At 43.1% G+C, this 131,283-nt stretch overlaps 10 protein-coding genes and 1 pseudogene across 23 annotated transcripts; 5 read left to right on the plus strand and 6 right to left on the minus strand.

The window, feature by feature from the left end:
• Positions 1 to 306: 306 nt before the first annotated feature.
• Positions 307 to 4,689, minus strand: zgc:153733 (uncharacterized protein LOC556313 homolog). 2 transcript variants are annotated; one of them, XM_027015708.2, is made up of 4 exons: positions 4,409 to 4,689; positions 4,019 to 4,116; positions 2,103 to 2,406; positions 307 to 1,708 (listed from the first exon to the last, which is right to left on the minus strand). In XM_027015708.2, the coding sequence occupies exons 2-4, from the start codon at positions 4,097 to 4,099 to the stop codon at positions 1,278 to 1,280; spliced, it is 816 nt and encodes a 271-aa protein (XP_026871509.2). In that variant the 5' UTR covers positions 4,100 to 4,116; positions 4,409 to 4,689; the 3' UTR covers positions 307 to 1,277. The 2 variants fall into 2 exon arrangements, with proteins under 2 accessions (XP_026871509.2, XP_026871510.2); XM_027015709.2 differs by lacking the exon at positions 4,409 to 4,689 and adding an exon at positions 4,255 to 4,311.
• A 1,221-nt stretch (positions 4,690 to 5,910) lies between these two features.
• cd2bp2 (CD2 (cytoplasmic tail) binding protein 2) lies at positions 5,911 to 11,631 on the plus strand. 4 transcript variants are annotated; one of them, XM_027015651.2, is made up of 8 exons: positions 5,926 to 6,009; positions 6,263 to 6,342; positions 7,064 to 7,139; positions 8,370 to 8,502; positions 9,691 to 9,848; positions 10,001 to 10,601; positions 11,111 to 11,196; positions 11,330 to 11,631. In XM_027015651.2, exons 3-8 carry the CDS (start codon positions 7,065 to 7,067, stop codon positions 11,438 to 11,440), a joined length of 1,164 nt encoding a protein of 387 aa, XP_026871452.2. In that variant the 5' UTR covers positions 5,926 to 6,009; positions 6,263 to 6,342; position 7,064; the 3' UTR covers positions 11,441 to 11,631. The 4 variants fall into 4 exon arrangements, with proteins under 4 accessions (XP_026871450.2, XP_026871452.2, XP_026871451.2 ...); XM_027015650.2 differs by having other exon boundaries at positions 6,263 to 6,328; XM_027015649.2 differs by lacking the exon at positions 6,263 to 6,342 and having other exon boundaries at positions 5,911 to 6,009.
• A 169-nt stretch (positions 11,632 to 11,800) lies between these two features.
• Positions 11,801 to 19,484, plus strand: prr14 (proline rich 14). The gene is made up of 9 exons (XM_027015673.2): positions 11,801 to 12,163; positions 12,969 to 13,152; positions 13,843 to 13,957; positions 14,449 to 14,492; positions 14,605 to 16,956; positions 17,171 to 17,312; positions 17,460 to 17,575; positions 17,663 to 17,731; positions 18,637 to 19,484. Exons 2-9 carry the CDS (start codon positions 13,040 to 13,042, stop codon positions 18,959 to 18,961), a joined length of 3,276 nt encoding a protein of 1,091 aa, XP_026871474.2. The 5' UTR covers positions 11,801 to 12,163; positions 12,969 to 13,039; the 3' UTR covers positions 18,962 to 19,484.
• An 84-nt stretch (positions 19,485 to 19,568) lies between these two features.
• LOC113580840 (transmembrane protein 265) lies at positions 19,569 to 23,529 on the minus strand. Its single transcript, XM_027015653.2, has 3 exons — positions 22,944 to 23,529; positions 21,200 to 21,390; positions 19,569 to 20,462 (listed from the first exon to the last, which is right to left on the minus strand). The coding sequence occupies exons 1-3, from the start codon at positions 22,957 to 22,959 to the stop codon at positions 20,283 to 20,285; spliced, it is 387 nt and encodes a 128-aa protein (XP_026871454.1). The 5' UTR covers positions 22,960 to 23,529; the 3' UTR covers positions 19,569 to 20,282.
• Positions 23,530 to 24,198: 669 nt separating this feature from the next.
• rusf1 (RUS family member 1) lies at positions 24,199 to 30,895 on the plus strand. Its single transcript, XM_027015717.2, has 15 exons — positions 24,199 to 24,244; positions 24,490 to 24,666; positions 24,766 to 24,843; positions 25,270 to 25,384; positions 26,655 to 26,700; positions 26,808 to 26,840; positions 26,928 to 27,033; positions 27,169 to 27,270; positions 27,425 to 27,495; positions 27,595 to 27,779; positions 29,787 to 29,844; positions 29,964 to 30,028; positions 30,146 to 30,283; positions 30,399 to 30,464; positions 30,668 to 30,895. The coding sequence occupies exons 2-15, from the start codon at positions 24,520 to 24,522 to the stop codon at positions 30,751 to 30,753; spliced, it is 1,296 nt and encodes a 431-aa protein (XP_026871518.2). The 5' UTR covers positions 24,199 to 24,244; positions 24,490 to 24,519; the 3' UTR covers positions 30,754 to 30,895.
• An 89-nt stretch (positions 30,896 to 30,984) lies between these two features.
• zgc:113090 (uncharacterized protein LOC553741 homolog) lies at positions 30,985 to 33,717 on the minus strand. 5 transcript variants are annotated; one of them, XM_027015721.2, is made up of 3 exons: positions 33,530 to 33,717; positions 32,008 to 32,223; positions 30,985 to 31,923 (listed from the first exon to the last, which is right to left on the minus strand). In XM_027015721.2, the coding sequence occupies exons 2-3, from the start codon at positions 32,189 to 32,191 to the stop codon at positions 31,031 to 31,033; spliced, it is 1,077 nt and encodes a 358-aa protein (XP_026871522.2). In that variant the 5' UTR covers positions 32,192 to 32,223; positions 33,530 to 33,717; the 3' UTR covers positions 30,985 to 31,030. The 5 variants fall into 5 exon arrangements, with proteins under 5 accessions (XP_026871522.2, XP_026871520.2, XP_026871519.2 ...); XM_027015719.2 differs by lacking the exon at positions 33,530 to 33,717 and adding an exon at positions 33,450 to 33,512; XM_027015718.2 differs by lacking the exon at positions 33,530 to 33,717 and adding an exon at positions 33,292 to 33,436.
• Positions 33,718 to 34,637: 920 nt separating this feature from the next.
• kat7a (K(lysine) acetyltransferase 7a) lies at positions 34,638 to 43,660 on the minus strand. Of its 3 annotated transcripts, XM_035529745.1 has the most exons (16): positions 43,603 to 43,660; positions 43,401 to 43,501; positions 42,194 to 42,335; positions 41,749 to 41,928; positions 41,132 to 41,365; positions 40,575 to 40,657; positions 40,390 to 40,476; positions 40,087 to 40,185; positions 39,804 to 39,914; positions 38,928 to 39,119; positions 37,928 to 38,017; positions 37,554 to 37,694; positions 36,731 to 36,824; positions 36,381 to 36,527; positions 36,173 to 36,279; positions 34,638 to 36,091 (listed from the first exon to the last, which is right to left on the minus strand). In XM_035529745.1, exons 2-16 carry the CDS (start codon positions 43,413 to 43,415, stop codon positions 35,993 to 35,995), a joined length of 1,821 nt encoding a protein of 606 aa, XP_035385638.1. In that variant the 5' UTR covers positions 43,416 to 43,501; positions 43,603 to 43,660; the 3' UTR covers positions 34,638 to 35,992. The 3 variants fall into 3 exon arrangements, with proteins under 3 accessions (XP_035385638.1, XP_026871497.2, XP_026871495.2); XM_027015696.2 differs by having other exon boundaries at positions 39,825 to 39,914; positions 43,401 to 43,637; XM_027015694.2 differs by having other exon boundaries at positions 43,401 to 43,637.
• A 12,511-nt stretch (positions 43,661 to 56,171) lies between these two features.
• LOC113580892 (primary amine oxidase, liver isozyme-like) lies at positions 56,172 to 63,440 on the minus strand. Its single transcript, XM_027015727.2, has 4 exons — positions 61,801 to 63,440; positions 59,354 to 59,639; positions 58,119 to 58,251; positions 56,172 to 57,951 (listed from the first exon to the last, which is right to left on the minus strand). The coding sequence occupies exons 1-4, from the start codon at positions 63,377 to 63,379 to the stop codon at positions 57,667 to 57,669; spliced, it is 2,283 nt and encodes a 760-aa protein (XP_026871528.2). The 5' UTR covers positions 63,380 to 63,440; the 3' UTR covers positions 56,172 to 57,666.
• Positions 63,441 to 68,105: 4,665 nt separating this feature from the next.
• On the minus strand, positions 68,106 to 70,838 carry LOC113580858 (annotated as a pseudogene).
• A 9,142-nt stretch (positions 70,839 to 79,980) lies between these two features.
• On the plus strand, positions 79,981 to 93,413 carry nbr1b (NBR1 autophagy cargo receptor b). 4 transcript variants are annotated; one of them, XR_003411011.2, is made up of 23 exons: positions 79,981 to 80,206; positions 81,068 to 81,130; positions 81,284 to 81,302; positions 81,406 to 81,428; positions 81,732 to 81,950; positions 82,319 to 82,396; positions 83,023 to 83,219; positions 83,434 to 83,559; positions 83,824 to 84,027; positions 84,170 to 84,329; positions 84,737 to 85,006; positions 85,443 to 85,574; positions 87,838 to 87,913; positions 88,221 to 88,331; positions 89,194 to 89,352; positions 89,453 to 89,662; positions 89,926 to 90,394; positions 90,546 to 90,637; positions 90,723 to 90,792; positions 91,096 to 91,192; positions 91,294 to 91,448; positions 91,955 to 92,067; positions 92,931 to 93,413. XR_003411011.2 is itself a non-coding variant. In XM_027015691.2 (22 exons), exons 1-22 carry the CDS (start codon positions 80,105 to 80,107, stop codon positions 91,998 to 92,000), a joined length of 3,078 nt encoding a protein of 1,025 aa, XP_026871492.2. In that variant the 5' UTR covers positions 79,981 to 80,104; the 3' UTR covers positions 92,001 to 93,413. The 4 variants fall into 4 exon arrangements, 3 of the variants coding, with proteins under 3 accessions (XP_026871492.2, XP_026871494.2, XP_026871493.2); XM_027015691.2 differs by having other exon boundaries at positions 91,955 to 93,413; XM_027015693.2 differs by having other exon boundaries at positions 88,254 to 88,331; positions 91,955 to 93,413.
• A 27,110-nt stretch (positions 93,414 to 120,523) lies between these two features.
• On the plus strand, positions 120,524 to 122,301 carry LOC118241026 (heat shock 70 kDa protein-like). Its single transcript, XM_035524036.1, has one exon. It carries the CDS (start codon positions 120,572 to 120,574, stop codon positions 122,132 to 122,134), a length of 1,563 nt encoding a protein of 520 aa, XP_035379929.1. The 5' UTR covers positions 120,524 to 120,571; the 3' UTR covers positions 122,135 to 122,301.
• The last annotated feature ends 8,982 nt before the right edge of the window (positions 122,302 to 131,283 follow it).

Genomic DNA, 131,283 nt, shown 5'->3' on the forward strand with positions numbered 1-131,283 from the left:
ATCATTTTTTAAATTATTACATTATTCACATAATTTTTGATAAAGAATTCCAAATAATATGTAATCTAACCACGAAACTTTCAAACTACCTTTCATTCTACAACTGCTCAGACCACGGATTCTGAGAAGGTCGCCTACACAAAAAATGTCGATCAAGATTCTGTCACAGCATAACTGTAGCACCCCCTAGTGGCCTTGATCTGTCAACTGATCGTTAAATCACAGAGCCTTGAAAATCTTTTGACGCTGACAGTCATTTATAATGAAATATTTTATTCCATATAATTATTACATTATTTTACAGCATTGCAATAGCAGACAAACATGAGTAAGATACAGTAACCTGTACAATTCTAAAACTTCACCTTTCAAATAAAAATAAACATCCATTTTCTACAATACACAATAGTCTGACAAAAAAGAGAAATCTAATTACATAGTAATGGTGATTTCCATTAGGTTGTAGGAGTACAGTTTCTGGTCGGTTCATGAACTCCTGTGAGGTATTTTAGCTGCCAATGGACTACACAGTATGCTGGAGTATACTGAAGTATACCGGAGTATGCTGGAGTACGCTGGAGTACGGTGGAGTACACCCCACATACAGAGGCAATTCTGTTGTTCTTCTGTGTTGTTAATAAGACATTGTGAGCTGACCACTCTTATTACTTCCTACCAGAGAGACAAATAGTTCCTCTGTCCAAGCAATAATAGCAAATCCGGGTCTAGCCACTTAGTATACAAACTTTCTTTATATGTCTGTTTATTGACCCTCTCACGTTCAACACAAACTTCAAAAGCAATTAAGAATCATACAAACAGAAGGTTTCATATGTTTACATATTCATGATTGCTAGTCAACAAACCCTCACTCAGGCGTTGATGGGGGATGGGAGGATGGGAGGATACTTCTTATAGGTTGAAAAGTTTCGTTGCTAATATCAGTGCCGTGCGATTCTGATAACACAAATAAAGAAGTGAAATGTCTGGAGGCTTGCAGAAGAGGAAGAGAAAATACACCAGAAAAGGCTGCATGTGAACCACCTCTCTGAGACTGTCCTCTACCAGTTGCAGAACAGTGTCAGAAACTCAACTGCTTCTGCTATTCCCATGAGGCCTTCATCTACACGTCTGGGGTTCCTGTCGTCGCACACACAACGTTTTGTGCAAGAGAAAGGGAACATGTACCAGTCAGTCAATTATAAAAATGATACAAATAAAGTAAAATAAAAGAAGGTAACAAAAGTCAGTGGCCAAAAGCCATTCGAGCTAATATTTTAACCTAGATCAATAAGGTCCTCTTCAACATGTACCTCCTCCTTCAGTTTTCTTCTCAGCCAATCAGCCCTCAGTTGCTTAATCTCATTTCCATAAGACTCATGCAACTTGCTGAATTCCTCCAATGGATCGAAGTTAACTAACGGCCACTCCCCACAAGGCCGGGCGGGGCCATTTAGAGGCGTAACATGGGCGTTCCTCTTTGGCCAGAGTTTGGGCGATCTCTTGTTAGAGGTTTTAGCTGGCATGGGCGGAGCTTGGAGGGCGGAGCTTGCGCTGTAGCTCCTCTTTTCTCTGGGTAACGGGATGGGTCTCTGTATAAAGAAGGGGGGTCCTGCACTGAAGGAAGCCATGGCGATGGTGGGGGCTTTCACATGTGAATCACCCGCAATGTTGGACTGCTTACTGTTAGTTTTCTCCTGTTTAGTTTCTGTTTGATATGGGTTAGAAGAGGGTGAGGGATAGGGAGAGAGGATACCGTCCAGATCATCGTCTTGTTGGTGTCACTTTTAATGTCATATTAAAAACATGTCATTGAGATTCCCAGTCTCTCACAGAAACATGAATAAACTCAATATTGATTACCAAGATAAGATGAGTGATATTGTGTTAATTAAATTCAGAAAAACTCCACTGTGCACAGAAAGAAGTCCGATTAACACATAGCACAATCTACGTGATTTCACAGCCTTTAGCAGTTTGAATCTTTTACAAACCAAGCAAAAATCAGCAGTATGAGTACTTACAGCAAGACCAAAGAAAAATACTTAATGTGGTCATTTGGAGTCAAGACAAGCGAAGCATGATGAAAGCATATCACTAACCTTCGTAAAGTCTGGCCAGGTCTTTGACGAGCAGCGCCAGGTGTCTGTGACTTGCGGACAGCAGTGTGCAGACCCAGCTATCCTTACTCAGGTGGTCCTCCGCCGCCAGGTGGTACTTGCGCAGGCCTGGTCCCTTGAACACTAGCGAGAAGGCGAGCTGGCCATCCGCTTCGTCAGGCTGGACATCACAGCCCTCCAGGACGATTACACCCAGCAGGCTGCGGTCGGCGGGTCGCTCCTGGTAGAACAGTAGGTTCCCCTTCAACACGAACCAGCGGCGCAGGTAGGACGTGTTGCGCTCTCTCTGCGGGACGCAGCGCTACATTAGGCACTCGCAGGGAAATCGCCAACCTTGTACGTGCGCACACTGGCCACTGCATTAGGCATACCTGTATGTGTGGTGACTAGGGTTGGGGCGATAATCAAAATTTGGACGACTGAACGGTTATCGTCTCCAGAATTATAGCGACAAGCGATATGATCGTGATGCAAATTCTGTTAAGTACAGCACGTGAGCGTCAAATGGCCATTCATTATTTCAGTCACGTGAGGTGAACCGACGCATCTCGGTGGGAGAGTAACAGATAATTTAAAGAAATAAAAACTGGATTTATTTTGTGTATAGTTACCCAGTTGTTGATGATTTCTTTTAGCAACATAGCCTGGTTCGGACACGAACGTACTGCTGTCGTTATCGTTATCGTTTACCTTATCGTGCGCTCATGCCATCCATCAGCAGTTCAAATTCTGAGGAAATCGGATAGAAAACTTGTGTTGAGTTTTTATTTTTATGTAACACTGTTAATATCTAAATCTCCATGTTCGTTTGGTTATATTGCCAAGCTGACATTCTTCTGCTGCAACTGAGCAGAAGAGAATTAAAATGCGGGTTTCACTCTCTATGGGACAGTACAGGTCAAATGGGCCGGAGTGGATTTACATTTACCGCAGACTCCATTGGCACACTTATAATCTGTTATAATCTTTTCCAGTTTCGTTTTGAAAAAAAAAAAAAAAAGTAGTTAATTAGTTGGTCACGTTGTACGGCCAATAATGAGATGCGGTCTTCTCTATTGCCTACATTTTTAACAAACCTAATATTGTAGTGCTTGTACAAAGGGAATTGTTATATAAAGGAGAAGCCATTCAAAAAAACGTGATGTGGGAATAGTATGTGACAAAAAAGAACAGGGCCCCCTTTCCCAATATGATTGTAGTGTTGAGGTCGTATTAAACACCAGCGTGTTCGGTATAATACTTTCTGAACCACTTAAAGATGATTTTTGTTTAGGTTGCTTTATCGTCACTGGTTTTAGTTAGTGCAATATTCGATTCGATCTGTGTCAGTACCAGTCAGATGTGATTGAAGAGTGAGAGGGAAAGCAGACAATAACAACATAACAATATGATAACATCCAAAACTCAGCTAAACGTCAGGCAAACAGCGTTTTTCTCCTTCATCCAATACTCTGCAGATCCGGTCGAGCGGATCCACTCAGTTAAACCAGAAAGCACACAAAGAATGACTGTGCAAGAACGAGAAGAACTGACTCCGCGAGAAAGAGAACAGAATTTTAGGAATTTAAAATACGGAGACACCCTGGAGATACAGAGAGGGGAACAGACCTCTATAGAATAATATTTGGCTGTTTTAATGAAGACGAGTAAGACCTCAATTATAAACTTAGATTCGTGATGCTGGTGAAGAAATAGGCCAGGAGGCACGTGCTGATGCTCCGCGTTTCCCAGCTAGATGTCTCCACCATTCTTCAATTAACGCTGTGCTAATTTAATCGTTTTTCTATTTATTAGCAACATTCGCTTGAACTCGTAACAGTGAGTCTGCATCGCATGTAAATCAAATATAGAAACAGCACGGTGCACAACGTGTTATTAGCCTTCCCCTGGCGGCCTACCTTTTTATAAAGATATCCCTCTTTATCCACAGGTGAAGTACAAGAAAGGTAGTGGGTTAAGATTTTCTCATGGATCTTCATAACAACGCCCTCTGGAACTGTACAAAAAGAGAGATAGCTTACTGCTTAACCAATCTCCCTTTCAATTTACTATAAACAAATACTCCCTACAAAATTACAGAGCAGATTTTCTGCACATTCAGTTACAAGCTATACAGCCTCCAAAATGTGGATACCTTTAGGCTACTTTTAAGATCTGCCAGATCTCCCCTTGTGTGTGTGTGAGTGTTTGCGTGCGTGTATGAGAGAGAGAGAGAGAGAGGGGGGGGGGGGGGGCTGTGGGTGGCCGATGGCCCCTTCAACATAAAATAAACGGACCGTTAAACTTACTTGTGTCCAAGCCCTATGTCCTGTGATCCATTCTTAATCCATCAGAATCCATCAGAATCCATGATTGGAAGCATGAAACGTTTCCGGTCATCAGTGGCGTGTAAAACAGGGCTCGCTGAGGTCACTAACCTCCTGCGCTGCTGAATGAGATGATATTTTCGGGTTTCGTATTACCGGCGTCCGCCCTCACTCCGTTCTCGCAAAACCTGTGTTGAAATATAAATAACACGAGCGACTTCCTGGTAACTAAAGCCGACACAGTGTCTAACCTTGCCGACCAGGAGGTCGGAGCTGCACAGAGCGCAGCCGGGCACAGCGGAACATCACTTTCTGAGTTTCTTCTTCACAAACACACCTCATTTTAACGGATGCGACTCTCACTGTCCACCAGAAGAAGCGTCATCATTAAATAAGATAAAATGAATCCCGTGTTTCCCCATTGTTTTAAAATTCGTTTTTATGGTATTCATAGACTTAGCCAAGATAGATTTATTTCATTCCGAAGACCTTTTTAAGGCAAAACAATGTACAGTGTATTTGTAATTATTTTCAGTTTAAATAAGACCGTGTTGAGCAATCCGATCCACTAATTTACATAATTGTGAAGTTGTGAGCGTTATTCTTAGTGCTGTAGCCCGTAGGCTTTAACCTGCCCATAATACCTGAGGTCCGGGTAGCACCGATTTTCCGTTCTAGTAATTACAGTGGCCACAAAGTCCGTCTGGATTTGAGTTTTGGGTTCGTGTTATACTGGAGTATCTGTAGCCGATCTGTTTCTGTGCAAAAGTTGTGGTAAATGTCCTCGAGCCATTGCTTACCACAGAATTGCTATTATTACAGTTGTTTGTTTGCTTGTTTGTTTGTTGCTCAGCAATGACCACCATGCCGCTAGCATATCATTGGGAATGCTGGTCTGCAAACCAGCAATTGGGCAACACCCCATTTAAAACCCACCCATTAGGTAAGTGTACCTGCTGAATGCAGTGTATGTGAGGCCAAAAATGTGACATCTCTCAGTTGTACTGCTCTAAAGTAAGGATAGCTTTAAACTTTGCTATTATATGACGTTAATATATAATGTATAACATAATAATACAATATTATAGAGTGAAAATACTTAAATATCGTTAAAAGGCATCCAGATGTGGATTAAGAATCGTAACCTCATACTAGACATGTGCTTCTGTGTTTAACTACTCTGTGATTTCATTTTTAGTTCCCACTGTCACATGGTTGTGACGTGTCCCACCAACATTAAGCAGGCCTCAACAAGAAGAAAAGTACTGAACATTTCAACGTCAAGCCAAATAGGGGAGAATTTACATAAAATTAATTTTAAATAAGTGTGCTATTTTCTGGTTACGTCGGGATAACTTTGAGAAACACGGGCGCTTGTAATTCTGCAGTATAATGCAGGGTTTGGAATATATTCAGGTATTACACTGGTGTAATACTCGTGTTTTAATACTGAGCCGTGCGAAAAGGGGGCAGTAATGTCCACAAACCTCCACCAGGAAACCAAAAACGAAGCGGCGCATGTATGACGTTACTTCCGCTGAAAAGTTGAATGGCGCAGAGGGAATAGCAACAAGCACACACAGGTGCGCAGCTACTTTACTGTACTGTGCGAATGAAGTACTTTTTAAAAAGTGTATTTGCACAGGGTTTCGGAATATCAAACCTGGCTCAGCTAAACATTTGCTTCCGAAGAGCAACTTTAACTTTACACCACTAGGCCACCACTCCGTGCTAGCTATCATGTCAGCTAGCTTGCTAATGCGTAAATTTGGGTAGCAGGATGGCTAAACGTTTTGAACGTTTGTTGTTATTTATTGTTTATCTTATCTTCTCTAGCTCTTATCGGTTACCAGAGGCTAACGGTGTTGACGTGAGCTGAATCCAAACCAGTACAAGGCAAAGGTAGTCAAAAAAGGGCAAGTTTAGCTAGCTGCCTCGCAGACAGCCCAGCTACGCCGCGAGCCCTAATATCTAGTCCGGAGTTACAGGTTGTGTTGACTGGCATGTGTCGGTGATCGCTCGCAGTATGTTAATGCATGGATGTGTGTGCTGATTATGGACTTTATGAACTGAGCATTTGTAGCTTCTGCACGTCTAGTCCCTGTAGATACGAGCGTCTACCAAATGTTGATGATGTAAATGTAAAATGCATTACAAGTCTTCACGGTGGCATTGATTAGACTATGCTAAGTATTATTGATGTGATATATTATGAACTATTTTTGCGTAGGCTTGCCTGCATATTTCACATATTTTAGATGCGTTTGTGCAGTGTGATTTCATGAACAGCTGTTATAATACCTTTCCTTAGGTCTTCAATGCGTTACTGTCGAACTGCTGTGTATTTCAATTCAACTGCAAATGCATAAACACAACCTACTCTGTTCCACGTCTGTGCATGCAGTTATCAATTACTAAAAAAAAAAAAAAACCCAAAAAACAAGCATAAATGTTTCAGTTGGTCTCATGAAAACCAATATTAGGCTGATTTTGTTAGACCTTTTAGGAAGCTTTTCAGCAGAGTTCTCACTGCTTGCAGACTTCCCTGCACCCCCTTGAACAACCTTTTAATCAACAAGCAAACAGAAAGGTCACCTGGAGTGTTGATGCTCATACGATTCTTCAAATGTCTTTTAGAATGTCAAAACGGAAAGTCACATTTGAGGACGGGGATGGGGAGCTTAGCTTGGACGACGACGTGCCGAAAAAGAAGGTGAGTTGTTTGTGACAGACAGCACAGTGTAGGCCTTGTGCTGGAAAGAGATTTCTATTAAGACACCCTAATAATAGTACACTGCTGTCTGGATATTACTGGAAATATGTTGTGTTTTTATGTGCCCATTTGCAAAAACAGTTGCTTCACAGGTACTTGGGAAAGAGTTCAACTGGTGTAAGCCAGTGCAGACCTGCTAACCTTCCTTTACGCAAGCCATGTGCAGCTCTAGTGCTCTCGTTCTGTGTGTGTATCAATGCATTTAAATCACCTGATGTCCTCAGAAGTAACCAGAATCATTGTGCATGTCAGCTAATCTTAACCAAAAATGGAAGACAACCAAATGAGGCAGCCACTTAGTTTTCAGACATGCCTGCCACTATAACATTTATGTTTGTCATGTAGTTTGGTTTTCTGTAAGAACTGTCCATTTAAGGGTGTTGCCTGTTTGGTTGATTTATACCATTGATTGGCAAGCTCTAGTGAGCGTTTAATTATGAATTTATTGATATAGCACAGGACCAACAGCATTACAGTGTGCATGAATATAAAGTAGGATTGGTGTATGTTGAATTCTTATGTGTGTGTGTGTGTGTGTATATAGTAAATTCTGGTAAATGACTAGTTTTCAAGGTCAAAATTTAGATTGAGTAACATTTGACAAAGTTTTAATTGCAAATATAAAACTTTGATATTACATGAGTTCAGTTTTTGTTTACTGATCTTTACAAAGATCTGTTTTGTTTACAAAGGTCTCTTACAAAGATTTGTTTTCCACATTATTAATAAATGCATGTAAATGAGCTCGGTGACATTTGTGTTAGTACAGTACAAACAGTAAACAGCCGTGTCATCCATGCTGAACTTACCTTTGAATTACTGCGTGATGTTTCAATGTTCACACTAGAGATCTGCAAAGCACCATGAGTGAATCCTATGAGAAGCAGTTGTAAGATACTGAGAAGGTGGACCCTTATAAAAAGCACTGGGATTTGCTGTGTTTTGGCAGAGCAAGCACTTTCAGAGCTGTAACAAGTTTTATAAGCTGATCAGACAGAACGAGAAGTGCTGCATAGATATCTTGGTATTTTCCAAAGAGTGCATTAGTGTATGTATAGACCTACCTGCTAATTTTTGTTATTTGCCAATAGTTTGCTGCTAAGACATCAGAATATGTTCCAGCGGTAGTGCGGTGCATTTAAAATCCTAATGTCCTCTGTACCCTTACAGATGTATGATGAGGTGAGTGGGCCAGGATCCAGGTTTAAGGAGAAACACTCACTAGATAGTGATGAGGAAGATGAGGGAGAGGATGGAGAGAAGAACAGCAAGTACAACATACTTGCCAGCGATGACGTAGAAGGTGTGTCTCCTTGTTTGTGCATTTGATTTAGTGGTGTAGCATATCAGAACCAGGATGGAAAACATTTCATTCATGATGACATATTCAGGTACCTTAGCACAAGTCTTTGTAGTTTTAAAGCTATAAAATTGTCACAAGCCATTTGAATAGTTCTATTCTTAATTGTGCGTGTATGTCTGATCCTGCCTGTGTGCGTGTATGTCTGATCCTGCCTGTGTGCGTGTTTGTCTGATCCTGCCTGTGTGCGTGTTTGTCTGATCCTGCCTGTGTGCGTGTTTGTCTGATCCTGCCTGTGTGTGTGTGCGTGTTTGTCTGATCCTGCATGTGTGTGTGTGCGTGTTTGTCTGATCCTGCCTGTGTGTGTGTCTGATCCTGCCTGTGTGTGTGTGTCTGATCCTGCCTGTGTGTGTGTGTCTGATCCTGCCTGTGTGTGTGTGTTTGTCTGATCCTGCCTGTGTGTGTGTGTTTGTCTGATCCTGCCTGTGTGTGTGTGTGTTTGTCTGATCCTGCCTGTGTGTGTGTGTGTTTGTCTGATCCTGCCTGTGTGTGTGTGTGTTTGTCTGATCCTGCCTGTGTGTGTGTGTGTTTGTCTGATCCTGCCTGTGTGTGTGTGTGTTTGTCTGATCCTGCCTGTGTGTGTGTGTGTTTGTCTGATCCTGCTTGTGTGTGTGTGTGTGTTTGTCTGATCCTGCCTGTGTGTGTGTGTTTGTCTGATCCTGCCTGTGTGTGTGTGTGTTTGTCTGATCCTGCCTGTGTGTGTGTGTGTTTGTCTGATCCTGCCTGTGTGTGTGTGTGTTTGTCTGATCCTGCCTGTGTGTGTGTGTGTTTGTCTGATCCTGCCTGTGTGTGTGTGTGTTTGTCTGATCCTGCCTGTGTGTGTGTGTGTTTGTCTGATCCTGCCTGTGTGTGTGTGTGTTTGTCTGATCCTGCCTGTGTGTGTGTGTGTGTTTGTCTGATCCTGCCTGTGTGTGTGTTTGTCTGATCCTGCCTGTGTGTGTGTGTGTGTTTGTCTGATCCTGCCTGTGTGTGTGTGTGTGTTTGTCTGATCCTGCCTGTGTGTGTGTGTGTGTTTGTCTGATCCTGCCTGTGTGTGTGTGTGTTTGTCTGATCCTGCCTGTGTGTGTGTGTGTTTGTCTGATCCTGCCTGTGTGTGTGTGTGTTTGTCTGATCCTGCCTGTGTGATTGCAGGTCAGGAAATGGCAACCATTGATTATGATGAAGGCGTGGCCATCACACCCTTCAATTTGCATGAAGAGATGCAAGAAGGCCATTTTGACTCAGAGGGCAACTACTTCATCAAGAAGGAAGAAAACATCAGGGACAACTGGCTAGATAATATTGACTGGGTACAATTTATGCCTGGACACAGTCAGACATAAATACCCACAGCAAGAATAATTCTATTCCTAGAGATTGATTCAGAACCTGGGAATTTGTTTACACATATGTCCATTATGGGCAGTGTAGGGGGGAAAAAAGTGTCTGTTTGTTTATGCAGGTGAAGATAAAAGAGCAGCAAGTGAAAAAGAAGAAAAAGGGTCTTGGAGCCAAGAGGCGGCGCAGACCTGGCGACGAGGACGAGGCTGAGGAAGAGAGGCAGCGTGAGGAGAGGCAGGGCGACGACGACGACGATGATGAAGAGGAGGAAGAGGAGCCGCAGGAAGACCCGCTGGCCAAGTACAACCATCATCAACTAATCGAAGCAGTCGTCGGCCTGCTGTTGCCTGGAGAGACCGTCTCCACGGCTCTCCGCAGGCTTGGGGGCCTCGGGGGTCAGAAGAAAAAAGGACGGCTGAGGGAGCAAGGGGAAGCGGGGCAAGAGGCGGAGAAAGGGGAGGAGCCAAACAGAGACACTGAGAAGCTGGAGAGGCTGACGGCCTTGGCAGACAGACTGGTGGGTGCCGGGGAGTACGAAATCTACCAGCAGACCTACGAAAAACTGGCCTACAAACTAAAGGGGATGCAGCAGAGACAGGTAGCGAAGCCTCGGGCCAAGAAGGAGGAAGACGAGGATGAGCTGGATATGTTTGCTGACCAGTTTGATGAGCAACATGGCAGGGGGAAGGGAGACGAGGAGGAGGAGGAGGACGAGAGCAGAGGTAAAGGGGAGCCGCAGGGAGTGGAGCTTGACTGAGGGCTGTGGGGGTAGTGCTTGACTCAGGGCTCACTGGCTGTTCACTGACTCCGTTGACCCTACTGAAGAGCACAGTGCAGTTGCATGTTGGTGGGAAGCATGTGCTTACACCAGTTCCCAAGTCCTGGTCTTGGTCCTGAAGGTCCCTCTCCTGCACATTAGTCATGTTTCAAGAGCAAGGCTACAGCAGAGACTACAGGGTAATATTATCTCAAGGCTTATCCTCCACACTCCTGTATGATGGAGACAGCGTAAGGGGTCCAGGCAGACTTTAAAGACGCATGACATGGCTTTAAGCAGCACAGAAGATTTAAGACTATGATGATCTGTTTTTAACGATAATGTGTACAACCCATCTGTCTCTGCTTCTGCTGTTTTTTAAACTGTTTATCAAAACTTCCCCACATGAAAGATAGCAGGTGACTGAAGGTCTCAAAACATTCACCAGTTGCAGTTTGTTTGTTTTTTCTGCAGTGAGTGATGAGGTCATGTGGGAGTATAAATGGGAGAACAAGGAGAACTCTGAGCTCTATGGACCCTTCAGTAGCCAGCAGATGCAGGTGGGAATCTTCTAGAAATATGGAGGTTCATCCATACAAAGTCCATTTTAATAAATATGTGAATGATGAATAGATACAGCACAGCCTTGCTGATTTCCCGTTAGTTTCTTTAATCTTCCTTCCATTTCTCCAGGAGTGGGTTGAGCAGGGCTACTTCAAGGATGGCGTATACTGCAGGAGGATTGACCAGGAAGGTGCACAGTTCTACAACTCCAAGAGACTGGACTTCGAACTATATACGTGATGTGATCATGTTTTGAGACTCTTTTTCCACACCTGTTATCTCTAAGAGAGTTTTACCGAATTGGCATTTGTTGAATTGGCATGTTTCTCATAAATTCACCCATGTAGGAAACCACGATTAAGTGCTTGTTCTCAAACCATTTGATATATGATCCTGTGCTTTGTTTTAAAATAAAGGCTTTGGTGACTATCCAGTGGCTTATTTTAAATGTTGTTCCTTTGAGATGCATACGTAGGCCACTCTTTGTTGTTTGTTTTGCTGCTTTTTTTCATAACTACACGCCTTCGGTGCTTGCAGATTTTTTTATTTTTTTTTGCTTCGCCCAGCCGCGTGTTTGTGCGTTATCTTACAACTGCGTGTTGCGAGCGAAATGTAGGTTCGCCCGGGGACAGACGGGGCGGCCTATCGCGGCATTGGCCCCTTGGCCCAAGATAATCTGCATAACGAACTCGTATTGGCCGCCTGGTCGACGTGTGTACCTTCGTATTGGTGTATTTTCAGACGCAACTTCAAGGCGGGTTGTTTTCGTGCAATGTGAAGCTGTGGTTGGTCAGGCGGTACAGCTCTGTGCCTAAAGATCTGAACGAGCGAAGGGGGTCGAAGCGGTGAAACTTGGAAATGTCAACACCGAAAAAAAAAAACCAAACAAAAAAAAACCAAACAAACACCGAAAATAGCTAAATTGTATTTCCAGTGAAGCTTGATGCATTCTTAAGGTTATAGGTATGTGTGCAATAATTTTGGTTTATAACTGAATGTGCACAAATTTCCATCAACTAACAATCCTGCCGGTTAGGTTAGCTGTGAAGCATCAGGTGAAGTAGACATGCTAACCTAGCTACTTTGCTAACTAGCTGGGTCTCCAAGATTGACTCAGAGGCCTTTGTTGCTCGGTTACAAGCTATATGTCAATCTAATAATATAGCCATATTAGCTAGCGGTAATTACAGCAGAGAGTGACTGTAATGCGTAACCTAAAGCTTAAACCTAAACCCAAGCTTGCGAATGTTCACCTAAAATTGTCAAGTTAGCTGAGCTAGCTAGCGTTATCTGTCTGACTAGATTAGCATTAATTGATGCCAGTAACGGCTAGCGACTTCGCTGATGGGCGACCGAACAACACTTCAGACAATCCACGTTTTGATTTACAAATGACACGGAAGAAACGCCAATTTAATGACGCCGCTTGTCGTCGCACATTGCCTGGCTAACCGCTAAACGAGGGCGACGTTGGCGGAGCTCTTCGTGTCTCGCCGCTGCTCTGCGAGGCTTTGGCTCGTGTGATTTGTCGCCCGCGGCTCTGCTGACTGCTCCGCTAATTCACCTGCAACGCATTTCTTCACTGAAGGCATAGTTAAGATACCATTTGTCTGACCAAAACAAAACTCAATCGCACAGGCTCTGTAGCGAACATTGTTCTACATTTCAGTGAAGGAGAAAAACATTTTTTAGCAAACTTATAACCTTAAACAGTCTTTACGATCTCCGTTAACTGTAGCCAGCTACGTGTATTTATATCCCTTTGTAGCGTCCCCTCCGGGTTCTCTGTGTTACCACCGCTGTTTGCTGAGGTGTACGGTGGCGTTTTAAGCGGGGTGCATGCTGACCTCTACCCAAGAGTGTGTCCTGCCAATGGAGGACGATGGCCAGAGTGTTGGCTATCATGGTGAACCTGCACCCCAAACCAGCTCTAATTCTTCTGTTTTTCACAGGTACAAACCATAAATTGTGTTTCTCTCCATCTTCTGTTGTTGCCATTATGGTTAGACCAAGTGCTATTTCATGCTCACGCTATTAAAACATTAGGATTTGTGTTTTGCTCTTGTTCAGAGTTCTGTCACTTTTTGTAAAGTCATCGTGGTTGGGGTGTGTGCCCGTGTGTGGGCACGTGTGCAAGCGCACACAGAGTTGTGGGTGGGTTGGAATTTTTCAGAGTTTTACTGCCGATTCTGAGTTTTGCTTTCAGTCTGCTTTTACTGTTGCCCCTCATTCTTACAGTGGTCCACGCAGCCCGGCGCGCCCTTGTCCTCTAGGTCCACTCAGCCCTTCTCATCCTCTTGGCTCACTGATCTCTGATCCTAACTGTGCATAGAGTTTGTCCTCACTCCCCAGACTTATGCCAAGCACCCCTATCATTTATCTCTAGAGTGAAGTAGAGATGTTCTGAAATTTTATTATTAATACTCGGGAGCAGCTTCTCCTGACCTGTGGGGCAAGGGGAGTCTATGTGATATGCAGTTTGGCTAACGTGCTCATGCTCTTTCTAAATACTGTCTGAATTCTGCTGATGTAATGAGACTTCGGCTCTTTGTGTGGTGTACAGAACAGAGCATGGGCGGGCTAAACTTAGTCCTTCGAACGCCGTGAGGTCTTTGCTAACTGATACCGCGCGTTGTTCCCAGCTGTGAGGATGCGAGAAGGTCGTCTGGCTGCCAGAGGAAATCGGGGCTGACAGGAGAGAGGGCTGCAAAACGACAGCGAGAGAACCCATCTCCCATCAAGCAGAGCTACAACAGGGTAGCGTCACGTGTGCCTTTGTGTGTGTGTGTGTGTGTGTGTGTGTGGGTGTTGTCTTCCACTTCTCCTCGGCTGCTTTGTACACGACTTGTTGTACCCCAGTGTCTCCTGTGCACATGCATGCTCGTATTGCTCATGTCTGAGATTCAACAGGTTAGAGAAACGTAGCCAGATGGCAGCTTATAGCACTTATATGGCCATGACGTACGATATGTTGGGTAGTAGGTGATAACCTAGCCTGGACTGCGAACCATTGTTCAGACTAAAAGCTCTTCAAAGAGTGTGGAGTGTGTCTGTGTGTGTTACATAGCAATGCACATAAGCAAAGGGTCCTTTTAATATTTAATATGTAGTCAACTTCACCATACCCAATTCATACTCAAATCCTCAATAGTTTGAAGGTTGGAGAACTGTTTTGATAGTGTGTTTTGTTGTTATTGTATTAAGTAAAATCCTTTTGTAATTAAGTAAAAAAAAAAATCCCTTTACAGAACAACAATGAAGACAAAGCTGATATTCAGGAACAGCAACAAGAGTAAGTGTGGTTTCCTTTTGATAAATAAACTTTTTTTTGTTTTTTTGTTTTTTGATGGGTGGTCCATATTCATGGAGTCTTTTTCTTTTCTTTTTCCTTTCTTTTACTGCAGAGGTAAACTGGAGAGATTGGACGTAGAAACAAAATTACCAGAAGACCCTCCACCAACAAAGAAATGGGTGATTGGTCCTCTTTTCCAGTCGTTCAAATTTAAGATGGCTAGTTTCACTGAAATCGTCATGAGTCCCATTCGAATCTTCAAATCTGATAACTCTCCACCTCCAAAAGCACCGTCTGGTCACCATGAACAACTGACTGGCTCAAATCTTAAACAGTCGTCTACAGATAAGCAGGAACAGATGGATATAGGATGTGTTCACAAAGATGAGGTGTTTTCACAAATGCAGGCAAAGAATACTGCCCAGAACCAGTGTAGCGTTGTACAGAGACTAGTGTTTGACTCAGACTCGAGTAATGTAAATAATTCAGAAGACAATGCTGAAATTTCACCAAAAGGTTCCAAACGTCAGAGGGATGCTAGCAGTTCATCTGGAGTGGAGTCTCAGCCTGCACCAAGGAATGATGCAGGCGCCGTTGGCTCAGACGCTTTCGGTATTAAGAATCCTTGTCCAGACTCCTCCTACTGCTCACACAGCTTAACCCCAGATGCAGAGCAGCGAGGCCAGGTGGACAGCGAGGATACATTTCTAGGAATGCCCACCAGGAAAAGCCCTGGAAAAGAGTCTAAAGATCCTCTGGAACAGGTTGCGTTCCAGGGCTCTGATGCATTCTCCCAGGCAAAGGCAGCTGATTTTTCCAATACTTTGTGCGCCCGAAAGAGGGTGGATGACCTAAGGAAGCCCATGGAATGTGTACATGAGGATAAGGGCACTATCGTGGAGACATCGGGTTCGTGTGAATCCTTGGAGAGGGAGAAAATAGGCCAGGTATCTAGAAGTAGGACTAGAAGGAAAAGGGACATGAAATGTAGAGCAGCTGCAGCCTTGGGGGTTGTGAACGACACCAGCGACGTCTCGTCTTCCTCGGTCGACGAGAAGGGTACCATGGCGACCAGCGATCTACAAAGCAGCACCACAAACGTGACTGGCAGGCATGACGGTGGCGAATGCGTCCTCACAGGATCGTTTTCGCCAGTGCCCACGCCACCGCGAGGCACCATGTCCGACTGCGCTCCAGGAATCTGGGCTGCCGCACGAAAGGAGGGGCAGTGCCACGGCAGAGCCATGCCGTGCGCGGACAGGCGGCACGAGGACTCGGAAACGGGGAGTCGCGGTGTTCACCCTGTAGTGTTTTTGGTGCCTTTGGCTTTTCCGGCTGGAGCACCGATGGCGGGAGCAGAGTCTCCAGGGCGGGAGGCTGGCCACGCCGCTTCGGGTCTGGAGCGGACGCAACCTGTGCGCCAGTCTAAGCATAAGCTAGAGACTTCCAGCACGACAACAGGAGCTACCACTTTGGGGCCAGCCGCCAAAAAGCCGTCGATCCACAGCCAGCGCGCAGGTACCAGAGTGGTGAAAAAAGGGCCCAGAGTGTTTGAGGAGCAGGGAGTGTCCATGTCTCTGACGCTGCAGGTTGCTCCGGCGGCACACGGACATGAGGATCCGGCAGTACCGTTTGCGCATGCTTGCTCTGCGCCTCGGCTGAAGCGCTGCAGGACAACGCGGAAGAGGAGGGCGGAAGCGGGTGCTGCCGCGGACAACGGCCCTGACCCCTCCCCCGCGCCCAAGCTCTTTGGAGATGGGCCTTCGGTTCCAAAATGCGCGAGAGATTCTGGAACACCGAAGGGTGAGGTCGACGGACTGCACTGTAAAAATGACGTTTCAAAGAAGGCGGAGGCGATGGTGGACAGGGAGGCCAGGAGGAGAGGTGCTCCGGAGGATGGTGTTCCTGCAGCTCCGCCCTCATGTAGAGGCTCCAGCCGCCTCCTGCGCAGCCTCTCTTGCCCCGACATCCCGTCCCTGCAGGACAGCGGCCATGCCCCTTTGGCCCCGTCGCATGACAAATTCCTTTTTTCCCCTTACAGGAGGTCCTCCACTGCCCCTCCCCACTCCCCCACTCACTCCCTGTACAAGCGCACTCGCCGGCACACGGTCTGTACCGTGGAAATAGAACGGGAGATTGCCCCCCTGTGCCTCCGCAAGGAAGTGCACCCAGTGGGTTGGGCCAGAGCTTCTGGCCATCCGTACCCGTGTTCCCCTCCGTCGGTCCTCGCCTCCTGTTTTTTGTCAAGTCCCCTAGCGTTCCGCTCCAGCAGACCAAGTCGAGGGTGGAGTGATGCCTGCAAAACTGGTGCGGGCTCCTCTACTCCGGTCACTCTTGTGACGCCCCTGTCAGCCTCTCCCCTAGAATCTTTACCCGCTTCTGAGCTCATGGTCTTCCCTGGTCCATCTGCCTGTGGCCCTTCCTTACCTGAGTGGGCCTCAGCTTCCGTGTCCCATCCTTGCAGGTAATCTGTTCCTCTCACAGTGGACACTCACAAATGTTAATAATTTTAGAAACTCTGCAGGGATAACATTTATAGGGAGGTCTCGCATGTATGAAGCAGGTGAACAAATAGAACAGCTTCCAAAAAATGTTATTCACGTTTCAGTGAAGTGCACCATTACATGATCACACCGGCTAGTGTGTGTTGCCAAACGGATGATTTTGCCCCCCATCAGTGTCCTGGAGCCTGTTCCGGGGGAGATGGATCACGATGGTGACCAGCACAGAAGGGATGTCCATGATGGATTAGCTTTGGGACCAGAGCTTCCATCCCACGCTGTATCCGATGAGAAACACTTGTCACACCTTGAGATTAAGGTGCCACACCTTTTGCAGTTGTGTACTGTGCAGTTGCATCCAGTTAAATACTTTTTTGACTGAATGCTAAGCCCAGAGGTAGAGCAGATGTAAAACCCACCTGTTGTGAAGACACTTTTCCGAGCTATAGCGCATTTCTTTCATTAGTTTCAGACTGACGTCAAGAGAGTCCAGCGCAGTAAAGTATCTTCCATCCGCATCCGTAAGACTCTACCCAAGCCCCAGTACAACCTCACGCCCATGGGTCTTCCTAAGGCTGTCCGGTGTGTGTGACTGCTACTTGGCTACTGCATAGTTTGTGTGGGTGTGTCTGCACATGTATACAGATACAAATGCTTTTGTGCTTCCAGGATAAAGAAAAAGATTTTCAGTGTGGAGGAAATCTACACAAACAAGAACTTCAGCCAACCCCCGGAAGGGTGAGTCTGCATTCTAACAGTCAAACATTTCAGACAGATGACTTGCAGCCTTCTTAGATGGTACATTGTATTTTTGTCATTGATATGTATTTCCACAGTAAACACACTGCAGAGGTCCATAACACTATAGTTGATTTCCATAAAGGCAGAAAGACCCCACCACCACACTTTGCATCAAGGTCTCCTTGTTCACTAATGTAAATATCGAATATTCAACACTGCCGTGGAGGTGTAAATCGGACGTAAATGTCGCTGTGTGATGTGCACAGATGTATTTTGGGTTCAGACAGAAAACGTCAGCCTGTGTTGGTGCTGTTGTTCATCTCACCTTCAGCCCTTGTGCTTGATTTTATCACACAGCAGTGTGATATTTAAAGAGCCTGCGGTTTAATGTTACTGCACATAAATGTATTCTGCACATAAAGCATTCTGGTAATGTATTGCCAAACCGCTTGTTTTATAAACTATAAATTGCATTTTAAGACCTGGCAAATTAGCCTTGAATATATGTTATATTTTGTGTTGGTGTTGTATTAAGATGAGATTCAGACAAACCTTGTTTGGAAGGACTTTAGGGTTTTACCTGGCTAAGATTAAAAGCTTAATATCTCAGGAAAAGTATAGTTGTAGAATCTACACTTGAGCTATCAGTCCACGATTTAACTACCATAATGCAACTGGTGAGGGCAGAACTGGCAGTTATCCAGTGGTCTTGTAGGTTTTATGTTTACCTAAAGTAAGATCCACAGCATCTAAGAATCCAAGATGCCAGTGGAGATTATGTTTGGCCTGGTGGACTTTCCGTTAATAACATCATCGCTAACATCATTAAAAACATTACTAACTCGTCTCAATTCATGTGCCTAGTTGTGTTCAGGATTCTTCATTACCGTTTGTTCCCGCAGCCGTCTAGAGACCATATATGAGGTGCCTCTCAGCCGGCGGGATGGCTCCCAGTCGCTGATTGGTCAGAAGCGGGTGAAGCGCTTTGTCGAATTCCCAGAACTTGGTGTGGCCAGGAAGCCAAGGAAGCCTCCCATTGGTGCAGCTGGAGTGGGAGGAGGTCAGAGGAAAGGGGCAGGGAATCCTGGGACAGGTAGAACCCGCAGAGGTGTTTGGGCCTCCACTAGGGATGAAGATGCACTTAACCTGCAGGAGGTCGAGTCGCTCCTGTGCTCCAAACTTAATGAATTGGACTCCTGGATGGCGCTGGAACAGATGGCGTACTGAAACCTGGGTATTATTTTTGCCAAACCTGGGAATTTTTTTTCCCCCCCTTTGGATGTACAATCAGTCAGTTATAAACTAAACCCATCCAAGTGACATGAAAATACAAACACATAGATGTACGTTCTTGTAATCTATATTATGAATGCTGTATGTTTTGTACATTTTTATAGTTAAAAGTATTGTCTGATTAGTTCAATGGCATTAAGTGTTTGTGTGTGTACACGTGTTTGTGCATATAAATTTATGTGTATCTTGAATGTTTGAGAAGAGCACTTCGTTTAATGTGTTTTTCAGGGGGGTTTTCTCCCTTCTGATACCAGTGTTGGGTAAGTTCCGTTTGACCCTGTGCTGTAGCCAGACAAATGGACACAGCAACAAGCCGTCGCTTTTCTAGAAAGTATAAAGTCCTGAAGATGACCAAGATGCCTTGGTCATGAAGATGCCTTAACAATTCACACTCAGGGTGTTTGTGTTTGTGACCATGTGCCATACGTCCGTATAATTGCCTTTGTAAAGGGGTGGGGGGGGGGGGGGGGTTGAATGTTTCAGTTGCATGATATTTCTATTGTTGCAGTATCTGTGATTTGACTGAGGTGTTGTCCTGCCCTCCCCAAAGTAAATGCAAACCATGTTAACTTTTTTAGTTAGTAGTTAAAAGAGCAATTAACCTGTATGTTACAGATATAAATGTGTTGCTGGTTTCCCTTATAATGAATATTTGTGTTGTATGTTACTTTGCTTTTTAATGTTTATAGGTATTAAGTTAAAGCTTTCTGTCCCAATATAGCTGGAAAGCACTGACAGTTAAGGGTTTTTGCCAAGTATTTGATACAAAAGCACAGCTTACTACCGTAGCACAAATAAACTAAACAGAGTGACTGAAATATGGCCTAGTTTTTAAAGTTCTTTCATAACAGCATTCAAAGTCTTATTTATACATTCTTGGTGTTTACTCTCCACAGTTTGAAGTGTGAATAAAATCCCATATTTTGTAACAAATGGATAGACTTGTACTTTATGTTGTGTGTTTTGGGTAAAACACTTTGTTTTATCTGGACAGTGTGAGCTTGATCTCTCATTTGAAAGATACTTGTCCAAAGTCCCCCTTCAGTGACCTAGAAAGTACGGAAATCCCGGCTCAGGGCTTGACGCAGACCAAGTGGTGGGTGGGTGGGTGCAGAGCAGAGCTGCTAGATGGTTGGTTACTGTTTTCAGTCTATACATAGACATGTCGACACATCAGTTCAGTCAGGCAGTGGTATCCATGGTGACCGCTTTCCTTATTTTTCTTGCAGTCTAGCATTCATGAGGGGAGTGGGGTTCAGTTTATGAATGTGAAGAGGTAAGATATGAGTCCCATGCTCAAAGGGAAGAGAATTAGCAGGCCCACCCATGAAATGATGGCTATCACTCCCCATTTAAAAGTTTTGTTGGAATACTCCTTGGCCTTGCTTGTACTGACCGGGTCATTTGTGTCAAGCTTTTTGTTTGTTGCACGAGTCTGGAGACAATGAGACAGAAGACATGAGGTTAGGTGTCAAGTGGCTTCATCTACATCACTGACTATGAGCAATACAAGAGATTCGAATGGGCATGTGCCAGAAAGGTTGTTTTTAGATCAGTTACCTGGACCCAGATTAAGCCTAAACAATAAAAAGATTGTCTAGTTGCAGTTTACCATTGACACTGCAGTTTAATCTAAAACTGGGTTTAATCCTTGTCCAGCAAACTGGTCCTTAGTCTAAGTGCTTTTGGCAAGTTCATGTATTCTATTCTCTAATATGTTTGAGTCAGGCTCAAGATTAATCATGGGCTTTAGAGGAAGTAAACACAAAATATGGTGGTTTAGGATCCCAGTATTAGGGTTAGGAACTACTGTTATACATTGTCCATGTCGGTTCAGGAAGGGATTAGGTTTAGGAACTACTATACACTGCCCATGTTTGTTCAGGAAGATATTGGTATAATTAAAAAATCATCTTCAGTGCAGCGCCATGAAATTTGGTCAAAACGCTAATCTGTTGGCCCCCATAAATTAGAACAATGTTTCTCGTAGTGACGTGCCTCTTCTATCTTTTCTGTCCTGTCTCACTTCTGGACCGGGAGTGTTGGGAGCAGCTGAGACACTGAGCAGTCCCGCACAGATGGACCTGACAGGAAGAGACTGCTGCACGATACAGTCAGCCACTATGTTGCATGAATGGCGTGCGTTACTAACACAACCACTGTGCCCGTTACCTTCACAGAGTAAATCAGAGACATGATGCCGAAGCAGGAGAGACCGCATATGATGCTCATGATGGCCAGTTTCCTGTGATCCTTGTACTGGCATTGGTTCTTAGGAGAGCCGGTCTCGGGGTCATTCAGAACATGTGATTCATCAGTCATCCTCTCTGCCTGCTTCAGTGGAGTAGTGCTGTTGGAAATGTCTGCACAGATCAAAAGAAGTTACTGTTATACTTGAACAGCCAGGATCAGGAGCAGTGTGTGCTGTATGCGTGTGGATATGGTATTGTGCAACTGCTCCCAAACATTCCTAATGGAAATAATGTCTCATCACGCAAGGTTTCGTATCACTTTTGAATCTTACAGAATCTTTATTGTGTATTGCTCTGATAAACTGGGGGATTGTTATATGATTGTGATGCATACATGCAACATCATGCACACAGCAAAATATGAATATCATCAAACAGGGACGTTTTTGTTGTTTACCTTTTCTGAGTTTGGACCCAGATTTTAGAAAGATTAACAAAAATAGGTTTAGAGGATATAAATTCATATTTACTACAGCAATTATGTAATTAAAACATTGAAAATTACTTTTTTTTAAATTAAAATGGCCTATTTATTCCCTGCATAAAGAATTTTTTATTAAGTTTTTATTCTGAATAGTTTACATTTCCTTTGTCTTTGTTGTTGTTGTTGTTGTTGTTGTTGTGGTGGGGCTTTACACCACGGAGTTAATCTTGCACTACTGCCCTTGGTTGTGTGCCAGAGATCTTTCTGAGTATTCAGTGGCTGATGAATTGTGCTGAGATCCAGCCGCCTGAGGGTAAGAGCCTGATGAACAGGTCAGACTACACCACTGAGGTTTGGCAAAGAGACTGCCATCACTGGACCAGTGTTTCTGAAAACTGCTAAACAGGCTCTCACTACTGGCCCTCGGTGGAACTCCATCATTTCACAACAGGCTCTTCCTCTCTCTTGCACTGTTTCTTTCTCTTGCTCTCTCTTGCACTGTTTCTTTCTCTTCCTCTCTCTTGCTCTGTTTCTCTCTCTGTTCCTACATTTCTTCTCTTTGTCTCTGTTACACTATGCACACAAACACACTGTCTTTCTCCCTCTCTTTCAGACCAGACATCAACTGTGGTCTGAATACCTGTCTAATATTACATTATCTACTCTCGTTCATCTCGGGACATGGGGACAAGCCTCACAGCCTAGCACGGGCTATAAAAATGATTTATATGCCAGGGGTCCATGTTTGTGCCAGCTGGCAACCCTGCCATATCTCCACTGTGAGAACAGTTGTGGACAGTCTCAGTTGTGGCATCTATTTAGCCTAGGCTTAGATTATACTAATTTTTCAGTTGTAGGACTGAGTGGGTCTATTACAACACTTGGACACAGTGGATTGGGTTTACTGTCAAAATATATTACAAATCTACATTGGCAGTACAGTATAACTGGGTAGTACATAGGACAAACACTGATTTCTAGCACATACAAGCACACACAGGAACGTGCTGTATAAACATGCACATGTAAGACAAGGGCGTCACATAGAAGCCTCTTTTTCATTCAGAAGTGGACATTTTCTAAGGGTGTTTATAACCACCTGGATCAACTCTTTAACACTACCCTATTTCAACTTTGAAACTCTGTTTAATGTAAGTCAAGGTTTAATGGAAAGTAAATGATACAAGAGCAAATGTCCTGATATATGTGACAGAAAACAAGACCATGCCTTAGTGCTTACCGACTCGTCCGGACATGAGATGAAGACCTCCTCTAAATTCCTTAGTATTTGCTGTTAGCCTCCGGCCAGAAACAATCCACACTTACATAACCAGCTTTTTTTGTTGTTGTTGCTGTTATTGTTGTTGTTGTTTTGTTTCTTTTAAAAAAATCAGGTGGTTTTTTGCCCCCCTTTTTCAGTTTGTTCTGTAACAAAGTAGAATATAAGTAAATAAATGGCTAAAAGACCACTGGGTAATTTCCCATAAAAAGCCTCTCTTGTGCTGGTTGAGAAATGCAGAGTTATGCTGTGATTGTTTCACTTCCTTGCTCTCTGCCAGCGCTGCGACTGCTAATGTTCAACGTATGACTGACTGGAAGGATCACCCTTCTGAACTTGGCTATAATGGCACAGTGAGAGGCCACTCCCCTGTCCACCTGCCCTTCTGTTCACATGCTGCCTCCCACTCTCTCCTCTGTGCTCTGTCCCTTTCTTTTTTCCTCTCTCTGTGTAACAAAGTCTTCACGCCGTCGCACCCTATTACACAGTCCTTTAAGTCCTTGCTTGAGTCTTCAGGTGCAGTTGCATTCCTTACTATGTCTGCATTCTCCAGACACTAAGTAACCCAGCAGGACTGTGACTTCATAAGACACTCCCTCTATTCACCTACATTCTTGGTACTGAGAACAGTCAGTCTCTCTCTCTTTCTTTCTTTCTCTCTCGCTCTCTCTCTCTCTCTCTCTCTCTCTCTCTCTCTCTCTCTCTTTCTTTACTTGGTGATGCTGTCTATGCTCTTATTTCTGTCTCTCTCTCTCTCTCTCTCTCTCTCTCTCTCTCTCTCTCTCTCTCTTTCTCTGTCTCTCTTACACATTTCCTTGATGAATGATGATGATGAGGCAGATTATACTGCTTTGTCAAACCTTTCTGTGGCATTCACAAAAAGTTCTGTGAAACATACTCATCTCTGAACTGAACATGTTCCCAGAAACAGCTGAAACCATTACTGTGTAGGATAATCCCTGCAGAAAGTGTGGTTTTAACCCTCAGCTGTAGCCCATTACATGAATCCGGACTGGGTCAGGACCATTCTGTTCCTACATATTTTTCCCATTAGTGTAAAATCACAATCACTGAGTTTGTGTTTTAGCAAAGAATAACTTTAAATGAAAGTGAAATAGGTATTGAATAGTTAATATCGCGGTATCTTCACACACACACTCCCCATTGCCTACGTCTTTGCGAAATCTTTCATTAGCCAATCAAAAAGTGCACGGCGCCAATGACGTGGCAGTTGAAATAAACCCGGAAGCGAGCGTGTCGCGGTGAGTGAATGGTGATAGGGGCTGTCTAGCGATTTCATTATGCATAATATAATTTAAACAGACTTTTGTAAAACAAAACGAAGCAAAACAAACAAACAAACAAAAAAAACGGATTCGGTGTAAAAAGGAAACCGCGTCAAACAAATAATGGCATCCCCATGCTGGGGATTTTAAATGCTAAAATAATCTAAATAAAATAATCCTGAACTGAAGGTAAATAACCTAATACATTATATTCTGTACAGATTTCTGAATAGTTGTCCTCCTGCACCAAGATGGAGGGCAGCGAAAACGTGATTGCAACGGAGAAGTATGGCTCACAGGCAGCGTGGCGCTACCGGGTGAGGGATGGAGAGATACGCAGAGAGAGAGCGAGCGTGAACGGCGCCACGCCGGGGAACGCCATCGCCCGCACGCTCAAGGTGCGCACGCCGCCCCGTTACTCCGTTACACGCGATGGACTACCGACGGGCGAACCGTGGCACGAGCGTTAACGCACGCGTCCTGCCTTGCCCCCGCAGAGCGTGTTCCTACCGCAGGGGTATCCCGAGAGCGTGAGCGAGGACTACCTGCGCTATCAGATATGGGATACGATGCAGGTGTGTGCCGCGCGGAGGACATTATTGAAACGTGATGATTGTTTTGTTGCGAGTGGGCGAGGCAGCAGGTTCATGCACCTTATGCCCTCAAGCCTTAGCAACGTGCTGGGTGTTTTAGTGTGTGTGGCAGCCTACAGCAGTGTTTTCCATGCCTCAGCCAACCCCAGACGGCCCGTTTAGTTTGTCCTATCTCCCATCACACCTGAATCGAGCATGAATGCTGAAATACTGAATGCTGCAACAGTTGCTGAAATGCTGAAAGCTGTAACAGAGCAAAAAAACAAACAAATAAACAAATGTGGACCATCTGAAGGTGTATTGAGGACTGGAGTGGGATTGTTCCCTTGAAATGAAGGCATATGATGGCTTTTGATTCTTCTCCTTCTGTTGTTGTTGTTGTTGTTGTTGTTGTTTTGGCTCTCCAAGGCATTCTCCAGCTCCCTCTCTGGGACTCTGGCTACTCAGGCCTCGCTGAGGGGTGTTGGGGTGGGAAGTCAAGAAGCAACAGTTGCCGCAGCTACAGTTACTTGGTTACTCAAAGGTGCGTGTAACCTCTTACTGAGGTGATTTGTAACTATGTTCCCTTTTGTATGAAAATGGGGATGTCTCCTAACAGTAAGCTCTGGATCTTGTGTGGATTAAAGGTCCTTTTGTTTAGGGAAGGCAAGCTTAATGAAGTATAGAAAATAAAAACACTGAGCTCAGTTATGAAGAAAGACAGGCTAAGATGTAAATAAAACATGGAAGGAGGCTTTCTGGTAAAAACTTGAGGACGGCTTGGTAGGAGATGCAACATACGTTGCTCATACGTTTACAATGTTATATACAAGATTTGACACCTAAGATTTTATTGCTGGCATAAACAGTGTAACGGAAAGGACCGGGGAAGAGAGCTGTACACGAGTGTAGCTAGTGGTAGGAAATGTTTCCAGCAGGTTATTGTTAGGAAAAGCCCAGGTCCCAATGTGGAATGTTGCCAGGCTTACAAGCATGTGCAGATGAGCTGTGTTTAATCTTCCATCTTATTTTCCCCAGTCCCTAAAATCTGGAAACACTTGATAATAGCACCAGTTTCTAAAACTAACATGCCTAAAGTAAATAAATGACTTCAGACCAGTCACCGTGACCACTCTGGATTAGCTTTTCAAAACACTGTGTAATTAGATAGACATTTTGGTACAGACTGAGGACAAATTAGATCCACAGTCTGAAACGGGGCATGCAGAGTATGCCAAGTTAACACTGCTTAAAGGTCTGTTTAAACACTTAGAGACTGTTAATCACTGATTTTTCTTCAGCTTTTAACACCATCTAAACCACCAGCTCTTATTCTAGCAGAGGAACTGCTAGAATTCATTTTTTAAATCTGGAGTTCAATACGATTGGTAGGATATTCAACTTTTTAACTGGCAGATCACAATGTGAGAAAGTCCATGACGCTTTCTCACAACTGTCACATTCTTCTTTTGCTTTCCACCAATACAACCCCCCCCCCCCCAACATAAGTTGATAGTTTGCCTTTTAGGGAGTAAAGAGTATTACTGTGGTGTTCTACTTCAGGACGTTGTGCGAATCTATGACTTGGCGTTAATGTTTGTGATGTTTAATGTCTAGTGTGTAAATGTATAAACTGCTCAGTTGTCCAAACCAGATGTCCCCCTGGGGGACAATAAGGTATAAAGTAAAAACTAAAGTGTGTGTGTGTGTGTGTGTGTGTGTGTACACTTTTAGCAGCACTGATTTTAAGAAGTGTACAGATTTCAGTGTTTAACCTGTTATGAATTTTTGTTTTTGTTTGTCTCTCTGCTCAGATGGAACAGGCATGTTGGGTAGAATAATGTTTGCCTGGCTCAAAGGGTGAGTTGGGAGGGGACTATTTATTATTTATTTCTGCTAAGGATATGATGACATGATGTGTGTTCGTCTATGCATTTACCACATACATCTACTGGATTTTCTTTCAGGAGCAAACTGGATTCGGAAGCTAAAAAGTGGAGGTGAATTGTACCCTGTCACTTTGAAGTGTGCCATCTTGCGTGTTTTGATGCAGAACTTTCAAATTCATGCCTTTAAATCTGCTTTAGGCTTTTCGCCGATGTTCTCAATGACATGGCAATGTTTGTAGAGATCGCTGCGCCCTACTTCCCGCCAGTCTTCACTCTTATTCTGTGCATTGCTGGAGTATTCAAGGTATTAATGTGCACAAGTGCCTCAGAATTTACTGGGATGCTTTTATCAATGAAAGGAATGAAACAACACTAACAACAAATGTTGCGTTTATGTGTCTGTGTCTTGTGTAAGATGGCTGTATTTCTCCCCCACTAGTCTATTGTAGGGGTGGCTGGAGGCGCCACAAGGGCGGCACTAACGGTTCACCAGGCTCGCAGAAACAACATGGCTGATATCTCTGCCAAAGATGGGAGTCAGGTTGGTGCCTGTGTCTCTTTTTAGCAATTTGTTTAGGATTCCATCTACCACCTCTGCCTAACATCTAACACTAAGACAACATGGTGAGAGGTGGTGACATGGTTTTAATTTGTCCTGCACTGATGTCATGTCTTGTGCTTTATTGCCCTGCTAGGAAACCCTGGTCAATCTGGCAGGACTGCTGGTGAGCCTGGTGCTAATCCCGCTAGTCACCGATAACCCCACGTGAGCTCTTGGTTAGATTCCACCTCTCCCCTCACGTGTTTGTTCCACCATGGCGTGAGAGGTGAGGTAATGCGCGTTGCCCCTGTGCTCTCTCCTTAGGCTGACCTTCATCCTGTTCTTCCTCTTCACCATCCTTCACCTGTTCACCAACTACAAGGCAGTTAGGTCTGTTGTCATGGAGACACTAAATGAAGCTCGTCTGTCAATCGTCCTTCATCGGTATTTGCTTGATGGGCGGATTCTGAGTCCAGCAGACGCCAATCAGAAAGAGCCTGTGTTTCTTGGTATGTCCTGGTCTGCCACTACTATGTATACACACCGCGTTCCGAATTATTAGGCAAATGATATTTTTCCTCTGATTTTCCTAAATGGTCAATGCAAATGACAGTCAGTAAAATTTAAGTCCTCAACCGTTAGAGTATAAATCAAAGTTTATTGAACAAACCTCCCAATGATGACAGTATTTTTTCAAAAAAAAAAGTGTTTGTCTCTGAACAATCATGCAATTTACGATGGATAAGTAAGGTGATTAGTTTAGGCCGAGCAGCTAATGTTTCAATTGAACTGTTCCAAATTATTATGCACAAGAGTTTCAAAACATTTTATTGGTTGTAAAGAACTGAAAATGGTCATTTGTTGAATTTGCAGCATTGACGTCACCTTTACTAAAATCAAAAGCAATTTCAAAAAAAAACAAAAAAAAAAACCCCTCATCAGGCCAAGTTTCATGTCAACATAGGACCGCTTCTATGATATCACCTTCACAATTCTTCGCATCCGTTGAACTTGAGTTTCTGCTTGAATTTCTTTGCAGAATATCAGAATAGCCTCCCAGAGCTGCTGTTTTGATGTGAACTGTCTCCAACCCTTAGAGATCTTTGGTGTAAGGATACTCCAAAGGTTCTCAATAGGGTTAAGGTCAGGGGAGGCCATACCGAATCTCTCCTTTTATGCCCATAGCAGCCAATGACAGAGGTATTTTTTCAGCATGAGATGGTGCATTGTCATGCATGAAGATTTTGCTACGGAAGGCATGGTTCTTCTTTTTGTACAATGGAAGAAAGTGCTCAGTCATAAACTCTATATACTTTGCCGAGGTCATTTTCAAACCTTCAAGGACCCTAAAGGGGCCTACCAGCTTTCTCCCCATGATTCTGGCCTAAAACGTGACTCCGCCACCTCCTTGCTGATGTCGCAGCCTTGTTGGGACATGGTGGTTATCCACTACTCCATCCATCCGGACCATCCAGGGTTGCACGGCACTCATCAGTAAACAGGACTGTTTGAAAATTAGTCTTCATGTATGTCTGGGCCTACTACAACCATTTCTGCTTGTGGTCACTGGTTAGAGGGTGGGTGAATAGTAGGTTTATCCACAACTGCAAGCCTCTGGAGGATCCTACACCTTGATGTTTGCAGTACTCCAGAGGCACCAGCAGCTTCAAATACCTGTTTGCTGCTTTGTAATGGCATTTTAGCAGCTGCTCTCTTAATCCGATGAATTTGTCTGGCAGAAACCTTCCTCATTATGCCTTTATCTGCACGAACCCGTCTGTGCTCTGAATCAGCCACAAATCTCTTCACAGTATGATGATCATGCTTAGGTTTTCGTGAAATATCTAATGTTTTCATACCTTGTCCAAGGCACTGCACTATTTAACACTTTTCAGCAGCAGAGAGATCCTTTTTCTTTCCCATCTTGCTTGAAACCTGTGGCCTGCTTAATAATGTGGAACATCCTCCTTAAGTAGTTTTCCTTTAATTGGGCTCACCTGACAAACTAATTATCACAGGTGTCTGAGATTGAGTTCAGTGATCCAAAGAGCCCTGAGACACAATACCATCCATGAGTTTAACTGAAAAACAAAAAGTTAAATCTTTGACACTTAAATCCAATTTGCATAATAATGTGGAATGCGGTGTGTATATATATATTCTAACAGAGGGCATCTGTGTTATTTTCATGGTGAATGCAGTATTCCAAACTCGCATACATTTCACCAATACACCAAACCAGAGGTCCTCAATGCTGGACCTCAAACGTAGAATGTGGCAGTTTATGTTAGAGAACATGCTTTGGAATCACAGCCCTGCAGGTACAGATACTACAGGATTTTCACCCTTCTTTCACCTTGACTACAGAAGGCCCAATCACTTACATTAACCGCTCAGTTCACCTCTAGCTAAACCTGAGCTGTGCAGTTGAAGACCTCGGCCAAAGATGCCATTTCCCATGGGTCCATTTCAACTTGGACACTGTGTTTCCAAACAAATGGTCTCCTTCTTTGCAGAATTTAAAAGGAAAGTGCCCATCAAACTAGGAGTAAGGCTGGGAGAGGTTATCAAAGAGTAAGTTTACATGCACATTTACATTGAATTTATTAAAGTGTCCTCATTGGATCACAAGCATTGATCACTTGGTTCTAAATGCTCTTTAACTTTAGTTGGCTCTTTCTCGTGGTTTTTAGTTTTCAGGAACTGCAGCTGGTTTTGAGGAACACCACCAAAGCATACCTCATTGGAATACAAAATGGTACACACACAAACTTATGAGTATTAGTGTGACATGACATTGTACGACACCCACGTTAGGCTGGGACCACAGGAGGTATAGGAGTTAAACTGACTGCAATGTTAACTGATTCTGCAGGGAGGGTGTGCGTGTGTCTAGGAACCGACGCATCTGTTCATGAGGAGATCATGGCAGCTTGTCAGGCTTTGTGTCTCAACACTGTGCTACACCTGTCACCACAAAGTGGTGCACTTGCTCAGCTCTCCAAGACCAAGGGTAAGTAGTCTGTGCCACCACCGCAAAGAACTAGATTTTCTATGTTATAATAATTAGCAGTTTTTGCCCAAATGAGATTAATGTATACTGTAATGCTGTATACTTTTTGTTTTAGACCCTTGGGAATTAGTATCAGAGAGCCAAAAGCTAATTGACCAAATGTTCCAGCCCTTCATTACAGGTATGAAAATTCCGTATATGTGAACGTTACCTGCACCACAGAATTGCAAGCTGTGTGTGTAGCTTGTTTTCACGCCCCTGTGGGAAACGTCAGCCGCGTGTGACCATAACACATCCCTTAAACGTTCATTTTTGCACACTGTGATCCGCTAACTCTGTGGGTACATGGAGGACAGTCCTGACATCCTGCTGCATCTCTCCCAGGTCTGGAACGTGCTGGCTGGCAAACAGACAGGACGCTGCTGGACTGGAATGAATGGAGGGTGGACTGGAGGAAGAAGATCAGTTGATTGGGGGGGAAAAAGTGGAGAGCGGGAGAACGATACAAGGAGAGATGGACAGACTGTAGCTTCTTAAGATTCTTAAGATTTTTTTTGTTGGGTTTTTTTTGTTTTTGGAGGGTTGTGTTTTTATTAAATACGACAAAACACTCTTCAGGGTTTTGCATAAATTTGTCTCTATACTCAGTCTAACATAAAAAAAAATCTCCACAGTCATTACATAAACAGGCTATGTCCTCCTTTTGGCAAGTTCTGATGGTAGTTTTGCATGGGTCCCCAGGCCACCCTACAGCAGTGCTCCATGGTGGACCTTCCTCAGGTGTCGCCGAAGGTTCTCGGTGCGGTTGAACCTGCGACCGCAGAGGCTGCAGTTGTAGGGTCTCTCCCCCGTGTGAATGCGCTCGTGCTTCTTGAGGTCGGCCAGCCGGCTGAACCGGAACTGGCAGCACTTGCATGCGAAGGGTCTCAGGTTGGAGTGGCACACGAAGTGTGCGCCCAAGCTGGAGGATGTCGCGAAGGTTTTCCCGCACACGTGGCAGGTGTGTGGGCTGTCCTTCCTCGCCATTAAGCCGGAGCCGTTAGGCAGGTCGATGATGTTCTCAGTCCCTGAATTGAGGATGTGTGCGTATGGGGGAATAGACTGGTCCTGAAAGACGAAGGTGGTCTCACTGTGGACCGGACTGTACGACTGTCTGTCTCTCAGAGGCGTGTTGTCCAGGGTGCCAAAACCTGCATCCTGTGAGATCATACTCTCAGGCTGCCCTGCCGCAGAACATTCCGGAAGCTCTGGTTCTGATTCCGCTTTAATCTTGTTTGAAACGACGCCCAGTGCAGTTTCAAAGTGGCTGTTGTCTGGTGTTCCAGCGACATCTGGGGAAGCAGGCTTGGAGGCCGTGGGGGAGGTGCTCCTCAGCTTTGAGAACAGCCTACTCTTCCCAGTGTCGCATGTTGGCGACTTGGTTCCAGAATGACACTGATTGCTTATGTGCTGTGCTTCCAGTTCCAGATGTAGTTCACTGGGTTTCTCCTCCTTGAATGACAGGCTCTGGGTTTCTGGGTCCTCGTTTTCCTGTGTCACTAATGGCTCGTGTTCTGGGCTGGAGCCCAATACTTGTACAGGGTGAGACTCAAATGATGGCTCCTCTACCGCTATGGAGGAGGACACTTGCTGGACTGCATCTGAAGAGAAAAGATATTTGGTGTTTTTTCTATTTTTAGTAACAAATATTGTCTGCTAATGATACCAAAGCGCTTTAGGCAAACCTGATGCATCAATCCGTTTTTGGAGTTCTTCCAGTTTACGCTGCAGTTTTCGGTTCTCCTGATGTATTCTTGCCGACTCTTCCCGGTACTCGGACACTGCCTGCCCCATCACCCGCAGGACTTCGTGCACAGCAGTGGCCAGAAGTCCAGCCACATTAGTGACTAGGAGATCCATCTGAGTCATGTTCCCTTGGGGGTTCTCTCTGGACACAGAATCTGGTGATGGGCAGAAAGGTTTTACTAAATGAACACCTGTTCTTGAAACTGATTTTGTGTTTGTCTCTGAACAATCTTAGATCATGACAACATTGCCATCATGCAATTTACGATGGATAAGTAAGGTGATACATTAGCTGCTCGGCCTAAACTTTCAATTGCACTACACTGCCTGGAAAAAGTAGACTCTTTAGTATAACAAGGACGCAACGTGTGCACTTCCTTACATGTATAGGCTAATCCTCAGCTGTCAGACGAGTCGAGCTGGGTTTGTTCTAAAATGGTACCGAGTGCGTTATTGCTCTCCATCAAAATCAAGCAATACAAGACACGGTGAAAGAAATGGAAACAAAGATTCGATCTGCTTAGCCAAAGTGCGCTCAGATACGGTAATTAATGTTGCTCCAGCATTCATTTGGCTGTCTCCACATCAACAGCTGCTTGAGCAGGACGCCAGCAGGAAGCGCCCAGAAGAAACATCGGCATATCCAACATTTGAGGACTTCAACGACCTAGCAGACGTTTTTATGCACAGCGACCTGACTACAAAAGTGTTTGGTTTTGTCCGCACAGAAAATGTATCCTTAGCTCGTGCAAATAGGTTAGAGTGTAAAAATCCTCGCGCTCACATACTGCCTTAACAAGACTCGGTGATGAAACGAGCCGAAGTACAGAGATTAAACACCTAATGTTTCTGTTTGCAAATACGTTATCAGTTATAACGTTAATGACCACTCTTACCTTTTTATTCGGCCTGTAACCATATGATGACTTAACACTTCCTTTACTACATGCACGGGCTTCCTCCTACTTAGGTTGCCAGATTGTCTTACTCAAATCCCCGCCTGATTTAGACGGGATTTAACAGTTGCATTTAATGTATTAGTTAATTAATTTAGAGAGAGAAAGAAAATATTTCAAGCAAGTACCTCACTGTTATATGCAAGTTGAAAAAAAGACATCATTGATGTCATTTTAGTTGCACTATACACTATAGCGTCAGGGGGACGCAGAACACGCCGTTTCTGCAAGAGAAACATACTTTTTATTAAAATAGGACGTCCTTACCGCAACTAGCAACAAGCAGAAAGGAGCTGTGCAACGGGACTCGCGGCTGGTAGAACATTTCTAACACGATAATAAAACTTAAAATGATACGATTAAACTAAACCAAGACATATTCACAAATCAACCGTTTTAAGAACAATAGGAACCATTTCATTTACAATGAATAAAGTCCGTGGAAAGGCACACGGCATTGTGGAGAGTACTGGACATGCTCCACTCCTCTCTCTCACTGGCCCACCCTAAATCCAGTAGCCGTCCTCGCTCAGCTGCCCCCAGCCGTCGACCCGCACAGCCCTGACAACGTCCCCGAGGTGCGTGGGCGGGCGGCGCTCAAGTGCAGCCTGGGCAGTGCGGGTGTGGAAAGTGACTGCTCCTCACAGCCCGTCGGCCTTCTGGCCAGACGTGGTCTCCCTCTCACGCCCTGCCCCGTTCCACCCCTTCACCCAGGCGCTTCTTTAGGAAGCTGCCTAACATGCTGGCTCCTCCCATTGTAAAATGGTAAAGCGCTCACATAGTTTAAATTTCGTAATGAGTTCCAAGTTTGTCATGTGCACAGAAAGTCCGAGGGCTGAAAACATTACAAGATTCACAAACAATTATCTGCTTCGAAATCTGTTTTATGCTCAGATGAGCCTTTCCTGCAAATTTTGCTTATTAATCTGTTTATTAACTATTCCAACCAGCACCTCTGCCTTATTTAAATGTTATTATTTTTTATTTTTTTTACTATATAATGATTTAATAGTATTATGCTGTTTTTCAGACTTGCTTTTCCAGCACATCTCACAGATGCTCACTTGGATTCCGATCTGGGTATTTTGAAGACCAAGTCAACACCAAGAGCTCTTTTTCATGTTCCATAAACTATTCCTAGTTTTTTTTTTTTGCAGTGTGGTAGGTATATTATCCTGCTGAAAGAGGCCACTGCCATTAGGGAATACTGTTCCTATGACCTACTGTTGGAATACTGTGGCATGTATCAAAGTAGCATTCACAAGAATTCTGGGACTCAAGGCTGATCAGTGTAAATGTCTATAAAATAACTATTATAAACCATATAAAATACAGGTTATAGTTTATAATATCTAGGATATTACAGGGGTAAACGTAGAAATCAGCACTGTAGGAATCCTCAAGTAAGGTCACCCAGATAGGAAAAATTATTTGCCCTGGGTTTCTGTCACGTGCTGCATAAGATGTGATCTGCATCTGCACACAAAACCGGCTTTGGAGTTGGTTGAAACATACAGTGAGAACCTTCCTCGAACATTATATTACAACGTACATCAGATGGCTAGCCTGGCGCAAAACACGCACCGATCACTACACAGATCAGTGCACATAGGTGTTGATTTATTCTGTTTATTTGGAAGGAAGCTGGAGGAAATACTGCACAACAATACAGTGACATCATAGTGACATCATAATGAGGCAGGCAGGTCTCCACTACTGTGCATACAGTGTTTAGTGTAGTGCATTATTAGAGCTCTGCAGGACTGAAGGTTTCTACTCTATGCCTTTTCACAAACCACTCAACACATAAACGGTTTACTAGCCAAGGCATACTATGACTAGAGCTGCCACTTGAATTAAATTTTCTGCCATTAAAAGCCGAAATATTTGCGCCCGTGATAAAGTTAAAAGACGTTAATTATAAACTAATGTATTTGTCAGATGATGATTGGTTACGTTTAGAATGCTGTTACAATACTCTGACATTGTGCAACAAGTTATTTTGAATTAAAGCGTGAGTAAAATATAAAGCCTCCATATAGGTCTGTGATGTTGACTTCATCCCTACTGTAAAACAGATACAATACAAAAGTATTTGCTACACATTGTGTCAGTGTTAAAACGCTGCATGTAGCCAATACTCTAAAGGAACTGTTGGGCACATCTAGTCACTCTGTGGATCAGAACCTCAATCTGACCAAAACCAAAACCTAAACACAACCTTTTAAAACAAAAGTAACAGAGGTAGGCAGCTACAAGAAAGAATCAGTGTTTTAAAATCCTCCCCCCACCAACACACACGCACACACAAGAAATAAGCAAATAATATATCGAAATGTTGTAATAAAATGGTGCATTAGGTGACGATTGAATATTTAGTGCAGAGGTGGAGGATTCAGGTTCAGAAAGTAGGTCAAAATCTTCAAGATTTTGTTCAAAAGGTCTGGCTTTGCTAATCACCTCAAGCAGGGAAGGTTGATGACATCAGCCGAGTCCTTCAAAATCATGGCAGGACTTTTACTTTGCAAACCTGAACTTTTGCGTCTCCGATTCAGTGGCAGCTGTAGTTCCATGATTCACATCAACAGTGTTTCACTGGCTGTTAGTGACAGAACAAAGTGAGCCTTACTAGCGCAAAAGCGTCAGCGATACTGCTGTGTCTAAGCCAGCACCCCCACCGCGCACGCCTTCCTGCTGTCAGTGCTTCAACGCCACCACCTTAAAACGTCACGAAGGCGTCGCTGAGAGCAGGACAAACTTGAAAGCGCAGAGTGCAGGGGAGCCTGAGTGTTAAAAACACTGCTGTAGCCTTGAAAGCATGCTGTGTGTGTGGCAGAGAGAGAGAGAGAGAGAGAGAGAGAGAGCGAGAGAGTGACATATAGTTTCTTCTGCGGCAAACTATTCTAACGGTGACCAAAGAGCCAGTGAACTCGGTTCTGTGGCATGGTGAAGGAGGTGCTGACGTCCACTACGTCCCTTTCGGTGGACTCCACTTCAGTGCTGTGGGGTCAATGGTCTTGCTGCTGCCACGTTTCATCTCCTTGCATCTCCATTCGTCGATCAGGTCCTAGGAACGCGCAGAGGGGACACGTCACGCGTGGGGTTTTGGCACAGAGTTCGGACACGGCCCTGGACGGACTACGGTTACCTGTCTCTTTAGGACCAGGTGCTTCCCTTTCCAGTACTTCAGCATCTGAAGGGACTGCAGAGTGCTGACAATGTCCACGGGGTTCACGGCGGTTTCCTGGCTGATTTCTGAAGGGAAACAGTGTTAGCAAACCCTGGACCATACAAACAGAACCATGAAATCACCAGAGGGCAAGAATAACGACAGTAGGGAAATTCTGTGCTATTACCTTTGATGGAGATCTCTTTCCCCTGGAAGTTATGCAGATAGCGCAGTAACACCTCCTTCCAGTAGCTCCGATAGCTGATTAGGCCCAGGTCGGACAGGGGTCTCTCAGGTGAGCCCACCTTCTCCTCCACTTTAGACAGCAGGTAGCCTGCACACACATGTAGGATGAGACACCTGAAACATACGTTCATCTTTATTTCTTACTAAGACATAAAATGTGATATTACATAGACACGTCTAAACACAAGGGTCCTGCTCCCTCACTGAAGGTGTGGACACACAGCTGTACTCCCTGAAGCTATAGACAAGTATCTGTACCGCTTGAAGCTGTAGACACATAGCTGTACTCACTGAAGTCAATCAGCATTTTGCCGTAGCCCTGACGCATGTACTGTGGCATGGTCAGAATACAGGACACGTTGTAGTTCAAGAACGAGTTCTTCTCCTAGACGAAGGGAACAAAAAGATTTACATGAGGTGTAGACATCTCAAAACCAAAAAGTAAGTAAAGCTTTATCCATACAGTAACTTTCCAAGCAAAGCTAGAAAGTGCTTCACAATGAATGAAAAACAAAGATCAAATACATCATTGGTGTGTTTGTTAAAAAAAAAAAAAAAGAAGCAGCTGATATCTGTCTGTAAAGTGTTCTTGAGTCTGAGAAAAGGGCTATACAAATGTAACTAATAATAACAACAACAATAACAACAACAGCGTAAAACAAGACAATACAAAGACACATAACAACAACAACATTTCATATGTCATATTCTCAAAGGCTAAGGCATACAAATTGGGTTTTAGTCCTTTTGTAAACAGATCCTTAAACTCTGAAGGTCTAACGTCCAAAGGCAGGCTGTTCCACAGTGTAGGCATGCACACTGCACAAGTACAGTCTGCCTACTTACACTTAGTCCTCGAGACCGCTGGGATCCCTTCACTAGAGGACCTCAGTGTCCTAGTGTTTGAAGAAGGTACTAATGATGTTTTTCAGAGCCTCGCCATGCAACATCTGATATGTCAGAACCAAAATTTTACAGTGACAACTTGTGTGTTCTCCTCTCTCAGTTGGTAGAGCAGGCAGAGAAAGATGCTGATAAACACCATGGTCAGGGGTTCACAAACACACACACAGTGAAATGGCTGAAGAGACCAAAAGCTTCACATGTTGGTTACCTTGGAGAAATATCCCACCAGATGACAGCCGGTGTTGTCAGCCTCAGTCAGCACGTAGAAGAGAAAGGGCTCCACGTCGTAGTAGAGTGTTTTGTGGTCCAGGAAGAGCTTAGCCAGCAGACACAGATTCTGGCAGTAGATCTACGTGGAGCACCAACATGGGCAGTGAGGTGAACTAGCATGGGATTTTACAAAGGCAAAGTTTTAGAAAGTTTTGGCATCGATTCAAAGCAATCTCACAGCTGCACAACACGCTATCCAAATTAGCTTCTTAGCTTCAGAGCTATTCTAAAATGGCAAAGCAAAGCTATATTAAAGAATTCACATCTGTTCTCGTTAACCACACTTGAAAAGAGCCCTCAAGTCTCTTCTACCTTGTTCTTCTTGCCGTCCACTTCAAAAACAGAGATGGCACCTTTTCTGTAGATCTCGTCACCGGGGGGGTGCTTCCACACACATTTTGCCTGGGCAGGACAGAGGACTGGGTCATCACCCACTCTCTCCTCAGCCCACCTCTCCCACTCATTCCCACAATCCCCCTGTCCTACCGACCGTCTCACTTCCCAGCGGCCTCTCTAAATCACAACTGAAGCATAATGAAACGTACACACATCTTCATTCCAGTAATACACACATTCTTCTAAGAACTGACTTTATATGCGCTTTTGCGTATTAACTTATATAATGCATGGATGTTCACAGAATTTCAATTTCAAGCAGGTATCTAATTCAGACCACCTAACTAGAGACGCTAACTTGTAAGAACTAGTTAAGCCAATTCTTGTTGCGCTGATATTTTAAAGCAAGGGGCTGCAAGGTGCGATTTAGATTCTGTGCGTGTGCCCTCATCTAAATGGAAGGGCTGTGTGGACAGTGGGAACAGACAGCCTGGGGTGGGCTGCCTGCAAAATGTCCCTAATGTTAAAATCCCAGTGTTGACAAGGTTGCATACGACAGGCTGACACGTAAAGCAGGGAACGTGGCAAATCTTGCTCCACCCGATCATGGGCGGAGCAAAAGCACACCCAGTACTGCTGCGGCGCTGTTTCAAGACCGATACCAGGTGATCGCATGAGTGCACTCACGTGTACCTCCGCAAGGCTAGACGGAAAATTAGCAGACATGCTAACCCTCTGTGAACAAGTCTGCGCTACTGGAGGAAAAGGCCGTCATTCACTACTTTCTGAGTACGTATGGGTAGAGTGCAGTCCTGGGTGTATTCGCAACCAGCAGTATTTCGTCTTGTCATTAGGTAAACTGACACCACGCGTGGTGACTGACAGATCTGCCTTTAGCTGTGGAAGAGTCAACGTGTCATGCATTAAGCAGACAGCAGACGCCACGTGGCGAAGCGAAGTCCGTAGGCAGCCCTACCATGTGTCGTCTCAGAATGGTCTGACTCTTCATGTATTTGAGGCAGAACTCGCACATAAAGAGACGGCCCAGGCGGGCGTACTCCTCCGGGTAGGGCGAGTGGTACCAGGTGTCCAGCTCATAGCGGCCAAACACGATACTCTTAATCATGTTGCTGCCCTCAGTCACCTGTCCCTGGAGACGCAGCTTCTCCTGCAAGCCGAGCAGTAGACAAGGGGAGAGAGAGAGAGAAACAGAGAGAGGGGAAAAAAGAGAGAGATTGACAAAGTGAGAGAGGGAGAGAGAGAAAGATGCAGAGAGAGGGACAGAAAAAGAGAGAGGGAGATGAGAGAGAGAGAGAGAGAAGAAGAGAGAGAGAGGTAGTCTTTACCGACAGCTATGAAAGGCCAGAAGGAAATTGGCCCTCAGGTATGGAGACTGTGGACAAAGTTATGGGAGACTTATGAGAGGGCGAGAGGTGACAAATGCAAACTTAACTTGAGCAAAAGTGGAAAATATATTAAAAAAAAAGATTTTCTCTTAATTTGGACAAATGGACAAAAAAAAAAGCCCAAAAACTTCAAAAAAGGCTCCACCTTAAAGGTTGGATGGCAATGATTGAGAACAAAGGAGGAAGAAAGAGAGAGAGACGGACAGTGAAAGTGAAAGAAGCAAGGAAGGAATAGAATAAAACAATAACAAACGACAGAAAATGTGTTTAAAGGAAAAAGAGGAGAAAGAAAAACAGATGTTGAAGGAGAGAAAAGGGTATGAGAGAGCAGCAGTCTTATTGCATGGCAGAGTCTTCCAGTGCTCGTCAGACAGCTGTGGCCCCGTGGGAACGACAGGAAGGACGCAAAAGAAGAGGGAGAAAGGGGGATGAGTTCTCTCTCTTACAAGATCGTCCGAGGCACATGCCTGGGCTTTTCGGAAGAGCTCCAGGTCATAATCACTAGTGATGTTCTCCAACAACGGCTCCCGACTTGTCCCGTGGACCTGCCTGTGCTCCTAGTGTGAGAGACAGACAGACAGAGAGAGAGAGAGAGCAAGGGGGAGTATATGTGACAAGTTTCAGGCCCTTATGTGAAATACCAACTAGGAAAATAAATACTGCAGTGGGAGAGGAAAAAAGGAGTTATGGTAAAACAGTCCCGCTCCCATCACTGTGCAGTGGGCTCACTGTGGATTTGTCTTTGTGCTCTTTGAGAGGAGCAGAGTTCCTCTTCCTTCTCATCTCCGTCACCTTCTCTTTGTAGTGCAGCTGCCGCTCTGTGGGGGCCTGAGGGGGGAACCAGGGACAGGACATGCCTAAAAACACGGCGTCAGAACCGGGACGGTCAACGCGACCTTTAAGACCCATCTGTAGAGCCTCTGGCCTGCCCCGTCAAACTTGTGGGCAGTAGCTCATGGCCACCGCTGACCACGGTAAGGTGCGGATATAACACAGCACCAAACGGTTCCCCATCCTGGGTGCCCGTGGTACCTGATGACGCGTGGAATGTCGATTCTCATCCTGGGTGTGTGCCAGTGTCCTGTCCTCAGTAGGCTTGTCCCGAGAGCTGGCTCTGACCTGCAAGACGGATCCACAGGCCACTCAGGTCAGATCAAATCTTTTCATAAGCATTTGCAGGAGCATGGATCACGGGCATGAGTGCGAGTCTACGCTACCTTGCACTCATCGGCAGAGAGGTTGTGGTACAACGGGCAGCCGGATATGGAAAAGTGTCTCTCATGCTTCCCCGTCAAATGTCCTGAGAAAAAAAAAAAAAAAGAGAAGCTGCTGAATCCAACCAACCGACAACGTTTCTGTGAAGAACTTAGAGAACGTCCATGAAGAATTAAGTAAGTGATGTGTCTCGGGCTTCTAGAGGCTGGTGTCTGCCACGCCCTGTTCAGCCTTTCCTGTTTAGGCTCTAGGTACTTCTGCACCATATGCCCATCTTTACCACCACAGAAATAAAAACAAGCAAACAAAACACGTTTTGCAGTTTCCATGACAATGGCCCACTGACTTCCATTCCAGAGTGCTCTAGAATATTAATTTAATGAGCAAAAAGACATTTCACCTAAAATCGAATTAAAGCAAAACTATTTAAAATATGCAGAGAAAGATTTAGCATTTAAAATATCCAAGGTTTTACTACCTAAAAAACAAAAAATTAAAAATAAAAACGGCAACATTAAAGGCCGTCAAGCTTTTTTTTTGTTGTGTTGCAGTCGTTTACCCATCGAGTTACAGCCTGGAGTCGGGCACTTCATGTTAAAATTGTAACTCTCATGAAAACGGCGGCGTTTAGGCCGGTGGGCAAGGCTGGATTCCTTGAGTGACAGCTCTTTGGCCAAGCTCTCATCGTGAGACACGTTGGGGCTGGACATGTCAATGTCGGACTCTGAGGAAGGGGCGTTGCCCGTGGGTGTCCTGGGTGGAGTCTCATCCTGGTCTGGTGCATGTTTTACATCTGTGCAGTCAAACAGCAACAACAGGGTTCGGGGAAATGCTACCACACACTCCTGAAAATTCAGACGTCAGAAAGGTAGCAAAGAAAGAATGTCTAGAATTGTAGGTACATGTCAGGCAACAGAAATATAAAAATATTTATGTAATTGAATGATCTTTTCAAATGATGAAACACAATTTTTATGTCTTGCAAGCAATCATAAATGTAAAAAGTAATTATTTCACAAAATCAGATGGTGGCTTCAAGTAAACTAAAACAAGACAAAAGAGTTAAGGAATAAGAAGAACAAGACAGTAATTATTTGATAGGAGGGCAAATAATTTATATCAAAGATCTAAACTACCGTTTTTAGAAACCATAAAACAAAGCTGCTGTTTTCCTACCCCTCTCTGAGATCTCCGCGTGCTCCTCAGCCTCCGACCCCGACGAACCACTCTGCCGTACCGGGCATTTCTTGGGTGTGACTGGCTCCCCCTGGTGGTGACTACGGGTCACTCGCCGTGTTGAAAAGGCCGTCGCCTCGTCCGAGGCCAGAGAAGACGGGTCTCCCGCAGAGCTGGAATCTGAGAACAGATTCAGGATTCAACATGTCAGCATATACACAACAGACTGGCTCCAAATAAATACATAAATAAATTTTAAAACAACAACAAATATTTAGAAAAAAATGGACTGCTTCATCTCTGAAATCTTGTCTGCGTTGCTGCGATGCGCAAAAGGTCCTCGGCGTTAAGATGAAGTGAGCTAACCACTCATTCAGGTATTAGTGTAAATGGAGAACTTGCTAGGTGGGGTAATATAATGGGGGTAAAATGACGGGGGCGGTACCTTGCGAGGTCTGGCTGAGGCGGAGGGACGAGCGAGTGAGGCGGGTGCTCCTAACCGCATGGCTGTCACTCTCTGAACTGTCCGTGTGCTCCGCAGAGAAGTCCGAGTCTTCCGTGCCGTCAGAGCTACTGCCTGCATTCCTCTAAAAGAGCACACACCAGAGCTAAAGAAATAACGCCAACGTCTTCACTGACCATTGCCATATTCTTATATCCTTTAGCACTTGGAAGATGATATTATTATTAGTAGTAGTAGTATTTCTATTATTGTTGTTATTACTCATCAGACCAGTAGGGGGAGTAGGTTCGCATATTGTCGGTAACTCTTAGTACTTAAAGAAGTGCATGAAAACAAACGAATCAATTAAAGATGCTTTCTCAGTCTTTCCATAATGTAGATATAGACATAATTTTGTTATCAATGCTAGATACGTATTGGCAGATGACTGTTAAAACTATCACAATTTATGGTGGGCATTAAGAATTATATTTAGTTACAGGTGTATGAAAAACTCCACGATCTGATTGAACCGAAACGCCCTTCTTAAGAACCACGAGGCAGACGACAGAGAAGACTAATATCTCCACAGCAACCCTGCTGGACCGGTTTAGGCGCTACTAACTTGACTACTTACGCGATGTTTTTACAGTATTGCATGCTAGAGTTGGTATGAATGGTTCTTAAATGACTGGATGCGATTTATGGCTCGCCATGGCGCAGGAAGAGAGAGGGACGGTACGCAGAATTCGGACATCGGACTGACCTAAAAGGGTTGGACTTGCTGCAGAAACACTTCTGAATGGAGACCGGACTAGAGCGATCCCGGTTTGGTGGGCTTAGCTCATTGTCGCACTTTCAATACATGGATATACAATACATATTCACGTCACATTCCTTGGTTTTTTTTTTTTTTTTTTAATTAGTCGATGTACTACGCATCGACATATAGCGACTGCAGCAGACTTGGATGCAAAACGTTTCATTTTAACGAATGCGTCCCCGTGTCATCTGTATCACAACACGGAGAGCAAAACCCAAGGCCCCCGACCTATGCAGACGTCCCTTTGCCATTCGCGATCACTTACGCACTACTAATGTTGTTAATCAAACGCCAGGATTGATCAGCGCACATCAACTACCAGTCTGGTTGGGTAAAGCCGGGTAAAGCCAGTTGCCCAGCCGATTACCTGGCCTAGGCGACTCTTACCTTGCGTCGAGGCATAACGTTCACCAAGTTTGCCTTTTCTTGTAGAGATCAGGGGTGTTACACTCCTGCACTTATGGCTCAGTGTAAACGAGGTACACAAACTTACAGTTAGCAGAAGATAGCATATAATAGTTACGAAACATGGAAATTATTAATATATATATATATATATTTTTTACTCAGAAACCTTAAGACCACATACAAGAAGTCATGCTTGCCTGCCTCTGTGTACGCTTGTCTACACAACTTCCGTTAAATAATTTCAACATAAAAGTCATTGTAAAACAGTCTTGTTAGTGTGTCACGACGTCATAAATATGTATGCGCCTGCTAAAAATATCATAATCAGATTAGTCTTGTGTATCAGATTTATTTTTAAATAAATATTTGTTCAACACAAATTTTATTTGAGCGTCAATCCAATAATTACGGATGCCCTAAAAGGCAATACTGTAGATTTGCATCATGTTTTACTCCGTTTTACCGTGATAACGAGTTCATTTTATTTGTTTTACTGAGATCTCGAATTTATTTCATTATCACGGCATAACAAATATTTCTCGTGCTAATGGAATAATTTTATAGAGGTATCAAGAAAACAAAACTTAATTATGTCATTATGTCGAGAAAAGAAATGTGATGTGAAAATAAATGTGTCCTAAGAAGTTACTGTAAAGTGCAATGATACGTTTTGTTATTTTTTAATGTAATGCATTCTGTTACTTTTAAACCACACAACACTTGTTATTTACAATTGGTATTAGCAGCCTTGTTGGTTGTAATGTACCTATATTGTACCAGGTAACAATATGAAGCAAACAATGTTTACAAGCTGCTGTTTGTTGTCTAATGTCGTTGGATTTTACCTCTGCTGATTAAGAAATTACAGTTTAACTATTACTTAGTTCCTTTGTATTTTTTCATCTTCCCTACTAAACAGGTGTTTATTATGTATAGTGAGATTATTCTTCCCTACTAAATAGGTATTTATTGTGTGTAGTGAGATGCTCTGTTGGAATGAATAAAACATACTAATCCTCTTGAGGAAATATTTCATACTGAAATATGTCTTTTATTTTACTTTACAGTATTTTCTTAGGACACTAAAAACATGTTAAATGCTTGAAAATACCATACATAGATAAGGTGGAATAGTGCCAGTAATACAAATGTAAAAATCCCCCGAACACTACTCCATTGAGGACAAAACACTGCTTCATTAAAACATGCTTCATTATTTGAAAGCCTAATCCTCAACAGCACTGCAATTATTGAGGTTTTTGGAATTTTATCCATGTTCAAGTTTATCACAGTTGATATAAAATTAATTATGTCGTTATCTTCAGAAAATAAAGTTTCGTTGTCTTGATACATCGACAAATTATTCCGTTGTCACGAGAAAACAGCGTATGTTATGTCGTCATGGTGAAATAAATATAGATCTCGATAAAGCAATTAAAATTACATGGTTATCACGGTAAAACGGATTTAAAAAATGCAACTCTATTGTTTTTAGGGCTTCCGTAAATAATAACTAGGTAGAGAGTTTAACGTTTAGATGGTTTACTTGTGACTGAGCCAGAATACACAAAGCATTAAAATATAATCAGTAGAAACACCAGGTGGCAGTACGCTTTAGTTTTCTACCAGCACACAAGCTCCACAAGATTTGAACATTTGGACTCGTTTTTAAACTTTTAAACACAATAGCTAACTAACATCAGTGTTATTCCATTAATCTTGCATAACAAGTATTGATTCAAATACCAGTTAGTACCTTGTAAAATAATCTCTTTTCTGATGGAAAAGTGAATTCCCTTTTCTCTGAAAATTGTTTTATGTCTGCACGGAGCATTCAAATAACCCTCTGCTGACTCTAAATTTAGTTCTCATGACTTCAGTGACTACTGGACAAAATGAAAATAAAACCAGCACTCATTTTTTACTGTCACACAAAGGACCAGTTTCCTGGACACGGATTAAATATCCTATTGGAATAAACTGTACCGGTAATTCATCAAAACAATTCATGTCTAGTCTAGTCTTAGGACTGATCTTCATTCGTAAAACTGGTCACTGAGTGCTTAAACCTTAAGTGTATTCAAAATTTGAGATCAACCAATATACCAACTTCGTTGTGTCACAGCAACCTGACTCGATAATCAAAGCATGCTTCTCTGAAGACTTTTCCTTATACACATTTATTGTCAGACAGTATAGCACCAGGCCCTCAGTGGTGAGCGGCAACTTTGATCTTCTGCAACATTTCTAAACCTAATCTCTACCCACTATCTACCTTTAACCAATGGAAAGCCTTGATGACTCAAACATGCTTATAAAGCAAGCCTGTGACAGAAATGGTCCCCTTCGTGAAGGAGACAGAGATGTACTGATGTTGTTTCCTCAAAGCACAGGCAAACAGAAGTGGCTTTCTTTTGTGTCCTTCCTGATAACGTCCATGTCAATGGCAACGGGAGATGTGAGAACCACATGCAGCCGGAAGCGCAACAACGCTTGCTCCAATCTGGAGGGAACATTACTGCCATACTGTTTAACAGTGTTAATGTGTGCTGGATTAAAAATGAAGCAGGAATTCCTTTGTGAATGTGGTTTGTGATATATTCTTATGTGCCATGTAAATAAACTAAAGCAGGAAGAAACACAGGAAGTTTTTCTTTTGTGGGGTCAATCGGTCTCACGCTCTCTGCTTGTTTTCAGATTTAGCCTACATGGCTACACAGAATCCAGATACTCTATTTATCATGTGAACCTTTAAGTAGTTTAGATAGAAAGTGGATACTGTGATGCTGATGCTACGCATAAACATTTATTTATTCATGACGTCACTCACAGTTTGCATTCATTTATTTATCTATCAAATCAAATCAAGTCAAAATGTATTTCTATGGTGCTTTTTACAACAGATGTTGTCACAAAGCAGCTTTACAAATGTCCAAGTCCAAGCCCCCAGTGAGCAAGCCAAGGGTAACAGTGGCAAGGAAAAACTCCCTAGAGCATGAGAAAGAAACCTTAAGAGGAACCAAGACTCAAGGGGGTGGGGCAGGGGGCGTCCTCCTCCAGCCAACAATGGTCATCACAATAATAAAATTTAAAGAAAAAAAAATGAAAAAAATGAAAAATAAGCAATTAATGTCTAGTCCACCTTTACATTTACATTTACATTTACGACACTCTTATCCAGAGAGACTTACAAAAGTGCTTTGTCATTTACTCATAGAATATATCCTAGTACACTACAGTAGGTTAGAATCAAACATACCAATGAACTAGAATACTGTAAAATACAGGGAGTAAAATGCTGATACCTAGAAGTACAAAATACATAAGATCTATCTTAAACAGTGATAAGTGCAATAAACAATAAGTGCTAGAGTTTGTCAAACAACATAAACAATACCCTACAATAAGTACTAATTTAGTTAGTCAATATGGGAGCAGGGTCAATTGTCCTTTAAATATTCTGCAAATAGATGGGTCTTCAGTCTACGTTTGAAGACTGGGACTCTGGGGACTCTGCTGTCCAGACAGCAAGTGGGAGTTCATTCCACCATCTTGGAGCCAGGACAGAAAAAATTCTAGAGGTCCTACTTTTGTCCTGAGTGCTATGTATTCATACCTTTAGTTATCCTTCACTCAGTGTTGGTGAAGTACCTAAAGGCTATTAGAAAGCAATATACAGTAGGAAAATGTATGTGATTATATTTGCTCTGTTGGAAATCGTAATGGGGCAGACAAAGTCAGACGCTCACAGATAAGAGGTTCAGGTTTTATTATAATCCAAATTAGTAGTAGTAGTCTATTAGTAGTAGTAGTAGTCAGGGTCAGAGTCAGAAAAACGAGATCGGGGATCGGCACGATTATGGAATAAAGTCAAAAACCAAAAAGCAATCCAAAAGCAGGCAGACTAAACTTAAGGGTCAGGCAAGAGACAGTAGAGAGAAAATACAAAAAAAGATCTGGTACACAAAAGGGCAAGACAGGAGAAACCGCTCTGTATGAACAGTGAAACTGGAGGCAATACTTTGCAATGGTAAGAAGGAGTATCTTAAATACACTGGGAATAGAAGAACAGATGATGTTAATACTCCGGTGATGATGATCTGACAAACTGTCTGTGATTGGCTGTGTTGTTAACTGGGTGACGAACAGCATGCTGGGACACAGGCAGCATGACAGAAAAGTCCATCTTAAATATTTAATTTCTGTATTCACATCACTATCTAATTCTTTAATTAAGTGTCCACTGAGTTATCATTGGACACTTAATTAAATTGGTCCTTTTTAAAAAGGTTTAATATTGTTATTTCTGAATTTGCTTTTAATGTTAACCGTCATGATTGTGATACACAGTGGCATACAACAATTCAGGACATGAATGTATACTATACCATGAACTCAATGGTTGTACCCATAAGTGGAGAGATTAAAAGAGAAAATGGAACTGTTGACTATTAATGAGGCTTTAACACATACCTATGCGGTAAAGCCAGTGAAATCACAAGTGTTAACTGCGTATTGAGATCTCTAACATAGACCTTAATGTCATAACTGTAGAGGTTCTCTCATTTCCCTAACATAGACACATGCAAATTCCTTTGCGCGCTTTGTGTCTGACTTGGGAAACATGCTTTATCCAGTTTGTTACTTCAGAAAAATATTTAAGATCAGGATGAAAACGACACCCCAAGGGCTCAGTCAGGTTGATGGATGAGAGATATCCAACATCCTGTGCTGGGAGCTGCTCAGTGACACATTAAGATTTGGCTTGTGTAGTACTGTTTTTTTTTGCAATCACTTGTGATTAATCACTATGAGCCTGCACTGTGCTGCCAAAACTGTTTAGCCTACAGTTTAGTACCAAATGCCAAAACCATGGAAACTGCATGGTCCATTAATCTTGCAACTGGAACCACTCTACTTTTTTTTTCTTTCCACATCGTTATTGGTTTTTAAAAACTCACATTCACCGACTGCTGAACTGTGACGTAAGAGGCACAGAGGAAGTGAGAGGTGAGGTCGAACTGATATGTTCTTTATTCTCCATGTAATTTTAACAAACACAAAACTAAGTCACGTTAAATCTCCAGGAGCAGAGTAGCGTTGCACCGATGGGCACTTGTGGTCTCATCCACTAATGCTAGTGTTTTCCCTTCAAACCTGTAGGAGTATAAATAGGGAGAATGAGGAACAGGTGTCTCCTATTAAAAGACAGGTGACTGAGAGTGGGGCAGGTAAGTGGTACGGTCCCTGTCTGAGTGGGCATGTCCCTCCTCTGGTAGGGGACCGGCCTACCATGACAGAACCCTCCCCCAAAGACCCTGCCAAGCTCCTGGAACGTGGCCGGCCCCGCCGACGGGGGGCAGGCTTAAATGGGCGTAGCCTATGGAAGGACGCGACGCGGTCGGGGTCCAAAATTTGGGAGGCTGGGACCGAACAACGCTCCTCCGGGCCGTACCCCTCCCAATCCACTAGGTATTGCAGGCCCTTCCCTCTCCTCCGGGAATCTAGCTGGGTCTGCACCCTGTACGCCAGGCCCACTTCCATCTCCAGAGGTGGGGGTCAGTCACCTGAGGGACCGCCCTCATGGGCTTTAGGGCTGACATGTGAAAGGCCTGAGATGCCAGACTGCTCCCCTTTAGGCCAATCCTGTAGGTCACCTCATTAATCTTGTCCGTGATGGTGTAAGGGCCCTCATACCTTGTATCCAGTTTGCCAGTGGTGCCAGCATGGTCATCCCTGGTAGCGACCCACACCTTCTGCCCAAGTGCATATTGTGGGGTCTCTCCACATTTCCATTCTACTTTCCTTTTGTAAGCAGCAATCGCCTTACATAGTCACTGATAGGTTTCCTCCCAGGTCTGCTCAATCTCCTTGTACCATTTCTCCACCGCCGACTGGTCTGACACGGGGGTGTTCCAGGAGTAGAGTGGTGGTTGGTACCCTAGGACGCACTCAAAAGGGGTAAGACCAGTTCCTGTGTGGTGCAGAGAATTCCCACTCCAGAGATGCCAGAAAGCATGAGGGGGAGAGAACAGATTCTGAGCTTGTTGATAAGGCCTCTGCGTTGTGTTGCCGTGAGAGCACATCCGCCCAGGTGTTTTACTCCCCAGGCCTATAGGTGACCCGGAACTTGAATCTAGAGAAAAAGATCGACCACCTGGCTTGTCTAGCATTCAGTCTCTTGGTGGTCTGGAAGTGCTCCAGAACACTGTGAAGGGGTGTCGGGCTCCCTTGAGCCAGTGCCTCCAGTCCTTGAAAGAGAGTTTCATTGATAGTAGCTAGTAGTTCTGTTCTTCCAGACTTAGCTTCTAGGAGAAGTATGCGATGGGCCTCTCTCTCCCGTATGTTGAGACAGCACCGTGTCTACTCCTATGTCGGAGAGGTGTCCACCTCCATCACAAACACTCTCTCTGGAGAGAGAAGGCAGTATTGGGTTCCTTGAAGGAAGTCTGATCCATTATGGATAGATTCGGCACCTGGGGCCCCTTCCTTGAGGGATATGGTGCAGTCCCAGTCGTGATGGGAGAGAAGCTGAGTGGCCTTCCTGGGACTGAAGACACGCGCTAAGTCCTTGTACTCCTGGGGAACGGGGACCTGCTTATCCGTTCTGGGGCTCTCTATCGAGGTTGCCATGAGAGGCACAGCCTTGCTAGGGAAGCACCTTCGGCTGCATGATAGCGCCCACTGCAGGATGTGGTTTTTGGGCCACAGCACTTGCAGATTGTGAGCATGTAACCACGGCAGATCTATTGTGAGAGGGTGAGAGAAGGAGAAAAAAGATGATGTGTTCCGTGTGCTCCCCATCAGTGATGAGGAGGATGTGAGGAGTGACATAGGTGATGTAGCCAGGGCCTACTGGGCCCCCGTCCAAGGCCTGCACACTTAGAGAGGAGGGGATGTCGATGGCTTTTATCTCCAGCCTCTTTGCAAAACCCCAGTCCAGTTCCCAGCAGCCCCCGAGTCAACTAGGGCAGAGGCAGAAAGCATACGGCCCTTGTATGACACTTCCAGCGAGTCAGGGAGTCACACTGAGCGAGTCAGGGAGCAACTCACCACGTTGCTGCCTTTCTTTTTTTTTTGCGTTTTTTTGCGTCCAGCTGCTCCTCAGAGGTGTCGGTCTGCTGTTACAGTTCCTTCCTGTTGTGGCGAATTCCGATGGAGATGACAGCGTCACTCCTGCAAGACGCGGTCGTAGGTAAATAGCGAGGTGTACCACCTTGTTCAGAGTGTTAGCCTCCTGTTTGCAGGCTAGCTCTACCTGCAGTTCTGCCCATAATCCATCCAAGAACGCATAGATCTGCGCGGGTTCGTTCCAATGTGTCCCCGCAGCCAGGTTCGTAACTCCATGGCGTAAACTCCATGGCGTAATCCGCAGCAGATCTAAGTCCCTGCCTCAAGCGTAACAGTGCTTGTCCACAGAGCTTCCCCTGATGGGGATGGTTGAACACCACTCGCAGTTCCCGCATGAAACCCGAGTAGTTGTTCGTTAATGGCGAACTATTGGTAACCAAAGCAACTCCCCAGATGCGTGCCTTACCCATGAGCCTGGAGATCAGGAATGATACCTTTGCGTTTTCCTTTCTAACCTGTAGGAGTATAAATAGGGAGATCTAGAATGCGGAGCAGGTGTCTCCTATTAAAAGACAGGTGACTTAGAGCTGTTATTATATATTGTTATTTAGTAATTAATGGTATAGTTACACTAAAACACTGGCTATGTAATGTAGTGTTGCTCTGAATCATTCAGATAAGTTCCTTTATAGAAATAATCGCTAAATAAAAAACATGGAGTTTAGGAGTTTAAGATCATGTTGAAGTTGGAAAACGTTGTGCAGTTGTCAGAAAAAGGCAAATCCTGCCCAAAATCAGTCTGATTATCCTTTTGTGCATGTCCAATTACAGTGCAGCAGGAGGAAATGCCATTCCTGGTCTGCCTGCATGCTTTGTTTATGCTATCTGTGGCTGCTTCAGAGGGAATGCTGATAAGGGAAAGGGTAGGCTTTGACCCTCCCAAGCACAGAGCCCCATGGCCCAGAGGCATAAATCCATAGGAAGTTCTTGGAATTCTGTCTCTGTGAGACTGGCTTACCCATATATGTATTTCCAGTGTTACATCTGCTACACATGTTTGTGTAGTGGTTTGAAGTGGTCTAAGGGTTGTTGCTCCTCGTGAGAAACATGCATATGTTCTGGAGAACAAAAGTTCAGTAAGTGTATACATGCAAAAATGTCTGAGATTCTGAGGGCACCTCACAGAGGGCCCCTCAACCTCTGGGTTTTGTCAGTGTTAGTGGCTCTTCCTTGGAGTTATCTTACTGACTGTTTTTTAATCACTCAGACAGGCCAGTTTCATGTCCCTTCAGCGTGATTATAAATCATGGCGATGTTCTCACCATACATAGCCCTGCTCCTAACAACACATGTAAACAGATCTGTCATCCTGTTAGACCAATAACAAATTTAGTGATGGACAGTTGTTTTTATTTCTGTCTGGCAAGTGATTTCATGTGGTGTGAGTCTGTAAGTGTGACACTTAGCATATCAGGTTTGGAAGGTTTAAAGGGGTAAAGGCAACATTTTCCACTAAGGTCATTCATTTCTTCTCACTATAAAAACAGACATTTTACATTTTAAATGAAAATTAGACTGTCTGACACAAACTTTTTCAACTCAAGTCATTCATATGTCCTTCCTCTGAAAAAAACGGTTTTGCATTCTGATTCTTAACTCAGCTTAAACTGCATACCGATTAAACTGCATACCACAGAACTATGGGCCTTTAATGAAGGCAAAGGCACACTGATGAAGCACTGTTTATGTTACAGAGCACCGGTGAAAGGCTTTAAAATGGGTTACACCCCTTGTGATAGTAATATCTACAAGGGAGTTAGAGCACTCCCAGTGTGGATGACCCCTGAGAATCCATAACATGGAGGACACGCATTACTAAATTCAAACCTCTTGACTGTGAAACTTGTGTACATACCACAGTGCATATTCTAACAGTTTCTGGGATGGAAGAGAGCCAGTTCAAACAACACCTCATATATATGTATGTGCATGTGTGTGTGTGTAATGGAGTCGAAAATTACCACATTGAATTTAAAATGAGTTGAAAACTTTTTTATAAGTAATTTCTATATCATATATTCATCATGTAATATATTATTACATTTTTGTGCATGTAGGAATGTGGGAAAAAAGAACAAGAGAAAAAGGGGAGAGGCTTAACTATATTTTTCCAGAGAGAGAGAGAGAGAGAGAGAGAGAGAGAGAGAGAGAGAGAGACAGAGACAAGTTGCAGCTGTTGTAAACATCTTATAGTGCTAAAGATTTGTTTTTATGCAGAAAGAGAGAATAATGAGACAGAGAGAGAGAGAGAGAGAGAGAGAGAGAGAGAGAGAGAGAGAGAGAGAGAGAGAGAGAGAGAGCTATTTCTGTGCCCTTATTCAGACACGCTCACGATCAGACACTAAAGTGGAGCTGTGAACCACTGGAGCCCATGGATCTGGAGATTGCTTTGACACAGACCACCATGTGGATGACACATGAGACAGCTCTGATAAATGCTCTGTCCATGAATGGTTTGACATGACAAGAATGTACCTGAGAAAACAGAAAATGTCCTGTATCTGATCAAGCTGAAGAGATAATGTACAGATAGGCAAAGCCAAGGACGCTTTGTCAATTGGTTTACGGAGTGACGAGTCACTAGATGTGGAGCAACCCAGAGTTGATCAGCACTGTTCTTCTGTGATAATTCAGTGACAAACTGTAATTTCTGCCTCTGATGGATTTTCATGCCACCCTGCCAAATCCCAGAGAAAACCCAGTGACATGCTGGGGGGGAGAATGGAAAACATTAGAGAGGAAGTGGCCCAAATGTTTGTTTAACACTGTCTCCATCATGAGCTCTGTGTTTAAAAGCAGTCCTATCTATCAGTAATTGGGCTGCCAAAGACATACAGCAAAGAACACAAAGAACACAGGGGAAGCAAAGCCCAGCCATGAGCTGTGATACTTTTTGTCAGCTCAGTAGCCATGCTGCAAAGCTTTGCAATGGGTCTGTGTGTTCCCACACACTATTAACCTTCATCCTACAGCATGTATCTTCCTTCTCTACTCAGGCACACGCCCATGTGCTTCTCAACAGCTTCTACTCTTGTCAAAAACGTGCCCAAAACCCAAGACTTTCCTGTGATTGGTCAGAGAAGTGAACGATCTTTGCCTGTCATGAGTCAGAGTCATTGTGTGACTACTGATCCTGATAGAGCACAGAACTGTTTATATGACTCTGACAGAGAAACAACGAATTGTCCATCTGTGTGTCCAGATGTGAATAGTCCAGAGCACATTAACACTGTAGCAGGATGTTAGAATGGATCAAGTAACTGAGATGTGAACATCCTCAAATTAACTCTGGCTGTGAAGCCAAAAAACCTTCAGATTGTTCAGAAACTGTGGATCTCACTGATAGTGCTGACCCTGTGCTCCTTGAAGTGTTAAGCAGACATGCATTTGGAAGAGCTTTGGGAGAAAGTTTGGAGTGTGTGGGTGGGCTCCTTTGTTGAAATCTGCTGAACTGTGACACATATTAAAGCAACTTTAAGTGGTGTATGTATGTGTGAATGTGGAGACAAAAAAAAGAACAGAAAATTGCAGCCTCTTATATGTGCTCTGCCAAAGAGATAGATCGAGAGAGAGAGAAAGAGAGATAGAGAGAGGGAGTGAGAACAAGTGAGATAAAGAGAGAGAGAAAGCGAGAAAAAGAGAGAAAGCAATAGAGCGGGAGTGAGAACAAGCGAGAGAGAGAGAGAAGGAGAGAGAGAGAAATAGAGAAAGAGAGAGAGAGAGAGAAAACAAGCGAGAGAAAGAGAGAATTGATACAATTGTTAGAATGGTCCACAGTTCATGGTCTCACTCTGTACGACTGAGAGATCAAATTCCTGCTCTGTGCGGATGATCTAGTTGTGCTGTCTCCCACTGAACAGGACCTACAGCAGAGCCACGACTTGCTGGAGACTTGCGGCCCAGCAGTGAAAAAAACACGTTTATGTTAGGCGCAAATTAAATAAATCATGCACCCACTTCTAATTATTTATATATCAAAATAATTTAATCAGGAAATGTAAACAAGCACTGAGTGAACTCAGAGAAAAAGGACACAAAGCTTTCCATGCCATTAAACCACAAATATCAGATATTAAACCATGAATATTAGTGAAAATTCCAGTTAGAATTTATCTAGAAATTGAACCCATTACCTTGTATGGCAGTGAAGTGTGAGGTCCGATTACAAATGAAGAATTTGGCAAATGACAAACACCCAATTGAGTTGTTGTATAATGAGTTTTGTAAACAAGTCGTAAGGGTTTACAGAAACATCACAACCAGTGCATGCATGATAGAATTAGGCCAATATCCATTAATTCATTATAAAGATACAGAAACGAGCAATTAAATTTCTTGAGACATTTAAATCCAATACCATTATAAAACTCTGCAATACCAAGAGTTGTGCAAAGAACAGTCCCCTCACTCAGCTGGTCCTGAGCCACTCTTCCAGTGACTCACTAATACACATCTCACAGGCTCAGAGGAAAAAGAACAAACCTGATCAGAATGTGTAAACATGTCATTTACTGGGAATTTCAAATAAAATCACAAAGTTTATGTTATCACTAAACAGTAAACCATGGCAGACTACCTGACAAAGGTGACTGAGAAAAAATGAGAACCACCTTGATGAAGTACAGACTCTGTGAACACTGTCTGACTATAGAGAGCGACATACACAAGAAATCTTGGCTTCCAAAAGAGCAAAGAGTTTGCCAAGAGTGCAAAGAACACAAAACTGAACTACAGCTGCACTTTCTAACAGAATGCTCAAAATCCAAGGAGATTCATAAAAAAACTTTCCAAAAATTCTTAAATGTCCCAGATTTAACAGCCTCTCTAAAATTCAGAAATGACCACACCTGCTAGGGGAACACAAGGCACAAAGAGACATGAACATTATTAGCACAACACACCCTCGTCTGCCATGCTACTAGTGATAGAAGGGACAGTGAAAATGTCAGGAGATACATACACACACATGCAAATGCACACCTGCATATGCACCCCCCCCCCCACACCTACTTTATTTCATTAGGATGCGTTTTCCCTTTCCAACTGTGATGCATTACAAAATTTAATCTTTAATCTTTAGTTTCCTTAAAGTATATAAAGCTTAATTTTTGTAGTATTATTATTCTTTAGTACCTTCATACTATGAAACCTTAGAACTGACATTATAAATGCACCACGCCAATAACAATGCAGGGGGCAATGCAGAGAGTGGCGTTCAGATGTGCACACACACACACACACACACACACACACACACACAACACAACACAGAGAGTACTGTTTGGATGTGCACACACACACACACAATGTAGAGAGTGCCATGTCTGAGTGTTTAGATGTGCACACACCCAGGTGTTGATTGTACTATTATGTCTATGTCTATTGTGCTATTATGTCTATGTGCTATTATGTGCTATATACGTCTGTACATTTGTGTTGGAGTGCTTGAAGGTATCAGTCAGAAAAAATATATGCAATGTAAAAGTAAGCTCTTTAGCAAGTGTTTGGATTGTGTGAGGTATAGATCTTGACCTCAAATGTTCCACATGATTCTTCTTATGATTCATCTTTATTATGTGATTGCCTCACAGAGATTAAAAAATAGATCACAAACCGATCTTAAACTGATCTTTTTATTTGACAAAGTTAAATACATTTCTATGACCAAAGATGTGTATATAGATTTATATAAAGGTTACATGTTCAGTATAACCTAGCTGCAATTTACAAGAGAGAAGAAATAACAAGAAAAAAACACACATTAAAAAATGTGATTAGTATTTTGTAAATTCAATGTTTTATCCAAATGATTGTGTATCTGAACAAGGAAGCAACAGTGGAAAGCTACAGTTAAGGTTGATTTACTCTGTAAATAAAATTTTCATTCAGTATTTAAGTTTTTCTATAGGCCATTTGTTCATTCCCACACATACATGTTAATTAACAAAGACCCTGATTGGCTATCACTGCCAAACTTTTTTCAGCCTTCGATTTAAATAAAAAGAAAAGGCATATATCTGCACAGTATAGAAGGCTGATTAATTGAAAAGGCTTGAATACAGTTAAAGTATCTGTGCATGACGTACACTAAATAATAGAATCAGTAACGATGTACACTAAATAATAGAATCAGTAACATGACGTACACTATATAATAGAATCAGTAACATGACTTACACTAAATAATAGAATCAGTAACATGACGTACACTAAATAATAGAATCAGTAACATGACGTACACTAAATAATAGGATCAGTAACATGACTTACACTAAATAGAATCAGTAACATGACTTACACTAAATAATAGAATCAGTAACATGACGTACACTAAATAATAGAATCAGTAACATGATGTACATTAAATAATAGAATCAGTAACATGACTTACACTAAATAGAATCAGTAGTTTCTTTACTTGTCATTTCCTAAATTGTCCATAATTTATGCCATTGGTGCACTTATTGCTGATGATTGCTTGTACAGTACTCGTAGGAAAAGGGGATGGTCATATGCAAAAAAAAAGGCATGCAGGTCCTGAAAGTTACAGGCGAGTTAAATATGCATGGGTTATTTAAATGTAGTCAATTATTAATTAGAAAATATATTGAAAAAAAGACAAGATTCAGCCTAATTCTCACTGCAGACTATAGCAACCCAGTCCACAGACCAAAATGGTTAAACACCACAAACCAATCAGAGGGGATTATATGTGATTTTTTATTTACAGTAAAACCCACAAATAAAGTAACACAGTCTGAAACGTTGTTCTGACATTTCACTTTATAAATATTGTAGTACAGAAAGTTACTAAACCAGAGTACAACTTTACAGTAACAATGCCTATATTCTGCTATTGTTCATACATTGATTTTTGAAGTATGTATGAGAAACGTCTGTCTGTTGCCTTTGGACTGGTGGGCGTGTTTAAGTGGGGCAGATGGGCATGCTTTGCAGTGAATTTCACATTAACAAAAAAATTGAGAAAATACCTGTATTGACCTTTATTTAATATTATCATAGCAATGCTGCTGGTAAAAAAATTAATGTACCACATATACAGTCATGATATTTTAAAAAGAGTTGATGCTTTTGAAAAAAGGAACAAAAAACATCATTCTTCAAATCGCATGACCCCTTCAAATCCGTGGTAAGTGAAAGGGTCCAGTGATGGACTACACAGACCTTTATCTAAACATGCTATCTTGTTGTACTCGCAGTCATTCTCTGAACCAGGATTGAAGTACACACCATCAGGCGAATGGATGGAGGGATCTTCATCAAAGTAATTGTGCGGCCTCAGAAGGACCCCGCCCCCGTTGCCCACGGTAACAGTGTTGGGGATGTCCTCAGCATGTGGAATATGGAGGAAGCCTGCAGTAACCCAGGCAACCAGGTCCTGGAATGAGAGGAAATCAAAACAGCTGAAATGAACAATTAATATCAGCCGTGATTAAATTCAACAATCAATGTAACTGTTGTGAAACAACAAGCAATTGTTAATGGTGGCATAAATATTTCATGCCACAATTCATATTTTAGTCATGAAATCTGAAGTCCACACACCTCATTATCAATGACCTCATTATCCTCAATATACTTGCTGAAGTCAACCACTGGGTCCCACATGTAGTTCTGACTATAGAGGCTACTGCTGGTCTGCTCCTCATCTTTATGTTTTGTTATGGCAACTTTGTATCTGAGTGAGAGAGAGAGAGAGAGACAGAGAAAGAAAGAGAGAGAGAGAGAGAGAGAGAGAGAGAGAGAGAGAGAGAGAGAGAGAGAGAGAGAGAGAGAGAGGAAGGGAGAGAGAGGGATGAAGGACCAGATAAAGAGATATAGCAAAGCCATCTTACAACTATGCAGCATTCTGAGGCATAAGGTGTATCAAAACTGACTGTGACCATCTGTAACACGATTTGTAACATGATATTTGTAACTACATATTTGTAACTGCACAATACATATTCATAATAAACGCATATGTGCATTTGTATTTATTGCTGCAGTTCAGCCATCAGCCGTAGACATCAGTCCTGTCATGGCCCCTCCCCCATCTGAGGATTTTCATGGTAGAATGAAAAAGTTGGATTCTTTAATGTATTGGTATGAATGAGGAAAAACAAATCCTCAGTGAAGCAGGTAATTTACACAGTAGCATTATTATGATTTTACATATCAGCTTTCTCTAGCATGCCCCTACTGAACAGAGCAGAGAGTAAATCCAGTAGTTACCAGCTTTTGTATTTTTAACCATTAGGTTTAGTGTACAGATACTGAACTTTGGGGTTTTACTATAAGACCTTCTTCAGTTCTCCTGGACATGCAAGTGTTGGCCAAACTGCAGTTATCACTTATGTTTAAAAAATCCTTCAGGGTTACTTTCAATTTGAGCAAACAAATGAGGAAAACAAGTGGCAAAACCTTTTTGTAAATATATATTTTCAGCTGAAATAAGTCAGTGTTTCATGAAATCAGATGCATTAATGTTCATCACAGTATTTGTGCTTTTGATAACTCTATATTGACACGATTCAAATCAGCTCCACAGTTCTGATGAATGTTGGTGTCTGGAGTTCCATCTGATTGTTATGGCAGTGCCGTAAGCTGGTGCAGTAAGCAGTAGGGCACATTATATGTGAGTGAACATGAGTCTGTATGTGAATCTGTGTGAGAGTTTGCGCGCGAGTCTGTATGAGAGTCTGTATGAGTCTGTGTGAAAGTTTGTACACGTGTTTGTATGCGAGTCTATATGTGAGTCTCTATGTGAGTCTGTATATGAGTGTTTATATGCATCTCACCGTGCCCAGCTCATACTCTTCTCCTCAGGCTCACTCTCAGGAAGGTGGTCCCCAGCAAAGCTCACCACCTGCAGCTTGTAGGAGCGCTGGTGGCCCCAGCAGTTGGTCTGATTGCTGGCTACATGGAGGTAGCGGGGCATCTTGCTGTCATAGCGCAGTGCCCCGTCTCTCTCCGTCCTGATTTGATTCTCCACCAGATGTGGGATCTTCGCCTTGCGCTGCGGCATCCAAGGTAATGGTACCTCCTCAAACACCATGTCTTTAGTCTGAAACACATTCTTCACACCTGCAGGTTAAAACAAGATGACATATGTATGGGTTTCCTCCCGGGCCTCTGGTTTCCTCTCACTGTCCAAAAACATGGCAATTAGGTCCATTGGTTTATCTACTGTACATTGTCCTGGTATGAGTATCTCTGAATGATTGCATGTCTATATGCCCAGTGGTGGATGGTGCTCTGTCCTGGTGTGAGTGTCTCTGAATGACTGTATGTCCACGTGCCCAGTGGTGGATGGTGCTCTGTCCTGGTGTGAGTGTCTCTGAATGACTGTATGTCCACATGCCCAGTGGTGGATGGTGCTCTGTCCTGGTGTGAGTGTCTCTGAATGACTGTATGTCCACGTGCCCAGTGGTGGATGGTGCTCTGTCCTGGTGTGAGTGTCTCTGAATGACTGTATGTCCACGTGCCCAGTGGTGGATGGTGCTCTGTCCTGGTGTGAGTGTCTCTGAATGACTGTATGTCCACGTGCCCAGTGGTGGATGGTGCTCTGTCCTGGTGTGAGTGTCTCCGAATGACTGTATGTCCACGTGCCCAGTGGTGGATGGTGCTCTGTCCTGGTGTGAGTGTCTCTGAATGACTGTATGTCCACATGCCCAGTGGTGGATGGTGCTCTGTCCTGGTGTGAGTGTCTCTGAATGACTGTATGTCCACATGCCCGTTGGTGGATGGTGCTTTGTCCTGGTGTGAGTGTCTCTGAATGACTGTATGTCCACATGCCCAGTGGTGGATGGTGCTCTGTCCTGGTGTGAGTGTCTCTGAATGACTGTATGTCCACATGCCCAGTGGTGGATGGTGCTCTGTCCTGGTGTTGTTCTTCCTCCCTTTCCCAGTGCCTAATGCAGTCCCCAAGGGGTCTGTGGTTTCCAGTTGAGAGTACACTGTGTGTGACTGCTGCTTCTCACTGGTGTGTGTGTTGTGTGGATGTAAAAACTGAGTATTTATTTATTGTAATTGTCCTAATAATAATAATAATAATAATACATTAACGGGAAGGTAAAGCAGCTGCTTAGTTTAGCGCCTTATTGAATGGAAGGCACAAGGAGCAAAATCTTTAGTGTTAGTGGTCATTAATGGCTCCTCCTTATGTTAGTCAAAAAATGTTTGGCATGTAGTCAAAAGAACACAGGCAAATAGAATATTGTTGAATTTTGAATTCTGAATATCAATATAGAAATATTGATGGTTAAGGACAAGTTGAATGATTTCTGTGAATGACCAGTTTGTTACCAGTAAATTACTTGGTAAGTCAATATAGTTAAAGCAAATTCTTGGGCTTATGGGCTAGCACACACATAAAAGTAAACCTGAATCTCTTGCTTTGGCTGTGATTTGTTTGTCGTATCATGATCATGATACGTTGGACAATGATTGCAAAGAATTTGACTCAGTTGATTCAACTTTTAAAGTGTCCTATATTTACACTTTATAAATCAGATAAGTTGGATAGATTAGTGGACAATTGCTGGCACCCACCCAAAGAGAGAAAACATAAATGCATGAATGGGTGTGGTCATTTGTTCATAAGATAGTATGACTACAATGGAGATGAAAAAAATTCCATGAATCTCATTTCAAGCTGGCATGTATAGCAATTCAACAACTTTCAGATAAAAGCAGAGGGTTCTACAGAGGGTTCTGAAATGTGTGTACTATATGGTTTCTTTTTTGTGTGAGAAAACTCACAAACCATAAGAACACGATCCTGTTTGAATGTTTCCGCCAAATTCATCAATAGCACTCGGAAATCTTTGAATGGAAAATTGGAGTGATAACGGCTAAGGAGATCAACCCCAGCCAGGTCTCAAACCTCAGTCTCACAGGAGTTAAACATACCCAGACTACCAGACCAAAGAAGCAGCTTGCTGCCCAAGCAGACAGGGAAGCTTGTGACCTGCCTCAAGTGACAATCCCTGTCACATGCCCAGCTATTCTTTAGCTGGTGACATTCCCTGTCACCACAATTCTGATGCCTGACTTCGAGGATACCACAATCATTCCATCTATAGTTTTTTTGTTGCTTTAAAAAAATGCAAATCTAAATCACCTACTTGTAATTTTGATCTACGTTCACACTTGACATGTTGACTAGTTTATTATATGTTGACTAGTCTATGGCACATTGAGCTTATTAGTAGTTACATACCTAAAAAAACCAATAGGTACATACCTAAAATATCCAGATCCACCTTGAAGTTGACGAAATGTGTGTGGATATTCCCAAGAACATTTTCCGCGACCTGGTGGCCAAACTTCAGACTTCCATCAACTTTGAATGATGACGATATGTAGCCAGTGGCGTGTACTCGTGCCTCCACGGAACCGCTCTGATAAAATATGAAGTCCCAAATATAATCGTAGTTACCTATAGCTGTGATGGTACGGAAATACAAAGCGCTGTTTGCCAGACCTCCGTAGCTGTTATGGAAAAAGTCTGAAAAGTGTCGTCGTAGCGGTCGGCCAGTGTCATGCTCAAACACACATATGGCGTTCCTGTAACGCTGTGTAACATTTGTGTCGATGTAGCGGTAAACGTCTACATAAGTAGCCAAGTAAGGACAGTCAACGCCTCGCACCAGTTCGTGAGCAAAGCGTCCGATCCCGATGCTGGAATCCAGGAATTTAGTAAGGATCATACCTGGCGTGATAGAACCGTACACAGACATCGCCTCTTGAACGCTGAGCTCGTAGGCAATCCTTTCTCCTTTGAATCGAACATCAAACACGCGCATGCCAGTGAGCGAGCTCAACCCAAAGGCGAAATTCCAGTCCAGGTAAATGACCTGGTTATTCCTCACGCTGAATCGTTTACCTTGGACATAATACTGTTGCGGTCCCAAGCCAGTGGGTCTTCTTCTCGGTTTCAGTGATGCATAATTAGAAATGTCTTTGAAGACAATCTTATTTAAACGACTTGTTGCATAGCTCCTTTTAAAACTATTTATGCTCTCAAAATATTCACCATTGTACAATAACTTTTCAACCTTCCAGTTTGAAGAGTTTTTGTCTTCATGATTGATTAAAACTTCAAATCCCACTGGATGGATATACATCCCACTGTAGTCACGAAAAAAGGAAAGCCATGTCTTGCGGTCGCCTGCCGTCACCCCGCGAGGCATTCCCTCGAACGCATTCAGGTTCCTTTGGTTTGGAATATAGCCAAAACTTTCCTTTAGTTCTGTTTCAAGTTTCCGAAATACCTCATTATATAGGAAGGTAAAAAGCTGTACATATTCTCCAATTGTGACTGGTCGGGCCGTGAAAGGTAGACTAGGGAGTTTGTATTTCTCCTTTGTAACATCTCGATGTCGCATGTCCCCAGATAGCGGTCCCACCACATACTCCTTGAGGTACCCGCGCTCTCCAAAGAAGACAACAACCGTTGCTTCACGTGGAGGTTTGGGTCCCTTCACGTCCAGATAGAGCAGAGCATCAGCTTTTTTCGGAAGCAAGAGGTCAATTAAGAAGATGAAGTTCTCTGATGTTCTTGCTGTGGCGGCATGAGAAATTTTTAAATCTGCTTGACCCCACATGTAGTTGCGAACTAATTGGTACTCCTGGGGAGTGAGATCTGCAAATATCAAACTGCGCTCCGAGTGGTTGACTACGATCGACTCCTGCGGTTGTAACTGACATTTTGGAAGTCTATTTGAATTCAAGCACATTAACACAATGTTGAGTATTACCGATACAAGTCCAATTAGTATCAGCAGGAACTTAACAAGGGAATTCGTCACTTGAGCCACCATACCTGTGATTTCCAGAGTGCTACAGCTGCGTCCCTCACTGGAGATGTGAGTACCAGTGAGCCGTCTGGGCCAGCTACACGTATAACAATCCAATCCCCCCTGTGCTGGACCTCAAAATATCGCACACGCCCACATCTGCCTGAGGTTAAATATGTCTTCCATTATAGAACGATTATGCAACGACCCACCACTCAGCTTTCAGTATGTTATCAACTCACCAAGTCAAATGATCAGCAATATTTTCCTACTTTGAATAGGCCTACAAAATAATTTAAACAGGAATGATTTAAACAGGAAAATTGTATTTTAAATTCTATTTTAAACTCTCACCACACACATAAAACCACATTGAGTTGTTAAGTTATCTCAAATAGACTTTCAGACACTGTGTGGCATACTATAAAAATGCACAGAAATTTTGACAAAATGTCAAATTTCAAGGTGGGTGCTACTACTGTTTAAACTATGTAGTGTACTTTGGTTCCTTGTCTACTTTTGTTGCAAGAAGACACAATTCTAACTGAGATGGCAATTATATTATTGAAATGTTTAAAAATAATCTAATAACATGTTCCATGCCATAGTTTCGTTTTCTCCACCCCTCGTTTAATTTTCCACACCTGTCCCTCGTTTAGTTCAGGTATTTAAACCTTGTTTTGAGCCTTGTGTCGTTTGCTGTTCATTGCATTTGTGTTTACTTCATTGCATTTATGCATTCATTGTGGTTGTTAGGCTTCATTGCGTTTATGTGTTTGGTGAATGTTTTTGAAAGCCCGTATATGCATGTATTTATGTTTGTACTCCATGCCTTTGTGTTTCCTAACCTTTGTTATAGCCTGCTTTCCCTGTTTACCTTTGTGTGTTTTGTTTGTTTGATCATGTATCCCCGTAATCTCCGTATTGACCCTGGACTACCCTTATGACTATGACTGTGTATTTGCCCTTAATAAATCTCGGTGTTCTCCACATGTGTCCACCTCCTTACCACTCACCATTACAATATTAACTATAATAAACCAATAGGTTTAGTGTTTGGACACTGAACTTTGGGGTTTCACTATAGGACTTTTTTCAGTTCTGGACATGCAAGAGTTGGTCAAATTGCAGTTGATCATGATGTTGAAAACATTTACATTATTTCATTGAGAGATTTACCCAAAGCAACTTACAATTATGTCTGAATACACTTTGGGCAAATCAGAATTACAGGTGTTGATCAGGGGCTCAACAATGGAGATAGTGAAACTTGAACTGAAACCTTCTAGTCAAGTATGTTAACCACTGAACTATCCCAAACTTGGTCTGAACACTTATCTAAGGAAACTTTGTTAAAAGTGGAGCAAGCTTTTTGTGAAAAAAATTATGCTCTGGTGAAATGATCCTGTCCGCTATTTAAGCAACATTTGGCATCTATCAAATAATCTAATTTAAGACTGTGTTATGCATATCACTGTAAAGAAAATCTTCTGCTTCCATTTTAGTCTATGTTACACTTTAGGCATATAATAAAGTGCCATCAAAACTAGAAGGTAGTTAGAAAACCTCTGGAAATGATTTATTATTAAACACACAAGAACAAACCTGCACAGCCATATAGAAGTAAGATGCATCAAGCATGCAGCAGTGATCATAAATGAGTGGAAAAGAACAAATGGTGAATATGGTGGCGTAGCATGTGGATGTGCTCTCAGTGTTGCTTCGGCTGACAACATGACAAGCAGGTCCTTTCTGAGGTCTAATCTCTTTAGTAGCCTCAGACACTAGAGCTGTGGCCAGGCTTGCATCAGCAGCACCGCGGTGCCATGGTGTTCATGTTCTCTCCTCTGCCACGCGCACACCCATGAACATAAAGCTGGGCTCTCTCTACCATGTGTCTATTTATAAAGAGGCATGCTGGAGTTTTGCCATCTTTCTTGAAGTCAATGATGAGCTCCTTGGTTTTATTGGTGTTGAGAGCCAGGCTGTTTTCTGAGCACTACTTAGTCAGGACATGTACCTCATTCCTGTAAGATGCCGGAAATGCATTCAATCACAATTGTATCATTTTGTATCACAACTGTATTGTTTTCCAGTACTTACAGATTATGGGTGGTCAGATTAGAAATCCAGTATGCAACAGCAATGGTGCTTATTGAGTCTTAGATCTTGGAGTTTGGAGAGCAGCGTGCCTGGGATTATTGTGTTGAATGCAGCACTGTAATCAATAAACAGCATTTGGATTTTTGCTTTTTGGTAATCAAGGTGGATTAGTAGAGTATGGACAGTGGAGATGGCATCTTCCATAGACCTATTTGAGTGGTATGCATAGTGGTATTGGCCCAGAGCTTCAGGAGTTTTTCAGGAGTCTGTATCAGTTTTTCATGAAAACACTTCAACAACGATCAGAGTGAGGGCAACTGGCCGAAAGTCATTAAGGCTTCTGGCAGCGGGTGTCTTGGGTAGCAGTACATTGGTGGCTGTTTTGAAACATTTTGGGGAAAACAGTTTGTGAGAAAGATGTATTGAGAATGTTGATAAATACATCTGCCAGCTGGTCTGTGCATTTTTCAGTATTAATCTAGAGACACTGTCAAGATCTGCTTCTTTCCTAGCGCTCACCCTGCAGAGCATGCATCTCATGTCATGAGTCTGAAGTGTGAGGGGAGATGGTTCTTCTTAATTGTGTTCTTATGGCTGGCTCTTTGTTATCCATGTCAAACCATGCAAAGAATTTGTTTAGCTCCCCTGCTTGTGTGAGGTCACTGTTTGGGTGATGTTTGTTGTTGGTAAGGTTAGTGACAGACAGGATGCCTAACCATCCCAAACTGCTGCATGTGTGCCAACTTAACACATATAATGCCCTTTTCAGCATGACCTTAGTGACACTGTAAACTGTTATACCACCAGACCTGCTGACTGCATTCATTGCACTCAGCAGATGTCGCTGTTCACCAAGACCTTCTTGCTAGGGAAGATCCGGATGCATCTGTGGCCACAGAAACTGATGTATGCCAGAACAGATGTGTATTCTCTTTCTCATCAGCTTGTCAGATGTGTGGCCTGTTTTGCAAAAATGTCCCTTTGTGTGTATTTTCACATCAGTCCTGAAGCTGAAACATAGACCCTTCAGGTCCTTTACTGTTCTGATAGTTGGTTTAATATTAATTGGGGGCCTGCATGGTGACATCTAGAACAGAGAGGTATACTGGCTGTCCCAGGTGGGGGATTTTGAAACTTTGTATGCATCTTAAATGTTTGAGTAAACATGGTCCAGAAGGACCCTGCCCCCGTTGCCCACGGTAACAGTGTTGGGGATGTCCTCAGCATGTGGAATATGGAGGAAGCCTGCAGTAACCCAGGCAACCAGGTCCTGGAATGAGAGGAAATCAAAACAGCTGAAATGAACAATTAATATCAGCCATGTTTAAATTCTACAATCAATGTAACTGTTGTGAAACAACAAGCAATTGTTAATGGTGGCATAAATATTTCATGCCACAATTCATATTTTAGTCATGAAATCTGAAGTCCGCACACCTCATTATCAATGACCTCATTATCCTCAATATACTTGCTGAAGTCAATCACTGGGTCCCACATGTAGTTCTGACTATAGAGGCTACTGCTGGTCTGCTCCTCATCTTTATGTTTTGGCAACTTTGTATCTGAGTGAGAGAGAGAGAGAGAGAGAGAGAGAGAGAGAGATTGAGAGAGAGAGAGAGAGAGCGAGAGAGAGAGAGAGAGAGAGAGGAAGGGTGAGAGAGGGATGAAGGACCAGATAAAGAGATATAGCAAAGCCATCTTACAACTATGCAGCATTCTGAGGCATAAGGTGTATCAAAACTGACTGTGACCATCTGTAACACGATTTGTAACATGATATTTGTAACTACATATTTGTAACTGCACAATACATATTCAAAATAAACGCATATGTGCATTTGTATTTATTACTGCAGTTCAGCCATCAGCCGTAGACATCAGTCCTGTCATGGCCCCTCCCCCATCTGAGGATTTTCATGGTAGAATGAAAAAGTTGGATTCTTTAATGTATTGGTATGAATGAGGAAAAACAAATCCTCAGTGAAGCAGGTAATTTACACAGTAGCATTATTATGATTTTACATATCAGCTTTCTCTAGCATGCCCCTACTGAACAGAGCAGAGAGTAAATCCAGTAGTTACCAGCTTTTGTATTTTTAACCATTAGGTTTAGTGTACAGATACTGAACTTTGGGGTTTTACTATAAGACCTTCTTCAGTTCTCCTGGACATGCAAGTGTTGGCCAAACTGCAGTTATCACTTATGTTTAAAAAATCCTTCAGGGTTACTTTCAATTTGAGCAAACAAATGAGGAAAACAAGTGGCAAAACCTTTTTGTAAATATATATTTTCAGCTGAAATAAGTCAGTGTTTCATGAAATCAGATGCATTAATGTTCATCACAGTATTTGTGCTTTTGATAACTCTATATTGACACGATTCAAATCAGCTCCACAGTTCTGATGAATGTTGGTGTCTGGAGTTCCATCTGATTGTTATTGCAGTGCCGTAAGATGGTGCAGTAAGCAGTAGGGCACATTATATGTGAGTGAACATGAGTCTGTATGTGAATCTGTGTGAGAGTTTGCACGCGAATCTGTATGTGAGTCTGTATGAGTCTGCGTGAAAGTTTGTACACGGGTTTGTATGCGAGTCTATATGTGAGTCTCTATGTGAGTCTGTATATGAGTGTATATGTGCATCTCACCGTGCCCAGCTCATACTCTTCTCCTCAGGCTCACTTTTAGGAAGGTGGTCCCCAGCAAAGCTCACCACCTGCAGCTTGTAGGAGCGCTGGTGGCCCCAGCAGTTGGTCTGATTGCTGGCCACATGGAGGTAGCGGGGCATCTTGCTGTCATAGTGCAGTTCTCCGTCTCTCTCCATCCTGATTTGATTCTCCACCAGATGTGGGATCTTCTCCTTGCGCTGTGGCATCCAAGGTAAACAAACACCATGTCTTTAGTCTGAAACACATTCTTCACACCTGCAGGTTAAAACAAGTTAACATATGTGTGGGTTTCCTCCAGGGTCTCTGGTTTCCTCCCACAGTCCAAAAACATGGCAATTAGGTCCATTGGTTAATCTACTGTACATTGTCCTGGTGTGAGTGTCTCTGAATGACTATGTCCACATTCCCAGTGGCGGATGGTGCTTTGTCCTGGGTGCCATCCTCCTTCCCCTTCTTTGTGCCTAATGCAGACCCCAGGGCCTTTCGCTGGTTTTCACTGTGTGCGACTGTTGCTTCTCACTGGTGTGTGTATTGATTTGAGTTTTTATAGATGATTAAGCATCCTTGGGTATGGGGAAGGCACTGGATAAGTGTAGATACTACTACTACTACTACTAACACTAATAATAATAATAATAATAATAATAATAATAATAATAATAATAAATATTATTATTATTATTATTATTAAGAAGAAGAAGAAGAAGAAGAAAAAGAAAAAGAAGAAGAAATTAAAGTTAAAACAGCTGCTTAGTTTAGCGCCTTACTGAATGGGAGGCAGAAGGAGCAAAATCTTTAGTGTTAGTGGTGATTAATGTTAGTCAAAAAAGGTTTGGCATCTAGTCAAAGAATACAGACAATTAGAATATTGTTGAATTTTGAATTCTGAATATCAAATCTGACTGCAAATATAGAAATATTGATGGTTAAGGACAAGTGTATGATTTCTGTGTATGATGACCAGTTTGTTACTTGGTAAGCCAATATATTTTCAAGCAAATTCTTGGGCTCATGGGCTAGTACACACATCAAAGAAACACAGATCGAGGAATGCCTTCAACAGGCAAGAGTTTTTCCCTTACAATCTCCACCGTCACCTCATCTTTTTCTTGTACGAATTTTTTTAATTCATAGCTAAAATATCCAGATCCACCTTGAAGTTGACGAAATGTGTGGATATTCCCAAAAACATTTTCCGCGACCTGGTGGCCAAACTTCAGACTTCCATCAACTTTGAATGATGACGATATGTAGCCAGTGGCGTGTACTCGTGCCTCCACGGAACCGCTCTGATAAAGTATGAAGTCCCAAATATAATCGTAGTTACCTATAGCTGTGATGGTACAGAAGTACAAAGCGCTGTTTGCCAGACTTCCGTAGCTGTTATGGAAAAAGTCTGAAAAGTGTTGTAGCGGTCGGCCAGTGTCATGCTCAAACACACATATGGCGTTCCTGTAACGCTGTGTAACATTTGTGTCGATGTAGCGGTAAACGTCTACATAAGTAGCCAAGTAAGGACAGTCAACGCCTCGCACCAGTTCGTGAGCAAAGCGTCCGATCTCGATGCTGGAATCCAGGAATTTAGTAAGGATCATACCTGGCGTGATAGAACCGTACACAGACATCGCCTCTTGAACGCTGAGCTCGTAGGCAATCCTTTCTCCTTTGAATCGAACATCAAACACGCGCATGCCAGTGAGCGAGCTCAACCCAAAGGCGAAATTCCAGTCCAGGTAAATGACCTGGTTATTCCTCACGCTGAATCGTTTACCTTGGACATAATACTGTTGCGGTCCCAAGCCAGTGGGTCTTCTTCTCGGTTTCAGCGATGCACAATTATAAATGTCTTTGAAGACAATCTTATTTAAACGACTTGCTGCATAGCTCCGTTTAAAACTATTTATGCTCTCAAAATATTCACCATTGTACAATAACTTTTCAACCTTCCAGTTGAAGAGTTTTTGTCTTCATGATGGATTAAACCTTCAAATCCCACTGGATGGATGTATATCCCACTGTAGTCATGAAACAAGGAAAGCCATGTCTTGCGGTCACCTGTCGTTACCCCGCGAGGCATTCCCTCGAATGCATTCAGGTTCCTTTGGTTTGGAATATAGCCAAAACTTTCCTTTAGTTCTGTTTCAAGTTTCCGAAATACCTCATTATATAGGAAGGTAAAAAGCTGTACATATTCTCCAATTGTGACTGGTCGGGCCGTGAAAGGTAGACTAGGGAGTTTGTATTTCTCCTTTGTAACATCGCGATGTCGCATGTCCCCAGATAGTGGTCCCACCACATACTCCTTGAGGTACCCGCGCTCTCCAAAGAAGACAACAACCGTTGCTTCACATGGAGGTTTGGGTCCCTTCGCGTCCAGATAGTGCAGAGCATCAGCTTTTTTTCGGAAGCAAGAGGTCAATTAAAAAGATGAAGTTCTCTGATGATCTTGCTGTGGCGGCATGAGAAATTTTTAAATCTGCTTGACCCCACATGTAGTTGCAAACTAATTGGTACTCCTGGGGAGTGAGATCTGCAAATATCAAACTGCGCTCTGAGTGGTTGACTACGATTGACTCCTGCGGTTGTAATTGACATTTTGGAAGTCTATTTGAATTCAAGTACATTAACACAATGTTGAGTATTACCGATACAAGTCCAATTAGTATCAGCTGGAACTTAACAAGGGAATTCGTCGCTTGAGCCACCATACCTGTGATTTCCAGAGTGCTGCAGCTGTGTCCCTCACTGGAGTAGTGGAGATGTGGGGACCACTGAGCCCTCTGGGCCAGCTACACGTATAGCAATCCCCCCCCGCCGCCGTGCTGGACCTCAAAATATCGCACACACCCACATCTTCCAGAGGTTAAATATGTCTTCCGACGATTATGCAACTCTCAGCCCACAACATTCCACAAATCATACCGATCACTGGAACAGGTTGGATTGAAAGACAGCATGGAGGCACTAATCATGGCAGCACAGGAGCAAGCTCTGAATACAATCAGTAGAGGCTGGGATCTACCATACCAGGCAGAAGCCCAGATGCTGGCTTTGCAAAGATGCCCCTGAGACAATCCAGCACATAACAGTGGGATGCAAGATGCTGGCAGGCAGAGCATACATGGAAAACCATAACCAAGTGGCAGGCATAGTATGCAGAAACATCTATGCCAAGTATGGGCTGGAAGTTACAAGATCAAAGTGGGATAAAATCCCAAAGGTGGTAGAGAATAACCATGTTAAGATCCTGTGGGACTTCTAGATCCAGACTGACAATGGATAATCAGCAGAAGAGGGCCATAGTGATAGATGTAGCAATCCCAAGTGATAGCAACACCAGGAACAAGGAACATGAGAAGCTCAAGAAATACCAAGGGATGAGAGAAGAGCTGGAAAAGATGTGAAAGGCAACAGTGGTTCCAGTAGTAACCGGAGTATTAGGAGCTGTGACCCTTAAACTGGGAGAATGGCTACAGCAGACCCCAGGAACAACATCCAAGATCTCCATCCAGAAGAATGCAGTCCTGGGAAGACCATAGATATTAGGCAGGACCCTCAAACTCCCAGGCCTGTGATAGAGGACCCAAGCTTGAAGGAAAAGGACTATATTTATAAAATGCCTGGTAAAAAAATGTTTTATCATATGTCTGGAGTTCAGCTTTCAGAGGCACAATGGCACAATACTTCAGAAATGTCAGTAGTAATGGTCTTATGTCAAGAGTTCCTCATAGGGCTTAGGTTTTTAAGAGCATCAAGTTTAGTAACACCTGATCTCCTTTCTCCCTTCCTATCTTTCAGGTCTAAAGTTTCTTGACAAGTCTGATATATATTGTCTGGCGTCCACTCCATTTAGTAGGACAGATACTTCTTGGTGCAGTAAGCTGTATTGTATTGTATTGCAGTAAGATAATTCTATGTGAATCTGTGCTCTCTCAACAAGTATTCATAACCATCACTGTTTAATCAACCTAACTGTATGCCTGTCATGATTTGTATCTGCAACATGATGCTTTTGTAACTATATGTCACAATATGTATTCATAATAAATGCATGGGTATATTTATAAAACAATATAAATGTTTTTTATCTGACATTCAATAACATGTTAACTGCATTTTTATTGCACTTCCTTGGCATACCTTGTCATGTCCTCTCTCCCCACCTTTAATCTGGGTCTTTCCATGGTTGAATGAAAAATGTGTATTCTTTAATGTCTTTTTATGAATTGGGGAAAAAAAAAATCAAAAATCCACAGAGAACCATGTGATTTACACAGTAGGATTATTCAGATTTTGCATGTTTAATGTAGCACTTCCCTACTGAACAGAGCAGAGAGTAAATACAATAGATACCAGCTTTTGTATTTTAAGCATTAGGTTTGAGGACACTGCACTGTTGGTACACTGAACTTTGGGGTTTCAATATAGGACCTCCCTAAGTTCTCCAAGACATGCAGGAGTTGGTCACACTGCAGTTGATCATCACATTAAAAAACAACCTTGGGTACCTGTAGTTTGACCAAATACCTGAGGAAACAATGTTAAAAAAAGTGGTGAAGCCTTTTTATTAAAAAAAAATATGTTGCTCAGTTGAAATAAACCTGTTGTTGCTATTTGGCCTTTAGCAAATAATCTAGATAAATAGGATTTAAAATTTTGTTATGTATATCATTGTAAATAAAATCCTGCCTCCATTTTAGTCCATTGAAACTATCTTAGTTAGAAAACCTATTCAAATGATCGATTATTAAACACACAAGCATATAAAACTGATGAGGCATACAGCAATGATTATATGTAACTGGTACATGGGCAAATGCCAAAATAAAAAGTCATTTGACAGAAGCAACTTTGGTCATGAAGTATATGATACAACTGCTTTCAAATGGATTCATATATTCTTCCATTCATTCATGATCATTTCTAATTCTCTACCTTTATGCCATGTTGATGTATATATGCTACTCTCTAAATTGTTTAATGCCTAGCCTTGTCTCACAATATTTCTGCAGTCTGTGTTGTAATATCCTGCATCTTGCACCCCCTGATGCATCTGCCCAGGGCAGTCCTCTTTCTCCCACTCCCTTATCTTTACCTCCCTCTCTTCTTCACTCCTCATGGCTCCCTCTAGACTGAATACTGTATGTTAACTTTGCAGCTCTTCCTGGCTTGTTCCTGCATCAGACAGGTTTCAGACAGATTTGCACTCATCAAACACAGACTAGAACTTGTAGGAACCAGACAAACCAATAGGAGACAGAAAAGACTCCTAATGTTCACTTGATCTTATTGCTTATTTGTTTTTTATTGCTGATTTTCTTCATGTTGTAGTGTCCGGTGTCAATCCCTCCGCCTTCGCCCCTGCAACCCCATCTTGGCTCCTATCAAGGATTCTTCCTCAGACACTTACAGTTTTTCCTTGGCACTGTTCCTTCATTTTTCCCCTGGACTCAGACATATGTAAAGCTGCTTTTTTTGACAGAGGCTCTGTTAAACAGTGCTATATAAATAAATTTGACGTTGACTTAACTCAACATCTATGTTGTGTATTAAGACTGCTGCTAGAATGACTTTTATACTTCTAAGATAAACTCAACTGACAATATTCCAAATGTGCAAATAAGTATAGAAAAATTCAAGAACAATTCAGTCTCATGACTCATATTTGCCAAATTCTATGTATGATGGATTGCTTATAATGTAATATCTGGCAACCACACAGAGAGGCTAAGTGCTTAAGTGTACAGGTTTTTGTACACAGTATGTATGGTTCTGTTTAGATTTTACACATAAGATGCTGTTTTGTCATTAAGAACCCCATGTTAATGATCCCTTCTATTCATTACACTCATAAGAGTTAATGCTGCTGAACCTCACAGAAAAAGGGTCATAGTTGGTTTTAGCTACTTAGGTGAGCATTAGCAGGTGTTTTCCCATGCATATAGCCTGTGCAGCTGCTGTAGCAACTGCAGCTCCCAGGTCTGAAAATTTCACTTAATTTATGTGTTCTGTAGCAGCATTTCATGTCAGTAAATCTTTTCAGGCAGTAATAACAGGCGAATAGTATGGAGAAGAGCAAATCACACTTGTCTGTTCTGGATCCCAAAAGATTGCACAAAAGCACCACCTTCCAGACTTAAATTATATCTTTCACAATGACTGCATCCTGCAATACAGTGCGGTCACGTGCATGTAATGCACATTTTTAACTCGGATACTCAACTATTTACATATTTTACATCCAGAGTGCACAAAAGTTCTTTGTCATTTATTTATAGAATGAATCCTAGCAAGTACAATAAGTTAGAGTTCAAGATACTGTGGAACTAGAATACTGTTGAAATACAGGAATCAATGCTGATACCTAGAAGTGCAAAACAAGTAAACAAGTAAGACAATGATAAGTGCAATAACAAGCAATATCAAAGTATACATGCTAGAGTATCAGTTACTCAACAGTACTATGAATTTCACGGATGCAGGATCAATGGTCATTTTTAAATATTGCACAAATTGATACGTTTCCAGTCTGTGTTTGAAGACTGCAAGGGACTATGCTGTCTAGACAGCCAGTGGAAGTTCATTCCACCATCAGGGAGCCAAGACAGAGAATAGTCTAGATGCTTGTCTTCCATGAGACTTGAAGCATGGTGTTTCAAGCCAAGCCATACTTGAGGTTCAGGCTTTGACCATTGTCATCATGTATGGAGGGGCTGGTCCATTTTTAGCTTTATTGGCGAGCAACAAGATTTTAAATCTGATGCGAGCAGCTACTGGAAGTCAGTGAAGGGAATGTAGCAGTAGAGTGACATGTGTGAAGTTTGGAAGATTGAAGCCTAGTCGTGCTGCTGCATTCTGGATCAGTTGTAGACATCTGATGGTCCATAGAGAAAGACCAACATGTAGCGAATTGCAGTAGTCTAGCTTTGACTAGAGACTGTACAAGTGCTAAATCCTACATATGTTACAAATGAGAAATCTGCAAGACCTGGTCAGAGTTGAGAACGACAACTGTCTGTCCAAAGTTACACCCAGGCTATGAGCAGCTTCAGATGGTGATACCAGGGAGTTCTCCAAGAAAACTGTGAGGACAAGTCTAAGACTCTGAACCGTTCCCGTGAGACATATCATCATTGGTGCTGGGAAAAGATCATCTTTGCTACAAGACTTTGAGAAGTTCTCTGGAAAAACAAGATTCATTGTCTTACAAAGAACAGAGTGGTTGAGGAGAAAGATGTTATCATGGAAGTGTTTGGTGGTGTCAGTCAACATCCTCTTTGTGTAAATGACAAGGTAAATCCTTCAGCGGGACATAGTGGTGTCAAGTTCAACTTGCATAATGATGGATCTTAATTTACATATATTGAATAACATATGTTTCAGTATAGTGGTGGCGATTTCAAACACTAGTATGTAAAGAAGGTGTGGCGATTTCATAATCACTTATGAAAACTGTATAAAAATGTGCATTCTTTGTGTAACTGTTAGACATATTCCAGACTCTGCCGCATTTGTATGTAACGCTGAGCTCAGAAATAAATACTGGACCAGCTATTCTCTTCAATTAATTTTTGAATCTACATCTTTATTTCTCCTTAGTGTGTATTAAATAAAACAATTGAATACTTAGGGACTATTAAGGAATGACAAGGATCAGAGACAGGCGTCATAAAAGAGGTTGGCGCAACGCTAGGTGGTTCTACTGTAGCTTCATCCTCTGCCTCTACCACAGATAAAAACACCCTTGCAGCACTGTCTCACTTCCAGTCACAGCACACCCTCGCTCAGGCAACATTCACTTGTCCACCAACTGCTGAAACAGGTCATTCCATACTTCAGCTTGTGTGGCAAAATGACTTACTGTTAATGATGAGTCAAACTCAAGCCAGAGTAGGGGAATGAATGCTGGTGGGAAGAGTGGGACCAAAGGAAAAGGACTGGAGGAATACTGCAACCTTTTCCTTAAAAGGTGATGAAATCCTCAAGAGTAAGAGGTTTAAGGAGGTGGAGGGTTCAGGAGACAAGAAAAAAATCTTAAAAGGTTGTGTGGATCAGATGCTGATGATTAAAATTTTCCTCTGGTTTAGGATGACTTTTCAGAAGATACTTCCAGTGAGAAGTTGGAAAAAAGAAACTGGTATGATCTAAGGTCTGAATCTATGTGAGATTAATCTAAGTGAATCTAGGTGAGCGTTCCCCAACACTGGAATTTTATTATTAGCCTTGAATTAATTTTTTTAGTAGGAATAAAATGTTGAATGATTATGCTATTATCATTGTGTTAATGCCATTCCAACTAATACAATGCCATCCTAACTAACAATGTTTCTCATTTATGAATACATTTATTTTCCTCAACTAATTAAACCTCCGGATACTGTTATTTAAACACTCAGCCTAGTCTTGATGAGCATACTGAGAAGTAAAACACGAGTATCTTGAGCCTCCAATCTCCGTCTCCATGGGGGATACAGCTCCTTGATGGTGTTCATGTTGTAGCTAAGCATCTCAAGTATCACTATTGCTGTGGTGTATATCAGATGGTTGGTCTCACTGATGGTCACAGTAGTGATCGTCTATAGTGCCGCATTCACATCTTCCAGCAGCTATTCAGGAAGTTCACTTGGTCTTGGTAGTCAATGCTAGTGCTGTCCAGCTTAGCCATGATCTTCAATCTCAGGTCAGCAGCTGATGCTGATGATGATGATGGCATCTCCCTTCTGACCTCTCTTACTGGCTCCCCGTTGCCGTAGCATTTGTGTTGTACCTTGTAAATTTCTAGTGACCGCAATTGCTGCTTGCAGCTGTTGGAACACTGAGCTGCTAGTTGTTTTGCTGTTAGTCCAGATGTTCAGTTTTTAAGTATCCGTAGTTCCCACATCCTCTGCATATACCTTCTCACACTAGGGTTGCTTGTGTAGTAGCATTCCAACAGTCCTCTCTTCTTCACTCTCATCCATGATTGTCTTTTAGTTGTTCCAGTAGCCCACTTTTCATCATATTGCTTTGGTGCCCCAACATCTGACACAGATAACCCGGGTCTTGTTGATCCAGGTAACGTCCGAGTCAGTGTGACTCTCTTGTTCCTAACTCTTTATTGTTAGTGAGATAGACAGGTAGTGTTAAGGATCTCGCCTAAGGGACCACACTGGAGATGTTTGGTAGCACAAATACTCCTTGGTGCAGTACTCTGTAGGGTACATTGTATGTGAATCTGTGCTCTCTCACAAAGTATTCATAACCATCACTGTACTGTTTAATTAACCTAACTGTATGTCTGTGTCATGATTTGTATCCACAACGTTTTTATAACTGTACCTCACAATATGTATTCATAATAAATACATATGTATGTTTGTGAAACAATGCTGCAGTTTGATCTGACACTCAATAACAGCTTAAACTACATATTATTGCACTACTATCAGCTGATGAAGTCAGTCTTGTCGTGCCTCCCCATTAATGTGGAATTTTCATGGTTGGATGAAAAACCAATGTCCTGGTATAAATGGGGAGGAAAAACTATGAACCATGCAATTTACACAGTAGGATTATTGTGATTTTGCATAAAATCATAATATGCAAATTATTTCTTGAGGGGGGGGGGACTTTGATTGAACTTTGAGGGGGAAAACTTTGGTCATGAAGCATATGATACAACTACTTTCAAATGAAGGAATTCATATGCTCTGTATTATTAAATATTCTTTCCTTCATTTAAAATAATTTCGCTCAACGTTTTATGGCTATGCTTGTTTCTCCTCTATATTTCTTCAGTCTATTTTGTACCATGTGTCCCAGGTCTCATGTCTTGCACCCTCTGACACATGTGACCAGGGTCTCCAAGTCCTCTTCCTCTCACTCTTTATCTTTACTTCACTTCTTTCCTGCTCCATTCTGCTGTCTTCTAAGATCAAAAACTAGGAGACGTTAGAAATATCCTGGATGTGTTACCTTTCTAACTTCGCAGGTTTTAAGTGGTAAACAAGTATTAATAGGAAATACTTGCATGATGCATGAACACATCTGGGAACAGACCTGAAACTCTGAAAAAAAATGTTTGTGTAGATCTCAAAAGCAAGTCCCATTAGTCAATCAGATAAAATCCACAATGGCTCTTCTAAGTAATTTCATTTTTTTTTTTGTCTTCCTGGATGGAATGTGTGCTGAGAATCACCTCCCTTGTGGTTGACCTTCTGAGAATTTCCAGATGTTTCTCCAAAGTACAAATGTGCTCCAGTGATGTTGTTACTTAACACACTAGGCCAGTCTCAATAGGTTTCCTCAACACTGGAATTCTATTATAACTGCAATGAAGATAAACCCATGAGAAAGAGAGGCTCCAGATGCAAGAGGTTATATCAAGTAGGCTAGAGCTGAATGGAGAGGTTTCCGCATCCTGAACGTAGCAAGGCAGAGATGGGGGAGCTGGTATGCACTCTAGGTCATGCCGGTTCAAGTGGAAAAGGAGGAGCAGAGTGCGGATGGGGGGCGGGTGTAGGCAACAGCTGTGTCTGTTTAGTACTCCAGCAAAGCGTATCGGGGATGACAGTGGGAAATAGAGGTGGCAGTGCTGGGATAGACGTGGTTTATAGGATCCGTGATTAGCCTTGTATTTGTTTTTTAGTAGGAATGAAATGTCGAAATATTATATTGTAATTTTGCTATAATGCTGTCCTAACGATATAATGCTGTCTCATTTATAAATACATTTCTTTTTCTTCACCTAACTAAACAATCAATCAGCATGGTCTTAATGAACATAATGAGAAGTAAATAGAAAGAAAATACGAGTGGCCTGAGCCACATGACGATTTAAAGTACTTAAATTCAAACATGCTTTTCGTTATTTTTCCAACCAAATCGTACAAGAAGATCCTCTTACACATGGTCTTCTCATTCGTTCTCCCAAATTGTGGAATAATGCACAAAATAATGTGAATGTGAAGGCTGCTTCTACCATCATAGCCTGTTCATAGCCTACATGATGGGAACTTTACAGTCCATGTTCTGATGTTGGAGAACCGCTTTCTCAGACCCTTGTTTGTATTAATCCTTTCCCCCAACATTACCCTTTTTTCCCAAACAACCTCTTGCTGAGACTTCTTAGTTCCATTCTCACGTGCAGTGGCGCGTGGTTTGACGTTGGTGACCAGATTCCTTTTTGCACTCGGTTTTAGCATGTGCTGGTGCTGAGAAGAGGTTATACTCAGGGAAAGTTTTTTAAATACACGCAGTACCTTCATTTTCATCTTTCAACATTACAATGAGCATCATAATGTCTCATTGTGGGGTCGAACCGTAGTATAGCTGGTATTTGCTACCCTCGTGAGGAGAAAAGGTGCAATAACACACCCTATAGCTCAGTATCTGTTCTGTTAAATGTGAAATAGTGGAGGTGGTTGTTATAGGCTGTAATATTATATGAAAACACAGACTGGGTCCAGGAACTGACCGGTAATTCACAGAATGTAGCTTATTATATAAAGTGTCTTGAACAATAGTAAAAAACAAAACAAAACAAAACAAAACAAAACAAAATAACAGCAGCAACAACAAAAAAACCCAGGGGAGTAGGCTTAACAGGAATAGTCTAAAACGTGCTTTTACCTTTAAGTAAAATATAAACGAATGCATTTCTTGGCCATAGTCCATCTTAACGCGTTAAAGTATGTGGACATATGATTTTGTGAACATGCTTCAAGCGAAACCTTTCAGTCAAGCAGCGTATGACAAAGATCATCCCAGACTGATATTCCGCTCGGAAATTCCCGTTGATGGACAGTCGGTTTTTGGCTTTAAAATGACGTCAGGCCTCCTCCAGTCAGGTGATACTGTGGGCGTGTTTACGTCGCTGATGTAAACACAGAAGGCGATTCTCATCAGGTAAATCGCAAGGCCGTAACGTCGAGGCGACTTTTATAAACCATTCTTAATCATCTATGCAACGCCTCGGTGGCGGTTATTGGTAGCCATGGACTTTTACATCAGTCTAAAGGTGAATTTCAGAGGAAACGCGAAGAGTTTTTTGCTGTCCGGATCCGAGACGAAGAGTTGGGAGTCTATGGAGGCCATGGTAAGCCGAGGATGTTCTAGTCATTTTGCGCACTCACCTTGATGGAGGCAGAGGGACCTATTTTTGATAAAGGCACAGGCCTGTGGCAACAAACTCGATATACTCACCGTCTCGGCCAGTTAATTTGTGTAATAACGCGATATTATAATAATAATCGCGTCTTATTGCCCTACATTTACTATGGCATATTACTGGGTATAATCCTACTTGCGTACGCGATGGCGGTTCGTAGCCGCTGACAGTTCCAGGTAAGCTGTCCCAGAGTTGGGTACATGCTGTTGCCCTGATGCTGTAAGACGACCTAACCACCTAAACTCGTGCAGAACTAGCCAACAGTTGGCGCTAAGTTGTTTTTAAAAATTAACGTCATGCTCTTCTTGTTATTTTAATGACGGCATCTGTTTAGTCTAAGTATCTGTAGTAGTACAGGGTATTTTGTTAATAGTATCGATCACTATCGACCGTTTATGGCCAACTAGTACTTGGGTTGGAGGGTTTTCTTAAATCATATGTAGCAAGTATTGGCCTTAATTCGCTCAGGCCTAACAGTCAGCAGCCAGTGAACCTTTATATCCGGTTGGACTGTTGTCAAGAAAACCGAATAACCAAAACCAGGCCCAAATAAAGCAATAAACGCCCACATTCTGGATTTCATCGTTTTGATGTTTAGGCTTTAGACGAGACGAAACGAAACGAAAGGACTAAATTACGTGTTTGACTTGAATAAAGCAGACTCGGGTGTGGTCCTGTTTTTAAAAGGCAGAACATTCCAGTTCATTCCAAAGATAACGTCAAGACCTATTCTGATTTGTAATGTCATGATATTCTAAAGGACATTTTTTTACCCTCCCTACCCCGCAGGTAAAGAGGTCTTTCGGTTTATGCAGTCTACAGTTGACATACTTTGATGAGGAAAATGAAGAGGTCAGTCTGTTGACAAAGTTTTCTCAACCATAGACTGTACTCTACATGAAAACCTCATATGCACACAATTTCATAATTTGAAAAATAACACATTTGTCAAATTGCTTATTTTTGTAAGATACATATTGACAGTGGTATTTTTGTTTGTTATAGGTATCAGTCAACAGCCAGTGTAAGTAATGCATTTCTATCCACAGTATAATCAAAAAGCACAAAAAGACTTTTATTTGTTTGGCTTGTGCAAGTAAATTAGTCATTCAAATGTTTCTTTTCAGTGGAGTACGAAGAGGCTCTTAAGGTAAACAACATCTGATGACCTACATTAATTTTGTCCTTGTTATATGATTATTCTTGCTAATTTTAACTTACCAAGTTAGCAACTTACTTGTTATTTGATCTATGCCAATTGCCACATTTTGTATATCTAGCCCCATTTCCATTTTGATTTGTGTAAATTCTCCTGCTACATATGTCCTACTCTCACTGCACGTGACCTACTCTCACTACATATGTCCTACTCTTACTAAACATGTCCTACTCCTATTACATATGTCCTATAAAAAGGTCTCGCACCTCAGTGACCTTTGTGTTGATCCCCCAGAGTGCAGCAAGACAGGGAAACAGGCTGCAGATGAACGTTTATGAGACCAGGGGCACCACTGGCAGAGTGCCCGGACCGGGACCGGGCCCGAGTCTGGGCCAGACCAAAGCAGGAACTCTGGCAGAGCCCAAGAAGGGCTTCCGCCCACCCCAGCACTGCCCAACGCTGGCACAGGTGGTGAGCCGAAAGGTTCAGGCAGCTGTGCCTGAGGAGGGTTCGGTAAGGATTCTTAAGCTACCGTTGTCTCAGCAACACTGATATGGCTGCTGCTGTTTCCATGGAAGCTGTCTCTAGGACACAGAATTAGGCAGCAACCAATGCCTTTGAGTCTCTCATAAATGTGGTATTAAAATCTGGTTCATTCAGTGTTGATGTCTTGAAACTGGCAAGATAATTAATTTTCTCACAAAGATACAGTATTTTATATTGCAACAAATTTGTCACTGGAAAATGAAAGGGAGTTAATTTATCTATAGTTCATAGGTTGAATGAGATGTGCTAAGTTTAATGTCATACTGTAAATATGTGTGTAATTCTTTCTTTTGTTCTTATGTAAGTGTGCTGATTTGTAGTTTCTGTTTTTTAAGGTGACTCTTAATGAGCTTAAGGGCAGTAAAGTGGAGGACAAGACGCCTCCTGCCTGGTTCACTTCATACATGGAAAAGGTAGGTGGATCTTAAAGGGTAGGTAGATCTTGAAAGGTGGCAGTTTTCCATATTTATCACATTTTCAGCTCTTGCGCAAACCCACTGATCATCATCTTGGTGATATTTATTTAAAAAAACTACATTGTCATATATCGTGTGTTTTTTAATTTCGTTTTTTTTCTTTTGGATCTTTACCCAATTTTATTGTCGCTAATTCCAGCCTGTTAGTTAGGTCTCCCTGTATTGTGTGGTTGCTACCATCTTGGACGGTAGGGTGCGTTTCCTCTGATTTAGGTAAACCTAGCCACTGCATCTCTACGAGCTGTGCTCATATAGCATGACAGGACAGTTTCAACATGCATGTAGGAGAACACTGATCACTTCATTCTGTGCAGCTGGGGTTGCAGAGTGCTGCACTGATGGACAAAGGCATGCAGGGAAAAGGAGACAGAAACTAGGTCGTTCTGCCCACTGAGAGAGTAGTGCCAATTAGACCTAAACTCTCTTATCCACGCATGCATCGTTTGTGGGATTCGTACTATCTCCTAATGACAGAGCGATACCCCAGACAGCTGCATTAGTGTTAAAAATAACATTCATCTCATTTTTCCACATCTGTGTAACCCCACCCTTCCCATCTTCAGTTCAAGGACCAGGTTGTCCGGGAGGCAGTGGAGAAGATCTGTAGGGAGTTTTCAGGCCAGTGCTGTATCCACAAGCCTGTGGGAGCTGAAACCCAGGTCCCTGAGGTGACGTCCTCCACCCTGCCAGGAGCCCCCAGCTCTGCCCCGGCCTGCAGCAGCTGCCGTGGGCAGACTGCAGGTGGAGGCTACCAATGCAGGTGAGGCTGCTGGAAGCGCTCTCCAGGCATTGGACTGATGGACCTGACCTTAGATCTTACTGCATGCAAAATGCTTTTGTTAAGGGAACACATGGTGTTGGGTGAATCTTTTCCAGGCTCTCTTGTTTTCATTAGACATGTGAAGCTGTTTTATAAAGGCAATTTTCTCCTTATTTGGAGTACGATTGTGTTGACGTAGTTTGATATTCCCCAGTGTGTGCACGTCCTGCACTCTATGTGAGCCTTGTAGCTTCTCACACGACCCCAGCCACAACCTGGTGCGGGCCAGAACCCCTCTGTCCATCCCTGAACATGGTTCGCCAGCTCCGGATCACAGCAGGTGCATTCCCCTATTTCCCCTGTCCCCCATATTACATAATCACACTCTTCTACCCCCCCCCCCCCTTTTTTTTTTTTCTTTTTTTAATTTTATTATTATTTTTTTTTTAAGTAGCCTGCATACAAGTGTGTTCTTGCCGAGCTACTATGTATATTTGTGGAATAAAATCTACAAAAAAAAGCATACATCTCACTGCCTTTGTCATATACAATATATAATGAAGTCACACAGTTTAACCAGGCTCATGCACGCGTGCACGTTCAGGTTCTACAGGCGGGGGGACCGGAGCTTCCGCAAGGCGGAGAAGCAGCGTTTGAAGGCGGAGAAGCGGCAGCTGAAGGCGGAGGTGAAGGAGATCAGGAAGCAGCTGCGGATGGAGCGGAGGGGGCTGCAGTGGGGCCCCAGCGGAGACGGCAGCTCCTCCCCGGTCCTGCTACAGCCGCGTGCCACGCAAGCCAGCAGCCCAGAGTACGACCGCCCGCTCGCCCTCTCTACCATCAGCTCATAATGCCTGATTATCTAATAACCTCTGAGAAATGAACCATGAAAATCTTTCAGCCCACATCTTAAGCTGGCTGTTTGCGCTGTTTGTTCGACCGCTGCACCTCAGGCGTCCGAAGCGCCCGTGTCCCCTCGCTGTGCCCGCCATGACAGCACTGCTGCTAGACGAGAACCTGCCTGATGGGTCACGCCTGCGTCCAGGGGTCAAGTTCATCAAGTACTGGAAGATGAAGAACAGTGGCAGAATGTGCTGGAACTCGGAGACCAAAGTACACACAATGTGTCTCGCTCTCTCTCTCACTCCCTCTGTCTCTGTCTCTCTGTGTGCGTGTGCCACACACACACACGCGCGCGCGCACACACACACACACACTCAAACGAATATAAACACACATGCGCACACTAACATACTCACGTGCATGCAAATGCACTTACATGCACACTTTTATATAAAAGACACACAAATGCACTCACACGCATGTCCATAAATAGTTGCAAGAAAAAAGGTTGTGTGTTCTGACCTTAAAAGACTGAATTTCTCTACTGTCCTCATTTTCATATTTTCTGCTCTTTATATACATAAATTACTGTCATTAAAAACACATAAAATGTGAAAAGGTGTCACAGGCTCCTCTCAAGAAAGCAGCCTGAGTGTGGGTCCTCTGTGCCACTGCAGCTCAAGTTCATGTGGGGTAACCTGGCCGTGGGCTCAGGTGAGAGCTGGAGGGAGGTCCCTGTACCCATGCTGCAGTCCGGCCAGGTGGGCGTGATCAGTGTGGCCCTCTGTGCTCCGACCGTGGAGGGCACCTACACCTCCCACTGGCGCCTGGCACACAGAGGGGAGCAGTTTGGGCCGCGGGTGTGGTGCAGCATCGTCGTGGACCCACACGCTCCTACAGCCATCTCCGCTGATGGCCTGCTCATCTCTCCTTGTGCCACTCCTCAAGTAAGTCCATCAAAATAGCCTTTCTGTGCACTGTCACTGTTTCAGACTTGCAGGTGAGTTCTGCACATCTTAGAAATGGCATATTGTTAGTGGAGACCACTCCTTCAATTAATCCGTTATGGTTTGAAAAGTTAATGTGACTGTAGAAAGAGAAAGCTCTGAGATCCTGGGCTGGACTTATGCATTTTGCTAGAAGCCCAGCTCCAACCACTTACTGTGGGATCCAGAGTAGGCTTGTATCCATGGAGGCAGGAGAGTGGCAAGGTCAAGAACTCATCACAGAGTAGGGAGCTCCTCACAGCCGAGTAGGTTACTCCCCACAGAGTTGGGAACTGGCAAGTTGGGAGTATTAGCGTGAATGTAGGAGTCTAAGATGTGGTTTTCTCTCGAACGACAGTCACTGCGTTGGAGCTGAATCCTTTCCTTGTGCTTTCAGGAGAAATCAGCCCGTACCTTAGAGAGAGAAGAGAAGTGTCGAGCTGCAACCAGGGAACAGCTGCTCATTACAGTAGACCAGGACTGTGAGCAGGAATTCTACATTCCTTCAGTGGACCTCCTCACAGCCCAGGTATACCTCCTCAAACCTACTTCCACCTTAAACCTAAGGCTTGGCCAAAGTTTAGGCAGCCATCTTTGATAACCAAAATCACTTTCTTCCTTTGAAGGCTAAAGGTTTTACCATAAAGGGGGAAAGTTGTGTGGATGATAATGTAGTTACACACTGTACACCTTAGTTTGTAATTACTGTTATTTGATTTAAAAATAAGATTTTATAGCTTAACAATGTCATTTAAAGCAAGTAGCCTGAAGCTTTTTGATCATTGTTTTAGGTAAAATAGCTTCCATTAGGCTACTCATCAGTTACATTAGTCTTGTAACTTCAGTGCAAACTTAATAAAGTAAATGTCAAACACGGGGATCTGATCAACTACAGTTAGACTACACTTGGTGCAAAACTGTATGTATAGTGAATGAAGAGATACAGGGACTTATTCATAAAACTTCACAGTAACCATGCCATCCCAAGCAAAATATACAATACTGTATTTAATTATTCTTTCTAAAGTTACCATGGCAATGATTAGCACACCAGTGTCAACTTACCACTGCATTTAATTCACCTGTGCCCAAGGTAAAAGCCAATCAAAATTGACGTGTGAATGAGACCATGCATTATATGCTTAAAAATAGTTACCCTGTCTTCTGAGTGAGGAGATACAGTATTTCAGTCTAAAACGGAGAGTTGAGTGGTTCACAAATGTCTTCCATTGCAAAACGTTACTGCTCAGGTATAAAAAGTACCCAGATAACAATAGTAAAGCTAGAGATACTTTACTCAGACATTTGCTTTAAAGGTTAAGTCAGTCAAACCTCACTAGAGTGAGAAATGAAACGGATTTACTTTCATATGTACTCAGGTACTAGAAATCCAAAAATAGAAGTAGATGTATAATGAATTAGAGGTGTCACTACACCTCCAAAAAGAATGGGGTGAAATTTGAGTTATCATGTAGTTTGAAACAGTATAAATATTTAGACATATTTATGAGTAAATTTCTGGTGATTCTAAAAAATTATTTTGAAGTTTAATTTCTGATTTATAAACTTATTGAGAGTTCTTTCTCCATTCTCAGAATGTGGATGAAAGCTTCATCTTCTCTTTCTCTTATAGACAAAATCTTTGTTTTCTATAGGACTGGCAAAAACATACTTTGAGCACATGCATTATAATGCTGTGTTCTACTCAAAGCCTAATTCGAACCTTGGAATAAACCAGCACATTCTATGATACAGTAGCAAAAAGGCTACATGGAAGCTGGATAAAACCTGTGCTGCTCTTATTGGTACTAAAATGAATAAATAAACAAAGTTTTGCCTGTACTGGCACAAGTAGCATTAATAAGATAAACCAGAGAATGTGGGAATCTGGGGATGCTGGTTCATCACCTCTTTTTTAATCCTTTTTAATCCTGCTCTGATTTACAATAAACATCTTGGTTATTTTCTCCAGTACTTTCTGACAAACTAAACCATACTTTCAGCGTTATGTGTTTACAACTACAAAGCAATGTAAACTATAAAGTTATAACTATAAAACATGTCTCAATAAACCTTTTCATGAGCAACATCGTTGTTGGTTTGGCTGTGCTCATTATGCTGCCCTCAAATGTCTAATTGGCATCTGAGAGGAACGTCAAAAAATATCTTGGTATGGTAGCAGGATTGAGAGGTGCAACAGATGTTTAATAAATATAACTTACTAAATATAAAGTGTGTATTAGTGCTTTGCAGTAAGAACATTTACCGGACTAGTGAGCTATGGCACACCGCTCAGTGTTCCGTTGTGCTGTGTTCTGCTGGAGAATGTCCAACCCCTCAGCTGAAATGTAGATTTTGGTCGGTTTTGCTACATAGTCTGACTATCTGTCTGTTGGTTCTTGCCTTAAAATAAGTGCTTCAAGCAGTTAAGGAGAGTTTTGGCTAGATCTGCTGCTGTGAGCGGGGTTGGGCCAAACGCTCCCTCACCCCCTGTGGGATTGTGTAAGAATCACTTTGTATTTCATAAATCTAAACATGGTCAGAGAATACTGTTTCTTTGGATGTGTTTTGAAAAGGTAAGCTTTCACAAATGCAGTGCTAAGAGCAAATGAAATGTATTGAAGTAGAGTACAAATGCTTAAAAATGCTGCTGAAACAGAATAGCGACGTTTTTAAGGTACTTCATGACTTCTCTCCCTTAGTTGCCAATTGTCCCACTGGTTCCCCGTCTTCTCTTTGCCTGGTTTTACTCATTTGTACTGGATGTCCTCTTATCTGTCCGGGATCTCTAGGACTTGCTGTCATTTGAGCTGCTGGACATCAACATTGTACAGGAGCTGGAGAGTGTACCAAACAATACCCCAGCTGGTATGGATTTCCAACCACACTACAGGGCTTACACTCTTTATACACATTACACAGATGTTACGTAAGTACTGTCAGCTTCTCAGACTGTACAGCTTGTAATATGACATGTACATTGCTTGATGTAAATGTATTAAATTAAATTAAATTAAAATGGCAGTTTTAACCAAAGCGTTATAAACATGTGTTTATGTGACTGGAGATCAAGAAGAGATGATGCAGAGAGTAATGATAATTTTGAAGCCAAGAGGGTGAAATTTTAATCTAACTCCAGTAATCTCCATGGTTCTCTTATCCTGTTTGTATGTAGATCTTACTCCATGCATCTCCCCTCTGCCCCAAGATGCACTGCTTCAGGAAAAGGACCCTCTAGGGCTGGTCCAAGAAGAGGCAGAAGCCCAAGGAGTCAGTAGTATTCTGGGTAAGACAAACAAACTTGTGTTCATTGGTGCCAGTTGTGTTCACACTAAATATACATTTGTGGGTTTTTTTTTTTTTTTTTGTATTTTCAGATTAATTTAGTTTTGATTAGTTTGGATTTTAGATTAGTTTATTACCTAAAAGACAATTTTAACATCGCAGGTGTATATAGACAATTACATGTTTACGATTCAGAACCAACATCTGTACTTAATGTTGTACTGGGGTATTTAGGTAATGTTAACTAGCATTATTGCAAAGGGAAACAAATCCAAAAATTACTGCCACATGCAGAAGGATTCTGCTTGATAGGGTAATGATGCAATAGAGTAATGTTGTATGCTTGAATAAGATGGGGTTATTAATATAGTATGCTGGAAAAAGTAATAGAGTTTGCATGTAGGCTGTTACATGAAGTACCATGAATTACCACTCATATAACAACCTATATGACTGGTAACATACTTGGTGGGGTAGTTGGCAACACTGGCTCCAACTCATTCAATTATGTTTTTAGTTTATTGTAGCTTTGAGTGTACTAATGGTACTAATAAATCAGTTCATATCTCTAACATATTCTCCTGACTATAGCCTGAGAACCTCTAATAAAAATGTCAAAAATGTGGAGTTTGCGTTTAATTTAAAAAAAAAAAAATCAGTAGCAGAATTGGTAATCACAATAGTCCAGCTGCAAATTAAGTCTGATTTTTGTAGCAATCTACATGCTTTTATTTTAACAACTTGAATCAGCTTTTGTGGTATGTGGTACTTATCTGTGGTACCCTAACATTGCGGGTGTGTGAAGAGTTCTTGGCTACACAGGAGTTTCCTGTGGTATGGTTCCTGGTTGTGTGTGTTTTCAGATGTTACCCAGGGGCCTGAGTTGGGAGGGGTACCAGCGCAGGAGAAGGGAGAAGAGGACATCATTGGGCCTCGGTTTGCAAGCGAATCTGTGATTCGTTCTCTCACCTTGGGGGAGGTGCTAGACCCCAGCATACTTCACGGGAGATGCCCTAACAAAGGTCTGTTTGCAGACATTCTGCCAGTACCGTTACCATGCTGTTAAAGTTGTTTCCCAAAATGCCGTCTTTTCTGAGACTTGACTGACTGTGGTCTTCCCAGTGTTGCGCCCAGCACCCCAAGGCTCAGTGTCCCTTTGTGACTGGAAGTTGGAGAAGGTGGAGAAAGTGACGGACAGCAGGGAGGTCCCTGTCCTAGAACCACATAAAGCAGACAGCGGAGGTGTCCACATCACCCCACCTCACGCACCCACTGAGAGAACCCCAGCACCTACCCCACCCTTGACTGGACCTGGTGATCAGCTCACCAACGGTAACAGTGCTGCCTGAATTTACAAGAACGGAGTATGGATATGAATTTAGCGGCTAGGAGTCTGTAGCATTTGTGTTTATAGCAGTGCTTTGCACATTTTGTTGCTTTCTCTTGACTAACACACCCATTTTTACTCATGAAGGGGATAGAAATAAGCGGATGAGTCGAGTCACTGATATTGAGGGAGGTATGGGTATTGTTTGGAGCAGTGACCCTCGAGTGTGACTTGGGTAGTCAGCCTATTGTTTTCCTTCTGTGGTCAGATGAAGGGAGCGAGTCAGACATTGAGCGAATCTTGGTGGACCCGGCTGGTGGCGAGCGGTTTGAGGAAGAGGAGTCGGGGGAGAAGAAAAAGAAGAAGAAGAAAGAGAAGAAAAGTGGGGAAGAGGAGGGAGCGAAAGACGGGGAGGAAGAGGAGGAGAGCCGCAGCCGCACCTCCTCTGCCTCCTCCGAAGATTACATCATCATCCTGCCGGACTGCTTTGACACAAGCCGACCGCTGGGGGAGTCCATGTACAGCTCCGCCCTCTCCCAGCCCGGTGATGATGAGCCTGTCGGAATGGACCAGCCCGACCCGACCCTGACCCCGACCCTGACCCCGGAGCTCTGCTCAGCAGGCGACATGCACACGAGTATCAATGCTAATGACATGCTCTGTGCATCACAGACGCTGGACTCTGTGCCCCTCATTCCTGTGGTTGTAGTTACACCCAGGGCCTTGGACAAGTCCAGGTGTGTGTGCGGTGGGACTGGGGGTGGGGGTGGGGGTGAGCGGGGGGCAATACCTGCACTTTCAGCAGACGTTCTCAGAGGCTGGAGGAATGACACGTATGAGGTGTTCTACCTTGTGCAATTTGGCTTTTGTGAAATGTGTTCCCTGCAGCTCCAAGCCAGAGGAGGAGGCAGAACCAATAGAGACTCTACAGGATGCAGAATCACAGAAGCTAGAGGAGAAAGATGGCCAGGAACCTCATGGTACACACACACACACACACACACACACACACACACGATCATGAAATCATACTGCTGTGTTTTATCATTGTTTTTGCTGTTGTAGAGCCTGTGTCTGGTCTGTCTGAGCCTGGAAGCTCATGTACAACTGCTAATTCTGAGATCCAGGAGCTCAGGTAATGCAGGTTCCCCTGTGCTTCTGTGGTTTGTTTAGCATGTAGAGCAGCGTGCTATTAACATCAAAGTTAAGGGCTCGGTTCCCAGGGAGAACGGGTGACGTCACACTGAAAAACATGAAAGTCGCTCTAGATAAGAGCATTTGACAAATCCTGTGTAACGTAAATGGGTTCCGGACACAGAATTATAATCTTGCACCCTGAAATCGAGTTATGAGAATGAAATTTCCAAATACTATTGGGTGTGGACTGTAAATCATGTTTATTTCCTCTCTCACTCTCCTTTTCAACCCCTCTTTACAGGGCCAACAGTATCACCGGAGGCCTGGTGAAAGGGGCTCTCTCTGTGGCAGCCTCAGCCTATAAAGCCCTCTTTACTGGGCAGCCAGGCCCTTCCCAGGTCAGTGCATATTATGGGGAAATCCAATTACTGCAGATTCCTCGCATACTCCTGTGGCTAAAGGTGGCATGCACGTCTGTGACCTCATCTGCTCCCCGTAGCTCCCTGAGGAAGCAGCCACTCAGGACGCTATGATGGCGGTGCTAGTGGAGATGGGCTTCGGTGACAGGGCGCTGAACCAGCGGCTGCTGCAGAAACACGGGCGCAACCTGCTCGACGTGGTCAACGAGCTAGTGCACACGCAGGACAACGACTGGTACACCGCCCGCTACTGACGGCACTGTGGCATCGCCAACGGCTGTGCACCTCCTCCTACCCCCCCCCCCCCCCGCCGTGTGTGTTTATTATAGACCATAATCCTGAGTGTCTCCTTGAGCCAGATGAAGGGGTGCAAGGAAGATTACATGACAATGAATGGGGTTGGGGTCATGAGTAGAAAAAGTCATGAGCATTTAATTTCCTGAACACTAGCGTTCGTCCAAGGCCATCTTTGTTAATGTGGTTATATGGACCATAGTCACATCGTCATGGTCATGGGAGAAGACTGCTTAATGGAGAACCTTTGGAAAAACCTCTAAACCAGCAGAAAAACAAACAAAAAGAAAAAGAAGTGAAATTTGCTGAAAAATGTCTTGTCTTATGAGATTATATGATTTGTAGTGTGTTACTAGAATTTTATTTATGATATTGAACTATGAAAGGGGTTGTGTCACTACTTTAAACAGTAGCTGTTGCTTTAAAAAAAAAAAAGTCTTTTCTCAGTTTGCAGAAAGAAGAGGACGTTGCAGTTAGACTGAACTGTGTCTGAACCGCCAAGACTGCCTGTACTCTGACCATACTCTAAGGCTGGGAAGAGATGTGTGGGTAGCCTGCAGGTAGATTGCTGATGGCACTCAGCCAGCCATCTTGACGAAGTCTGCATGACTTTTAGGAATGTATAGCGCAGTCTGCTTTTATGTTGCTTGTGGGAAAAAAAAGCACTTTGGGATGAACCTCGTCAGTCTTGTGACATTTCCTGATCACCATTTCTAATACTCATTACATTCCTAATAATGGTTTCATATCAAACAGGGTTCTACAGGTGTGTTGGCTGCAGTGTGAAATGTTGCTATAGAAATGTGTTCTATCTGTTTTCTTGCTTTTGCCATGCCGTGGGTAAGCCTGCAGGTGTAGCTGACAAAGGGTGGAGTACTGTGAATAATGCCACGGCTCCGCCAGGAATGTGCCCCATTCCGGACACAGGCCTCCTAATGGGGCTGTCTAGCTCTGCATTCGGGAGAGGAATATACTCGGGAGACACATGGATCTAATGGAGTTATTAGTATATGCTCAGAAATTAACAGTAGTAACAATCGTGAAATATTTACACTTTTCTCCAGTTTTGAGGCTGAAAGTGTAGATATACTTGTAGCTAAGAAATTGTGCTCAGTCCAAAACAGAAAATTGACTTTAAATTAAAAATTGATATATATTTTGATAAATAATTAAATTTCTCTTCTACTTGAAATGTAAATGTACCTTAAGATAATTTTTCTTTCTTGGGAGATTTGAACCAACTTTGTGGAAGCAGCAAGCAAACAAGGAAAGCATCCCCCTAAGTGCTGTAATGTACATTCATTAACTTTGTAGGATATATCTGAGAAGCTCATTTATGTCAGAATTTTGTTAGTTTTACGTAAAAGTAGTAGGCTGTGTGAAGTGAGTAATCTCCTCTGGTCTGCTTTATCGACTTGTGTAGTGATTTTACGGCTTGCTACGACGGACGTGTGGATGCATTTGGGTTCCATGCCATCTCTCTACGACTGCTCACTCTTTCTTCAGCACCTTCTGTGTCTTCTGAGTTGTGTCTTCAGTGCGTGCTGGAGTGACTGGAAGTGCAAACAGACCAAAAGGATTTTGCTCTTGTGATTTTTAAAAGTTCTGTCAGCAGGTTTGTGGATGAAGGATGGCTGCATAGTAAATCAGATCATTATCTTCTTTATTTAACATACACCTGATGTATGAATCTAATAAATGTCACGGTAGCTCCACTTTGTCTGTCTTTTACTGTGCAGTTGTAGAACAAACAAGCTTTTGAGCAGAAAAAATAAAAGCGTAAATTAGAGGTTAACCCATGACCAGCCATCTATCTATGCTTAGGTAATGAAACCAGCATCTAGATGTCATGATATTGAATACAGTGCTGTACAGTGTATGAATATAAAAAGGTGGTCAAACTATACTGGAACATGTACTCCACTGAATCTGTTATATCGGTTATTTCAGCACATCTTGGAAGGTACTTTCTTGTTTATGCTATGGATACACTTCTATGCTATGTATGTTTTTCCAACGGAATGACAGCAAAAACAGAAACTACAGTCTTTTTATTTTGCTAACTTTTAGGACTCCCATCCCCATATACTCATTAAAACACACGATATGTCCTAAATGAATGTCACAATCATCTTCTAGCCAATCAAGAAAGGGCATTTTCCATGGCCATGATCTTATTTTTAAAACGTACCTTCCAAGTTATTCGAACTGAGTATTTACCCATTCAATTGTATAAAAGATTATTACAATGGACAAAAGTAGAAAGATATATTTCCCTCTGGAACCACATCATACACATTGTTAAATTCTGCCATTAGGACTCATTTATTACACATTACAAACTTGAAACATTTACCCAGTATGTAAGAATAACACATTGCCACACGCAACCATGGGCATTTTTTTTTGGCCTGTCTGTAGAACACACAGTTTTGTCCTCCTCGTATCTTTACACTGACGTGGCTGGAAGAAAACAAACAAAAATGTACAAACCAACAAAAACAGTTGCACAGTTAGTGCATGGAGAAAGGAAATGAAACACACAGTGGATGGGGTGAAAGTGGACAGATGGGCTTAGCAGGTGTTTAGAGGAACCGGTGCAAAAATCCATCTTATGTCTTATCACAGGTGTGTCTCTTCCCAAGTGTCTTATCCCAGGAAAACTGAGTACAGTTTTGGCCTGACACCACTTTATTAGTAACTGAAAGAAGTGTAATTTTGTCTGCAGTTGAGAATGCTTTGAAAGAAATACTTAAAAGAAATTAAAGTTCAATTAAAAATATATGCAGAGTAGAAACTGACGGCAGGGTTTTGTAATCTATAATCAAGTATGATCTCTGAAAGATGGAGTCTTATTGATCTTCAGAAATCTTTTCTATGACATAAGTTTGTTGGTTCCCTCTCAAACTAACACAAAAGCAGTTTCTTACTGTTTCAGTGTTCTCTAACAATTTGAATAAACACTGTCCAGTACCATATTCTGGGCCTCGATGTCGTCACTATCATCTGATTCTGCTGTGTAGCTGAAAATGACTTCCTCCTTGCCTGCTGTCATTTTTGGAGAATTGGCTTTCACGTTGGCATAGTCACTGTCATTTCGTCTCTCTGGGGCATAACCTCTGCAGTTCTTACTGCCATTTTCTGACTAACAGCTTCATTGATAAAACTGTCACCATCGGATTCATCTTGCTGGAAATGGTTTCTACCTACTTCAATGAGGAGTTGTGAACTTCACTATGTTAATGAGGAGGTGTGAACATTACTATGTTAATGAGGAGTTTTATCCATGGACCTTGTGTCAATAGATAACATCAGCATCAAAAACCTTTTAGTTAACTTGATAGGTTATTCAACAGCATGGTCTTATGATATATTGAATGACTTATTCTTGATCTTGTTACTACACATCTTCCACTTTAATTGCAGTATACTGTAAAGCCCTGATGTCTACAGAGCCAACAGTAATGTAGCTCCCATCTCTCTGAAAGCATTGCTTACCCCCCACAAAGTACACCCAGAACCATGTGTAGGAACTACAGATGTAAATCTGTTGGAAAAGCCTCCAGACTCCTGCACTGATTCTCATAAACACATAAATTACATGTAAACAACTTGTTTATTTATTTATTTGTAAAACTGTTGTTATTAATTTTCATTCTTAGTTTTTTGTTTTGGATTTTACAATTTTAAATCTGTAACAACTGAGAACTTTTTCTCACTAGTTGGAGTAGGAGATGGAATTCCATATATTATACACAAATTTAGTGATTCTGGCCATTATATGTCATACACATACACTATATGTCCTCCTTCCCAAATCCTCTGAGTGAACACTGATTTACAGATTTCTCAGTTCCTGAGGACTGAACACCTTCCAGCCTTGTTGGTTCTTGTCCCTGACCAATGTGGGCACTGGTAGGGGCCCTGAGAGCTCGGCCACATCACCTCTTCATGTCCCAGTCATCATCACACACTGTTCCCCACTGGTCATTACGGTAGATCTCCACTCTACCACAGCAGGCATAAGGAAAGTGTTTTCTGTGTGTCCTAATGTAGCATGCAAAACATTTCTGCAAAGGATGTCTGAAAAATAAAGATGCAACACTTACCAGCAAGCAAGAAAACATTAGGGGTACTGGTTCCTGAAAGAAAAAGACATTTCTTATTAAACCCATGATATAATAAGTGACGGACACGGTAACTTCACATTTAGTGGCTACAAATATTCAGATGTATCTTAATTTCCAAGACACAATCTCAATATTGTTGCATTAATTACTGTTGTTTGTTATAACTATTATGTTTCAGTTACTTGTGTTCAGAGACACAGTGCTCCACATATAGACCAGGGCAGAGAATTTAATTTTCTTCTATCAGGAAGATTGAAGATAAGATTATGCAAATAGAAATGATGGAATGTTAGAAATTTAGACTAATGAGTTAGACATACACACTTAAAGAAAACAAACACACTAACACACACACACACACACACACACAAATATATGACAGTGATGTTAATTGCAAATAGATATATTTTAATATACTGACATTATTTTTCTGTTTGCGTTTATCTTTTCTTATCACTCAATTATTTATTATTGCCATGATCCTTACTTTGTTGTTCTAATCATTATTATTATTATTTAGTAATTAATTAATTAATCTGACTGGTATCTGTATGTCCCTCCGAGGCATGACTCCTTTTGACTCATAAGCTATACACTCACCGACCATTTTATTAGATGTACCTCGCTAGTATCAGGTTGGATTCACTTTTTCCTTCAGAACTGAGTTAATTCTTCATGGCATAGATTCAGCAAGGTGCTGGAAAATATTTCTCAGAGATTTTGGTCCCAAGAAGATAGGCAGCAAAAAAACAGAGAAAGGACAAGGATGCCATATAGGTGAAGTATAATTAATGGAGAGAGGAACAAGTGAAAGGTGTGTTAAATGAGTACAAGGAGATGATGGAAGCAGGACAGAAACCCAAACTTTACTTTTTAGCAAGACAATCCAAGGTTTGGTACTTGATGTGCACTAAAGTGCAACTGTGAGCTCGCTATCGCTTGGATGAGCCTTGGGAGCCGCCAAGAAGGTTCTGTGTCTGTATGTTCCTCCAGACCTCCCGGACCTGCTGCTGAATGCCATAGCCATGCCTCCGGACCTCCTGGACCCACTGCTGAACGCCGTAGCTGCGCATCTGGACCTCCTGGTCCTGCCGTTGTCTGCCTCAGCTGAGCCCTTGAAACTCTCGAACCTGCTGTGGGTCATAGCTGCTACACTACTGGACCCCCAGCCAGGCTCTGTTCCCACTGTAGAGGACGCTGCTCTTCCTATACCTGTCTCTGGCGCAGAGGTTGTCACCCTGCCAGTTCCTGTTCCTGGTGCAAAGGACGCTATACCGCCTGTTTCTGTTCATATTACCAGTGTGGAAGACACCGTGCTCCTGCTTCCTGTCCCTGGCGTGGAAGACACCACTCATTCTGCTCTTGTTCTTGTTCCTGGAGTGGAGGAAACCGCTCTGCCTGTCCCCGCACCTCGTGCCAGGCCTGTCCCCATGATTGCTCCTCAAGACTCCCTTGTGCCCCTAATAGCTCCTAACAGCGCCTCTTGAAATGCTTAGGACTCCTTCGGCCACACCTCGCAGCTGGCCTGTGACCCTTAAGGCCTCTTCGTCAGCCTCCCGGACCCCTATGACTCCTTTCTCTATGCCTGGTGTTTACCTTGTGACTCCTATGCTACCTGGGTCTGCTGCTCCAGCCCCAATAACCACCCTGATGTCTGCTCTTATTGTTTTCTCAGCTCCTGTTCCTAGTTTTGTTCATGTTCCTATCCATACATCCATGCCTGTTTATGTTCCTATGGTGAGACCTGTTACCCTGCCTTGTGGTATCAGTGTTCCATTACTTGTTCCAGTACCTGTACCCATGCCAGTTGTGTCTTTGTTGTACTGAAAATACTTACCTCTGTCTTTACTTCCGTTCCTGTCTCCATTCCCACAGCTATACCTCATACCAACGTTTCTCTTCTTGTCTCTGTGCCCGCCTCCTATTCCAGCCACGTCGCTGGTCATACTCCCTTTCCCCGTCTTGTTTCTTTCCCTCGATCTGCCCCGACTCCTATGCCTGTCTGTAGTCCTGCCCCTGTCCCTATTTCTTTGTTTACTCCTTGTGTGCCTCAGGTTTCTGTGTCCAGGTCGGCTTCCTCAACATCCATAGTTCTGTTTCCTGTCCGTCATCCCTAGCTCCCCCTTTTGGTCCTGCTCTGTGTCCTGCCTGAACTCCTGCCTTTGTTCCTATTCCTGGTTTCTGTGGTTTTCAGTTCCTTTGTCTGTGACTGTTCCAGTTTCTGCCCCTGTGCCTGTCTGTGTGTCCGTTCTGGTGCCCCTTGTTTGTTTTTGCATTTTGTTTTTCTTTGTTGCTTTTCCTTGTCCTTCCTCTCATCACTTTTGTTGTCCTCAGTCTTTCTGTTATGGGTTTTGTTCCTGGTTCTTGTTCTGAGCTTCCCAGTTTCTGTATCCATCCCTTTGTCTGCTCCTGTGGAGTCTCCTGTTTCTGTCTGTTTTTGTGTCTTGTCTGGGTCCTGTCCCTGCTCCATGTCTTGCCCATCCTGCTTGTGGGTGTCTCATCCTAGTCCTGTTTTTGCATTAGGTGTTCTGGTTTTTGCATGCCCCATTGTTGCGTGTTTTAGTCAGGGGTTCTGTCACGAATGGCCACCCTCCTGGTGTCCCTTTTTCCATGGTTTCCCTGTCGCGTCTCTGTTTTCCTTTACTTCCTAGTTGTTCCATACCTTGGTTGCGTTTGCTTGGCCCCCTGTCTGTTTTTCCATGCCTGTTATTGCTTTCACCTGTGTCTGGTTTAGAGTTAATTAGTTCATACATTTAAACCCTGGCTGGTGCCCTGTGTCTCTGCTGTTCAATGAATGACTGAATATAGGTTTTTACTCTGTGCCTTTGTGTTTCTTCTAGCTTTCTTGTTCGTTAGCCTCCGAGTTCTTCCTAGCATCTGTTATAGCCTGCTTCACCTGTTTGGCTTCGTGTGTTTGTTTGTTTATCATGTATCCCCGCAGACCTGAGCGTTCCCCGTTTCCCTGGCAACCGAGTCACTTCCGGGTTTTCAACCGTCTCCATGGTTCCCTGTCGCTTCTCGCTTCCCCTTTATCCCCAGCTGTTCCTAGTTTGTCCCTAATTGTGGTCCTATGTAAACCTTGTTCCTGGGTCTCTAGTATATCGGTCACTGTTTAGGTATATCCCGCTTGATCGCATTCCTCGTTCCTATGTATTTTCTCCCCGTGCTCCCTGTTTAGTTACCCTCGCTGTCTATGTTGCTTTCCTTGTTTAGTTTTCTTCTGTTTGCTTGTCTGTTCTACTGTCTCTTTGTGTTTTTGTCTACGCTGCTTTCTCCATTAATATTTGCTTGTTTGATTCCGCTCTCTTTCGTCGTTCGCTATTCTCCCATCGCTTCGCTTCTGTTTGTTTCCTCTGAATATATATGCAAGTGTTATCTGGTTTTCTTTGAAGTTATCACTTATGTTTTTTGTCTTGGTTGTTGTTTGTCTATAGTATGCAGTCCAGTTCAGTGTTCTCCCTGCGTGTACTACTTTAATGCATCTTCGCTGTTCTCCGTTCATGTTTCCTTAATGTTTACTTCCCTGCTTCCCTAGTTCTCGCTCTCACCCTGTTAGCCTGTTACTCTTATGTTATCCTCTTTGTTATATTCTGTATTGTTAGTCTGTGTCTGTTATTAAACATATTTATTTATTTTATCCCGTCTATTATGGATTCCTTATGTAATTCAGTTCTCTCATGTCCGAGGCGCCGGCACTCAGCTAGTGTGTTCGCTCATCACCTCTCCAACGTTACACTATAGTTACGGGGTGCATTGTGCATGCGTGGTTTCTGCTATTTGGAAGCAGGTATAATGTAAAAACAAATATGGAGGTTACATCACTGCATTTGGAACAGCACAACAGCTTTTAATTTAGCCTTCTTAAATGTGACGGTGAAGACAAGGTCTGGTTGTAAATCAAAACTGTATGTAATCGAATCTGAGTCAACACCGAGACCAAATGTTGGATAGACCAAGAACAATTAAAAAATAAAAAATAAAAAAATCATAATATGCAAAGTAAAAAGAAGGAAAAAGTTTGCATCACCGTATATCAAAGAAAATAAATATTAGATTCTGTTATATTTTGTATGTCAAGTATAACAATGATGTAAAGATGCCCAAACAGAACACGTATTGCATCTGAGACAGAAAGTTCAGACCAGAATCCACCAGAGCCAAACTGTAATGCGGACATTGTGTGGTCCAGCTGCGGCCATGCAGATGATGATCATGACCAAGGTAACTACTGTCATCCACTGCTTGAGGCTCACCTATCAGACAGAATGCTCGCAGATGTAAATGCAGCAATAAGCACAATACCAACAACCTGTATAACTAAAACCAACAAACTGGTATATACCACTGCTATAGTTATGCTCAAGATCCTAGAATACAGAATACAAGCAACAGGCCACTTCCTCTGTGCCCCTTGAAACCAAGATAAAGCCAACTCGAAGTCAGCAAAATGACAGATCTTCAGAAGGGCATAAAGATCAAAGGTGGGGCCTGGTTACAGAAGAAATACAATGGGTGGCCCATAACTTAAGATCTAGTCCGGTAAACAAAGATCGAGGTCAAAAGAAAGGTCAAGACGCTTTTTATTGTCTTTCTAGCTATAAAAATAAAAAAATAAATAATGTTCTTCCAGGACCGTGGTGCAGTACAAAAGGAAAACATAAGTGTAAACAATAAATATGAAATACAAGACCAATGTTAACATATAGGCAACACCAACCAGTGTACTATAGTATGGCATTTTAACACATATGCATATAGCATACAGCAGTCACTGAGGTAACAGCCAGTACACTCATTTCAGAACACAGTATTGTTACATGGAGTACCATATTTCTTAAACATTTATTGTAAGTCTCTGGGAGTTGAGGCATCTGATTGCAGGGGGAAGAAACTGTTGCACAGTATGGCTGAAACACCCAAATGTTTTATACCTCTTCTGAGACTGTAAGATAGAGTTTGTTTGAGTGGTGTGTGGGTTCATCTATAATACTGGTAGCATTGCAATAGCAGCATGTGTTGTGAATGTCCATGATGGAGGGGAGAGAGACCCTGGGGACCTTTTTGGCTGTTCTTACAATTCTTCTCATGGTTTTACAGTCTGAGTTCCCAAACCAGGCAGTGAAGCAGCTGCTCAGGATGCTCTCTATGTTAGAACATAGTGAGGATAGTGGTAGGGGGATGAACTAGAAGTAGGAATTACTGCTGGGCTTGCTTGGCTATGGAGCTGGTATTGAGGGTCCAGGTGAGGTTCTCTGCTAGGTGTACACCAACAAACTTGGTACTTCTACAAAGCTTCTACAAAGTTTCTACAAAGCTCCTTTGATTTCTACAAAGGCGCCATCGATATTGAATGGAGATTGATCACCGTGTACTTTCCTAAAGTCATCCACCATCTCTTTAGTGTTTTCCACATTCAGAGACAGTTTCTTGACTTTACCACTGCACTTCCTCTCAGCATGCTGACTCATCATCCTGCTGATGAGACCCCCCACAGTCTTGTCATCAGTGAACTTGATGAGGTGTTTCAAGCTGTGCATCGCTGCACAGTTTTGGGTCAGTAGAGTGAACAACAACACACAATGGACTGAGCACACAACACTATGGGTAACAGTGCTCAGTGTGGTGGTGGTGGAGACATTGATCCTGATCCAGACTGATGGGGATTTCCCAGTCAGAAAGTCCAGGATCCAGACACAGAGGGAGGAGTTCAGATCCTGCAGTCTTAGCTTTTCAACCAGACACTGAGGAATGATGGGTGTTGAAGGCTGAACTGCAGTCTATGAACAGCATTCTAATGTATGTGTCTTTTTGTTCAGATGGATAAGGGTCAGATGAAGAGTGGGGGCAACTGCATCATCTGTTGAATGGCTGGGACGATATGTGAACTACAGATAAACAGCACTGGTGTCCAGTCTGCAGAGAGACACAAAAGAAGAGGCAGACAAAAGTTAAATGATATCTTCACCAATCAACCATCCAAACTGTACTCCCAGTTTCAGTGTAACAGAACCCTGACTGTGGATCTACCCAGAGCAGAAACAGAACAGTACTGAAAAAGCATGTGGTAGAATGAAGCATCACATAATACCACTGTGGGTAAGCTCACCAGCTCAGTGGGTAAGAGAACTCAGAACAGAGCACCACAGTCTCCCTGAGTAGGAACCAATCAGCATTACACCAGCAGATATCCAAGAGTAGGTCAGAAACATAAAGAATTGAGAAGCCCCACGACCTGACATGACCCATGATTGATGGCTAAAGAAACTTAACAATTGTGCATGACCAACTAGCAGGACAAATGAACAGAAGGCAGGACAGTAATGGTCTAGAAAGACCCCAGCAAGAGCCAAAAATACAAATACAGACCATTACCATGCCTGTCCACACCTTGGAGTTTCCTGTCAGGAATACTAGCCACCAAGCTAGATAAATGTATATGTGCACTGGTGAGAAGAGGACAGGTAACAACACCAAGGGCTCAAAGCATCACATCCTGACAGATAGAGCTGTCCATTAGGATTCAAAGACCAGACAGACCACCCTCTGGATTCACTATATTGGCACACACCTGGATGCTCAAAAGCCCTGAATAAAGCCCTGAATAAAGCCCTGAATAAAGTCAATAAGACCATAAGGTCTTTCAATGGAACACAGGAGGATGACAGTAGAAGCAATTTCAAAGATAATTGCCCTGGTCACTTAAAGTGTGGTATACACCAGGGAGATTCACTGTCCCTATTGCTGATCTGCATAGGCCTGAATCTTCTCATCCAGTTCAGCAGGGTGTTTACTAATACTTTATACTTAACATTGTACTTGTGTTAGTATGCATTTTTTATGCTTGAGGCCCTTTGAAGCTTCTTCACTACATGTTTACACTGGTCCATCTGATGGATGGTTTCAGAAAGCTATGCTTGTACCAGGAAAATGAACCGTGCAGGGCAGAGGTAGTCGCAGACTAGAGCTAGTCCCCAGCATGAGAGACACCGCCCGTCCTGATCCAGTCCCAGTCCCCGACGCGACAGACGCCACCCGTCCTGAGCCAGTCCCAGTCCCCGGCACGACAGATGCCGCCCGTCCTGAGCCTGTTCCTGGTGTGAGAGAGACGCCGCCCGTCCTGAGCCTGTTTCCGGCATAGTGGAACCTGCCAATTCTGGCATAGTGGAACCTGCCAATTCTGTGGATGCCGCCAGTTCTGTTTCCCGTGTCAAGTCCGTTCCTGTAGCTGCGCCCCCAGACCTGCCGCTGACTGTCAAAGCCATGCATCCAGACCTCCTGGACCTGCTGCTGAATGCTGCATCACCGGACCTGCCAGTTCCTGTTCCTGTAGAGGAAGGCCGTGTCACCAGATGAGCCAGTTCTTGTTCCTGGAGTGGAGGAGGCCACTCATGTCTGCATGCCTCGTGCCAGGCCTGTCCCCGTGGTTGCTCCTCGAGACTTCCCTGTGCCCCCCAATGGTTGCTACAGGTGTGCCTCCAAAGACGTTTAGGACTCCTTCAGCCACACCTCGCAGCGAGCCAGTGACCCTTAAGACCTCTCCGTCAGCCTCCCGGACACCTACGGTTCCTGTGTCCACACCATTTACCCTTCCTGTACCTTCTCTGCCCCTTGAGGCTGCTGCGCCAGCCCCCATTACTGCCCCCTTATCTGTTTCTGTGGCTTCAGTTCTTGTGTTGCCTGCTCCTGTTCCTGGTTTTGTCCTTGTTCCTGTTCAAGTGTCTATACCCGTTTGTGTGAAGATTGTACATCCTGTTACCCTGCCTTGTGGTGTTAGTGTTCCCTTGCCTGCCGTGTATTTTGTTCCTGTGCCTGTCTCCGTCATAGTTTACATCATGTCCTCTGTCCCTGCCTCCGTGCCCACAACTGTGCCCACTACCAGCGTGTCTCCTCTCCTTTCCTCTCCTGTTCCAGCCACGTTGTCGGTCCGAATAACTTTCCCTGTCTACTTCCATCCCTCAATCTGCCCTGACTCCTGCACCTGTCCAGGGTTTGGCCTCGTATCCTGTATATGTCCCTGTCCTGCTACGGTCCCTATCTGTAGTCCTGCCCCTAGCCCGGCTTCCACTTCTTTGTTTGCTCCGCGTGTCCCCCCCCCCCCGTCTGTGTCCTGTTCTGTCTCGTCACCCCTGGCTCCTTCTTTTGGCCCTGTCTCTGCCTCGTGTAGCCCTTTTGTTCCCGCTCAATGTTTTTCCTGATCTCCTCTGTTTCTGGGTCTTGTCACATTCTAAACATGTTTCTTTCAATTCTTTCATTCTTCAGTCTATAGCCTAACTGTAATGTCTTGTGATCTCGATCTATGTACCATTTCCTCTGGCAATACACCCCCTTTTAACGCTGGCTTAATTAGCCGGTGGGTTGACTGCATTTGCTGCTACACTATAATATATATCCATGTGCCCCTGTTCTAGTGTTACATGCCAAGTTAGATTTTAAGTTTTTCTTTACTTTCATAAGTCATTGCCAGATTCTTCAAATTGTCATGGTACCACAGCAGCGTGTCTTACCGTTCACCAGTCTGACCTCATTGGTTCCTAATTCATTATATTAAAAACAGAGACTTAAGAGCTACTGACTAACAATGTGAAGTGAAATCTTGTTCACAAGTGTCAATGTAAAACCAGTTTGATTTACAGAAAGCTTCAACAAAACAAAACATTCCTAATTCATAAAATGTGCTTTACAGTTGTACATGTTTAACTCAAAATACAAATACTTGAGGCCACTTGATATCTAATCTGAGATATGACGTCTCCACTGAATAATGAGATCACCTTTATCTACTGGTGCTGTACATACAACTAAATGATTGTTTTAAGCATTTGCTGATTAACATAATTCAGTCATAATTAAAGCACCTTTAAACTGAGTTTATTTTTATTTTATGTTGTTTATTTTATTATATTGATTGATCAGCTGACTGATAGATTGATAGTCTTTTTGGTGCAGTTGCATGGGCCTGAATGAAGACAACTCTAATGAGTTACATGAAATAAAATCTTCCAAAACATGAAATCCATTAAAGGACCAATATGTCATATTCACATCAAGTGTTTAAAATGGGCACAGCAGTCCAAATTTAAAATACTAGCATGTTTTCTGTCCCCTCCCCTCCAAACACAAAGCTCATGCCGGTTGCCAGGTTGATGACACTTAAGTTACACAAACGAGCCGTAAGAAGAGCATTGCAAGGTTTTTACACTTGCAAGGTTTTTATTATTTGCAAACTATCTCGTTCAGAGATTTTATAACTCTGTTAGTGTTTATGTCAGATAAAATCTTACCACTGTGTTTGCTTGCTTATATGGCTGCAGCACGCTGTATTTAATGGCCAATTTGTTTCATATCTGGCATCTTGGGATGTTGAAATGTTGCTAGGATATGTGAAGTATCACAGGCCAAAACACAAACAGACTTTCTGCTCTGGAATGGAAATTACAATGGAGAAGGCACTGACTGTAGCACCATTGATGGAGAAGACTGTACTTCAATTTGGCAATGTTTACTTAATATCTGATGACATATGATGATAGTTTTATGATTTAATTCAACACATATATTACATATTGTACCTTTAAGGTGTTGGCCAAATTATATCTCTAATGGAGTTCAGTATTGACAGACACAGGTTGCAGTGCGCAAAGTGTCCTTTAGATTTCAGTATCACTGAATGTTGTATTTGTTTTCTAAGCTATAAAGGTTTCTCCATACCTCAATATGTAACACTGGCATCTTCACTGTGATTACAGTTGTGTGTCCAAAATCCACGATGAGAGCACAGTGTGAGGGAACCTTCACTTCCAGAACAACCAACATCATGCAGAAATTCCGGGCCACTTCTCTGACTAAAGTGGGCACTGAGAGTTCAGCCACATCCCAGCTGTCTGCACACCACCTCTGCATCCTTCATGTCCCAGTCATCATCACACACGGTTCCCCACTGGCCATTACGGTAGATCTCCACTCTACCACAGCAGGTATTACTGCCTCCGATGAGTCATATGTCAAGGCCACCTATCAGAAAAGAAAAATAATACACAGGTTTACTGACTATAAACTTCTAATAAATAGTCACATATTCCTGTAGAACTAAGCAAAGCGTTTTCCGTGTGTCCTAATGTGTCATGCAAAACATTTCTATAAAAGATGTCAGAAGAATAAAGATGCAAATTGGTATATAGGAAGATACTACAGCCTTTCCTTGGCATATGAATGGGCTCCTATCAAGCCACCATTAATGACTGAACCGGACACTTACCTGCAAGCACAAAACTTTGTGTATTTTGCAGAGTTGTCCTGACTTTACATTTGCACTCATTACACACAGACAATAAATGAGTCTCAGTCATTGTTTTTCTGATAGGGATTTTATATGTGGGATCAAGGGTCCTCTCTAATCCATGGAAATCCACCTCTTCCTCTGTGGACAGAGGCTGGAGGTCTTTGACAATCATCTCTCCCAGGCATGTTGTGATTGTTGCTGCTCTTACAGAATCTTTTGCAAACAATACAGCACCAACCAACTGAAGCTACGGGCTGTTTGTCAAATCTTATAAATGTAAGCAGTCTCTCCATATACAAGGACAACAGTAGAAATAGAAAGGAACTGGTATGTTCATTTGGCTTGCTGAAAAACACTGTGAAATTGTCAAATTGAACATGGGGGGATGGGGACGGGACCAAATCTACCCGGGGGGAAGGGAATTCACTAACTTCTGAGGTTAAATAATAATAATAATAATTATTATTATTATTATTTATATTATTATTATTATTATTGGACTATTAAAGAATAACAATATTCATATAACCAGAAATCTATGTATTCTTATATGAAGACAAGTTCAGATATTGTGACCAAGGTTTAAGAAATTGATGTTTTGATTTACTAAGTAGACTTGGGAGGGCATCAGGAACATCTGCTCTGCTCCCCTCTGATTTTCACCTCTTGACTGATCTTCTCCTCTCCAGACCTCGCTCCTCCTCCCCTCTGCTCCTATACTGTAATCTCCTTTCCAGTCATATCTTTTCCTCTCCCGTTCTCCCATCACCTCTCCTCTCATCTCTTGGTCTCTGCTCTTCTCTGTTCTCCAGTCATCTCTTCTCTGCTCCCCATGTCTTTCTTCCTGGGACTTCTTTTCTTCTCCTGCCCAGTCATCTATTCACCTCTCATTTCTTTTTAGTTATTATTTCATTGTTTTATTAATTACCAAACACACCCGCTACACACACTGGGGGACTACTTTATTAGTCTTAATGTTTTTTACATTTAATTAACATTTTTAAATTAAATTAACATTAGGATGAGACTCTGATGTCATTACTTGGTCTTAACCATCAATATTTGCTCCTTTTCTCACTCACCTCCATATCACCTGCTCTCCCTGCCCTGTCAGTAGCCTCATACTCTCTCCCGCTATCTCTTTACTCTGAATGAACCAGAGTGGACAGGAAAAAAATACCATCACTAAACTAGTGACAAGAAAGAATCGTGATACATATATGCAGGCTAACAGGAGTTTGTACATCAGGATGAGACTAGTGTAATAGGATTATGGGATCTTTACTGTCAATATTTGCTCCTTTTCTCACTCACCTCCAAGTCACCTGCTCTCCCTCACCAGTCAGCATCCTCCTACTCTACTGCTCTCTCTCTCTCTCTCTCTCTCTCTCTCTCTCTCTCTCTCTCTCTCTCTCTCTCTCGCTCTACTGTGAATGAACCAGAGTGAACATGAAGAATATTATCAGTGCACAACTGGTATTTCTTGCTATGATGAATAGATTACTGACAATTTCTTATTGTCAACACATTATTCAATGTTATGACTGGTAATTATTACATCAGAAAACACTGACTCAACTCTTGTACAACTCTCTTCTGAACTTATATCATCTGACTAGTATTCATTTTCTCAGGGCTTACTTTTCTTTTTTCTTAGGTTGCCCAAAAAAACTGCTGAATGTCATTGTCACCCTTCCTCTTACTCATGCCTTACTTTGAATAAAAGCTGACAAAAGCCGACTAATAAAAGTCTGCTTTCACTTTTTCAAACTAACACTAATGATGCCGTTTATCATAAGCAGGTACAGCTGTACAGGATGTTATACGAATATACAATAAATTAAAGCAGCCTCTCTCTACATGTTCACATGTATAACTACAATGACTAACACTGAGACTTCAAGTAAGATTACTAACAAATATAACGAAAGATAAAACATTAACGTTAGTTGGATATGACCGTGACCACTGTTGGATGCTGCATGTATGTGTGAATAATTAACTTCTCAATAAATTTAGCTATGATAGCTAACGTCAGGAGTGATGGTTGATTTTGCATTCACAAATTGACCCATTCTCACCAAACATGTCTATTTTTAATTTATACAAATACTGACACTTTTTATTAAGATATTTTTTGTTTCTACAATTACAGTCTCAGGGCAAAACGATGTATTGTTATTAACGTTACCTTTTCATGCAGGTCAGAGACGTTAGCAGTGGTAGGTGTTACAATAATAAGTGTCCCATCAACAACAGATGGGAACATTGACGTCTCCTAACATTGCGCAATGCTAGTGGGTGGAATAAATGTATCTTTTTACTTCAGTATATAGTGGGGAGACATTTTTTGAGCCTATACCTTTATTTTAGTAAAATTGTTTTCTATTTATTTTGATTAAACAATATTTCAAGGAGCGTCAGTTTTACTGCGTTTATTATTTCGACAAGATAATGACTGATTGTCATTAGGAACATAATACGATTAGTCTCGTTTGGTAAAGAAACGCATCTGAGCCTTGTTTACAATGTGTTCCTTGATTTCTGGTCATGATCTATACCTGTTATTACGGTTCTGTAGTGTTTTGGATTGTTTTCGCTTGTCTTTACTCTGCTCAATAAAGCCCTTAATTTCTAGTTACGTGCGACTCCCGTCTTGCCCGCTTCTCAAAAGTACCACTATGTTTTAATATATATTTGTAGCACAATAGTTTTTTATTTATTTTGATCAAACAATATTTCAAGAAATGTCAGTTGTACTGCGTTTATTATTTCGCCTTTGTGACAACATAGTACGAACCTGTTCTGATTGTCATTAGGAAGATAATACGATCAAGCTTGTGAAGGAAATAATTATATTTTTTAATACACTTTCAAAACGTGGTGGGGACAACCAAATTCATTCACTTCGGAAAATGGTAGGGACATTTCCCCGGTGTAAAATTATGCTTTAAAAGGGCAAATGTGGGGTAATTTTTCCAATGCTGTGCTTCATGAGCTGAACTTGTTGGTTTAGCATGTTCTACAGGTCTTAAACTGACATGGATTTTTGTCGAAACTGAATCCATCCTTTTAAGGTTAGTAGCAGTAAATGTACTTGCTTGTCACCCTCCTGTCGACCTTGATATCATCGCTGTTTTGTAAGACGATACTAACCAACGACGTAGACGTCGGCACCATTCTCCTGCATCGTAGTGTGAATTACCCGAATCGAGTCGAACTATTAGTACATGAACACCACCACCTCACATTCTAAAGCATATGGGATTATAATAGTACGCGTTGGTGTCTCAAGGAAAAGTACAAAAGAGAAGAAAAAAACAGAAGCAGGGCTACAAGCATCACTTTTCCCCACCAAGGCTCTACTAAGACTATATAGAATGTTTGAAATTGTGCATTTATTCTGACACCTGAAAAAGGTCCTAACATAATTCAGAGTACCAAACCTTATTGGAAATGTTTTATTTATTCCAATTCCAATTGTTCTAGAAATGGTTCTAGAAATTAAGAGTGATAAGAATAATCTACAAAGTAAAATTATGTTCATTAAAATAGAGCTATTTTTAAGATATTTCAAGATAAGAAGAGGTACACCACAACGATGCATTTCGTTCTTTTATTTCCTCTGGCAATCAAACAACTGGCTCAGATTTACAGAAATGAAAGACTTAAGAAGAAAAAGTATGCGAAATTAACCGTTTCAGATCAGTTAGTTTGCAAATTATCTTCTGCCATTTACTGCACTTTTAAGACGTCAATCTGCAGGTACTCTACTTACAACAATTGTCTTCTGATCTAGTTCTAATTATAGCTATCCAACCAAAACATATTTTTAAAAAGGTTAAAAATGTATTTATTTTATTTTGTGGAGTGACATTTGTGTAATAATTATAAGTAAAAAAAAAAAATAATAATAATCCATCACATATTTCACAGCACCAAACTGTATTGGAAATCTTGTATTTATTACAATTTGAGTTTCCGTACATTTTTAATACACATTAATGTTTGGTTGTTTACAGAAATCAAAAGAAAATAAAAGGCTTTAAATATATTTTAAAGTAAATGTGTAGGTGTTAAATATATTTTAAAATAAATGTGTAGGTTTTAAATATACTTTAAAATAAATGTGTACCCAGAATTTCCCGTATAATACACCGCCGATGACATTACTGATTTTATACATCCCTAAAAAGATTCTTCATTACAAAAGAATTAAACGTTAGCATTAACAATGCGATTTTAAATCTTAAACCGGTTATATCATTCTCATTTAATTAACAAATATTTTTTAAATGGTAACATAAATTTATGGCAAGAAAGTTAATTGGATAGAAAATGTGATTCCAGTTGATTTGATTCCCTTCAGCTGCCTGGAAATGTGGCACACGGCCAGATTCCATTATGCTTTTAAGAAAGAAAATAGGAAATAAATATTATACAAAATGATATATGTTAATAATTATTTATATTTATATTATTTATCATTTTCAGACGTGTTTAGTTGTTGTCTATATTTTCAGATCTAAATAATACATCTTACAAAAGGCATATTTTGCCTGTTTTGTCAGGAGTAATCTATAGAGCTAGAATTAAGATGTCATGGATCATCACTAAAACTTTATAATTAGGTCCCTGCTAAATTCATGCCGTGAAATTTCCCTTAAAATAGACCTACCTGATTTTCGTGAAATACAGGAGGATTAAAAAAAGATCGGAGAATCGTCTTAAATGGCTGGCGCAGAGTTTAATGCCAGACCTCACAGCAGTTTTTCTGTTGCTATGGAGAAAAGTCAAAGCAGAACATCGCTCTGGGGATTTCCTAAAGCAAACGTGCATTTGTGACGTGCACTATTTCTCCTTTTGACTGCTGATGTGGGTTTCTTTTTCATGAACATTCCTGATTCTGGTTTTAAAAAACGTTGCTTTACAAACATCGCTGTTATGTTTTGGAAGTTATTTGAGGTTCCAGGCTAAACTAAAGTCAGTACGGGGCTGCCTATCCACGAATTCTCAGTGAGAAGGAATGAAGCCCAACAACGTCTCCTGATGTTCAGTGCTTACCACTCAGACAAAGGCAATTATCTTAGGATGGCAGGCCTAGTGAGACTAAGTGACTATCCTACCATGAAGCTTGTGAAGTGTTATTTAATACATTCCGTGAAATGTAGCAAATTAATTTGTATCCTAAAATTCGTGAAATATTTTTGATAAAACAGGTCAGTGAAATTAACTGATTTTCTTCTGAAATTAGTAGAGTCCTACTAATAAAGCGCTAGGCCTAATGTCAAGTTCCATTATGACGTCACATCTTTGTGACGTCACTATGTGGGTACAAAAAGGTATAAATACGGTCATTTCACGAGACAAGTTTTAAAGCTTTGAAACGTGTCCGATTTGAGGCAGGAACTTTCACCGTTGGTGTGTATACATACATTTACATAGATACTGTTAGCTAATTAATTTCTTCCATTAATTCTTATCTGTGGATAGACGGTATGCTACTTGACCTTATTTACGGATAAGCCGTTCACCCAGCGAGGTGGAGATTACAGGGCGTAAAGCAACACAGCACACGATAAAGGCAAACCGCCCGACTCCGTTCTGATCGTATCTGATCTTTTCGACTGGCTAACTGCTAGTGTAAGGTTTTATCCACCGGTCACAAGCTAAATTTTCCACAGGACCGGCCGTAAAATTTACGCCTAGACGGGAACAGGTGTATGTTCAGATTTCATAGGCAGCGTCTTTGGGAACAGTTTTAAACGTTGCAATAGCAGGGTGGCTGCGATGCAGACATCGTTGCAGTTCTTCTGATGTCTAGCTATAACAACGCAGGCCTGATTCAGAGACTTAGGAGCAAATTGGTAACCGAGGTAACCGTTGTTGTTACACTGCTTTGTTTAGAGGTCAGTGTGGTTTATATGAACTATGTAATTCGATTGATTTATGTATTTCACTGTCGGTGGGTTTTGTTTTGCTCTATACTTGGTAATCTAGTAGGAAACAGCGAACTATCTTGCCACAGTGAGTACGAGTAGCAATTTTGCTACGTAGCAGCGCAGGTTGCTTAGCAACGGTCATTATTACGCCTGTTAAATGGGCGCGTGCATCGCGACTGGTCTTGGTGAAACAAGCGTGTATTATTTCGTCATTGTGTCAACAAAATATTAGCGCGAACGTGTTCCGATTGTCATTAAGAAGATAATGCGATTAGATTTATAGACCAAAACAACTTCTTCATCGAATTATATGTTACAATTGACGCGAAATCAAGCTTGTAAGGAAATACTTATATTTTCTTAATACAATTTTAAGAAGTGTTGGGGATAAAATCACGCAGCTCAGATATTGGTAATTATTGGCATTTGTCTCGGGTATTTCCAAAGCTGTGCCTCATGAGCTGAAAACTAACTTTGTGGTTTACCATGTTACCCTGGTTTTAAACTGACACGGATTTTCGTTGAAACAGAATCCATCCTTTTACGTATAGAGTAGACATCGGCACCAACCCCCCACATCGCAGTGTGAGTATTCCTTTTCCACCTGGGACACCACAAGGCAGCGGATGAGGGGACGCCAGGAAAGTGGCCGAGGAAGACGAGGGAGGAGCAGCAGACACTGAAGGAGGCGAGAGATGCTGCAGCTTCTCCTGCACATGAGAGTAAATATCTATTTTCATCAAGCAGTCATTTTATGCATCATCTCTACTATAGGTTTTCTGTTTATCTGTCCGGAGTTGGTATTCTCAAAGCGTTCCAGTCTTAATACCATGGTAACCAGAATGAAGTCATTTTAATAACGCTTCCTTTAATATGTCAGAATAATCTTGGCTTTGCAATGGGAAACATTCAATTTTGTGTAAGATATATAAGTAGCAGTCTGAGACTATAAACAAGAGACAACTCAAATTAATAGTGAATCTGAGAAGGTATGATGTTAGGAAGAACACACTTTAATAGCAAAAGCAAATCTATTCACAGCCACTTATATAAAAAACCCCATCTGTTTTCAACACACAATCAACGTTTTCAATCATGAAGCAAAGTGACGGGAATCGGGAACCAGTTCCAAATTGTCCAATCCATCACAATTATACGACGCCGAGATAAACACTTGTTTTTAGCAATGCTTTTCTGACAGTGGGTCAAACATCCTTTACTTTCATCCATATTAGACGAAGATGGACAGACTGTTGCTCCAGCCAGCTTCAAAACTTATCGTCAGCCCCAAGCTGAAAGCTCCGTCTCATGTTTGCTGCACAACAACGGGGAGTGAGCGTGCGGCAAGGGCGAACACATCAATGTGCCAGGCAGGCAGACAGGGAGGGGGGCAGGCAGAGAGTGAGGGAGGGAGTCTAAGGAGGCAGGCAGACAGGGAAGAAGGGAGGGATGGAGGGAGGAAGGATGGGGAGGCAGGTATTCAGACAGATAGGCAAGGAGGGAGGGGAGCTGGGGAGTGAAGGAGAAAGGCAGGCAGGCAGTGAGGGAGGAAGGGTGGGGAAAGAGGAAGGGAGGTAGACTGGGGTTAGATGTGGCCAAATGAACAGCATGTATCATGAACCTCCACGCGGAGTCTGGGTCTCCATGCTACTTGTCCAGTCACATGTATTGACACTGTCTCCCTGGAGTCTGGGTCTCTATTCAAATCTTCCAGCTCCAGGTGTCCCCAGCCTCCACCAGGAGTCTGGGTCTCCATTCAAATCCTCTGGCTGTATGTATCCCCAGCCTCCATCCGGAGTCTGGGTCTCCATGCTGCTTGTCCAGCCGCATGTATCGACACTGTCTCCCTGGAGTCTGGGTCTCTATTGAAATCCTCCAGCTCCGCATGTCCCCAGCCTCCACCAGGAGTCTGGGTCTCTATTCATATCCTCTGGCCATATGTATCCCCAGCCTCCATCTGGAGTCTGCGTCTCCATGCTGCTCATCCAGCCGCATGCATCACTAGGGTCTCCCTGGAGTCTGGGTCTCCATTCCAATCCTCTGGCTGTATATATCCACAGCCTCTCCCTGGAGTCTGGGTTTCCATTCCAATTGTCTGGCCGCATGTATCCCCAGCCATCCGCTGGAGTATAGGTCACATGTTGCTTCTCTGGCTGCATGTATTCCCAGCCTCCCTCTCTTCCTACCACCCCAGCCTTCCCTCCCACCCTGTCTGCCTGCCTGCCTCACTCCCGCCCCAGCCTCTCTCACTCCCTCCCTACCTGCTTGCCTTTTTGCCTGCCTGCTTGCGTCCCCAGCCTCTCTCCCTCTCTCCCTGCTGGCCTCTCTTCGTCCCTAGCCTCCTTCACTCCATCCCTGCTTGCTTGCGTCCCTCCCTCTTGCCCTGCCTCCTCAGCCTCCCTTACTTCCTGCCTGCCTGCCTGCTTGCCTCCCCAGCCTCCCTCCCTCCCTCCATGCATGCATGCATGCCTGCCTGCCTCACCCGCCTTCCTCCTTCCCTGCCTGCCTGTCTCCCCAGCCTCTCTCCCTCCTTGCCTGCCTGGTTACGGACCTCCAAACCCTGCCATCGCTGAGCTCAGTCAAGCAGGACGTCCCGTTCCCCAGGTAAATATGCTGCATTAGAGTAACATTAACACAATGTAGCCAGGCTTATCAACTTATTTCTCTGACTAAACGAAAATGAACACCGTGCAAACATCCTCTACTTTCATCCATATTAGACAAGGATGGACAGACTGTTGCTCCAGCCAGCTTCAAGACTCATCGTCAGCCCCCAGCTGAAAGCTTCGTCTCATGTTTTCTGCGTAACGATGGAGAGTGAGCGTGGCAAGGGTGAATGCTTCACTGTGTCAGGCAGGCAGGGAGGGAGGCAGGCAGAGAGAAAGAAAGGGAGGGAAGGAGGCAGGAGACAGGAAGGGAGGGAGGGAGGAAGTATGGGGAGGCAGGCATGCAGACAGATAGGCAAGGAGGGAGGGGAGCTGGGGAGTGAAGGAGAAAGGCAGGCAGTGAGGGAGGGAGGGTAGGGAAAGAGCAAGGGAGGAAGACTGGGGTTAGATTTGGCCAAATGAACAGCATGTATCATGAACCTCCGCGCGGAGTCTGGGTCTCCATGCTGCTCGTCCGGCCACATGTATCCACAGAGTCTCCCCAGAGTCTGTGTGTCTATTCAAATACTCTGGCCGTATGTATCCCCAGGCTCCATGCGGAGTCGGTGTCTCCATGCTGCTTGTCCAGTCGCATGTATTGACACTGTCTCCCTGGAGTCTGGGTCTCTATTCAAATCTTCCAGCTCCGGGTGTCCCCAGCCTCCACCAGGAGTCTGGGTCTCAATTCAAATCCTCTGGCTGTATGTATCCCCAGCCTCCATCTGGAATCTGGGTCTCCATGCTGCTCATCCAGCCGCATGCATCCCCAGGGTCTCCTTGGAGTCTGGGTCTCCATTCAAACCTTCTGGCCGTATGTATCCCCAGCCTCCACCCAGAGTCTGGGACTCCATGCTGCTTGTCCAGCTGCATGTATCCCCAGTCTCTCCCTGGAGTCTGGGTCTCTATTCAAATCGTCCAGCTCTGGTTATACCCGGCCTCCACCCGGAGTCTGGGTCTCCATTCTAATTGTCCAGCCGCACGTATTCCCAGCCTTCCCCTGGAGTACGGGTCACATGTTGCTTGTCTGGCTGCATGTATCCCCAGCATCCTTCTCTTCCTACCACCCCAGCCTTCCCTCCCACCCTGTCTGCCTGCCTGCCGCACTCCCACCCCAGCCTCTCTCACTCCCTCCCTACCTGCTTGCCTTCTTGCCTGCCTGCTGGCCTCCCTTCCTCCCCTGCCTCCCTAGCCTTCCTCCCTCTATCCCTGCCAGCTTCCCAGTCTCCCTCCCTCTCTCCCTACTGGCCTCCCTGCCTGCCGCACTCCCACCCCAGCCTCTCTCACTCCCTCCCTACATGCTTGCCTCCCAGCCTTCCTCCCTCCCCAGCTTCCCTCCCTTCCTCCCCTGCCTCCCTCACTCCCCCCCCTGCTTGCTTGCCTGTATGCCTCTTTAGCCTCCCTCTGTGCCTCCTCGGCCTCCCTCAGTTCCTGCCTACCTGCCTCCCCAGCTTCCCTCCCTCCCTCCCTCCCTCCCTACCCGCTTGCATGCCTGCCTGCCTCTGCAGCCTTCCTCCCTCCATTCCTACCTCCCTCCCTCTTTCCCTGCATGCCTGTCTGTCTGCCTCCCCAGCCTTCCTCCTTGCCTGCCTGCCTGTCTCCCCAGCCTCTCTCCCTCCTTGCCTGCCTGCATGCGGAACTCCCAAGCCTGCCATCGCTGAGCTCAGTCACGCAGGATGTCCTGTTCCCCAGGTAAATATGCTGCATTAGAGTAACATTAATGCCATGCAGGCAGGCTTATCAGGTTATTTCTTTGACTAAATGAAAATGGACGCTGTGCAACCATCCTCTACTTTCATCCATATTAGATGAGGATGGACAGATTGGCATCACTGTGCCCATCACAGATGAAGAGGAGGAAGAGGACTACACTCAGATCACTATGATCATGTGGCCTGAATTAAAACATGAAGCTTCAATAAAGCCAACTAAACCATTAAACTAAACCGTTTGATTGTACTACTACTACTACTAGTACTACTAATAATAATAATAATAATAATAATAAGTAAACTTTAGTTGTATAGGGCTTTTCAAAACTTCAGAACAAAATAGTACACACAAGATAAAAAACAGTACAAACATAATGGTAATGCACTGGATAATAAAATCATAGAACATAAAACCTGATCAAATTGAGTGTACAATATAAACAGTGAAATAAAAGTTGCAAGATGGATAAAACTACACAGATTTACAATATAAAAAATATTTATGGTCCATGTAATTTTCAGATGCCCAAACTGATGGAGTTTGCAGATCTGCACTCTTCTAAACTATTTAGAATGAAACAGCTCAAAATCATTTATGACAAGCCCCACCCGGCAATCCCCACCCGCCAATCCTGCCTCTCTTCACATATACTCAGCAGCAGTATATGTGAAGCTCACGTCATATTAAATATATGTTTTTTTTGTTTGTTTGTTTGTTTTTTTAATTAATTGACCGCCTTTATGCTTCTTCAGTGCTACAAGAGTCATGATTTACTAATGACTAGTTACAGGGGTGCATGTGCATGTGTGGTTTCTGCTGTATGGAAGCAGTTATGCATTTGGAACAACACCACGACTTTTAATTTAGCCTTCTTAAATGTGTCAGTGATGACAAGAACTGGTTGTCAGTGATGACAAGAACATTTCACCTTATATGTCTTGTTCAGTGGTGGTCAGGTTTCAGCCTTCCTTACTTTGGCCATATCTCTGAGTACTGAACACCTTGTACTTCTGGGCACTCCAGATAGGTTGCAGTTCTGGAATATGACAGCACTGGAGGATAATTGGTTCCTGGTCGCTGCACTTTTGATTCTTCTCAAATCTTTGGCAGTTAATTTCCGTCTTTTTTTCTCAACACGTTTCTTGCGACCCTGTTGACTATTTGCAACAAAACCTTTGAGGGTTCTGTGATCACGCCCCAACAGCTTAGCAATTTTAAGAGTGCTACATCCCTCTGAAACACTTTTTGCAATTTTTGACTTTTCAGAGTTAGTTAAATCTTTTTTGGCCCATTTTTGGCCCTGAAAATCTACACCCTGGTACTGATGTTAGGCAGTCAGACTTGTGTTCCTAATTCAAACTGTGACCTTTCATACTACATATTTGTAGCCAGTACCCATAAACCATTTTTGTAAGAAACACAGTGCTGTTAGCTTGATTAGTAGAGTGGGTATGATGTCAGCCAGAAGGACCGCCTGAAGACAGAGAGAAGAATTATAGCATATGACAGAACAGACACAATAATAGGTCTGTAAGCATACCAACACATCTTTACAATAAGCCAATTAACTTGCATCATGGCACAGTTCAAAAAAAGAAAATAACTAGCACATGTAATGACAGTGTGTTGATAAAACTATCAGGGTATGGGACACATACAGGATGCATCATTCGTTTCTGTGCATGCGAGAGACTTACTGCAGTTGACACAGGGTTGCAGTCATAGCGACTCGAGTTGCTGCTGTTTCCACTCTTTGTTTGCTGCAGACCTGGTGCTGGAGTCTACAAAATACACAGGGCAACACACTCAGCCAACTCAGCATGTACCCTCTGCTACCAGGCAACTTCATCAGCATTTATGGCATTTATCAGATGGCTCTTTTCCAGAACAGCTTACAAAAGTGCTTCAGTGCATTTCCTGTACAGATAGCCACACTGAGGTAGGCATTCAGTATGAGAAATTTTAGATGCCATTTATTAATTTCATTCTGGCAAATTAAATTATTTATTGTAATTGTGTGACAAGATCATTTTTCTGCAGGCAACTAGGCACACTGTAATACAGGCAGACAAGCATATACAGACCTATAATTTGCACGCACTGTTGTGTTCTGAGATTCCTGTTGTTTTAAAATGTCTTGGGCAGCACTCAGCATAACCACGTAGGCAAAGTTATTACACAGTCCCAGTAGCCCACACACACACACACACACACACACAGAGAGAGAGAGAGAGAGGTAAAGGGTTGAGTTTACTCAAATATAATCAGTAATGTTCACATAACCAACAACACTCCCTCACACAAATTACTGCTTTCCTCATCCATTTAGTTAGCTAGCTAGTTATCTGACTAGTGGAACACACTAAACAAAATCGGCTTTGATTCCTCAACCGGTGTCAAGATCTGCTACCTAAGGACACATCATCAATCTCATGACACGTACCAGACAGTTCAGTTAGCTAGCTTGCTACTGTTTGGCTAAACATCAACTTACCAAACATAGCTAATGTTAGCTACTTACCCTCACTAACGGTATCAGGATCAGCATCAACACTCTCTGATATGTTCATGACAAATGCTGTAAAACCGATAACTGACACGTCTGACGGTGTTGATATCTAGCTACTGCTAACTAGCTAACCTAGTTATAGGTAAGAAATAGCTAAGCTACTTAATGTGAAATTCTGATTTCTTTGAGGAATTCAGTAAAGGTTAACGCCATAGATATGTAAGATGCTGGCATGCTCCATGAGACGGAAGATGTATATCTAAGCAGTCCCGAGGAGGACAATGAGCAGCCTTCAACATCTGAGGCAGGTAACTTTGGGTCATTTCGTGCCAAATCCCCTTAGGAGAAAAGGTTTCGTTAGTGAGGTCAGGTAAGATCATGTAGGTGTATGCCAGTGTTTTAGGTCTTTTTTCCCCAAAAATTGGGAATGAAAAAAGTCACAATTAGTATTTGTTTTCCTCACCAGGTCCACAAAGTTAGTGACGTTCAGGGGCCTTGTTCCCGTTCCAAAACGAGAGCGGGATCAGCATACGAGATAAACTGCCCACCGTCTACCTCACAAGTACAGAGCATATCAACTATATAAGCACATAGAAACCCAAATAATTCGTCTTTGACGAATTCACATATGTAATTATGGCATATTACTGAGTCAAAATAAGCTAAGGGATAGTTTCGCTTCTTTAAAATCAAAAAGCAAAATTGCTTTTCATTCTTCCTCTTTCTGTTATGAGCAACTCATAACAGTTCCGTATGTCAGGTATTCAAGCGCATGTGGCCTAGCAAAAGTAGGAACCCCTTGGAATGATCTGAAAATCTCAGGTAGTGTCTGTACTGAATAATAAATATTTATCAATAAGAATTTATACAGTCCAGTGATTTCCATCTTCAGCGTAGGGAGTGGCAGGCCATGGCGAAGGGCGGGCTGAAGACCAACCCTTCGCGTTGCCATGGCCACGTGTCTTTGTTTTGGTTTTGTCTCCTGCTTGCCATGTGAATGTGTTTCCCTCTCTAATGACCCAGAGTATTCGATCACTGCATCCACATGTTCCCTCTCGCAGTTTTATTAATCCTCTGATTTTATGAACTTCCCGGCCACACCGCTCTCCCTTCACTTCCTGACATTTCTCGTTGTTTCTCCAACGCTCGTGCGAATCAGACCAATTAGAATAAAGCAAGCTGATGCGGCCACGCCCACCACTGACGCAAGACCACAGCGGGGGAAAGTTCTGGACGGACCACGTTTTTTCTGTTGCTTTTACTCGAATGTCCTACTGAAACTAATCTAAGTAAAAACACGTTTAATGAATACCTTTTGTATACAGATTTATTGAACAATATAACATATACAGCAGTCCTTAAATGTGGGGAAATAGGAAACGTTACGTTGGCCCGGAATGACTGAAGTAATTTTATGATAAAGTAAAACATTTATTTATAGTCATTTACATAGCCTATGTGGTTCCGCTTTCCCATTTATGTCCCATTTTCCAACTTGTTTGGTTATTTGTTGGTATTGTCCCCTTTCAGACCATCCTGGATCTTTGTTTCATTTCTACAGGACTAATTCGGTCTCAGAGACATCAGTAGTCTACAGTTGGACTGGCGGCGTCGCTGGCTGACTCGCGGTTGGTGAGCTCGCGCAATGGAGAAACCTCTAGAACTGTCGCGAGGTGAACGGGGGCGTTACCTGCTTGAATATAAAGCGCGAGCGGCAGCTCGTGGAAGACACAGCGTTCACGGACAGGTAACTAACGCACGAGCGAGGAGGAGTAAACCAACGGCTTTAACAGGGCAAGTTGAGTACAAAGGAGAGAAGAAGTCCTTTTACCCTGAAGAGATCTCCTCCATGGTCCTGGTGAAAATGAAGGAAACTGCAGAGGCCTACCTGGGTCAGAAGGTAACCAACGCTGTTATTACTGTACCTGCCTACTTCAATGACTCTCAGAGGCAAGCAACCAAATTTGCTGGTGCGATTGCTGGGCTGAACGTCCTAAGGATAATCAATGAGCCCACAGCTGCAGCGATCGCCTACGGCCTGGACAAAGGCAAGCAGGGAGAGCGCAATGTGCTGATCTTTGACTTAGGAGGGGGTACGTTCGATGTGTCCATCCTGACTATTGAAGATGGCATCTTTGAGGTGAAAGCAACAGCAGGAGACACACACCTGGGTGGGGAGGACTTTGACAACTGCCTGGTCAACCATTTTGTGGAGGAGTTTAAGAGGAAGTGCAAGAAGGACATCAGCCAGAACAAGCGTGCACTGAGGAGATTGCGCACAGCCTGTGAGAGGGCCAAGAGAACCCTGTCCTCCAGCTCTCAGGCAAGCATCGAGATCGACTCCCTGTATGAGGGCATTGACTTCTACACTTCTGTTACCAGAGCACGTTTTGAGGAGCTGTGCTCTGACCTGTTCAGGGGAACACTGAATCCTGTGGAGAAAGCCCTTAGAGATGCCAAAATGGACAAATCCCAGATCCATGACATTGTCTTGGTTGGAGGTGCTACGAGAATCCCCAAAATCCAGAAACTTTTGCAGCCTTTCTTCAACGGCAAAGAGTTGAACAAAAGCATCAATCCAGATGAGGCAGTGGCTTCCGGTGCCGCAGTTCAGGCTGCCATCTTAATGGGCGACACATCTGGAAATGTCCAGGACCTGTTGCTGCTGAATGTGGCCCCGCTGTCTCTGGGCATGGAGACCGCAGGTGGAGTCATGACCGCTCTCATCAATGGCAACACCACCATCCCCACCAAGCAGACCCAGATCTTCAGCACATATGCAGACAACCAGCCCGGTGTTCTGATCCAGGTTTACGAAGGTGAAAGAGCCATGACAAAAGACAACAACCTGCTGGGGAAGTTTCAGCTGACGGGCCTCCCACCTGCACCTCGAGGAGTCCCTCAGATTGAGGTGACCTTTGACATTGACGCCAATGGCATTTTGAATGTGTCGGCAGTGGACAAAAGCACTGGCAAAGTGAACAAGATCACCATCACCAACGATAAGGGCAGGCTGAGCAAGGAGGAGATTGAGAGGATGGTGCAGGTTGCAGACAAATATAAGGCAGAGGATGACCTGCAGAGAGAGAAGATTGCTGCTAAGAACACTCTGGAGTCCTATGCCTTTAACATGAAGAACAGTGTGGAAGATGAGAACTTGAAGAACAACATCAGTGAGGATGACAAGAAGAAAGTCATTGAGAGGTGCAACCAAGCCATCATGTGGCTGGAGAACAACCAGCTGGCTGAAAAGGAGGAGTACGTACATCAGTTGAAGGAGCTGGAGAAGGTGTGCAACCCCATCATCGCCAAACTGTACCATGGAGGGATGCCAGCTGGAAGCTGTGGAGCTCAGGCCCGTGCCCGCTCAGGGGCCGGCACCCAGGGGCCCACTATTGAAGAGGTCGATTAGGGACGTGAACTTCTTGTATGGACTCAGAGTGCTCTTTTTGAATTAGTTTCTCCTGAAGAAAATGTTGTTGCCTGTATTGTTCAGTTGTGCTTCACAGCATGTGGAGAATTAGCTGATGTGGACAATAGCATCTTTTGTCATTGCTAGTGCATTAATAACGTTTAGAACCTTGTAACACTATCAATATGTGAGATTTGTCATTACAATGTTTTTCCAGTGAAACATTTTACAAAAAGGTAAATATTACGGTGTTGTAAATATTCATCTAAATATATTTTGATATTTATTGTTAATAAAATGATCTGGACAAAATGGCTTAAATTTGTGGTCTTGACAGTCCATAATGTAATCTTTCTTATGAAAATAAATATATTAAGAAGAAAAACTAAGGAAACATAAAAAACATTTTTAGCTTTTTGAGCTCCTGAAATCTAATTAAATAAATGTAATTAAACTGAAATGGTGTGTTAGTCCTACAAATACTCAGCAGCACTATATGTGAAGCTCACATCACATTAAATTATATACCTTTTTTTTTTTTCATAATTGACCCCTTTTTGTTTCATCAGTGCTAGAAGGCATGATTTACTAATCACTATAGTTACAGGGGTGCATGTGTATGTGTGGTTTCTGCTGTACAATATACAATATAAAAAGAAGGAAAAACTTTATATTCACCGTATATAAAAGATAATAAATAATACTGGATTCTGTTATATTTTGTATGTAAAGTATAATAATAATGTAAAGATGCCCAAACAGAACACGTATTGCATCTGAGACAGAAAGTGCAGACTGCACCTGGAATCCACCAGAGCCAAACTGTAATGTGGACATTGTGTGGTCCAACTGTGGCCATGCAGATGATGATCATGACCAAGGTAACTACTGTCATCCACTGCTTGAGGCTCACCTAACTTGGTGGTAAGCTACCATCAGACAGTATGCTTGCAGATGTAAATGCAGCAATAAGCACAATACCAACAACCTGTATAACTGAAACCAACAAACTGGTATATACCACTGCTATAGTTATGCTCAAGATCCTAGGATACAGTATACAAGCAACAGGCCACTTCCTCTGTGCCCCTTGAAATCGGAAACTTCAAACCAAGATAAAGCCAACTCGAAGTCAGCAAAATGACAGATCTTCAGAAGGGCATAAAGATCAAAGGTGGGGCCTGGTTACAGAAGAAATACAATGGGTGGCCCATAACTTAAGATCTAGTCTGGTAAACAAAGATCAAGAGGTCAAAAGAGAGGTCAAGACGCTTTTTATTGTCTTAGTAGCTATAAACATACAAATATAAATAATGTTCTTCCAGGACCGTGGGGAGAGAGACCCTGAGGACCTTTTCGGCTGTTCATTCTATTCTCCTCGGGGTTTTGCCATCTGAGACAGAGCAATTCCCAAACCAGGTAGTGAAGCAGCTGCTCAGGATGCGCTCTATTGTAGAACATGGTGAGGATAGTGGTAGGGGGATGAGCTAGAAGTAGGAATTACTGCTGGGTTTTCTTGGCTATGGAGCTGGTTTTGAGGGTCCAGGTGAGGTTCTCTGCTAGGTGGACACCAATGAACTTGGTGCTTGTGATGATTTCCACAAAGGAGCTGATATTGATATTGACTGGATATTGATATTGACTGGAGATTGATCACCATGTACTTTCCTAAAGTCATCCACCATCTCTTTAGTTTTTTCCACATTCAGAGACAGTTTCTTGACTTTGCCACTGCACTTCCTCTCTGTATGCTGACTCATCATCCCGCTGATGAGACCCCCCACAGTCTTGTCATCAGTGAACTTGATGACGTGGTTCAAGCTGTGCATCGCTGCAGTTTTGGGTCAGCAAAGTGAACAACAGTGGACTGAGCACACAACACTATGGGTAACAGTGTTCAGTGTAGTGGTGCTGGAGACATTGATCCTGATCCAGACTGATGGGGATTTCCCAGTCAGAACAGCATTCTAACGTATGTGTCTTTTTGTTCAGATGGATAAGGGTCAGAGGAAGAGTTGGAGCAATTGCATCATCTGTTGAATGGCTGGGATGATATGGGAACTGTAGATAAACAACACTGGTGTGCAGTCTGTGGAGATACACAAAAGAAGAGACAGCCAAAAAGTAATGGCCTTGTTTGGGTTGGGTCCTTGCCTGAGCCTGGGTGGGTTGGCTGGCCCAGGGTGGTGGCCAGGTCCCCGCATATATTTAATACTAGTTCTGGTTGAAGCTCTGTTGTGTCAGTGCCTGACTGTATGTGCCCTTTTGGAGCCAAGCCAACATCATTATTTCTCATTAACATCACGTAGACTAGCATTAAGGTTCCGTTTCTTGTCCAGCATTAATGTTACTTGTCCTGTAATAGAATTGTAGAGAGAACAGGAACACATGAGCATCAGCTAGAGAAGTGCTGTTACGCAAAAAAAAGAAAAAAAAGCCAAATAATAAAATGTAGACGTGCCGGTCCTGCGTACCAGTGAGTACCGGCCTACTTTGAGCTCTGAGTAGGAGAGACTGTTGGGGTGGCACCGATGAAGATGAAGAGGAGGACAGCAGTGATGAGCTTGATCAGTGAATAGTGATGAGATACTGATGCTTTACCATACAAAAGATGGAAAAGGAACCTATGTCAGAGAAACCAGGTATAGGTTACACTGAACATTCTGCATGCCTAAACAAAAAATATTTCATTGGGGGCTTCTTTTGGGTAAGACATTTTGTTGTTATTTCTAGATTTCATTTGCTGTTACATGTACCAGCACATGGGTGCCCATGGGTTTGTGTCCACAGGTGCAGACTGTGGAAAAGGGGGGTGATGACTTCCCTTTAAAGAGCTGGCCCCGGGTCCATGAAGATTGGCTTCATTCTCTTTTCAGACAGGAACTATGTCTCCTGGGAGCCCACATGCTCTTTTGGTCTCTCTCATAATAGAAATTTGTTGTGCTAGGCATTTCTGATTAGCATTTGACATTTTTTGTTGATCTGCAGAACACATAACATGTATAACCATTAATTGTTCATCAGTGGGTTTATAACATTTTATAAGTATTAATTGTTCATCAGTGGGTTTATAACATTTTATAACCATTAACTGTTCATCGGCCATTCCAGATTCTTGAACAGCACTCAGTATATTAGACTGTTCTCTAGTGCTTTCTGGAATCATCTAGCAGTTGGTGACATTTGCATGCACCAGATGTTTGTGTGCCAAGTTGTTTGAATAATGCAAACAACAAACAACTCTTAGCACCCAATGTTACACTATTACACTAAGATCTGTTACAATAACTATTATACTTCATTGTCAGTAGAAATGTTTTAGTATACAGCAAAACATAGGCTATGTGACTTAATGATTCTAAGACCATTTCAGTTCTTTCTAGTCTCATCATCATTAGGAAAGTGTTAGGTGCAGTGAGGAACTTAGTATTAGTAAGATAGCCTACATGTATTGGGAGACTCAACACTACAATGACAATGCTAAACAAATAGTTCAAAAAAAGCCAGAAATTAAATAGGTCTAAGAAAACATACAGAGAAGTGATGTGAGGTGATATCTGAGCATCATGTTCTTAGCAAATCAAACAAAGCAACTAAAATGAAAGCAAGCAGCTTATATTAATGTAATAAATGAGGCTCAGAGTGGTGAGAAGGATCCATATGCAGGTAAGGGGTTTTAACAAAAGGAGCACAAAACAGGGTACGGCCAAAAATCAAGGTCCAAAGGCAAAAACAGGGTCAAAACCAGAATGAACGCAGAGGAAAAAGGGGCAAATGTATGAGTCAAAAGTGAAAAAACACGAGTACAGTCCAAGGCACAAGAACAACAATAGCAGGTAGCAAACACTTGGCCGGGCTGTTCATCCTTGAACCAAGGACTGAGTCCTCTAGAGGCCTTTGACTGAGGCGCCTAGAGGCCTGTCAAAGAGGCCTCCTAAGGATTTATGCTGAAGCCTACAGAGCAGAGTAAAAGAAAACAAAAGTAACTGGGAAATGACCTGCACTATTTCTCCTTTTGATTGCTGATGTGGGTTTCTTTTTCATGAACATTCCTGATTCTGGTTTTAAAAAACGTTGCTTTACAAACATCGCTGTTATGTTTTGGAAGTTATTTACGGTTCCAGGCTAAACTAAAGTCAGTACGGGGCTGCCTATCCACGAATTCTCAGTGAGAAGGAATGAAGCCCAACAACGTCTCCTGATGTTCAGTGCTTACCACTCAGACAAAGGCAATTATCTTAGGATGGCAGGCCTAGTGAGACTAAGTGACTATCCTACCATGAAGCTTGTGAAGTGTTATTTAATACATTCCGTGAAATGTAGCAAATTAATTTGTATCCTAAAATTCGTGAAATATTTTTGATAAAACAGGTCAGTGAAATTAACTGATTTTCTTCTGAAATTAGTAGAGTCCTACTAATAAAGCGCTAGGCCTAATGGCACGGTCCATTATGACGTCACATCGTTGTGACATCACTATGTGGCTACAAAAAGGTATAAATACGGTCATTTCACGAGACAAGTTTTAAAGCTTTGAAACGTGTCCGATTTGAGGCAGGAACTTTCACCGTTGGTGTGTATACATACATTTACATAGATACTGTTAGCTAATTAATTTCTTCCATTAATTCTTATCTGTGGATAGACGGTATGCTACTTGACCTTATTTACGGATAAGCCGTTCACCCAGCGAGGTGGAGATTACAGGGCGTAAAGCAACACAGCACACGATAAAGGCAAACCGCCCGACTCCGTTCTGATCGTATCTGATCTTTTCGACTGGCTAACTGCTAGTGTAAGGTTTTATCCACCGGTCACAAGCTAAATTTTCCACAGGACCGTCCGTAAAATTTACGCCTAGACGGGAACAGGTGTATGTTCAGATTTCATAGGCAGCGTCTTTGGGAACAGTTTTAAACGTTGCGATAGCAGGGTGGCTGCGATGCAGACATCGTTGCAGTTCTTCTGATGTCTAGCTATAACAACGCAGGCCTGATTCAGAGACTTAGGAGCAAATTGGTAACCGAGGTAACCGTTGTTGTTACACTGCTTTGTTTAGAGGTCAGTGTGGTTTATATGAACTATGTAATTCGATTGATTTATGTATTTCACTGTCGGTGGGTTTTGTTTTGCTCTATACTTGGTAATCTAGTAGGAAACAGCGAACTATCTTGCCACAGTGAGTACGAGTAGCAATTTTGCTACGTAGCAGCGCAGGTTGCTTAGCAACGGTCATTATTACGCCTGTTAAATGGGCGCGTGCATCGCGACTGGTCTTGGTGAAACAAGCGTGTATTATTTCGTCATTGTGTCAACAAAATATTAGCGCGAACGTGTTCCGATTGTCATTAAGAAGATAATGCGATTAGATTTATAGACCAAAACAACTTCTTCATCGAATTATATGTTACAATTGACGCGAAATCAAGCTTGTAAGGAAATACTTATATTTTCTTAATACAATTTTAAGAAGTGTTGGGGATAAAATCACGCAGCTCAGATATTGGTAATTATTGGCATTTGTCTCGGGTATTTCCAAAGCTGTGCCTCATGAGCTGAAAACTAACTTTGTGGTTTACCATGTTACCCTGGTTTTAAACTGACACGGATTTTCGTTGAAACAGAATCCATCCTTTTACGTATAGAGTAGACATCGGCACCAACCCCCCACATCGCAGTGTGAGTATTCCTTTTCCACCTGGGACACCACAAGGCAGCGGATGAGGGGACGCCGGGAAAGTGGCCGAGGAAGACGAGGGAGGAGCAGCAGACACTGAAGGAGGCGAGAGATGCGGCAGCTTCTCCTGCACATGAGAGTAAATATCTATTTTCATCAAGCAGTCATTTTATGCATCATCTCTACTATAGGTTTTCTGTTTATCTGTCCGGAGTTGGTATTCTCAAAGCGTTCCAGTCTTAATACCATGGTAACCAGAATGAAGTCATTTTAATAACGCTTCCTTTAATATGTCAGAATAGTCTTGGCTTTGCAATGGGAAACATTCAATTTTGTGTAAGATACATAAGTAGCAGTCTGAGACTATAAACAAGAGACAACTCAAATTAATAGTGAATCTGAGAAGGTATGATGTTAGGAAGAACACACTTTAATAGCAAAAGCAAATCTATTCACAGCCACTTATATAAAAAACCCCATCTGTTTTCAACACACAATCAACGTTTTCAATCATGAAGCAAAGTGACGGGAATCGGGAACCAGTTCCAAATTGTCCAATCCATCACAATTATACGACGCCGAGATAAACACTTGTTTTTAGCAATGCTTTTCTGACAGTGGGTCAAACATCCTTTACTTTCATCCATATTAGACGAAGATGGACAGACTGTTGCTCCAGCCAGCTTCAAAACTTATCGTCAGCCCCAAGCTGAAAGCTCCGTCTCATGTTTGCTGCACAACAACGGGGAGTGAGCGTGCGGCAAGGGCGAACACATCAATGTGCCAGGCAGGCAGACAGGGAGGGAGGCAGGCAGAAAATGAGGGAGGGAGTCTAAGGAGGCAGGCAGACAGGAAAGAAGGGAGGGATGGAGGGAGGAAGGATGGGGAGGCAGGTATTCAGACAGATAGGCAAGGAGGGAGGGGAGCTGGGGAGTGAAGGAGAAAGGCAGGCAGGCAGTGAGGGAGGGAGGGTGGGGAAAGAGGAAGGGAGGTAGACTGGGGTTAGATGTGGCCAAATGAACAGCATGTATCATGAACCTCCGCGCGGAGTCTGGGTCTCCATGCTACTTGTCCAGTCACATGTATTGACACTGTCTCCCTGGAGTCTGGGTCTCTATTCAAATCTTCCAGCTCCAGGTGTCCCCAGCCTCCACCAGGAGTCTGGGTCTCCATTCAAATCCTCTGGCTGTATGTATCCCCAGCCTCCATCCGGAGTCTGGGTCTCCATGCTGCTTGTCCAGCCGCATGTATCGACACTGTCTCCCTGGAGTCTGGGTCTCTATTGAAATCCTCCAGCTCCGCATGTCCCCAGCCTCCACCAGGAGTCTGGGTCTCCATTCATATCCTCTGGCCATATGTATCCCCAGCCTCCATCTGGAGTCTGCGTCTCCATGCTGCTCATCCAGCCGCATGCATCACCAGGGTCTCCCTGGAGTCTGGGTCTCCATTCCAATCCTCTGGCTGTATGTATCCACAGCCTCTCCCTGGAGTCTGGGTTTCCATTCCAATTGTCTGGCCGCATGTATTCCCAGCCATCCGCTGGAGTATAGGTCACATGTTGCTTCTCTGGCTGCATGTATCCCCAGCCTCCCTCTCTTCCTACCACCCCAGCCTTCCCTCCCACCCTGTCTGCCTGCCTGCCTCACTCCCGCCCCAGCCTCTCTCACTCCCTCCCTACCTGCTTGCCTTCTTGCCTGCCTGCTTGCGTCCCCAGCCTCCCTCCCTCTCTCGCTGCTGGCCTCTCTTCGTCCCTAGCCTCCCTCACTCCATCCCTGCTTGCTTGCGTCCCTCCCTCTTGCCCTGCCTCCTCGGCCTTCCTTACTTACTTCCTGCCTGCCTGCCTGCTTGCCTCCCCAGCCTCCCTCCCTCCCTCCATGCATGCATGCATGCCTGCCTGCCTCACCCGCCTTCCTCCTTCCCTGCCTGCCTGTCTGCCCAGCCTCTCTCCCTCCTTGCCTGCCTGGTTACGGACCTCCAAACCCTGCCATCGCTGAGCTCAGTCAAGCAGGACGTCCCGTTCCCCAGGTAAATATGCTGCATTAGAGTAACATTAACACAATGTAGGCAGGCTTATCAACTTATTTCTCTGACTAAACGAAAATGAACACCGTGCAAACATCCTCTACTTTCATCCATATTAGACAAGGATGGACAGACTGTTGCTCCAGCCAGCTTCAAGACTCATCGTCAGCCCCCAGCTGAAAGCTCCGTCTCATGTTTTCTGCAGAACGATGGAGAGTGAGCGTGGCAAGGGTGAATGCTTCGCTGTGTCAGGCAGGCAGGGAGGAACGGAGGGAGGGAGGGAGGAAGGATGGGGAGGCAGGCATGCAGACAGATAGGCAAGGAGGGAGGGGAGCTGGGGAGTGAAGGAGAAAGGCAGGCAGGCAGTGAGGGAGGGAGGGTGGGGAAAGAGGAAGGGAGGTAGACTGGGGTTAGATGTGGCCAGATGAACAGCATGTATCATGAACCTCCGCGCGGAGTCTGGGTCTCCATGCTGCTCGTCTGGCCGCATGTATCCACATAGGCTCCCCAGAGTCTGGGTGTCTATTCAAATACTCTGGCCGTATGTATCCCCAGGCTCCATCCGGAGTCTGAGTCTCCATGCTGCTTGTCCAGTTGCATGTATTGACACTGTCTCCCTGGAGTCTGGGTCTCTATTCAAATCTTCCAGCTCCGGGTGTCCCCAGCCTCCACCAGGAGTCTGGGTCTCAATTCAAATCCTCTGGCTGTATAGTATCCCCAGCCTCCATCTGGAATCTGGGTCTCCATGCTGCTCATCCAGCCGCATGCATCCCCAGGGTCTCCTTGGAGTCTGGGTCTCCATTCAAACATTCTGGCCGTATGTATCCCCAGCCTCCACCCAGAGTCTGGGACTCCATGCTGCTTGTCCAGCTGCATGTATCCCCAGTCTCTCCCTGGAGTCTGGGTCTCTATTCAAATCGTCCAGCTCTGGTTATACCCGGCCTCCACCCGGAGTCTGGGTCTCCATTCTAATTGTCCAGCCGCATGTATTCCCAGCCTTCCCCTGGAGTACGGGTCACATGTTGCTTGTCTGGCTGCATGTATCCCCAGCATCCTTCTCTTCCTACCACCCCAGCCTTCCCTCCCACCCTGTCTGCCTGCCTGCCGCACTCCCACCCCAGCCTCTCTCACTCCCTCCCTACCTGCTTGCCTTCTTGCCTGCCTGCTGGCCTCCCTTCCTCCCCTGCCTCCCTAGCCTTCCTCCCTCTATCCCTGCCAGCTTCCCAGTCTCCCTCCCTCTCTCCCTGCTGGCCTCCCTGCCTGCCGCACTCCCACCCCAGCCTCTCTCACTCCCTCCCTACATGCTTGCCTCCCAGCCTTCCTCCCTCCCCAGCTTCCCTCCCTCTCTCCCTGATGGCCTCCCTTCCTCCCCTGCCTCCCTCACTCCCCCCCCTGCTTGCTTGCCTGTATGCCTCTTTAGCCTCCCTCTGTGCCTCCTCGGCCTCCCTCA

This window comes from Electrophorus electricus, chromosome 1 (assembly GCF_013358815.1).
Source record: "Electrophorus electricus isolate fEleEle1 chromosome 1, fEleEle1.pri, whole genome shotgun sequence".
Taxonomy (NCBI): Eukaryota; Metazoa; Chordata; class Actinopteri; order Gymnotiformes; family Gymnotidae; genus Electrophorus; species Electrophorus electricus.

Bases quoted from the DNA above. Each gene is read 5' to 3' on its own strand.
- LOC118241026 (XM_035524036.1), top strand. From the start codon at position 120,572: ATGGTCCTGGTGAAAATGAAGGAAACTGCAGAGGCCTACCTGGGTCAG.
- prr14 (XM_027015673.2), top strand. From the start codon at position 13,040: ATGCTGACCTCTACCCAAGAGTGTGTCCTGCCAATGGAGGACGATGGC. The intron at 17,576-17,662 runs GTGTGTGTGACT...TTGTGCTTCCAG, and splicing joins GGTCTTCCTAAGGCTGTCCG to GATAAAGAAAAAGATTTTCA. The intron at 17,732-18,636 runs GTGAGTCTGCAT...TTGTTCCCGCAG, and splicing joins TTCAGCCAACCCCCGGAAGG to CCGTCTAGAGACCATATATG.
- zgc:153733 (XM_027015708.2), bottom strand. From the start codon at position 4,099: ATGAAGATCCATGAGAAAATCTTAACCCACTACCTTTCTTGTACTTCA. The intron at 2,407-4,018 runs GTAGGCCGCCAG...TGCGTCCCGCAG, and splicing joins AGGGATATCTTTATAAAAAG to AGAGAGCGCAACACGTCCTA. The intron at 1,709-2,102 runs GTTAGTGATATG...CATATCAAACAG, and splicing joins CCTGGCCAGACTTTACGAAG to AAACTAAACAGGAGAAAACT.
- nbr1b (XM_027015691.2), top strand. From the start codon at position 80,105: ATGGACTTTTACATCAGTCTAAAGGTGAATTTCAGAGGAAACGCGAAG. The intron at 81,951-82,318 runs GTAAGGATTCTT...CTGTTTTTTAAG, and splicing joins CTGTGCCTGAGGAGGGTTCG to GTGACTCTTAATGAGCTTAA. The intron at 83,560-83,823 runs GTGCATTCCCCT...GTGCACGTTCAG, and splicing joins CCAGCTCCGGATCACAGCAG to GTTCTACAGGCGGGGGGACC.
- kat7a (XM_035529745.1), bottom strand. The intron at 41,366-41,748 runs GTAGGAAAACAG...TTGACTGCACAG, and splicing joins CGCGGAGATCTCAGAGAGGG to ATGTAAAACATGCACCAGAC. The intron at 36,280-36,380 runs GTAATAGCACAG...GTTTCCCTTCAG, and splicing joins GAAAGAGATCTCCATCAAAG to AAATCAGCCAGGAAACCGCC.
- LOC113580840 (XM_027015653.2), bottom strand. The intron at 20,463-21,199 runs GTAACGGGCACA...CATTGTCTCCAG, and splicing joins CTCTGATTTACTCTGTGAAG to ACTCGTGCAACAAACAAAAA.
- cd2bp2 (XM_027015649.2), top strand. From the start codon at position 5,945: ATGTATGACGTTACTTCCGCTGAAAAGTTGAATGGCGCAGAGGGAATA. The intron at 7,140-8,369 runs GTGAGTTGTTTG...GTACCCTTACAG, and splicing joins ACGACGTGCCGAAAAAGAAG to ATGTATGATGAGGTGAGTGG. The intron at 8,503-9,690 runs GTGTGTCTCCTT...GTGTGATTGCAG, and splicing joins TGCCAGCGATGACGTAGAAG to GTCAGGAAATGGCAACCATT.
- LOC113580892 (XM_027015727.2), bottom strand. From the start codon at position 63,379: ATGGTGGCTCAAGTGACGAATTCCCTTGTTAAGTTCCTGCTGATACTA. The intron at 59,640-61,800 runs GTATGTACCTAT...TTTAACCTGCAG, and splicing joins GGTGGATCTGGATATTTTAG to GTGTGAAGAATGTGTTTCAG. The intron at 58,252-59,353 runs GTGAGATGCATA...TCTCTCACTCAG, and splicing joins AAGAGTATGAGCTGGGCACG to ATACAAAGTTGCCATAACAA.
- rusf1 (XM_027015717.2), top strand. From the start codon at position 24,520: ATGGAGGGCAGCGAAAACGTGATTGCAACGGAGAAGTATGGCTCACAG. The intron at 27,271-27,424 runs GTTGGTGCCTGT...TTGCCCTGCTAG, and splicing joins CTGCCAAAGATGGGAGTCAG to GAAACCCTGGTCAATCTGGC. The intron at 30,284-30,398 runs GTAAGTAGTCTG...TTTTTGTTTTAG, and splicing joins TCAGCTCTCCAAGACCAAGG to ACCCTTGGGAATTAGTATCA.
- zgc:113090 (XM_027015718.2), bottom strand. From the start codon at position 33,349: ATGTTCTACCAGCCGCGAGTCCCGTTGCACAGCTCCTTTCTGCTTGTT. The intron at 32,224-33,291 runs GTAAGGACGTCC...GCCCATCACCAG, and splicing joins TCTGCTTGTTGCTAGTTGCG to ATTCTGTGTCCAGAGAGAAC. The intron at 31,924-32,007 runs GTTTGCCTAAAG...TTTTCTCTTCAG, and splicing joins AAAACGGATTGATGCATCAG to ATGCAGTCCAGCAAGTGTCC.